The 139384-nt window shown below is 42.3% G+C and overlaps 12 protein-coding genes across 12 annotated transcripts; 4 read left to right on the plus strand and 8 right to left on the minus strand.

Annotated features, from left to right (window-relative positions):
* Positions 1-2936: 2936 nt before the first annotated feature.
* Positions 2937-4139, minus strand: ccr10 (chemokine (C-C motif) receptor 10; the record flags this gene model as incomplete). The annotated part of the gene is made up of 1 exon (XM_083994827.1): positions 2937-4139. The coding sequence occupies one exon, from the start codon at positions 4137-4139 to the stop codon at positions 2937-2939; it is 1203 nt and encodes a 400-aa protein (XP_083850953.1).
* Positions 4140-12908: 8769 nt separating this feature from the next.
* LOC311003143 (receptor activity-modifying protein 3) lies at positions 12909-21755 on the plus strand. The gene is made up of 5 exons (XM_083994828.1): positions 12909-12999; positions 13271-13321; positions 14171-14272; positions 14469-14622; positions 20043-21755. Exons 1-5 carry the CDS (start codon positions 12963-12965, stop codon positions 20293-20295), a joined length of 597 nt encoding a protein of 198 aa, XP_083850954.1. The 5' UTR covers positions 12909-12962; the 3' UTR covers positions 20296-21755.
* A 4507-nt stretch (positions 21756-26262) lies between these two features.
* LOC311003144 (uncharacterized protein) lies at positions 26263-30836 on the plus strand (the record flags this gene model as incomplete). Its single annotated transcript, XM_083994829.1, has 5 exons — positions 26263-26353; positions 28228-28968; positions 29787-29938; positions 30026-30153; positions 30668-30836. The coding sequence occupies 5 exons, from the start codon at positions 26263-26265 to the stop codon at positions 30834-30836; spliced, it is 1281 nt and encodes a 426-aa protein (XP_083850955.1).
* Positions 30837-31029: 193 nt separating this feature from the next.
* LOC311002328 (UDP-glucuronosyltransferase 1A5-like) lies at positions 31030-34683 on the minus strand. The gene is made up of 2 exons (XM_083993672.1): positions 34592-34683; positions 31030-33234 (listed from the first exon to the last, which is right to left on the minus strand). The coding sequence occupies exon 2, from the start codon at positions 33223-33225 to the stop codon at positions 31612-31614; it is 1614 nt and encodes a 537-aa protein (XP_083849798.1). The 5' UTR covers positions 33226-33234; positions 34592-34683; the 3' UTR covers positions 31030-31611.
* LOC311003145 (endonuclease domain-containing 1 protein-like) lies at positions 34308-38973 on the plus strand (the record flags this gene model as incomplete). Its single annotated transcript, XM_083994830.1, has 3 exons — positions 34308-34502; positions 36416-36787; positions 38353-38973. The coding sequence occupies exons 2-3, from the start codon at positions 36497-36499 to the stop codon at positions 38971-38973; spliced, it is 912 nt and encodes a 303-aa protein (XP_083850956.1). The 5' UTR covers positions 34308-34502; positions 36416-36496.
* A 2135-nt stretch (positions 38974-41108) lies between these two features.
* On the minus strand, positions 41109-41959 carry LOC311002362 (DELTA-actitoxin-Afr1e-like). Its single transcript, XM_083993714.1, has 3 exons — positions 41915-41959; positions 41700-41822; positions 41109-41602 (listed from the first exon to the last, which is right to left on the minus strand). Exons 2-3 carry the CDS (start codon positions 41801-41803, stop codon positions 41152-41154), a joined length of 555 nt encoding a protein of 184 aa, XP_083849840.1. The 5' UTR covers positions 41804-41822; positions 41915-41959; the 3' UTR covers positions 41109-41151.
* Positions 41960-42606: 647 nt separating this feature from the next.
* LOC311002363 (uncharacterized protein) lies at positions 42607-43269 on the minus strand (the record flags this gene model as incomplete). Its single annotated transcript, XM_083993715.1, has 2 exons — positions 42607-43036; positions 43166-43269. 2 exons carry the CDS (start codon positions 43267-43269, stop codon positions 42607-42609), a joined length of 534 nt encoding a protein of 177 aa, XP_083849841.1.
* Positions 43270-46221: 2952 nt separating this feature from the next.
* snx11 (sorting nexin 11) lies at positions 46222-57774 on the plus strand. The gene is made up of 8 exons (XM_083994640.1): positions 46222-46388; positions 47639-47678; positions 48031-48117; positions 50702-50802; positions 51453-51548; positions 52304-52534; positions 53928-54204; positions 55351-57774. Exons 2-8 carry the CDS (start codon positions 47655-47657, stop codon positions 56254-56256), a joined length of 1722 nt encoding a protein of 573 aa, XP_083850766.1. The 5' UTR covers positions 46222-46388; positions 47639-47654; the 3' UTR covers positions 56257-57774.
* A 939-nt stretch (positions 57775-58713) lies between these two features.
* skap1 (src kinase associated phosphoprotein 1) lies at positions 58714-103774 on the minus strand. Its single transcript, XM_083993708.1, has 13 exons — positions 103595-103774; positions 101578-101683; positions 100943-100968; positions 100654-100767; positions 85249-85329; positions 85033-85116; positions 84799-84923; positions 83934-83997; positions 81868-82113; positions 78339-78392; positions 78088-78197; positions 59469-59571; positions 58714-59066 (listed from the first exon to the last, which is right to left on the minus strand). Exons 1-12 carry the CDS (start codon positions 103632-103634, stop codon positions 59479-59481), a joined length of 1143 nt encoding a protein of 380 aa, XP_083849834.1. The 5' UTR covers positions 103635-103774; the 3' UTR covers positions 58714-59066; positions 59469-59478.
* An 11876-nt stretch (positions 103775-115650) lies between these two features.
* On the minus strand, positions 115651-116964 carry hoxb1b (homeobox B1b; the record flags this gene model as incomplete). Its single annotated transcript, XM_083994832.1, has 2 exons — positions 115651-115961; positions 116400-116964. 2 exons carry the CDS (start codon positions 116962-116964, stop codon positions 115651-115653), a joined length of 876 nt encoding a protein of 291 aa, XP_083850958.1.
* A 13721-nt stretch (positions 116965-130685) lies between these two features.
* Positions 130686-132521, minus strand: hoxb5b (homeobox B5b; the record flags this gene model as incomplete). Its single annotated transcript, XM_083994052.1, is given in 4 exon segments — positions 130686-130933; positions 131685-132450; positions 132452-132499; positions 132501-132521. Coding segments are annotated over 4 exon segments (1083 nt in total).
* A 1259-nt stretch (positions 132522-133780) lies between these two features.
* On the minus strand, positions 133781-135774 carry hoxb6b (homeobox B6b; the record flags this gene model as incomplete). The annotated part of the gene is made up of 3 exons (XM_083993713.1): positions 133781-134055; positions 134158-134190; positions 135297-135774. 3 exons carry the CDS (start codon positions 135772-135774, stop codon positions 133781-133783), a joined length of 786 nt encoding a protein of 261 aa, XP_083849839.1.
* Positions 135775-139384: the final 3610 nt, after the last annotated feature.

Here is a 139384-nt window from a genome sequence, read left to right on the forward strand (position 1 = left end):
ATCCTTTAATTTACAGTTTTTGTTTAGTTTAGTTAAGTTAAAGGGACAACAAGGAGTTTCTATTTGGTTATAAAGAAGTCTCATATTAATGTGGATGAATCTACGCTACCCACACTTGTTAATGGGCCCATTTTCGATAAATATATCGTTTTGTCTCTATCGTTATTTTGTTATTATTAGTGGTGGCGGAAATGTTGGTCGAGCCGACCAGCGTTTCTTTGCTTTCGGTTTCGTGGCGAGTCATGAGAATAACGCCGCCGAATCGCCGTTTATGGTCGGAACTACGACGGTATATGATCGTCTTCCAACCTCTGACTTTAATTCTTGATGAATGAAAACATGAGTTTGTCTTGCACCGGTCAAAGAATTTCACGGTGCGTGCGGAGGCTCATAAATGTAGTGTGAAAACGCTTCGCTTTTCCAAAACTCCTCGTTGTCCCTTTAAAGGCTATACAGTAGCTACAACTTTTTCATCAAAACGATTAATTTTTCAAAAATAATACATCCACAGAACGTCTATGGTGCAGAATAAAAGTATTAATATTACAGATTTTTTCTTTTATAGTATATAAATAATTGTTTTATAAATTCTGACGGGTCCAAAATATATAAATATTTATACATCTGATTACGTTGGCAACGTTGGCATGAAATGATCTCTGCGCCAACAGCATTAGTACGTTGATGTCACGTGAGGCGGAGCTCAGGGGGAGCTAGATCCTGATAGCTCTGTGGAGAAAATGGCATATGTCAAATTAACCATTATTTATTTACCACTTTCTTTTAACATTACATTATTGCACATGCACTTTGTTTTTTGGGAAATGTTATTCCAAATATGCACTTCATCCAATTACTTAATCTCAAAATGCACTAGTGTATGCCCGTTCTTGTTGCTGTATTAAACCGTCTGTTATGTTGCTGTCAGTCCTGTGGCTTTCACAATTTACAATCAAGTAGACCTTATCTTATCTTATCTTATCTTATTATCATGTTAGTCTAAAACTAATCAGATGTATTAATAGTGTGTTGAGATCTATGAGTTTGATCCACATAGTCTGAATGTTTCCTCCCATCTGTGTTTTATAGTTACAGGACATGGTTTTATTTGGCCACATGATTATGCAAAGCATCGACCTGGAGTTGCAAAGTGTGAACAAACTAACACCACAGGAAGAGTTCCCAGAGGCGGCTCACAGCGTCACAACCCCTCTGCGATCAAAGCTTCATTCATACTCACTCACACATTGCATCACCACACACACACAGACTCCTAATACCCTGTGTCCTGACAAACCACACGTAATGTGGCCGCTAAAGAGGATCACGCACATAATCAGAGTCATAAGTTGTGTGTAGCAGCGGTGGTGACATAACTGTTTACTCCGAGAGGGCCAAAGGACTCTGTTGTTGTGTTGGCTGCAGAATGACTGAGGTGTTACTGGAAGGTGGAAGCGGCTGTTGTTAATAAATAATGAGCGTCACACTGATCCCTACATGTCTGGCCACACCTGGTCAGCAGCACACGGGACATAAGTCTGCCAGGTAATGGAGTGTGACACATTCATTGGGGGAACTTTGTTCAACAGGTACAGTAAGTTAGAGTTTAGATAAATGTGATGATGCTTGTGTTGTGAAGTCATGCAGTCAGCCAATCATGTGGTGTTAAATCCTGCAGCCAAAAATTAAAATATCCAATGGGAAACAGCTTAGATGTGAATGAGCAAACAAGTTCAACAACACATCGATGGTGCACTGAGTTAAAAGTTGGACAACTACAAAGAGCACAGTCATATATTAAAGTCAGACTAGTAAACTTTGGCTCTGCATTACGCTGACATCTGGTGGTCAAAACTGAGCGTTACAGCGCCGGAGTGCTGCGCTCTCTCCTGCCACGGCTCGTCATTTTGAAACCCAAGTGTTGGGCGTCTGTTCTCTTTGAAAAACTAGAGATGAAATTGAAAGATAAAGTGGATTTAGTGGAAGAGTTCAATTAACAAAATATTCCATTTGTTGCTTTCATATGTAATGATCATAAAAGGATGTAAACAGGAGAAAACAACTTGGTGCTCGAATAAAATGTAAAGTTGCAATGGTTGATCAATCAGTCCATTGACAGAAAATAATGAGAAACTTTTATGGTGAGTGAATTCTTTTCAATCATAGTCTTTTTTTCCCCCTTCATCTATGATTTTTTTAATTTTTCTTAAACTAAAAGTGTCTGTTTCCCGGAGTGTACCTGATTTAATCTTTTTTGACATTTGGTATAAATGATATGAAGTTGTGATATGATTATTATCTCTGTGATCACTGTGACTGGAAGTGGGCTTGCATCGCAGCCACTCCCCATTTAAAGCTGACTTCTGAGTGTGTACTGTTTTTGCCTGATGAAGGTCTAAATGACCGAAACGTTGCCACGATTAAAATACCCATGCAAGTTGAACAGTGTGTGGGATTTTCTCTTCACATATAAGTTTCGATCCTCTGGTCCCTCTCCTACGCACCTGTCAAAATAGATTTTTTTCTCTTGAAACAAAAATACCAAAAATAATTGTTTCCAGCTTAACAAATGTGATGTTTTCGATGAGTTTCATAGCGTCACATATGACGGCAAACTGTACGCCGTTGGGTTTTGGATGTTGGTCGGACCACGAGACAAACAAGAACGTTATTTTGAGCTCTAACATTTGAAGTTGGAGTAATTAACATAAAGGACATTTACTGTTAATAATAGCTAGTGCCGTCTATGAGATGGGTGGAAAGACGAGTCTTTTACTGACACACGACAAACTTTATTTACAGAAGCATCAAAACAAACAATCTATAATGATGTATATTGTACAGAGACCAAACCTGATTTGGGTATATAAACAATGCAAAATATATAACAAGGTTGTTCATGTCATTATTAGATATCATTATTTGGTCAATGGAAGCTAAAACCTGGTGGGAATCAGCGGCTTCTCGTTACTGGAGTGACTGCGTTCAGGGGATGTTTGAGGGCAAACTGAGAGCACAGTGACAGCAGGTGAGGAGGGCGTGACAGAGTTGGAGATGACCGACAGCGGCTCCATGTTCTGACCGCACGGGCAGCCCGAATCCTGGATGAGCCTCCACACGTCCTTACGGAAGCGCACGCCGACCAGGGCGTACAGGATGGGGTTGAGGCAACAGCGGGCGAACGCCAAAGCGCAAGTGATGTACTCCGTCAGAGGATCGCAGAACTCCCCCGCCATCTTCAGCGACAGCACCACGGTGTACGGCAGCTGGAAGACCAGGAACACCAGCACCAGGGCCACCATCAGCTTCAAGGTGCGCTGCCGATGCCCCTGCTTCCCACGCCTCGGACCGTTGCCCCCACACAGCACTCGGCCAATCAAAGAGTAGCACGTCACCATGATGATGAAGGACAGGCAGAAGATGACAATGATGGCTCCATTGGGGACCATTTTGACCTTTCCACTCATTATCATGTCACAGTAATAATGAAGCTTTCCATCTTTGTCAGGCACTTCCGAGACTCCAGAGTAGAGGATTTCAGGTAGGCTAAGGAGCGCCGCAGCCATCCAAACACCCAGACCGGCGATCTTCCCAACTCTTAAAATCAGACTGCGCAGCCTGAACATCTCCTGGGCTCGCGCCACCACCAAGTAGCGGTCGACGCTGATGCAGGCCAGCAGCATCAGCCCGCTGTAGGTGTTGACGGCGTAGCAGGCGCGCATGAGCTTGCAGAGGCCGACGGTGAAGATCCAGCCGCGGTGAGTGTCGATGGCCTGCAGCGGCAGCGTGAGGAGCAGGAGCAGGTCGGCCAGAGCCAGGTGAAACAGGAAGACGTCGGTCATGGAGCGAAGCCGGAGGCGGCGGTAGAGCGCGAAGGTGGCGATCACCAGGCAGTTGCCCAACACGCCCAGCAGGAAGATGATGCAGAAAGCAAAGGTCTGGAACATTTGAATGGTGAGCTCCACGTGCTCATCGGGCGCGCACCAATCGGTTGACTCGTCGTAGTCGGAGTTCTTGTCGTTGCTGCTATTCCAAAGGTATGAGTAATTATCAGAGTCGAGAATGTTGTCAGCATTGAGGCCTCCCTTGCTCATATTCCCATACGGGTCATCGATATCAGAGTTGAAACTGGCTTCCATTGCTGATGGGGGAAGAATGAGGACATATAAATCATTTATCTTGAAGTAAAAAAGAAAGAAAAAGTTTACTCACCTATAAAACTTCAAGTCAATATCATCAACTTTTCTGAGGTATGTCGATTAAAGACAAACAGTAGGTATAGCGAGAGAAATAAAAATGAGTGCACATTCACTTTAAACAGAGACAGAGAAAGAACTTTTCTCCCAGGGGCTTTTCTTCAGATCTCTTTTGAGAGTAGTGAGTTGTCACTGTGGTTGCAAGTGCAACCACTGGGTTCTGCCAAGTCTTACAGTGAGACATGGACAACGCAAGGCAAGACAAGACAAGCCTGCCCTTTTTTTTATTATTATTATTCTGCAAGTGGTAGATTAACTGATAGAAGTTGCAGAAAAAAAACCTTTGTGGACACGCACACCACACCGAGAAAGGGCAGGTGCTGACTAGAACAAGTCAAAGAATAAAGAAAGCAAAAATACTCGCAGCACTTAGTCAATGAAGGACCATGCTACGAGATTAACTGATAGACAAATGAATTTCCCTTTGGGGTAATTCGTAAGTAATTCGTATTTGTATTTTTACAAACAGTTTGTCTCAAAGGCCTTTACAAATCAAGCGTAACAACATCCTCTACCCTTAGGAAAAAAAACTCCCAAGGACGTATTATTGCTCAATTAACAAGCCTTTTAGACACAGAAAGTAGGTTGACTTTCAGCACATAAAGCCGACTTGAGCTGCACTTTACATGAAAATATAAAGAGATACTGAGAACTGCAAATGGGCTGTTTGAGTCACAATGCTGCAGGTTGCGTGACTGGCATCAGGCTGTTGGCACAGGGGGGAAATCGTGGGTAGTTCTTGGTTTAGAGATCAGTCAGTGTCGCGTGCGAAGAGTCTTTATAACTTCCACTTCCACTAGTTTTTTCATCATTTCATCTATGACAATCTGTTGCTGCTGAGGCTGCACACAACAAATAAATTCTGCTCTTTCTTCTTCTTCTTCTTCATTTGACAGCGGATTACAAACACTATGGAGCTAACCTCACAGGTAAGAGGAGCGGCGCAGTGCTGGGTCTTTTCTTGTCTGTTGATTTCAAGCTGTGTATTTCCTGACAAACCTAACTCGGTCTTGGAAGCTGTAAAACTCAATTTAGTGAGTTAAAGTTTGAGGTAAGGTGTTCAGCGAGGTCTGAGACTAAATGCGACTGTAAATTCATTAAATCTTTCAGCGCAGTGAACAACAAGCCGGTAATTTAGTTGGTTGTTAAATGTAAACTCCAAATGTTTGCCAGTTTGTGTTAAATACTGGTTAACATTTCCTTGGTTGTTCATGAGGGTTGTTGTGTCGACGTGATATTTCTACGGTGCAATTTCGAGCACTAATTTAAGATGAAGTCCGGAAATCCTTTTTAAAACGAAGCCGATGGTTGCGATTTCAGCTCCATGTTGCAGCTGCAGTTTGGGTAAAACATTTAGTTTGATACCATTTCCTAAATGAATAAAATCGCAACTCTCTTTATTGACTGCTGATTTTTCATTCGATCATCAAAAGCTTTTATGCAAATCACTTTTTGTAAGGTTAGATGATGGCGGTTCAGTGCTTTCTATTACTCCACTCCTGTTCGATACATAAATGAGGTTAATTATTGGGCAGCTATTATTGATATTATAAATGTTAATCACAGAATGAACTATTTTAATTTTAACTTTAATGTTCATTCTTATTCTAATATGCCGGTGGTTCTACTCCAGCTCAGGCTCCGGCCTTAGATGCGTTTAAAACTCTGGCTATCCTGAAAATCAAATATTTGATAAAAAAAATTAAATAAAGGATGTCATAAAACTGGTACGTACTCAACTATCGTTCGTCCCACTGTCATTTCTATAGTTTCTGCAGTTTCACACGCCCCCACCCGACTTTCACACAGGACTTCTGACTGTGTCGATATACTATATCGGGCACCTCTTACAATATTCCCTGGTAAATCTTTATTGCTGTTTCAAAACTACCTCATATCTCTCTTCTCATTTACATGTTAGGTGTCAGGTGTTATTTTTCCTTCTGTGCACTAAAACCGCAGATCTGAGAAAAAAAATGCATTTGACATTTAACAAACTTGTGTGAAAAAAGGCTTCTCAAATCAATACAACATGACTGACTCATATGTGGCCTTTGAACTGCAACCAACCATAAACTTTCAGAATATCAGACTGATCTGAATTTGATTGTTGAGATCAGTTTGTAATGATTTATTTGCCATTCCTTGATAGCTGATTACAATTTGAATGTGCAAATTTGTGCAAAATTTGTATTTTTAAGTTTAGTTATGAATATAAAATGTAGGAAAGATGCCTTATAATCTCTTTTGCTGCATCTTCTCCTTGCTCTCTAACTTGTATCACATTCCCTTCATTAAAATGAAAAACAGATTTCCAATTAAATGACCGTACCTGTGGTGTCTGAGGTGTTCAGCATGTCCTGGGGTTGTCCTCTCTCTGGTTGAAGTTTGAGATGGATGAGACTCTTAAATAAGGACATGCCCACCACGTGAATGGCACATGAAACTGTTTTGATCAGCTGGTGAGACATCTCAGACCGCTCCCACACTGTTGTCTTAAAACCGATCGATCAATTTTCCATTTTCATCCTGCTTTGCATAATGTTTTGGTTGCTAGCTTACAGATTATCTAAACCATAATCATGAACAATGCAGCACTGATGCTGAGCTGCACAAAGATATTTTTTAACTATAATCTCATTAGCTACAGAGGCGTTTTTTGACCTTTTGCCCGTCTGTGCAACTTTGCAAATCTGCAATGAGAGCAAATTTAATGCAGATAAACAAGATTGTACTCAACACCAAGTGGACTATTTTCCCTTGACTAAAGGGTTAGAAGGGTTGAACGCATCAAGTTGACTTAAAGGGATAGTTCAACATTTTGGCAAATTGGCCTATGACCATAATCCCTATAGTTTTAGCAGTACTGTAGGTTACGACACACTATTTCATAGCGTGGTGAATGTGCAGGTCACAACTTGTCCACCAGAGCGTTTTGAGAGTTGTTGGATTGTGTATTTGATGAGTTTGATGAAGGAAAGGCAAAAGTACCGTGCGCCTCCGTTGCGTTAGCTGCGCAGCTCGTGTCTCTGCCCCGCGAATCTAAAAACAGCTTGCACCGGCAATTAAAGGTAACGACCCTATCCCTAAAACTATAGGGATTATGGCAATAGGAGCATTTGCCAAAAATGTTGAACTATCGCTTCAAGATAGGGATGCAAACAATTAATCGACTATCGATTAATTGTCGATAAGAATTTAATCGATTAAATTAAATTACTTGCAATTAATCGTTCCTTTTCAATGGGAGTTTTACTGTGAAATGTAAACAAGCAAAGCCGACATAATGTAGCGGATCTCTGTGTAAACGTGTGCAGCGCAGCGCACTGCAGCACTCAAGGGAGAGAGGGAGAGGAGGTGAAAAGAGACAACAACACCTGTTGTAGCTATACGGGACTCAGGCTGTACCATCGCTAACACACAGACGACCAGTGAGTAACGAGTCAAAAAGCCGCCGACACGGAGCTGCCTGAGGAGTTGTAATGCAGCCTGAACGCAGCTCAAACCCACGGTGCCTCAGCACGGCGACCAAGCTTTGATAAACACACCGGATCCGCGCTGGTTTACAGTATCCTTCCGTAGTTTAGCCGGTCGCTACCGGAGCTTAATTAAAAAAGAAAAAAAAAGCGCTCGTTGCGGAGCCGCGGAGAACAGCGCGTGTGTCCACGCTGTGTTGGTTTATGTAACTTGAGGGGACAAATGAACCACATATTTATTGTCATGCATTGCTGACCTGGGCATTGTTTCTCATTAAATTAGAAAACCCTTTCCTATCATTCCCCTTTTCCGTGCATGGTTGAAGGAGACTGGCTCGCATCCACACTCCCACTCCCTCCTGCGCCGACATGTCACCTTTAGTCACATAAACCTGTACGGGTGTGTGGACACAACCACCTATATTGTTGTCAGCGCCTCATCACCGCTGGTGTTTAAAAGGCTCCGTTCTTTCTGCAGTCAGGTTAAAGCGCACATCCGCCGTGTTGGTAAACAAATAGTCCCTCTGTATCAACGGAGGAAACCGTGCTTGCAGGCTTGGGTTGGAGGTGGTGTGAGTGCGGGCCAGCGGGGGAGAGAGGAGGGGGCAAGCGCGGTACAGAACAACTGGCCCTAGTGTGAGTGCGCCCTTATTTGTGGCCGCTGCCAGCGCCACACGGGCTTTGCCTTTCAGCAATCAAGCGCTGTTTTTGTCAATGTTAAAAACAATAACAGCAACAGCTGTCGGCAGCTGAGATCGCTGTGCCGTCACCATAGAAACGCAAGACGCATTACGGCTCATTAGCAAAATACCTTTCAATGGAAACACCCGCAAATGGCAATTGCACTTTTTCGAAGTTTCAGAAATATCGCTTTTATTTTGCAAAAATCTGTAATGGAAACGCAGCGGTGTCTCTCATCTCATTATGATAGGACTTCAACCTCAGAGCTCTATGTCCCAATAACGTGCTACTTAAACATTTTCATTGTGCTGTGCTCTTAAAATAAACTAACAAATACTAGTGTAAGTCCATAAGGAATGTTGATCTTAAATTTTCCCCTAATATTTAGGTTCTCAGGAAAATCGCCGCTTATCAATTAATCGATCATCGATCGATAAGGTCTATCAACTATCGATTAATGAATTACTCGATAATTTGCATCCCTACTTCAAGATGTATTGAAAATGCTCAGTTTGTTTGACGGCCCTGTGTGAAATGCACACATTATTCTTAAATGAATTCCAAGTAGAAGAAATAAGAAAGTTGTCAAAGTAGGAATAACCTGATGAGCTGATATATTCATATTGTAGTAATTTATGTACAGCATAAATGCTGCTACAGAGAGTCATCGCAAACTAAGTTGAGAAAAAACGTAATATAAAACAATAGGAGAATGTATCAATCACTGACATAGCAGGTGGCCCAATACTGATCGTTGTTGAGCATCATACTCAACCAGATAAAAAAAGAAAGCATAACATCGCTTTTATTTCCACAAGTGAAACTGGTGCAAAGCTGATAATGAACTGTGATATTAAACTGGTCGCAGTGCATTAGCAGGATGGCAGAATTGCAACTGTGTGTCTGTGTCTGTGTGCGCGCGCGGTTTGACTCATTAACCCCTGTGCACTTATTCAACCTGCAGCAGGCACATCGTTGGAGTCAGTTAATGACAACCAACCAGCATCAAACCACAGTGTTTGCTTCAAAGCATGTGAAAACTATACCATGTGTTGCTGTCGGTTGTTTTTGCTGATGGGAACCACTGGCAACAACAACCGATCTGAGATGTTGACGATCCCTCCTGTGGCTTTGTTAACCTACCACTCTCTAACATCTCCTCCGTCTTGTTTGTGTGTGTGGTTGGACCTAATCGATGTGAAAGTACTGACCTACTGTTCAACCTGTGAGCATGGATGTTGAACAGTCATTGGCTCTTCTTTGGCATGAAATGTAAAGCAGTTCATCAGTAAATCACTTTGCAATTTAATTTAATACAATCAAATGATCACTTGATATTGTAAAATTAATCCAACATCAAATTTTGGCTTTGCTTAGAGATGATTTTGAAACAGTGCTCAACAACAACAACATGCTCTATGGAAGGGTTTTTCTCAAGGTCAAATAATTCATTAATACTTCACAGATAATTAAAATGCTGTTACCGTAATTATTTGTGAAACAAATTAGCTGCATGGTGAGAGGTCAGTAAATCATTAAACAAAAAGTCTGCAGCTTTGGCTCCTAAGTGTTAAAATGCATTGTACATTAATATGATTATTTGTTACTCCAGAATAAGAATACAGTATTATACACGGTTGACCATAAAGTTGGAATAATTTTGTTTTCAGACACATTTCTCATTAGATTCCTATTATAAGGGTTAAATTGTGGTTTAATTTTCACAGTGATATGTTTGGAAGAGATTGATCAATACAGTTTTGAGAATATATAGTCTACAGTACACTTTATCTACAGTATCAAGAATAAATCACGTTGTCTCAATCATTTCATGAGAAAAATATTTTATTTCAACTTTATGGGCAATCGTGTATAAAGCACCTTATTCTGTTTTTACTCATGCTGCACAAATAAATTTGTTTTCCACTGAAGTGCAGATAAAATTAAATTATCTTTCATTACCAACACGTTGATAAAGGTTAATCAATGAACTTTAAAAAATAAACAGAATAGGTTGTGAGGCACGCTTTAAATCAGTAGCTATGGAGATTTGCAAAGCTGAAGAAAACAAAAACAGTCACGGGGACTTTGTTAATGTGAACGGCCGACGTTCAGAGCTACAGGATGTAGGTCAAAGGATACAGCTATAAATCTAATATTTTTTGTTTTATTTGAGCTCATTAGTTTTCTTTCTGCAGCAGTTTCCCTGCAGATATCGTCTTTACTGCGCAATAGGGTTCAAGTCTGCGTTATTTTTAGTATTTCACTGTGCAATTCCAAAACAAGAAACAAGACCGGCTGTACGTAGGTGTGAAGACGAAGACGAAGACGAGGTATCGGCTCTGGGTTTTGGTAGAAATGGTGAGAAAATAAAGTGTTTCAGATCATCGCGTTTGTGGGTGACAACTTCACTTTGATCTGAAATGATAACACAAATGATAGCTGCTAAATACCAGAAACAATAATGGCTTTACCAATTTATCTATTCACTAAAATCAAATCAGGAGGAAATAAATAAATACATTTACTATCTTCGTAGATATAAGCTCTCAAGGATTAACTTTCTTTCTTTCTTTCTTTATTTTAAAATATGACTGAAGGATTTTTACCCAGCGCACAAAAAAAATTAAATGGGAACATGCAAGTGTAATCACACAAACTGGTTTCGACGGTCAGTTTTCATCACACACTGACGAAGACTGACCGTTGAAACCGGTTTGTGTGATCAGCCTGTCTGTAGCAGTGAGGTATTGAAGGTATTAGAAGGACACTGAGTGTTGTTGGCTTCTTTTTCTTTTTAACTGTTTGTTTGCCGAGCACCTCCAGACTTTTTTCTTCTTTTGAGTGTGTGCTCTTCCTTCTTCTTTAACATGCAAGTGTATAAAGCTGTGTGCATTTAAGGTGTGAAAGTGTGAATGTGTGTGGTCATGTTAAAGCGTGCACTCTGCACAGATCAAAAAAAAAAAAAATCAGATTAAACAAATGTTGCATCAACACTTACAGCTTTATGTTGTAATTACGAGCAGCACAGTGATACGTGTTATGATGCACGGCTTTTGTGGTTAACACTTTATAATAAGTACACACTATTAAGCATTAGTTAAGCATTAATAAATACTGAACTAATCATTTATAATACTCATTAGTATGTAGTTTATAAACAGTAAAAATGTTTTACTCATCATTGATAAGCACTAACTGTATTTATAAACTACATACTAATGCTCATTCATGTGTTATAAATGAAGAATTCAGTATTTATTAATGCTTAACTAATGCTTAATAGTGTGTACTTATTATAAAGTCGTTTTTTTTACTCACTAACTTGAAAATTTAGGGACACACTGTAAATCCACTCGCAAAGCAAATACTCACATTTCCTTTTCATTCACGATCCTCACACACATTGTCCTGACACCTGTAATGACAGATAACAGATACTTTGAGTTGCCACTTCCACATTTCAAAATAAAATAAAAACCCGGCAAATTTACTGGTTGCACATGCGCAAGTAAATGAAAAATTTAGTAAATGAAAAATTTACTTGCCCAGTCTCAAATTTTAGTGGCAAAATGCCATCATTTAGGGGCAGCTACTGTATGTTATGATGATATTACTGGTATGTGGATGCTACACGTCACTGAATGGATACTCTGAATTTCACCAAATGTCTTTCCATTCACAGAGAACCTCCCTGTTTTCCCGAGGCGGCACCGCGATGGCTGCCAGACTACACTTAACAACACACACATACACACACAAACACAACACTTAGGAGGTTGTTGCTGTTGTGTGCGTCTGAGGTAAATACACACAAACATAAGTACAACTTGTTTCCTTTCTTTCAGTGCGAAATTTCACTTGACAATACAGGAAATGAAGGAGGAAGCTCTTTAAAAGTGTTTTTCTTTTCACTGGCCTGCATGGCTGTCCGAGTCGGAGCAGGAAACCACACACAAGCACACAGACACACACACACACACACACACACACACACACACACACTGGACAGTCCCCTCCCAGTTAAAAGATACATCATCATAAAACCATGTGTTTATGTCATTAGAGGCAGAGGAATAAGCGAGGACTTCCTTTAATTAACCACACAAAGATGAAATCTACCTGTAGTTTATATGAAAACTGAACATTTACACAGATTGGTGCACAATGAGCAAGATAACAAACGAAACGATCAAAATCCACAGTGTGTTAGTAACTCTATCATTGGCTCCTACTGATGATGGACTGAGAAGATAATTGAAATTACCATTCGCTTTAATTAGTTTCATTTGGCCTTCATCGTCACACATTAGTGATTATCCCACTCTGCCTGTTTATCCGGTGGATTTCACCTGGCTTTACTGAAACATATGAACTAATATGAACACACACATACACAGACACATACAGACACACACAGAGACACACACCCACACGGTGCTGAGATAAGAGGGCTGGGTTTCCTTCCCCTCAGCTCTCAGTCCTTGAGCTTCATAATTACATCTGTGGTCACAGTCCGGCCTCGGAGGTTACTGCTACACTGACCACCATGATCCTGTTCCTGCTCTTCCCTCTGCTCATCATAGGTATCTATCTGACTTCACACTCTCTTATATTTTAAAAATAGGATTTAAGATAATGTTTTACTCTTTACCTTTTTTTTTTTTTTTTGGTTTCCTGCCTGTTTCCATTTGCGTCCATTGTTCTCACAGAGTGTGGGATTCCTGGAGGAGGAAAGGAAGAGAGACAGGACATGTTTTGGAGGCAGCGAACAACAAGAAGCTGGTGTGAGAGTCTTTTAAAAATGAGTTGGGGTTTTAAAAAAGAGCTTTTTCTTTTTTTAATTTGTGTACACAGGTCTGGAGGAATCACAGACAGCCAACGTGACTGAGAGAGAGTTCGGCACAGGTAAGAAAGAAAGAAGAACCAAACATTGAGTGAAACATAGAAGAAGTGAAACATAGAAGTGAAACATAGTGAAACATTGAGTGAAACATTGAGTGAAACATTGAAGAAACATTACAATCAAATCAATCGAACTGGATGAGGATATCTGGTCTTTTGGGGAAACAATAATTTATTTTATTTATTGTGGACCTATATTATAGCATGTCAGTACTTTGTTCTTACTTTTTTTTATACATTGACCACTTTTGAGTCCTGAATAAATAAATATTAATAAAGTAACTAAACTAAATTCATTCTTTGTGTATTTTCTTAATTAATCATTTGATCTGTCAGAAATACAACACAGTTTCCCTGAGCCCAACATGACTTCATAAAATTGCATCTTCTCCTCTTAGCCCAACAGATCAAAAATATTCAAGTTGTCATCAATAAAAGACAAAAGAAAAGAAAATTGCTGTTTAAAAAAAATACTGTAACAATTTATACATTAATAAAAGAGTTGCCAAATTGAGTTTCAGTTGCTCACAGTGACATTTACAGCTGCAACTAACAATTATCTTCATCATTTCATCATAAAAGGTGACATCTGCAAATCTTAATGCATGTGTCTTCCTGTAAACTGTGAATATTTGACTGCTTCACTTTCTGCTTTAAAAATGACAAAGACAATTGATTGGTTGATTATCAAAACGGTTTCTGAATACTTTTCTAATCTGGTGGTATTTGAAAGGTTTTGACAAGGCAGTAACACTATCAAACTAAATCTTGTATTATTTTCTATGTGTGTGTGTGTGTGTGTGTGTGTGTTAGTCAGCCGTAGCAGTAAAGACATTTTGCTTCTTCCTGCAGTTACGATGTCACCAGATAATGTTACATCCAGTACGAGAGATGAGATGCATCCGATTGAAGACAAACTGCCGAGCAATGAAACGATTATCATGGACGATGACGGTGAGATTCGATGTATGACGAAAGGAAACACTGATCAGTGCCATAAATTTCCTGTGTGAAAGTTATTTCTCAATATGCAGCAGACTATGTGGTTTAAGTAACATGCGAGACCGGGCCGATGACTCAGCCTGATGTAAATCCAGTATCCACTTCATGTGTGTATCTATCAGAAACATCCTTTTGCTTTACTTTGCAGAGAGATTCCAGGATCAGGAGCAGTTTATTCCACCCAGACACTGCCCACTGAACGTGCAGACAAATTTGAGCATAATATTTTGTGAAGAAGATTTTCACTATGCAATGCGGCAGATCGGCTCAGAAAACTGGTGTCGTCTGGAAATGTTCACCAAGTACGGCAAGCTGAGTATTCCCAGAAATAACTGTGTTCTTCTGACATTATACTGTTTGGGTTTTTTTCTTTATCGCTGCTTTCGGTTCTGTTTTGAATAATATGTCCATAGTTTTTTTGAAGAAGGACTAGGATTGTAGTAATAGCAGTACTGAGAAATGAGTAATGACAGCTGACGGATATTCACCTCATTTCAAGGAAAACTACCATACTACAAGTGCCACCTTCAACTACTCCAGTTTTAATCAACCATAACGTTTACTGACTTTTGACCACTAAAATCTAAAATCATTTCATCCCTGAGTCCAAGTTAACATTATTAGTGTCTGTTGTTTTATTGACCAAATAAAATAATCAAAAGAATAAACAATACATTAAAGGAGATGTATGTAAATTACTGTGGCCAAAACTGTTGCTGCAGTCAAATTCAAAACACAGCAGCGCGTTGTTTCCCCTCCCCTCGCCCCCCAGGCTCGAGGTTGCCAGAACCAAATCCACACGTTAACCTCTGCTCTGCTCACTCACACAGTCAGGTTAGTGCGTGTTCTGCTTTAGCTGCAGCTCCAACAAACCATCTGCTCAGGACAGGAGGCGGTGTACCAGACGGCCGAGGGACAAGCCGCTTAGTTCTCCCGTGTGATATCAAGGAAATATGACCATAGCCGATAATCGAAAATCGATTCAATTTTTTTTTTTTGCCATCTCAATTGAAGATCGCTTTATCTCTCAGCCGTAGCCGCAGCTCAGTGGTAGCTTAACTCAGGGTTCCTACATATTTGAAATTTCCAAATTCCATACTTTTTCCAGACCATAATTTCCAGACTTCTCGGTAAAAAAAATTCTAATTATTTGTGATATTTGAGTAAATAGTTGTGCATTATATAATAAAAGTCATGCAATTAATAATTTGTTTTCATTATTCTGAATGTGTATGCCAATGTAACTAGCTATAGGTACAATTAGCGCATACAAAAATAATTAACTCAGACAACTTCAGATAAGACCAAACCCAGATAAGTATTAAATTTCCATACAATAATTTCCATTTTCCACACTTTTCCAGACCTGGAAATGTATCAAATCAAATTCCATACTTTTCCATACTTTCCATACTTGCGTAGGAACCCTGTTAACTGGCAACCGGGAGGCCAAAATGCCACTGACGCTGTGATTGGAAGAGAGCGCAACAGGCCAAAACACAAAATCAAAACATAAACACGATTTTCAGGCTGCAAATAACATTTTTATATGCAAATATTCTGGCTGTAGTATTGTTGTCAGTTACATCAGTATTTCAAAAACATGATTCTTTACTCTCTAGTGACATATTGAGTGATTATATTATTACTTGCTGTACACTTCTTACATACAGTTCTTTGAACTAAAATAAAAATCTGTTCCAACACTTGCATCACCAGGAGGATAGGTTACAACTTAAAACTGGGCCATTAATACCACAGCGACCAAAATTAACACTGAAAGTCTAACAGGTCATCTAGAAATAAAGTATGAAGTAGGACAATGTGCCACTTAACCATTTTTGGAGAAAAACAACCAAAAACAATTAAGGTTCTAGATTCAGAAACAGGATACAATATAATAGGCTATAATAATAAAAAAAATTGCAATTTCTTATACATATGCATACAAGACACAGGAAGCTATACATTTAATATAATTAGGTTATGTGTCAGCTGCTACTACTGATTATTGTCTGTTCTCAATTCATTCATAAGTGTTTAATAAAAATAAAATATAAAAAAGTCTGAAAATCGTTCTCCGATATCCTGTTTTCTCGTCAAAAGTGTAGGCTACATGCAAATTTGAATAATGTAAAGCTGAGTCAGGCCGAGCAGGAGCAGATGCTAATACTGTATGTAAAGTTTCATGAGTAAATCGATTACCGGTACTCAAATAAAATAATAATATCAAATCTGGCATCAAATACACGACTTGCTGACATGTTACTCAGAAGATAGCAGCACACAGCTTTGAGGAAACAGTCCATAAAGCTGCTCAGCTGTCAAGCCACAGACAACATGGAGAGCAGCGACACAGCAGCAACCAGTCAAACACACCGGGAAAACAATATGGCGGGATATTTAAATACCAACAGAGACAACAAGAGAAAGACATCAGTGATGAGAATAAAGACGTTGTAAAATAACGGCGAACGGCACTATTTTTTTCAGAAACGAGTAATCAAAAAGTTACTGTTTCCCGTTACAACACCGTTACCATTACTGACAATAAAATGCGCCGTTACTTGACTCAAGAAGTTCCATCAGAAAATAATACACCCATTTAAAGCAGAAGTAAGCAATATATTTGTGTTAATATAAGTCTTAAATAGTTATATCTTCCGACATCAATCACTTACATAGAGTGTTTGGACCGAAACACGGGTCTGTCAGTCACTCTGGAGGAGAAAACTTTTCTCGTATCCTACATGTTTTATCCAATGAGGAGAGAGGAACGGCATGCAGGGCTGTGTGTGCAGCCAAGGGACGCCGTGAATGTGGTGACGTAGCGACGAGGACTGTTATGGTGCGTTCAAGGCAGCCCGTAACTCGTGTTTTTCCGACCTGTGAAGTCGTACCAGTTCGATCTGGTGCGAGTTCACGGGTCAGAAGTTACGAGTGGCCGTTATAGTGACTTTCACCGGTAAAACAGGTCGGAAAAACACGAGTGGGTTGCCTGAAACGCTACAAAGTCGTAAGTCGTGACTTGAAGCTGTAATTTACGGTTTCAAAAGCCTGCCTGGAACGCAGCATTAGCCAAAACGACCGGATCGCTTACTTCTGCTTTAAGTGCAGCACGTTGTACATTTTCAGTTCATCAACTGGTCAGAAAAAAAAATGTTTATCTGGAACTAACCAACTCACAGGCTCCGTTACGCGCTGTATCACTCCGCCTATCAGCTGTTTGGATCAGCTGCTGGTGGAGTGATACCGTGCAACCTTTTACAGTCTATGCGTGCAACATGGAGCCTAGTACCTATGCCGTTAGTTCTACGCTAGCAAACCGTCTTTGGTTCCATATAAACGGAAGGTTAGGAGGGAAAGTCCAAGTAACACTAAAGACACACACACATGCGCGGGCGTGCACTACAGTGGTTGTTTCTGACTCACATTTGGTGTCGAAATCCTCGTTTCTTTTCCGTCTGGAAGGCGAAGAGGTCCATGTCCGTTAACGTCCTGTCCTGTTGTGACGTCCTGCTAACCGAACCGAGCTAACGTTAACTCTCCTTGCTAACCAAACTTATCAAACCTTTCTAACGGTTTTCTTGAGGACACACTTCGACCAGTTTGCTTCATTATTCACTCTCCAGTTTCTTCCTTCCGTCTGTCGGTTAGGCAGCAGGTGACATAGACCGCATGGTAACGATTTAATACGACGGTGTTTTGTTTTTCTTAACTTTACCTGTGCCGCTGTTGACGTCATATATATATTGACGTGACGTGACGTGACCATAGACGTGACTAACGGCCTCGGCTGCAATACCACCTTTGACCACACACTATTGACTTACATTCACCAGGCGTCACAACCCAGAGGGGCGCTGTTTCACTCATCTGAGGAGGAACAATGGTGGCAAAATGGCTGCAACAGCAAAATTGTACAGTAGCCTACTACTTCTAAGAAGAAGAAGAAAACAGATGTTAATAATAATAATAATAGCTAAAGAAGACATACATGATGAGAACATTTTACAAATTCAGACATAATAGATTTAAGTAGGCTATAAAATGGCATTAAGATTCTGATAACATGAGATACTGTGTCCCTGCTTGGTGTTTCTCTGTTTACCTTGCCATGTAAACCTCAGTTAAACCAGATCGGCTGCAGGTTTAACCCATAGACTGTAAAAAGAATGGACGTAGCACCCGTGACGTCACCCATTGGTTTGGGGGAGTCTGTTTTGTGCCGCTACTACGGGGCAGAGCGATAGTATCGCTCTGCTACGGGGGTTTGAGCCGCGCCATGTTGGATTCTACTTGCCATATTTGGAGCGGTGCGGCCGTTGGCCGGCCGAGGGCCCGCCCACTGGCCTCGAAGCAGCGGTCTCCGGACCTGTCACTCAACGTTTCCGCGCTCTAATTGGCCAGAACTTTAAACCTAATAATAGTAAAACGGTAGAGTTTAAAAAAAATTCACCCGCCTCAGAGTGTGTGCGGGGGTAGAAACTATCGGTTGAGACCAAAAAAATAAAATGTACCAGGCTGTAAATATGTTTTTTAAAGCTGTAAAATCGGCTATTTTAACATGGGGCTCGATTGGAGTTGCTCCCTTCTGGAGCCAGCCCCCAGCGACAGCCGAGGGGATTGCAGCTTTTTGAACGCGGAAGTGAGCTTCACTTCTCAGACCGACAACCCTTGGTTTAACCTCACCGGGGCCCGACTCCACAGAGGTCTAGGTGTTGGAAGTACAGGTTTACACCAAAAACCACAGCTTAGTAAATTTACAATGCAACATCTCCAACCACTTCTTGAAGAGACAGCCAAACTAATTTAGTGGTAGCTAATCCCACATTGTCCTGGCTTCAGGAGTCAAAACTGCCTCTGAAAACATTCTCTAGGCACTTAGTAAAACCTACAACATCTGGCTGCTTTTGGAAAGATTATGACCAGCCCAGCCATATCATTTAAAGCAGAAGTGAGTGATCCGGTCGTTTTCGCTAATGCTGCGTTCCAGGCAGGCTTTTGAAATCGTAAATTACAGCTTCAAGTCACAACTCACGACTTTGTAGCGTTCCAGGCAACCCACTCGTGTTTTTCCGACCTGTTTTACCGGTGAAAGTCACTATAACGGCCACTCGTAACTTCCGACCGGTGAACTCGTACCAGATCGAACTGGTACGACTTCACAGTCGGAAAAATACGAGTTTCCTTGAACGCACCATAACAGTCCTCGTCCCTACGTCACCACATTCACGGCGTTCCTTGGCTGCACACACAGCCCTGCATGCCGTTCTCTCTCCTCATTGGATAAAAACTGTAGGATACGATAAATGTTTTCTCCTCGGCTCAGAGCAGAGCAGAGGGACTGAGAGACCCGTGATTCAGTCCAAACACTCTATGTAGGTGATTGCTGTCGGAAGATATAACTATTTAAGACTTATATTAACACAAATATATCACTCACTTCTGCTTTAAGTTGTTGCAAGTTGTGTCTATGTGTGAAAGCCCATTACAACTGGCACTGGGAAGTAGACATCAACAAGTCGGGGGCCTCTTCAGCCTCAGAGGAAATCCAGGTTTAAATGAGTGTGAGCCTCAGTCTCAACCATTTATGCTCAGTAGCTAGCTACTAGCCTATATGTTAAAACAGGAAACATTTTCACCACAAGTGAGTTAAGTTGTGTGTTTCACAAAACCATCTAAAGGTTTTTAACTCTGTGGTTTTATTTATCTTTTACAGACATTACAGTGACCTGATACATTGCGTGGAGTATGTGTCATTTGTCCTCGGCTGCTATTATCCAAGCCCCAGCACTCAAGACTTCTTCCTCCTCATCCACTCCTACTACTTTGAGAACTGCACCAATGAGGAGGAGGAGCTCCAGTTTCAGGATGCCCCTCATGGCGTGGTCATCGCCCTCACGCTCCTCCCAGTGGGCCTCATCCCCATCCTGGTCCATCTGGTGGTCTGGAAAAGTAAAGTCCAAGAGTGAGTGACGATAGACCTGCACCTGCTGGTTAGCTTAGCTTAGCATAAAGACTGTAAACAGGGGGAAACTGCTAGCGTGTACCTGTAGTGTATGAATGTTAAAATGGTGTTTTTTGTTGTTTTTTTTAACAATTTTTTTATTTGACATAAACAAACACACATAAACACAAACCCAACAAACACAGTGGAGATGTATAATATACACTTTCTTTCTTACACGTTCTTTTCAAGTCTTCTCTGATGTCTTTTGTTATGGACTAAATTTTAGTCATTGTTCTTATAACATTATATTCCCTTGACCTGCATTCAGCATTAGCAAAAGTACTTAACAAGTGAGAAAAAAATACAATGAGAATTGTTGGTGCCTTTTCTTTCTTTTTTTTTGCCTGTGGCCCTTGAAGAATAGCATTTAACAAATAGGCCTAATAATAATTTAGATAAATGAATGCCCCAACAGCTGTAAGAAACGGGCACGAACGAAAACCCACAGCATAACAAGATGACTGATTAAGTGAAGTGAAAATTCTCTGTGTGTGTGTGTGTGTGTGCGTGCGTGCGTGCGTGCGTGCGCGCGCGCGCGTGTGTGTGTGTGTGTGACACCACGACACACCTGTAGCCTATATAAATTACAGCTGCCAACTAACCACACACAGTTTGCTGTTTTAGGGGGGGAAAGTATGTCAGTCTTCCTGTTTCTATATGTCTCATAGTTACTTTATTTTGTTATTAATAATAATAACAATAATGATTAATGATAATAACATAAAACAACTGGATTTGAACTGTGATTTTCTCACCTTCTCAAGAATTATACGTATATATATTTTAGCAGCTGCCACTCCAAAGGTCTTAATGCCTAAGCTAAGTCTTAAGCTAAGTGAGCTGTGGCTTCATAGTACAAGTCATGATTCAGTAACACAGGATGCACATATGAAATCACATTTTTAATCTCAGTTGCAGTCTGATGGTTTGAACCCACAGACACTTTTGAACACTACACAGCTATACAGTATAAAGTATGTGGACATCCTAATGTGACTTGAATACTGTATGTCATTTCAAAACATGCATTTATTCTAGATGAGGGCATTTGAACCAGTTCGTACAGACTTTGTGCTGAGAGGTGTTGTTGTCACATGGAAACAGGAAAAGGGCCGAACTCAAACCGCTGCCAAGTGTCTTGTCTAAAATATGAAGCTCTGAGATTCTAAGACAAGAAGAAGTGAAACATCCTCTGGTTTCAGTACATTGTGGTATTTACTGTATTTATACACTAAAATATGTAATATTGTTAAATCTATAAAATATAATGTGATAAAGTCTGGAGAATGATATGTACCTACAGTGTTTATTTACACACAAATCTGAATCAGTTTGTTATTTTATCACAATCCTCTTGTTTGTTGTCATTTACATTTTTATTGAATTTTTAATAAACTTTTCAATAAGAACAGGGATATTGATACCTGTGTTGGCTCTGTTTCTGGCGCAGACACCTTCTAACATGTCATATAAAGAAATAAATTATAAAATCAAAACAATTAGTGCTATAGCCTATCACATACAGAATAAGAAATCCAGTCCATATTGTTGTCTATTTCTTAGTTTTTGTGTGGTTGGCACAGGACGCAATATTGTTAAGCTGGTATCATCGCAACATATATGTTTGCATCATAACACGACACGTGCAGAAACCACAAGTGTGTAAACAGCAGAGGAAAAAAAGCGATGTTGGGTTAGTGTTTCAAAGAAAAGTATGTCCACTCAAATCGCTGTGGTTCCTGGTAACACTGTGTTTGTGTGTGTGTGTGTGTGTCTGTCTTTGTGAAGACTGCTGGGTCGTAAAGGACGCTGGAGATAAGAGGAGGAGGAGGAGGAGAATCCATTAGCACAGAGTCTCCCTCGCACCTACTCTGCTTGTCCTCTGTATGCACTGGAATGAAACTCACACACACTCATAATTTCCTTAAAAACCAGGTCAGAGAAAAATCACAGTTTTCTCTTCACACCATCACACCCCTCATTCAATCCAGTTTCTGGCCACCTATGGGTGTAACTCCTTCTCCTCTTTCTCTCTCTGTGTGTGTGTGTGTGTGTGTGTGTGTGTGTGTGTGTGTGTGTGTGTGTGTGTGTGTGTGTGTGTGTGTGTGTGTGTGTGTGTGTGTGTGTGTGTGTGTGTGTGTGTGTGTGTGGGTGGGTGGGTGTGTTAAACCAACACAGTGACACACAACTGACCTCTCAGACAAAGCTTCAGTTGTTTTCAGTTTTTCTAACTTTCTCTACTGTGTGTGTGTGTGGAGATGTGTAACGGTCACAACAGTTTCGTGGTTCATCAAAACTCTGTTGCTATTACTATGGCAAGCGGCTTTAACATTTAAAAGCTATACAGTAAGTTTGACTATCCGGAATTAACATTGTAGATATCAACAACGTCTTTCTGACTTGTCGTAACTACATTTTGAATAGTTGGATTTTTCATTCAAGATATCTGTAATTCAGTTTTGCCTCTAGTCAAAAAGAACATTTCAGATATCCACAACTACGTTCTTCCTAGGACAAATGACGTCACATTTGCCATTCATGTGTATGGGGTTTGTCATTACAGATATCTACAATTCAGTTGCAGATATCCGCTATGTGAATTACGGATATCTGTAACTGAATTACGACTATTACTAATTGCAGTTTTTTGAGATATCTTCAACATCATTTTGACTAGTCATAATTCCATTTACAGATATCTACAACTTAATTTCGCCTATAGTCAAAACTTAATTTAAGATATCTGAAAAGGGACATGTAGATATCTTTAATTGAGTTGAATTAAAGATATCTTGAACTGGAATTATGACTAGTCAGAATCAAATTGTAGATATCTCAAACTGGAATTAGTACTAGTCGTAAGTCAGTTACAGATATCTGTAATTCACATAGCGGATATCTGCAACTGAATTATAAATATCTGTAATGACAAACCCCATACACATGAAAGGCAAAAGTGACGTCATTTTTCCTAGGAAGAACGTAGTTGTGGATATCTGAAATAACAATTTTAGATAGGAAGAATGTAGTTGCAGATATCGGAAATATTCTTTTTGACTAGGCAAAACTGAATTACAGATATCTGCAACACATATCCAGTCTGGCTTGCACGTTCGCAAAATGTCATAAGTCACCCAGAACATTTCATTGATGTTTTAAAACCTAAACTTAATGAGCCAAACTGCTCAAAGTCAACATATTGACAAGTTATAGTTTATTTGCTTTTGTGATTTAAGGATGAACAGCAGCAAATACTCTTTAACATATAATCTGTCATTATCTGTTAGAATTAGGGGCCATCAGTTCAAAGGTTTGGCATTAGAGGAAACTGACTGTTATAAAATAATGATGGTCTGCATTTCCTCCTTCACACATTTTCCCTGTAAATGACTCACTTTGGGGTTTTTTCAACAGACACAGGAGGTGAGTCTCCCTGCAGACACACACCATTGTTGCTCTTATCTAAACAGCCTCTGTTGACACCGCATGTCCTGCTGATAGCAGCATGTTTGACATTTTCACTGTATCAGAAAATCTCTCCGTCGGATCTAATAAACACCCAAGATCCTTTGTGTAAAGATGTGATTACTGTGCTGCGATCGGCTTCACACCTACAGTTCTTCCACTTCTAACTGGGACAGCCTATATTTAAACACTACAGGGGCAATGCTGTGTTGAAACAGGAAAGGCATTTTATAGATTTAAAAAGGTGAAATTATCCATTTATGCAGAAGATATAAGAAAAAAAAAATCACTCCCTGTCAGGGTTTTACCCAAAAGTACAGGACTTGGTTGTTCCCATGCTGTTGAATTTAGTTGAATTTAGTAGCCTGCAAAGGTTCAATAAATGGATGATGAAATTATCTCCAAAAGACATAAAGTTACAGATGACACATTCTCTTTACATTTTAAACAATATAATAGTTTATAGTTAGGTTAATCTCTGTCTTTCTTGTCTTTTCCTCAGTGGATGTGAGGGTCTAAGAGCAGAGGATGTTGTCATGATGCTGTGTAAAAGCCTTTTGAGACAGAGTGTTTGTAAAAATGGTCTATACAAATAAACCTGCCTTTATTGCCCTAGAAAAGATTCAGTAGCTTTTTCCACCATCAGGGAACCACAGACCACATCTGTACTGTCTCGTGTGCAGGGATCCAATCCATTTTATTTATAAGAGCACATTTAAAAACAACCAAGTTGACCAAAGTGCTTTACACAGACATAAAAATGAATAAAGTAAACATTAAGTGAAATATAAGAGCTTAAAAGCTGACGTGTTTGGGTCTCAAACTGTGTTGAAAGCCAAGGAATAAAAGCATGTTTTAAGACGTGTTTTAAAAACAGGTAGGCTGGGGGATGAAGGATGAAGTCGCTCTGAAAGCAGCAGCAGTGACCAGTTTCAACTGCTTGTGATTCGTTATTAAATTATGTCTCTACCATTTCCTCCCTCTTAATGTTTGGACAAAAAAATAAAACATTAGAAACTCCAGATAGTGAAGATAATATGTTTTGATTTTTTTTCTCCAGGCTGAATTAATAGAGCTGTTTTAGATGATTATATTATATTATATTATACTTACAGTCATTTACTGCAGCAAACTGTACAGTGCCAAAGGAAACACCACCACCTGCTGGTTGATACTAGACACTGCAGCACAGTGCCACTTCAATCTAAAATCCAAACTTTTTAACAGATCTCCTCCAACAAACATCAAACAGATCATTAATCTCATGAGTCAGAAGCCAAACAGCGACACACAATCAACCCCTCATCGTCCATTGTTCTGGGGGCAGATAAGGTGACATCAAACACACAACAGGCCATTATGACAGTGCTGTAGATCTCCACCTGTGTGAAGCGAAGCAGCAGGGGAGCAGAGGGTTATAAAGGAGCTGGAGCTGCTTCACGCAGCCTGGCAGTCGCTTCCTGGAGCATCTGGACACATCCATCAGGAGGTTTTAAAGACACAACAACTCACAATTCACAACAACTCACTGGGAGCGACGTTATACCTGAGGTGAGTCCTGATGTCAGCAGCAGCTTGTTATGTTTATGCATACATCTATAAATGTGGGATGGATGGGAGGAAATATTTGTCTTTAAGGAACAAAATGTGCTGTTTTTAGTCAATGTGAAACAGTAAATGTGTGATTTCACCTCAGTTTGGTTAGTGAGGTGTAGTGAAACATCCTGGTGTTGGTATTGAGACAAAAACCTGATATTGTGAGTGAGTAAATACTCATAAGGAAACAGAAAACTCCTTGATTGAACTGTATCATCTCACAATGTAGTATTATAATTGCTAATAATCTATAATAGTGCATTACAGTCAAGGAAAATGATTGATTATGTTAATAAAACGAAATTATTGATGTGCAATACAGAGATGTAGAGTAACTTTAGTTCTGAGATACTGTAAATGTTGGAGGAAAAAGTATGACATGTTACATACTAAATTTTTGTGATGCATTTAAGATGAAGTTCTTGTGATGACTTTTATATATATATATATTCTTTTTTTTGTTTTTGTTTTATGGCTTAGATGTATTTTAAATTCTTAATCTAAATTTTTGTACCAAAAGTGTGAGTAACAAGTTTCCCTCAAACTTGTCGGAGCATATAGAGCAGCCTGAGCAACAGACTGTAGAGTCTCTTTTATCATACATAACAGGAAAACCACTGTCTGCCTGTTGGTTGGTGTATTTGGTAAATGTCTGATGTCTAGACACACGACACTGAATCTATCTGTCTGAGAAATCTGGGCTGATCCAGGCCTTTGTTTTCTGACATACAGTACAGTATCTCCACCATCTCAGACAAACACAAACTCTACATTTGAAGGCGAAACAACCCAAAAAACAATTTTAATGTTTGACGAAATGTCCAACCACAGAGGTAAAATGTGTGTTTTAATCTCTTGCACAGACACAATGGTCGGTCATCAGTGGTTCCCCTGGATTAACAACCCAACACAAGGAGTGACCTCAGGGACTCCAGCCAACAAGCAGGAGCAGGAAATCTGTGAGTAACATCATGTAACTTCACACCTTCACTTCAGATTCACCAGTTTGTGAAGATGTTATCACCTTATAATACACATTTCAATGTAATTCAATGTAAATTAAAGGGATAGTAGCATTTTTTTTGTGTGGGGTTGTATGATCTACAAATATCCCCTAAGTACTTTAATTGCAGTAGAAGACTCTCTGCACTCCTCCCGTTAGCAACGCCAGCCCATAATAGCCCTGCCCAGAGATTTACAACATACAGTGTTGTTAACAGACCCAAAGAAACGGCCTATTTTCGCGGCCTAAAAGAGGTTTTACCTGAAAAAAATACACAGTTCCATTGTTTGCTATAATATAATTTTTATAGCCCCCCCCCCTTTTACAGCCCCTCAAAGTGCAGGAAAAACACAGATTTTATTTGGACCTAACCAACTCACGTATCCCTCCGCCCAGGGTGAGCGCTGGCGCTGGCGTTGCTAACGGAAGGAGTGCAGAGAGTCTTCTACTGCAATTAAAGTACTTAGGGGCTATTTGTAGATCATACAACCCCACTTTTAAAAAATGCTACTATCCCTTTAAAGTGATTCACTGGGCTAAGGGCAACTGTGGAAAGAGTTTGGACAAAGTGAACTCAGTGTAGAGACATGTGAGTTTGCAGCTGCACTAAAAACTGTAACAAAACCCACCATCCACAACTGATGATGACTAAGATTACAATGTGTTATCTGTTTGTTTTAAGCTTCAGTTTGCCTCCAGACCAGAGAAACAAAGATGACCCCCCATCAGCAGCTCTGTCCAGTGGTCGCTCTGTCAACACTTTGTCTGTTGCTGTTTGCGACGTGTGCAGCTCTTTCTGTCCTGTGTAAGTACAACATTAACCAAACTAAAAGACCGAAACACTAAATTTGAGGTAGTTCAACATCTTTTGAAATATTTATGTCCACATGGCCGGGTTTCATTTCATTTTTTAAAATCTTATCTTTGGAGTTCCCCAAGGATCCGTTCTGGAGCCTATGCTCTTTGCAATACACCTCACTTTGCTGGGTCCAATTATGAATGTTTCACATATCAATACAATGCAGACAATGCGTAATGAAACCAACCAGACAAACCCAATGTTTCTCCAACATATCTGTCTTCCCAACCTTCCCAACTCTGCCTACGGTGTCCCTGAAAGCTCAAATAACTGCTATTTAAAGAAAAATATGCAAAGATGAAAGGGTGGTACAAATTTGGTCCCACAGCACAAAGGAAGTGTTTCCAGGGGACACTAAAAAGTGATGGACCTGGCTGGGATTTGTTGTTACTGCAAAACTCAAAATCTTTCCAAGAATATTTGTCTTATTTCTTGTAAAAATGTCTAATTTCTAGTCAAAACTAAACTCTATAATAAAAGCCCACAAAATATACTTAAAAAAAAAAAAAACTAAACTCTATAAGACTCATCACCTAAAAATGAACTTGTTTTCAGATCATTTTCATTTGTTTCAAACTAATTTTCACTTGAAATAAGTAGAAAAATCTGCCAGTGAAAGCAAGTTTTTTGTGCTTGTAATAAGAAAGAAAAACTTGCTCCACTATCAGATTTTTCTACTTATTTCAAGTGAAAATTTGCTTGAAAGAAGGAAAAAGTGTCTAAAAACAAACTACTTTTAATGTGATGAGTCTTATTTTAAGTATAATGAGATTGTTTTGACTAGAAATTAGACATTTTGACTAGAAATAAGACAAATATTCTTGGAAATATTTTGAGTTTTTGCAGTGTTCAAGGCCTAGCTGTGACTTTTGAGATTAAAATCATTGAATATCAAAAAAAAAAAAAAAAAAGTTTGCCTAAAAACACATTGTCTTTTATTTTGAAGTAATTGTTCTTTGTCTTTCTTTCAGATAATAACGAGTCGGACGACACGGGAGAATGGAAAAGCCTCTTTGATTTCCAGAACATGAGTGACAGCTACCTCACTCTCGCTCAGGTCAACAACGACCTGAGAGAAGACAACGAGATCTTAGAGGAGCGCAGTGCTCGACTGGAAGAACAAACCGAACTCCTCAACAGGACTTCAGCTCAACTCCAGTCCATCAATCTCAGCTTGAGTTTGGAAAACAGCGAGTTAATGGAGCAAATTGAGAATCTGACCTCTAGGATCACACAGCTGACGCAAGAACACGAACGACTGGTCCAGTTCTCGTCTGAGCAGCAGGAAAAGAAGCTGAACATGTCTGAAACTATCAAACATCTGGGGATTGTCAACACTCGGCTGCAGGAGGAGAAACAACAGCTGTCTGAGACCAACGGCCTCCTGAGGGAGGAGCTGCTTCAAGAGAAGGAGAAGAGCCGAGAGCTCGCAGAAACCAAGGACAGGTTTCAAGAGGAAATTCAAAATCTGAACGAAAGGACCGGAGTTTTCTCAGAGGACGAGTGTGAGAAGCTTCAGGAGGAAGTGACGCAGCTGCTAGAAGAAAACCAGAACCTGAGCTCGGTGCTGGTGAGAGAAAGGCAGGAGGCCACAGAGCAGGAGGGAAACAGGACGAAGCAGATGGAGCAGATGATGGTGGACGTGAAGTCAGCGAACGCATCGTACCACTCTTTAGATCTCTACTGCCCCGTGGTCAACCAGAAGAGCAGAGGTACAAGGAATCATATTAAAGCTTTGATCAAAGTACAGACTATGTGTGTACAGTAGGCTCATTTTTCTCGGATGGTTTTATGTCAGATTATTCCTTATAATCAGTGAACTGTTAACACCTTAAAGGGATAGTTCACCCAAAATTCAAATTTCAGAGTCCTCCGTGGCTTCTCTGAGTTACAGGGGGGTCCGCGCAGCAGTATTTGTCCATATAATGGTTGTGAATGGGGCTCACTTTTCTTCGTCCAAAAAGACACACCAAAAAACATCCAAATACCTCCATAGTGCTCGTCTGTAATGTCCCTCTTGTATTGAAGCCCCGACATGAGAAATTGTTCCGAAAAAAATTAAATAAGTCTATATTTTAAGCTTGTTTGTAGCGGAAGCTCCCAGTGTCTTGGTTCGCTGCTCTTCCTGTGTCTTGCACTGACCAGTGGAACAATTTCTCATGTCGGGGCTTCAATACAAGAGGGACATTACAGACGAGCACTATGGAGGTATTTGGATGTTTTTTGGATGAAGAAAAGTGAGCCCCATTCACAACCATTATATGGACAAATACTGCTGCGCGGACCCCCCGTAACTCAGAGAAGGCACGGAGGACTCTGAAACTTCTCCCAGCCCTTAGTCGACATGAGGGTGAGTAGATAATGAGTGAAACTATCTCTTTAAACACATCTGGACTCATGTGGTGCATCAAAAACATTCTATCAAACTCACAACTCAAATCTGAATTTTTATCGGTCAAGTGCAAAAAACATGCACATAGATGCACGACGGATTTGTTTCCACCAACATGCCATTTCATTTTCTCCACAGAGCGAATCTGCAAAAAGTGTCAGGACAGCTGGAGACTGTTTGAAACCAAGTGTTACTACTTCTCCTCTCGCATGCTGAGCTGGAGCTCCAGCAGAGCCTGGTGTCGGACACAAGGGGGCGACCTGCTCATCGTTAACAGTCAACAAGAACAGGTAGAGGACAAAAACCAGGAGACACCATGTGACAGCTGTATTGCAATTAAAAATGAACACTGGAATAATCTTTCTTTATCTTTCTAGGAGTTTGTTTTTGATGGCAGCCGGGCAGTGGATCAGGGCGGCACCCGGATGTGGATCGGGATGACCGACGCTGAGGAGGAAGGCGACTGGCGCTGGGTGGACGGGAGCAAAGTCAATCCAGATGTGCGGTAAGTCAAGTTTCTACTGCCCCCGAGTGGCCTAAAAATGAAATAAACACTGCAAAAACTCAAAATCTTACCAGGAATATTTGTCTTATTTCTAGTCAAAATGTTATTTCTAGTCAAAACAAATCTCATTATACTTAAAATAAGACTCGTCACATTAAAAAGTAGCTTGTTTTTAGACACTTTTTTTTTTTACTTCTTTCAAGCATATTTTCACTTGAAATAATCTGATAGTGGGGCAAGTTTTTCTTTCTTATTATAAGCACAAAAAACTTAGATTTTTCTACTTATTTCAAGTGAAAATTAGTTTGAAACAAGTGAAAACTGTCTAAAAAAAGTTGATTTTTAGGTGATGAATCTTTTTTTAAGTGGAAAGAGATTAGTTTTGACCAGAAATTAGACATTTTGACAAGAAATAAGACAAATATTCTTGGAAACATTTTGAGTTTTTGCAGTGAATGATAATGAGGGATGTCTGTAGTGATTGACAGCTGCTCATCTCCCAATTGTCTTGCAGGTTCTGGCTGAGCAGACCGGGAATGGCGAATGAGCCTGATGACTGGAAGCTGGACGACCCTCTGGGAGAAGACTGTGGACACATGGACACCAGTGAAGACGCGCTGATGTCCTGGATGGACAGCTCCTGTAAGACAGCTTACAGATGGATCTGTGAAAAGAACCTGTAGAACATCCAGGAGCAGCTTTAAATCTCATTTCATATTGTAAATAAACCAGTAATAAGGTCACGTTGATGTTGTCATTTATTGTGTTTAGAGATAGAAAATATAAAGAATGTATATCTGAGTTGAAAATAAAGCCAGTCTTCATCCCTGTATTTCATTGTTGAAATAAATAAAGACAATATGTACTCTGTAAATTGTCCTTTCTTTCTTTTTATTTTCATCAAGTTTTCATTTGTTCCTTCAATCATCATACACGACATAAAAGTGCAGCATTCAATTTGTCGATTCTTATAAAACAGATTCAACATTATTATGTTTCAGATCTATATGCTGCAATTGACTGAAGAGAACAAGAGATAGAGTCTAAAAAAATACTGAGAGTGTAGCTTAAATCTTTTGCTGTTACAGTGTTGGAATAAAAAAACATCAGATATGTTGACGTTCAGTGAAGCTGAACCAGTTGGAGGGTAAAACTCCCATGTGCAGAGACCAAAACCATAAATGTGAGGTCCATCTAGTGTGAAGATGTACAGTAAATCTTTAAAACAACTCACAGCTCAGCGGGACACTGCAGTGTTGTATTTGTTGGGGCCTATTTGCAGCAGCAAATTGAAAACACAGTTGGTGTTTTAGTGAGTCTTTGGATAGCAGTATATTGTTATTTCTGGACAACAGTGGAGCTCTATGGCACAGTTAGTAGGCTCAGCTAGTTGCTTTTTTTTTTACATCAAGAGTATGAATCATCATTTAAAATGTTTAGGGTTAGGGTTTTATTTGGTTACTCCTGTTTGGGTTTTCTCCTCCTGCATAGTCGAGAGCACAGGAATCGTATTGATCCCACCATAGCTGCCGTGACCAACAGCAGGATTGCCAACAAAAAGCATATAACGTCCACAGAGTAGTAGGAGTACCAGGGCATCTTATAAGACTCGGTGCGTAGATGTGAAGCGCCTTGGTGCCTCATTACAAACTCAATCCAGAAAAGTGCAGTTTCCAAAGGATGCATCGGTTTGTCCCGGTGGAGATCAGACAGACGCTTCATGTTGTTTCTGTAGGAAGGGTTGTGAAGAACTTCCTGAATCGCTTCCAGGAAGTTCTCCTTGGTCAGTTTGGTCGCATCCACAACTTTAGCAGCTCCGCGAGTTTCCAGTCTCAACACGTTCTCGAACTGGTCGAACAGAAGAGGAATTCCTATTATCGGGACTCCGTGGTACATGGACTCGTAGATCCCGTTGGTGCCACCGTGGGCAACAAAGGCTCTGATCTTTGGATGACCCAAGAGGTCGTTCTGGGGCATCCATTTCACCAGGAGGGTGTTATTGCCCAGGTTGTTGGGGCGCTCGCCGATGTACCTCCATATGACCTTCTGAGGAATTTGGGCAAAAGCAGCAGCGATTTCTGAGGTGATTTCTACGGGCAGACCTCTGACCAGTGTGCCGAGGGACATCAGGATGAAGCCATGTTCTCCTGAGCTTTGGACGAACTCCTCCAGCTCCGATGACAACGGCTCAGACTCTTTACTCTGGAAACCGCCAATGTAGACGATGTTCGGCATGGTGGGTCTGGGGAATTCAAAGACAAAGTCCACCCTCATGAGCCAGATGTCTGCTCCTTGTAGGAGGTGGTAGAAGTTCACATCTGGACCAAAGTACCTCTCCGCCAGTCGATCATAGTGAGGACATACCACAAACTTATCAATGCACGTGTTGAGGACATAGTGGAAGGAGTTCTTGATCCTCTCCACGAAGGTCATCTTATCGGACGCGGCGTATCCCGAAGTTGGGACGTAGGACGTTGGCGATGGAGCGACCACAAAATGACCTTCTCCACTGGTGATCCACCTTACGTTGAAGACAGTTGGCAGCTTGAGTTCATGGGCCACCAGAACCCCTACAGGAAGTCCCGGGTCCAGAAGAACCATGTCGAAGTGAGTATCACGAAGCTTCTGCATCAGAGCCTTGTTCTCAAACATCTCCACCCCCACCAGACTGGCCTGTTGGTGGATCTTCGACAGCGCCGTCAGCATTTCCCAGTAGAAGTTCACAAAGCCGATGACCGACGCTCCCTCCTTGTGGATCGCCAACATCTTGACCAAGAAGGTGACGAAGAAGTCCTGCTCCTCTATGCTGATGGCCTCGGGCAGCGTGACGGTGATGGAGCGGTAGTGCGGCGCGCTCTCCTTGACGTACCAGCTGGTGGCCGTGCGGACCACGGTGACCTCGTGGCCCCGGGCGTGGAGGCTCTGGATCAGCAGGTTCATGTTGACCCAGTGGCTGCCGTCCACCGGGAACACCAGGATCTTCCCGCCATGGACGCCGGGACTCGTCAGGAGGGAGACGCTAGCCGCCAGAAGCAGAAGAAAAAGAGGAGAAAGTCCTGAGCTGGTCCCCATGGATCAACTCTGACGGAGAGAATGAAACACGAAAGGTTAATATGAAGAAGACGTATCTGTTCAACTGAAAAGTTGGAAATGTTCGACGTGGGAGCAACAACCAAACAAACAATTTAATTCCCAACTGAGAAACAAAAGCACAGAGCTGTTTTCTTCTCCATAAAAAGTCCTTCAAATGAATTTGAATAAAAAGCCGCACATCACTGTCAGTGTCTTCCACAATCCTTCACAACAACAACTTAATGAGCCACTGGCACCGGAGCAAGAAAAACAATGCTCCTAAACACATCGCTGGGGAAATAACGACTATGCCGCCTGGTTGCCATTACAGTAGCAACAGAAAATAAAGAGAAAATAATTGCTCAATATCAGAGTGACTAGAAAAAGCACTTCTTCATACAGGGGAATAATATTAAACAACAACATTTGTAGAATGAATACCTTGCAGCCCTGCAGGAAACTACAAGTAGATTTCTAACCCTCAAGTGATAATTATACTGATCAAATAATCATTTAGGTAAATCGCCAAGAAAAAAAAGTCAAATATTTAAAGGTTTAAGGGTTTAAAATGTGAGAATCTGATGTGATGTGATTGTAAATGTGTTAGTTTTGGGGGTTTCAGAGAGTTGGTTTGTTACAATAAGACACAGACAGTAATCACTACACACCAGAGACTGTGTGTGGGCGTCTCTGTCTCCTCACTTGCCCTCGTTATAATTGTGTTATTTGATCTGATAAACACTGAACAATTGAGCTAAGAAAAGCCAGATATTACTGTTGGACATGAACCAAAGACATGAGAGAAGACACACACACTTATTACGTCTTATTTACACGATTACTAAGGGAAAAAAACTCACTTCCATTGACTTTAAGATATATCAAAGTAAGATTTTCTCAGTTTTTTGTTGCTTCAAACTCCTCCTGACCAGAACACAGCTCAAAGTTTCAACATGTGTCTTTGCAACATTTTTTTCCCCCTGAAATGTTGCTTTAGCAGCTCAAAGTCCAGTGTAAACCGTGCACAGACTAATACCTGGTGTTATTGAGGTCTCTCTAATCTCACCATCATGCATTCAGCATTCAGCAGGGACTTGCTGCTAACAGGCTAAAAACACTGAGCAGAGAGTCACACCCTCTGCTCAGTGTCCAGTTACTTTCTGCCTGTTTTTATAGGCGAGAAAGCAGGAAAAAGGAATTTTGGCAGCTTGATGCGCTTCTGCTCTCAGACCAGCCACCTCAAAAGAGAGTCAAGAAGAGTTACTTTCAGCAGAAGTGTGAGTTTTTCTTGTTGTTGTTGTTATGTATGAGGTTGTGAAGGCCTTTAACTGTTAGTGAGCTGAAGGGAAAAAGTGCTGTGACTCACCTCAGGTTTCTGAAAGTGTGGACAAATGCTCAGTGCAGAGGAGAAGCCGAGCGTCTCTCTCTTTCTGTGAGTGTGTGAACGAGAATCCAAACTCCAACCCAACGATCATTATGTTACATAAGGAAGAGAGGGTGGGGGTGGTCGAGGTGGGGGAGGGACGGACGGACGGAGGGATGGAGGGGGGGGTTAAACAAATGGACTTCAGATGTAACTGAGTAGTAGAATGGGAGGGAAATGTTTTTCCTACTGAGCCCACCCTGCTGCACATACACACACACACACAGCAGGAACTGTCTCATGTTACAGAACAAAGTAGAGATGAGGAAATAGCTTTATTCTATCAACTGTACCATGTTTGAATTTGTTGCTGCAAATTTAACTTAATTCAATCTGACTTTTTTGGTATTTAAAGTCTTAACCCTCAGTTATTATCGATCCTTTAAAATATTGCACAAGTCAATAAGGACATAAGGATGTTTATTTGTCATTGTATGTGTCATTGCTACAACGAAATTATGTTGGCACTCAAAAATAACATAGACACACACAAACTATTAATCACCAAATAACATTATTACACATAAGGTATTAAAAAAAAGCTAAAAAAGTATCAAAAGTGTCAAGTGCCTAGGTAAAGTAGTTTTTAAGGAATTATGAGGTAGATTATATTCAATAAATTGACTTTTAAGAAGCTGTAAATGGCTTTGATTGGTACTTCTGACCCAGTGACAGTGACATTTAGCTCCTTTATAAAGCTGTTAAAGCTGGATACCTGCTGAATAAATATTGAGTATTAACTCTGACTTTAGTTTTTACCAGCTCCTTGAAAGCGTTTTTATGCTTGATGATTAAACTCTGAAATGAAATAGGCTGCATAGAAGAATATGAACAACACGAAACAAATGCAATAAAAGAAAATCAATGAAACATGCAGGAGAGGGACAATGAAACAAAAACAAACAAACAAAAGATATAAACACAAGATATTACAGGAAAAAATTCAAAGCTTTATCAACATAATGTGCAATTCATATTTCTAAATTGTTGTATTGTGGTTTCATTTCATCTCAGTCACATTGTTGGATGTAATGTTTCCTATACACAATAAAAAAGATTAGAATAACTATAGATAATACTGATGTAATGCAGCTTTAGAGAGTGACAACAGCCACAAATATACAAAACGTTGATATAGAAATTTTAGAAATTAAGTGAAAGAGATTTAGTCAACATCTGATATTTCTATTGTTTAGAGCTGTAGTTGTCGTAGATAACCAGCAGGTGGTGCTAATGCTCCACTTAGTGCCATTTAAAAACCAATGAGGAAAAACCTCAGAGAGTTAAAAACAAGTGTAGAAAACATGAAAGTCTTTTCAGTTTAGACCACAAACTTATTGATTTTATTGATTTTGCCATTTGGTCGTAGTGAGTGACTAAAACACAGTGTAGCAGTCAACAGGAATTACCCACCTTCATTTGAATAACAGGAAGTTGAACAGGTTGAGTGTCTCTGGTGTAATTAACGGACTATATACAGTACTGTATATGAGGTATAGCCTAGTTACTGACTGAGTTAAACTAAAAGTGCACTAAATGTAGTTTGTGCTGCGTTCATATCCTATCTCAGTGACTGTTATCACCAATTTGCCCACAGCTCATTCTGCACTGGGTTAAACACTTCTCTTATCACTAAACAAACAGATAACACAGGAAGTTCAGCGTGTCTCTGTTTGGCATTTTCTGCAGCACATGCAGTGGACTTCCTGTCGGGCAAAGAGACCTGAATAGAAACTGATGCTCAAGCTTCTTCTGCTTTCACTTTAGAAACGTCATCATGCGTCAATGAGAAGGAAAAACAGCTCTGCTCACCCCACACACCACCACTGAAGATCAGACAGCTGGACCATGAAGACGTCCTGCTCCTCCTCCTCTCCGGCCTTGGCCTCCCTGCTCTTGGCTGCAGGTTGGTGTCTGTGTGCAGCCGATGTCGGCGACTTCACCCCATGTCTGAACTTCTTCTACAGGTCCTGGCCTCCTAAAGGTTTGACGGGGACTCCCATCTGCCAGCGGTTCATCAACCAGTACCGATTCGCCACCTTGTACAGTCGCTCTCGCCGCACACCGTGGTTCTCGGCCTATTTGTACAAGACACCGGCGGGAAAGAGGCCCGCGGCGTCCTGGAAGTATGAGCCTCAGGTGAGGATAAAGTGATATGGAAAATACAACTAGTACTCACAAAAAGTTAGGGACATTCTGCTTTCAGATTTAAAAAAAATCAGAATGCACCTAAAATGCATTATAACCCTTTACAGGTGAACTTAATTTGACCTTTCTAAACTTTTGAATGCACCAGCCCAGCGGTTCAGTGGTTCAGTCCTTATGACATAACATGCTATAAGCTGATTAACCACAAAAACCACAACAACAGGTGTGAGGTTGAACAGAGACACAGAGAGACCCTAACCCTAACCCTAACCCTAGAAGAATCACAGAAAGACATAGAAATAGACGTCCTTTGGTCACATGACGACTTATTATTGACCCAAAGTCAAACATCCCTAACATTTTGGTGTTGTATTTTATATAGTTGGAAAGCTTGATTTGTCACTTTTACAACGAGGTACAACTTGTAAGGATCGTGCATTCATGGAATGAGCAACACAGCTAAACATTGTACCTTGTTGTAAAGGGGACTAATCAGGCTTTCCAACGATATAAAATACAACACCAATTGTTATTATTAAAGGGGAGAAATGATTGACTGAAAAAATGTTTCTGAGCTTTTTTTGAGGAATGTATATATGAAATGTGACATATATAGTAACCTTGATGTCATATATTTCATGTTATCTGTCCAATAATATTTGTGTTGTGGAAAGTGAAAGGTGCTGATATCAGAGGAAAACAGTCACAAGGAAGATAAAAGTCTCAGGACTGATTTTTGTTGATGCTGCTGTTTCATTAGAAAACAGTTTGTTCGGTGTTTTGAGGAAATGAACCAGAGTAAAGAAGAAGAACTCCCTCCGTTGAGTCTTCACTTTGTTGTGTTTGTCTCTTAATGTTGAAGCGACACTGTCTCTGGATTCAAAAGCGAGAAAGGAAAGGAAAGATAGATAGATAGATAGATAGATAGATAGATAGATAGATAGATAGATAGATAGATAGATAGATAGATAGATAGATAGATAGATAGATAGATAGATAGATAGATAGATAGATTAACTTTATTTCGGTGTCACTCCACAACACACAGTAAAAATACAGAGGCATTATAAAAATACAGTATTCATTACAAATTACCCCCTCCCCCTTGACAAAATTAAAAATGTTGGGGACCGCTTGTGAGAGTTGTGAGACACCAACTAAAAGAAAATCATGAATAAAAACGGACATTATGGTACCATACAGACAAAACACAAAACAGTTGTTGTATAATAGATTGATAGAAAGATTGGGGTCATTCCTATGTTCCCACAGCCCTATGTTCCCTCAGACCCATGTTCCCACATTTCTAACTTTTGTTGTCACTGAAAATTAGGCCCTATGTTCCCACAGCCCTTTGGTCCCACCATTGGTTGGGTTTAGGCAATGAAGAAAGGAGTTGGTTAAGTTTAGTAAAAATACCCGGTAGAGGCTAGACAGGCCAGATAGGTAGAGAGAGTCCAGTGGGAACATAGGGCTGAGGGAACATAGACACGCTCCCGAAAGATTGATGACCAATGACCATGTTTACTAAAAGTCTTCCTCCCTCCTCCCAAAAGTTAGCGAACAAAGCAGCCGATGGAAACATGATCGTCTTCCCTCCGGGCCCTGTGGACCAGAACGTGGTGGAGAGCCAGGCGGTGGAGCTGGACTACATCAACTCCACCTACAACCGCGGCCACCTGAACCCGAGCCTCCACCACCAGACCCACGAGGAGCGCGCCGCCACCTTCACCCTCACCAACGTGGTCCCTCAGAAGTTCGGCTCCAACGGCGGGCCCTGGGAGGACCTCGAGCACGTGGTCAACGCCACCTTGTCGTCCTTCTGCCTCGGCGACGCCTTCGTGGTGACCGGCGCCATCCCTTACAGGAATGACGACCACTGGCTGCACAATGGCCGCGTGGCCGTGCCGGAGTACATGTGGTCGGCCTACTGCTGCCCCAAGTACAACCAGAGCCTCCCGCCGGAGCTGAGGAACGCCTTCCCCACCTACGCCGCCATCGGCCGCAACGACCCCAACAGCACCGAGGAGATCGTACCCGTGAACCAAACGGCGCCGAAGCAGTTCAAGGGGTACGACGTGAGGCGGATGCCGCTGCAAACGCTGGAGATGTACCTGAAGGACAGGTTCAACACGGTCGTCAGTGTTTTCTACGAACTGTGCTCTGGATCAGACTGATCCTCTGTTTATTGTTGCATTGACTAACCATGCAGTGTAACGTATATTTTTTAACATGTTTATTAAAGGTGTACAGAAATGGCCGTTTGTCCTGTTTGTCGCGCCGAGTTGTCACGAGCTGCAACAAGAGTTTACCCGAGTGAGGAAAACGAATTTGATTGGTCGTTATCGAGCGGGCGGGATATTCAAAGCTTGAGGCGAGCCCGAGCTCCGTGTGTGTGTGCGTGTCTCAGACGTTGAATGACGGATTACGGATCCAATATCAGTGGCTGGTGAATCGTGTACAGGCTGACGTATAATCCGTGCGCCTGCATTATCCAATGCGGAAAAAAAAATACACACTTTCATCCCGGATTTACGCAAAAATAGAATTTTGCACAAAGTTTGGCCTACAACGTCTGAAAGATGAGTTATCACATTAATTTTATCACCCAAAGTGGGCTCAAATTCAATTTTCTTTTCTGTACACCTTTAATGAAAATGGAAAAAAATACATCATTTGAAAGGTTTAAAGGGACAACGAGGAGTTTCTATTTGGTTATAAAAAAAGTCTCACGTTAATGTGGATGAATCTACGTTACCCACACTTGTTAATGGGCCCATTTTCGATAAATATATCGTTTTGTCTCTATCGTTATTTTGTTATTATTAGTGGTGGCGGAGATGCTGGTCAAGCCGACCAGCGTTTCCTTACTTTCAGTTTCGTGGCGAGTCATGAGAATAACGCCGTTTATGGTCAGAACTACGGCGGTATGTGATCGTCTTTGAACCTCTGACTTTAATTCTTGATGAAAACATGAGTCTGTCTTGCGCCGGTCAAAGAATTTCACGGTGCGCGCGGAGGCTCATAAATGTAGTGTGAAAACGCTTCGCTTTTCCAAAACTCCTTGTTGTCCCTTTAAGCTAAAAAAAACTACTAATTTACTTTGGCTTTATTTACTTGACTGGAAAGATTGTGATTCTTAGCCAGAAGTTTCCCACCATGCATTGAGGTCTTGCAGTGAGTGGAGAGGAACTGCATCCTCCTTGAGGTTAACCTGAATTTGCATGACATCGGGAAAAAAACAACTAACCATCATGCATTGTGCTTAACAGAGAGTTTCATAAAGCTGCGCAAACACTGACAGAGAAACAACATTTACCTCAGAGTAGAAAAAAAAAAAACATTTATGCACCAAATATCAACATTGACCACTAGATGGCGTCCTACCGCAACACGATTTCAGCTCCAGGGGAGTTCACCCTGAAATTTCCTCTTGTGAGTCAATTTGTCTTTTATTATGCATAATATGATTATTTTTTGGGGTTGTATAGCCTGTTTGAAACTGAAATCACACTTTAATTTCCATCTCTGGTGTCTGAGGTTTTCCGAACATGCAGATATTAGAGGTTATATTTGTGTTTTTACTGTAAATCAAGAACTAATGCTGCCTTCATGTGCTATGGTACAGATGGTATTTTCCACTTGTGACCTGGTATTTTTTACCAGTGCGTTGTGTTCATGTGCTTTTGTTGTTGTACAGAGAAAATAAAGATGGTGGACACACAGATTCAGACTTGTTACTTGGGTAAAACAATTTTGGATTGCCTAGTTCATCTCTTACAGCAAGAAGATGAATTATCAAAACTCAAACGGTAAATATTAATATTCATGGAGATTTAGCACTGGCTATTTGGCTAGCTTTTTAAAAGCGTTTTTACTGTACATGCACACATACATAAAGTGAATAGCTGCTAACTGTTTTCTAAAGGCTTGCCTTGCTTACCATTAACGAATCTTGGGTTGCTCGCCGCCATGTTGAAAAGGTCAAAGGTTATTTTCATCTCGGCAGCTCGGGCATCAAAAAATTCTACGAGTTGCCCAGTGGAAAATAATCTTTTGGTATTTACCATAATTACCATAGCACATGAAGGCACCATAATACAGAGATGGATAATTTCAACAAACAGTAATTTGCTCTATGAGTCGGCGCACTCCCCTTTGCTGAAGCATTGCCAAGACAAGATTCTTCTTCTCTTTGGAATGAAAACTCAAGACAGGTTTTGTTACTGTATGTCACGCTTGTCATGGATTTATTGAATAGATGGAACAACACAACAGCACAGGTGCACACAAGGTTAAACACACACCCGGTGTTTGGATGACTGACAGAGTAATGAACCACATGCAGGTTAAGTTTAGTATTGTTGGTTCAACGCAGGCGAGAAGACTTTGTCCCACACCTCCACCTTCATGATGGACCTTCCCGTCGGGGACATGGTGGCCTTGATGTCCAGGCTGGAGCCCTCGAACGTCATGTCGGCGCCGTTGGCCTCGGCCCTGACGAAGCCCTGCTGGTTTTTGTTGTAATACATCTCTTTGTACAGAGCCTCGTTGCACTCTTTGCCCTGCTTGTAGATCCCCACCGCCGCCCAGTTCTTGTACATGTTGTAGTCGTAGGGCACGGAGAACATTATAGCCACTGTCTCTTTGGCGGTGTTGCTGTGCCTCTCGAACAGGTCGTAGGTCAGGACGCCCACGGCACCGGAGGCCTTGGCGCTGGTCTTGCTGAAGTTGCAGACTTCAGTTTTCAGCGGGCGCACGGTGGGCTGGGGCGGGCTGTGGCAGTTCCCACTCTCCAGGTGAACCCTTTTGTTTCAAGGAGGGGGGAAAATTAGACCAAGCTGCATTTTATCAATCTCAATGCCTCAGTTCGTCCATGCAAAGAGACAGATGTTGCACTTACTTGGGGTCCAGTAAACAGTAGTTGTTGGTGAGGTTGGTGATCTCGATGGTCACATTTCTTCGGCTTGTCTGGTTGGCAGCCAAAGCTTCTGCTGACTCGCTCATGTTTCGTTGGTGGTGAAGGCTGTTAAAGAGGTTAAAGCTGTCAGAAATGCAAATATATAAGGCGTTTGTCATTAAAAAGAAGATCTGCAGTGTCCTTCTACTGCAGCTTACCTGTCCGGATCACAGGTGTGCTTCTCACTCGGGCAGAGCCAGGTGTGAAAGCTCTGGCTTCACGCTGCAGATCATCCCAGCTGGGGAATGTGAGACACCCAAAACTGTCTCCGCCCACAGCGCACACCTTGTCGCCATCTCGGACTTTTCACATTTTCCCCCTCTTTCATCACAGGTATGTGCAGCTGAACGGGGGCGTAAAGTCAGGGTGTAACCAACGACAACCACATAACTATTATGTTTTTGTTGTTTTTATCTTTTTTTTTTTTTTTTTGTCCGTGCCAGACGCCGGTTTGTTCAGTTTTCTGTTGCGTTGCTTCATCGCTCATTGTCTCCTGATGCACCACACCCTCTTTAGGTGTCTGCTTGGACTAACAAACATGTACCCCTATGTAACATTGTTGTGTAATCTGACTAACAATATGTTCACTGCAAAGTTTGATTCATGTTCATGTTCTGAAGAGATGTAAAACGTTTCATTTGCATGCAAATATTTGAGATCATGTGGAATTTTGGAGAAATTACAAAAGATACAATAAAAGTCAAAGACAAGAAATTAGTTGAACTGTTGTTTATTTATTGAAAGCACCCATAGATGACATAGATGTAGGTTCTTCGGGAACATCTGTATCAATTCAGAATCAATGCACTCATGTGGAGCAGAAGGTTTTATTCTCACAGTGCAAACAGACTCATCTGCCCATCTTGTCATACACCTCAACTTTCATCATGGCTTTGCCCTCGTCGGACATGCAGGCCCTCACGTCCACCGTCTTCGCAGTGAACTTCACCCCGGAGCCGTCGGACTGGTGACGCACGAAGTTGGCGAAGTCCTTCCCCTCGTACATGAGCTCGTACAGCTTCTTGTCGCAGGGCGTCGTGCTGGGGAACACGCCCACGCCGAGCCAGTTCTTGTAGAAGTTGTAGTCGAAGGGCACCGAGAACATGACGGCGACCATCTCGCTGCTCTGGCGGCTGCGCATGTCGAACAGGTCGTAGGCGAGGACGCCCACGGCGCCCGAGGCCGTGTGGTCGTCTTTGATGAAGGAGCAAACCTCGGTCTTGGTGGTGCGGACGGTGGGCTGAGGAGGGCTGAAGGGGAAACCGCTGTCCATGTAAATCCTGCAGAGAAGAAAAAGGTTGACTGGATGAGGTACAAGTCGTGCAAAGTTTGGTAAATTGAAGGGTCAGATAAGAGGTCATCGGGTGATTGAATGAGTTCTTTCAGTTCTTTCTTTGAACTACTCTTACCTTGGTTTGACGAGGCAGTAGTTGGCGCTGACGTTGGTGATCTCGATGGTGCAGTTGCGGTTGGTGGTGAGGGAGTGGGAGTGGGACTCTGCGGTCTCAGGCATGGTGGCGGCTGCTGAACGACAGAGGGGAAGAAGAGCTGAGATCAGGATTCCTGCTGAGTCACCACCTCAGGACGAGTTGTTTTACTAAAAAAAAATACCTACTACTGAAGCTCCCCTTTAAATCCATCAAGTAAAAGTATTGCTTTGGTTGAAACTTGCATCTGATGTTTTATAAATCAACTTCATCAACTTGTACAAAGAGGCACGAAAGCAAATACACATTGTAACACAATCTAACACCACAACTAATCAATACTATGAACTTTTATCCATTAAAATCACCATTTGACTCGAGGTTTAGTGACTAAACTGCACTATCATCTCAAAGTAAATGCACTTACTGTATTCACGGTGCACACACAGGATGGCAGAGCGTCCTCTGAGCAGACGTTCACAATCTGGTTTGGAAGCAGGTAGGAAGACGAAGACACGCCCTCTCACAGAGTCACACCTCACCTGCAGCAGGTGTGGCTGCACTGCTGTCAGGAGACGCCTCATCTCACCTCACACACAGTGACAGGTGATAACTTTAACTCTTGGGTCTTTTCTCTCTTCACTGTGGTTTTTAGACCAGGGGTCCTCAACATTTTTCAGACCGAGGACCCCCAATTGATGGAGAGATGGAGCAGCATGGACCCCTACTATATTGTATAAAACTGTGTATTACTGTATATTAAACTTGGCCCAGCACCATGTATAAACATACTTTGTTATTGTGCATTCACTACTAAGCTTTTCAAATAATATACAGGTTCATATATTCATGTTTTACAGATACGGTGAGTAGAGAAGCCGCCATCCCACTGCTGTCTTTAAACACACCTTGTTACCTCATACCGATGCCAATATCAACAATGTCTGTCAACTGCATGATAATCATACAGACAAGCTATTCAAATTGACGTTTTTTTTATTGGAAACATAAACCGAGTTCCCACATGTCCATGAAAACCTGGAAAATGGTTGATCAATTTTCCAGTCATGGAAAACACATGGAAAATGAGAAAAGAAAAAGTCAAATGTCCTGGAAAATGATTTATCACATAGTGACATCAGCTACCAGAGCTCTATTTGACTTTTCCAAATAAGTACCTGGTGATAAAACTAGCAACTTTGAGTTGATCAAAAGTTATCATATCATTTCTAAGCATTTAAGAGATTATTTCATAAATTAGAGCCATAGACTGCACATCTACAAATACTAATCCCCTCTGCAACACCTCCGCAGACCCCCTAGGGGTCACGGACCCCCTGTTGAAGACCTCTGGTTTAGATGGTTCAGTTGCTGACAACCATGTGATGGATAAACACGGTTTAAACAGTGGAAATACCTGACTGTCTGGCAGGATTCATGGCCACTGAGGAGCAGCCACACCTGTCCAACATAACAGTCGATGCATCTCCTGATGGCGATGACTCATTTCAAGGCCCAAAACCCTTCGGACCAGTTCATCTGAAAGAACACGTTTGTCTCAGCTGATGATAAACTCATTTCTTGCTTCATTCTTTTCACTTTTGGCTTAACATGAGCGTCCTTTCTGCAGGCGCGGTTTCAGTCCCTAACATGCACAGACTGGAACTGAGGCCCTGGACAAGTCGCCAGTCCATCAACTGAAACGGTGCCATTGTCTCTGAGTGTCTGAGTGACTGCACCGGGACGGTTGATGTGTTTGCAGAGTGTCAGTGTTTTCTGTCGTCGTCAGACATGAAGCATGTGCAGTATTTCTCCTCCAGCATGTAAAATATGTTTAATTTAATCTACAGACGCCAACAAAGCTGCCACATTTCTATGTAGTATGTAGTTGCATAAAATGAGTGCACTAAAGGCACAGTGTTGGTTTAGGCTCACACCGGAAACAACCACATCGTGTTTTTCTGTTTATAACTTCACAGTTTATGAAAAAAGCATGATGAGTGTCGACAGAAGCTGAAACAACACAAGGGGCCAATGAGGGGAAGAGACATAGAGATGTTACATCCTGTCCAAACTCCTGAATTTACTTCCTCAGCAAAAGTGGTTTCATGAAAAAAGAAAAAGTCATGTGCACAGTGCGACACCTACTGGCCAGAGGGAGGAATAACAAAGATACAAGTTTATATCACAAACTGCATGTGTAAGCAGTGTTACCACTAGGTGGCACCAACCACCAATGAACATTGAAGGTGTAAAGACACAGGTGGAGACGTGTGTGTTACTGTGTTATGATGGTCAACGGTGCAGGTGAGGCTGCAGATGTCTCTTCACTCTGTTGGGAATCAAATATAAATTATAATGTGGCCCTAATGCAGCTTCCTATCCCTGTCTGTGGTCACCACTGAGGTCATAACATTTGATTTATATCTAACTCCACAATACAGGCTCTTCTCTATTGCCTCATAATTTTAATTTAGCTATTTATTTAATTAAATTTGATTTAATATGTAATTGAATTCCTCTTTGTTTGTTTTTTTTCATTCATATGATAGTGTTAATGTGTTTTTGCACTTATTTAACCATCCAAGTACTCTCACTTTTGCTTACTCTTTTCTTGAGACTGCAATAACCACTAAATAAAGGCTATATTATTTTATATTATATTATAAACTGTTGCCCATAAAGTTGGAATAGTATACATGTGATTTTACAATACTCGAAAGATAAAGTGTACCGGTATATCTTCTCAAAACTGGTAAATGTGATCATTGCACCTGGTCAAAAGTGATTACTGATGTGCACAAATAGGAATAAAAAGAGGAATGTGTCTAAAAACAAAATTATTCCAACTCCATGTACAACAGTGTATTATATTATATTATATTATTTTATTTTATGTTGTTTTGCCCTTTTTTAGATTATTTTTCGGTTTTCAGTTTGTAATCTCTCAACCGCGCCTCCTTCCCCCTTACGTCCTTACGCACGTTCCGGGAAGCCGTTACGTCAACGCGTAACGTGACGTGACGTCGAGGCGGCGCTTGTGACTTGCGAAATGGAGCCAGGAGGAGCAGGTCGGAACAACAAGCAGCGACCGTGTTTGTTTGAGGATTTTATCGTGAAGTGGCGGAGAAACGTGGACAGACGGGACAGCACCGACCTCAGCCACCGGGAAAACACCGCAGCAGCTCCCGCACAACTCCTGAGAGTGAGTCGCTGTCGTCCGGTGTTAGCATTTAGCTTCTGTTTGCTTTAGCCTGTGGGTTTGTCAGCTCAACTAACTCCTGTTTATTATGTTTATTTAAAGACAACGAGAAAGTCTGCAGGTTTTAATATGAGACAGCTGCTTCTCTGGCTTTTAATGACACTTTACTTTCACTTTAACTTAGTTTTTATTCTTTAGAAAGAGGCTAACTACATGACATTACATTACATCATCCAGCACAGCTGTGTTCAACTTCTACTGGGCACACTCCCATCAGAGGAGAATAATATGTACAAATAACTGTGGACTGATCATCATCATCATCATCATCATCATTATTATTATTATTATGAATATTAATATTACTATTATGGGATTTAAGGCCTTGTGGATACAGAAAATAAAAACATCTCCACGCCCCTCAAATAAGAGCACGAGAACAGGGAGAGTATATGATGTAACCAACCATTCATCTGTGATATTTTTATCTCATGGTTGTTTTGCATGTGTTTGTGGTTTGCTGCATCTTTCTTGTGGTTGTTTTGTGTCTTTGTGTAGCTGTTGTGTTAACTTTGTCCACCCGTGAATTTGCTAGTGACAGTAAAAGGAAAAAAAAGGAGAGAGGAAAGAAGAAGAAGGAAGTCGTTGTTTAAATCTCAGTGTTTGCTTGTGCTGTTTTACCTGTTTTATAACATTGTTAATTTAATATATTTTTGAATTGAAGCCAAAACCACAAAGAATCTCAAACACTTTGCAATAAATCACTCAGTCAGCAGCCTGCACTGGCTCTTACCAGCCTTTACTAGTTTTTTACCACAGCTGATTATTGGTGTTGATAACAATGGCATGCATTATATGTGTTTATGCAATCTCACTGTCAGAGGGGAAGCACAGAGGCAGACAGATGTTCCACCTGGTTTGTTCTGGCTGGGTTAGAGACCGACACCCAACACAACAGCTCGGTTTCACCAGCTGCTGGTGAATTTCTATACAGAAACTCAACCAACGACTCGTTTCTCTTTGGAAAAGCCCTTTGGAGTCTGAACACTGAGCTGCTGCTGCTGCTATCGGCTGGTGAAAGGAAATGACTCAGTCGATTTAAAGTGACCACCAGCTTCTCTTAGTAGAGAGAGAGAGAGGATGAGTCATCAACTCATGACAACGCTGTAGAAAATGTGCATTATCTGAGCTTTTTGATCCACTTCATTGAAACGTCCGCTCATTGATTTCTCCCTCTGTCTGTCTGTTTGCAGTGCAGCACTCGGTAGGATGAACAGCAATCAAGAAGAAGATGTAAGTGACTTCCTGTTTTCTCTTTGAATACATTGACTGTCAAGATAAGTTTCTGATGTGAATTCCCTTGATAGCGAAACCTAAAAAAAACACACACAAAAAAACACAATGAGGACACAACGGCTCTCTGTATTTTTTAAATCAAACTTCCAGTTGATGAATGTCAAAGAACAATGGCTTCATTGACGAGTTTAAAAAAAAAAAGAAGCATTTCAGGAACTCCATCTCAGTCTGGAAGAGAGACATTTAGATTTTAATCTGTTAGTTTAGTTTAACTCACAGAGAAACACACACACACACACACACACACAGAGCTGAGGAAGAAACGATGCCTTTTGTTTGTGTCGTGCAGGAGTTCGTCGCCGTGCGGGTTCAGGATCCCCGGGTCCAGAACGAAGGCTCGTGGAACTCGCATGTGGATTATAAAATATTCCTACATGTGAGTATTTATACTAAATCGCACAAGGTTGTTGTTTTAGTTTATCTTTGCCAGCCTGTTTTTCTTACCTTTTTATATATATCACAATTTTTTTTTTATCTGTTGTTAATACGATGTTGCCCCTCAGTAAAATAAAAACAGATGAAAGTTTAGTTGTGTTAGTGATGAGAAACACTGAGAAGAATTTGAGCTTTCATTGGAAAATGAATTCTCAATAAATCACTCTGATGACACTTAAGAGGGAGTTTCCTGACACATAAATAAATCACTTATCACTCATAAATCGTTAACTAGTGCAGTAGTTTTCTGTTGGGTCTGGTCTGAGAGAAGGTAAAAGGTAAAAACCGTCCTCGTCTGTGACCCCCGTTCAGTCCGACTTGACCTTTGGAAGCCACATGGATTCTTTACATTGTGTTTGGACACAGGAGTCGACGTTGTTGTCGAGGAGGAATGCTGCGTCAGCACTTAAGGCTACGGGCTCAGACGGATGTGTGTGTGCTGTGTGGGTGTTGAGTCATGAAATTGGCAACGATCATGTGACCACACATGATTTGTCCTGTTATTTTTTTTTCGTGCTTGTGGTTGATAAGTTGTTGTTGTTGCTCGGCATGATGACACGTGAGCTGTGAATGTACAGTGTTAAAATTAGAATCACTGAAAGTCCAAACAAGTGACTGCTCTTTGTTGTTTCGGCTCCACGCGTCCTCCAGAGAAACACTGAAACTGCTCTTATTTCCGCTCACTGGGCAGAAAAACTATTAACTTTACACAAAATCTGTTATTTTAAAGTGAAGTTTCGTCACTCAACAATGCTGTTGAAGATTTAAAAAGTGTTAAAATTAGTAAAGTGTTAAAAAAGTGTTATTCCTGCAGTAATGTTGATGATAAAAGGCCTCACTCACTCATTCCCTACTCCCTAGTCCCTACTCCCTACATAGTGAGTCAATGGGGAGTATGAAGGGCCCTGGCCTTACTCAGAGGCTCACAGTTTAAATTCTGTAACTCTCTCTGCTTTTTTGAGCGCATGTTGAGAGAGAGGACGAGTTTGTCTACAAATGTGGGGAAAATCATGTGTGTAGAGTGTAATTTGTGGCCGGGAGCAGCGTGGAAAGACAAAAGTTTCAGGCGATTTCAGACAACTAAACCCACTCTAGATGATGATGTCACCCACTCTAGCCCCGAACATTCCGCGCAATACACACCCATTATAATCTCAACATTTCTCCCAAAAATTATCATAGTCATTGAACAGTGAGTGATCGAAAACTATAATACCTATCAAAATGTGAAATACCACATCAATAGACGAGACCTATGCCAACATTTTAAAGTTTAAATGGAGTCTCTAGGTGAATGTATGCTGGAGCAGTAGACGTTTGAAAAAGTAAAAAAAAAAGAGTTTTACCTCCTGTCATCTGTGGGAAACTTTTCACAGTTTTTCGTGACTTTGCGATAAATAATTAGCCACGTCGCGATATACAAGTAGTGAACCGAAATTTGTCAGAAGAGGAAGAAGTGCCTTGGAGCGTTAGCCCCCGTGGCATTCATTAAACTTCTTTGTCAAATTAAAAATGTATTTAAAAGTTTCAATGTAACTCTCAACATGGCTTAATACCGAATTTGATATTTACATAAAATATAAACTCTTTATTTGTTAATTATTTAAACTCTATTCGCTCGAGAATATTTATATTCTAATTATTGATTAATCTGCAGATTATTCTTTATAAAATGTGAGAAAATCATCTCTGCATGTTTTGTTTTGTCCGGAATCAAAAGAGAAAAACATTCGGGGAATTTCAGACACTTGTGCTTAAAATAAACTAAAACTAATCCATTTTTTATTGATCGGATTAATTAAATCACTTTCTAATGAGTGCAGCACACTCAGTCTGACTGGCTTATCTGAGACTGAGGAGGAGGCTCAGTTAACAAGTTCTTGTCAGGACGTCATGAGGTTTTGTTCTTGTGCCTCAGTAACATGGGAACTGAAGCTTTGCGGTAATCGATCACAGTTTGTTACGCAAACATCAGTGGACTCTGTCACACGTCACCAGAACCAAAGGCATGTGGCAATGCTTTAGTTCTGCTATAAGCTCTACGTGAGTCACTCAAGTCACATTAGCTCCATAAATACACATAGCTGACTGTAAATCAACCACTGTAAACTGTCTCAAAGTTCAGATTCGAGACTTTTTTTCTTATTGTCTCTAGACTCTGTTTGTCTCGATCCTGTCGGTTTCTGAACCTTTAAAAAAGTTACATTTTTAGAAGATAAAGATTTTTCTAAAACAGTCAAGACTGTGAAGTTTTAACAAACATTAATGAACCACGAGGAGCAGATCATTAATTCATTAGGGACTATTTTCAGCTGCGGATTAATCCACATTTGATGCTGTAGTTATTTATTTATTTAACCTTTATTTAAACTCAACAAAACATTTGAGGACAAGACACAACACAAGTTAAGGCGGCAGGAAGCTCCATGTGAGAACCACTGTGTGTGTGTGTGTGTGTGTCTGTCTGTGTGTGTGAAGCTTCACACTTTGTCTTATTGTGTTGTGTGTTTTTTTTTTGTTTCCAGACCAACAGTAAAGCCTTCACTGCCAAGACTTCCTGTGTGCGGCGGCGCTACAGCGAGTTCACGTGGCTCAAGAAGAAGCTGCAGAAAAACGCTGGTTTGGTGTAAGTGGAAACATGTTTTTATTTTTCAATAATAAGAAATAGATTATTTAATTAAAAAAAAAAATTCTCTTAGATCTGATTCATTGAACATTTTAATTTTTTGTTTTTTGCCCCATAGTTCACTGATGAGGTTTTTTTTTATATTGTTGATGTTGAATAATCAAAGGAAACACACAGATGAACTGTTTGTTGGTATGACTTGACTATTAGAACAATTGAAAACATCTGAAATGATCAAAATGGGCGAGACGATGTCAGGTTTTGAGTGTTGGTTTTGGTTTATTACATAATAAACTGACCAGAGAGACAACTCTAAATGAATAATAATGTTGTTCTGTGAAAGTTAACTTCAGCTTTTATCAACTTTGTAGGATGGTAATTGTGTTTACGGTTTGTTGTGATGCACCAGCCTCTAAAAACATTAGTTAATCCAGATGTTTTTTGTTCGTATCAAACTGCCACAAACCTGGAAACCGAGCGTCCTCTGACTCCGTCCTGTCTGACGCTGTGTTCTCTGTTGTTTGGCTTCGTATCAGCGGGACTTTCCAGAGTTTTCTTTAACATCAGTTTGACATTTAGTTAAGAGAAGAAGATTTTAATCTGTAAACATGGAGAATAAAGTCCTTTTGTCTTTGTCCTCTTCCTCCCAGGCCGGTCCCAGACCTCCCAGGAAAATCCTTCTTCGCCTTCAGCAACGAGGACTTCCTGGAGAGGAGGAGGAAAGGACTTCAGGCCTTTTTGGACAAGTCAGTTCTTCTTCTTCTTCTTCTTCTTAAAGGGATAGTTCAACATTTTGGGCAAATTGGCCCATTGCCATAATCCCTATAGTCATAGCAGTAGGTTTGTTACCTTTAATTGTCAGTGCAAGCTATTTTTAGAACGGTGGAGCAGAGCCGCGAGCTGCTCAGAGCTACGCTACGGAGGCTCATGGGATTTCGTGGGTTTCCCTCATCAAACTCATCAAATACACAATCCAACAACTCCACAACGCTCTGGTGGACAAGTTGTGACCTGCACATTCACCACACTATGAGATAATAACACAACGTTACCACACAGAGTTGTTTTAGAGGGAAATTCATGCAAAACCACTGATGCACGTTGCCTTCAGGGACAGTTTTTCATCAAGCAGTCTCTGCATTTCCCTCTAAAACAACTCTGTCTGGTAACGTTGTGTTATTATCTCATAGCGTGGTGAATGTGCAGGTCACAACTTGTCCACCAGAGCGTTGTGGAGTTGTTGGATTGTGTATTTGATGAGTTTGATGAGGGAAACCAAGAAATCCCATGAGCCTCCGTAGCGTAGCTCTGAGCAGCTCACGGCTCTGCTCCGCCGCTCTAAAAACAGCTTGCACCAACAATTAAAGGTAACAAACCTACTCCTAAAACTATAGGGATTATGGCAATGGGCCAATTTGCCAAAATGTTGAACTATCCCTTTAAACAAACCTGAGTATTTTACATCAGAGTCGTGACGGTTATGTAACTTCTGTGCCGACAGGGTTGTGAACATGACGGTGTGTCTGTCCGACAGCCAGCTCCACCTCTTCCTGCAGACTCAGCTGCCGGTCGGCCACATCCAGGACTGCGTCCAAGGCCACACCCCCTACTCCGTGACGGACGCCATCCTCACCTACGCCTCGTCCAACTGGGGTTTGGCTCAGGCTCAGACTCAGGAGGACGACGCCATCAAGGAGCCGAGTCTGACCGTGTCCTACGAGTCCATGGAGAGGTACGAGGCCTAGATCCAAACCACTGAAACCACTGTGGTGAACTGGATCACTGTGTTTGTTTTGGTTTGTTTGCTGCAAATAGGCAGTTTTTTTTTCTCCAAATTTTTGATTTTCTTCCAGCATTTTTGAGTGAAGTGAGTTTGTCCTGCAAATTTGGGTTTATTTTCTTGTGAAATTGTGACATTTTTTTCTCCCAAATTCAAGTTTTTTCCACATATTTATGATTTTTTTTTTCTTCCTCCAAATTTGTGATGTTTTATTTTCCCCAGGAATTTTTTTCCTGTAAATTAGCAAAAAATACTCTCACAAATTTGGCCTTTTTACTCATAAATTTGCAAAAAAAAATTCTCCACACACATTTGAGGGTTTTTTCTCTCGTACATCTCAGCCTTTGAACTTGTATGTTTAGAGTTTTATACTCAGATAGTCATCACCATTTAACCAACAGTGTCCAAAATAAGCCGTTGTTCTGTAGAAATGAATTTATTCTTATCCAGTAGTAAATGAATGACAGTTTTACCCAGTTTTGTTGTTAGTTAGTTAGTTTACAAGTAATTACAGTGAAATTCTTATGTACCTTTGGTCATTAAAGGGATAGTTCACCCTAGAATGATATTTCGCTCATTATCTACTCACCCTCATGTTGACTAAGGGCTGAAAGAATTGTCAGAGTCCACCGTCCCTTCTCTGAGTTACAGGGGGTCTTGGCGTAGCAGTGCATTTCAATGCAACGGTTGCAAAGGGACACCAGAGCTCTTCGTAAAAAAACACACACAAAAAAACATCCAAATACCTCCATGATGCTCGTATGTAATGTCCGTCTTGTGCTGAAGCCCCAAATTGCGTAATTGTCCCGAAAAAAATTAAATAAGTCCACATTCCAAGCATGTTTGTAGCATTAGCTCCTAGTGTCTGTTGTCCGCTCTTCCGCTGCCAGCGCGCATGCGCAAGGTTCGCACTGATACTGAGACCGACTGAGACTCGAGTCGGTATCAGTGCAACTCAGAGAAGGGACGGTGGACTCTGATAATTCTTCCAGCCCTTAGTCAACATGAGGGTGAGTAGATAATGAGCGAAATATCATTCTAGGGTGAACTATCCCTTTAAGGATATTTGAAACCGAAAGAGGTTGGTAGTAGATTTTAAAATATAATATAATAGTGCAATGGCAATCAATCAATATAAAAAAGAAGAAAAAGAAGAATGTATCGACCAGAGCTGCAGGTACGACGGCTGCCTGCCTCACCGGCGGCATCTTCGTTGTCTCTCCCGTCTATAACATTTAAATTAAGCTAAGTTAAGTTAAACAGCTGCAGGCCTGATGAGCAACACCCTAACTCCTCCTCCTCCTCCTCTTAGTTTGTAACCCCGTGTCCTTCTGTCCGTCCTCAGCCCTGCTCCTCATCAGCCATGCCTACAGATCACAGAGACTTCCTGTCCGGAGCTCCTGTCCTGCGGAGACTCCGACCCTCTGGAGGATTTACTGGACGCCGGCGCCGTGATCCCGCACAAGGACAGATCCTCGGTGAAGATCTCGCAGGGCAGCAACCACCTGGAGGCCGTGGTCGAGTGCGACTGCAGCCCGGCCGAGGCCAGCTTCTTCCTGGGCGACCGACCCGAGAGCCTCGGCGCCGCGGAGCCGAACCCCCAGAGGAGCTGTCAGATCCAGGTCAGCTGTCCAACTTGAAACCAAACTAACCAGACTGCTACATATGTGTTCAAAGATTGTGGGTCAAACTTTGGAGTCACATTTTCAAGCAGCATAGCTACACTAGAAGAATGTTGTCTCTTGCAAGTAATATCTCATCCGACCCCTCTCACGTGTTATTCGAGGAATATCAGCTTCTGCCATCAAACAGAAGGTTTAGAGTTCCACAAGCTCGACTGAACAGGCTGAGGAACTCTTTTGTCCCTCAGTCTGTCAAATTGTTAAAGCAGAAGTAAGCGATCCGGTCGTTTTGGCTAATGCTGCGTTCCAGGCAGGCTTTTGAAACCGTAAATTACAGCTTCAAGTCACGACATACGACGTTTCAGGCAACCCACTCGTGTTTTTCCGACCTGTTTTACCTGTGAAAGTCACTATAACGGCCACTCGTAACTTCCGACCCGTGAAGTCGTACCAGATCGAACTGGTACGACTTCACAGGTCGGAAAAACACGAGTTACGAGTTTCCTTGAACGCACCATAACTTCTTGTCAGCCGATGGAGTTAGCAGCCCCCGCCCTCGTCATGGATCTATTGGTCCTCGTCCCTACGTCACCACATTCAGGCGCATCCCTTGGCTGCACACACAGAGAGGACTGCCCCTTTATGCCGTTCTCTCTCCTCATTGGATAAAAAATGTAGGATACAAGGAAAGTTTTCTCCTCGGCTCAGAGCAGAGCAGAGGGACTGACAGACCCGTGTTTCAGTCCAAACACTCTATGTAAGTGATTGCTGTCGGAAGATATAACTATTTAAGACTTATATTAACACAAAAATATCGCTTACTTCTGCTTTAACTCAGAGTTTGGGCTCTAAGTACAGTCGACCCCAGGGTTCATGTACAGACTGAGCACAGGGTGTTGCACCAAAGACACATTGTAATGTTGGATTTATGTTTTTGTGAATGGAGTTAGGAGGTAGTTTGTGTTTTTCTTTAAATGTGACGTTTGAGGGTAACATTTATGCTTTCTGTAAATGTATGCTTTTGGTATTTTGTTATTATTTGTGTGAAACTTTGGACGTCATGGGACGCAAGACAAATTTCAGAGTGATCTGATAATAAGAATAAAGTGTAATCTTATCTTATCTTATCTATCTTATCTATATCAGACGCCGGTGGAGGTTCACTCGCCCATGGGGACGGCGGCGTTCGAGGACGGCGGCGTGGTGGAGCGAGCGCTGGAGGAGGAGGAAGAAAAGACTGTGGCGGTTTCAGAAACGAATATAGAAAAGGACTCGTGTGTGAACTCTGTAGCTGTTTTAGATTTGAAGGACAAAGAGGACAAACGGGTCCTAGAAGGAGATGACGTTGAGGTCGTAGAGGTCGTAGAGGTCGTTTCCTCTGAGCTCAACGGCGTCGTCGACCACCACGTCTGCTGCAGCACCGAGGGCGAGGCCTCGGACGTCAGCTGCGTGGACGAGTCGGACGAGAGGGAGACGACGACGACGACGCCTCAGGAAGACGAAGAAGACGACATCGGTGACATCGTCGTTCAGCAGAAGGAGGTGGACCAGAGCAACAACGAGGAGGAGGACAGTCGCTCGCTGCGGTCGTCCAACGGGAGCATCGTCAAGGTCAGCGAAGAGGAAGAAGAAGAGGAGGAGGACGAGGAGGAGGAGGACGAGAGCGTTTACGACGACGCCGAGGACTCGCTCCAAGCCGGCAACGGTTTTGTGAAGACGTCTTCTCCCGAGGACGTTTCTCTCTGCAGGAACATTTTGGACCTTCACATGAACGGCTGCACCATGGCGACGGCGGAGGAAGAGGAGGAAGACGCCGTCGTCCCGATCCACGAGGACGAGGACGTAGCGGCGGCGTCCTTGGACCTGAACTCGACCGTCGCTGCAGGAGATTTGACTGAAAGCAGCGACTTCAGCGTGTTGGAGACGACGAGCAGCAGCGTTGTCGCCACGGCAACCGCCATCGTAGCTGAGAGTAAACACGGCGGCGAGCAGGAGGAGATGCTGTCCTCGCTGTCTCTGGACGCTTCAGAGGAAACGCAGGTGCCGAGTTAAAAAAACACCTGAGGACTTGAGGACTGACTGACAACACCGAACTGTTTCTCTGTTACACATTATACTCAGTCTTCTTCACTCATATTTAATATTCATCATCATGTTCGAGGCTGAAATTAGTTTTAAAATGGCGTCTTTCTAATTTTAAATGTCAGGGGTTTTTTTTTTTTTCCACTCAGGTAAATTTAAACACTGGCCCTTTTTGCGTTTGTTTTTCCTCCTCTGTCCTGTAACGTCACCGTGGGAACAGCAGAGGGCGCCACCGCTCAGAAAACACACACACACACATGAATGAATGATTGAATGAATGAAAATCTGGTTTCCTGAACAAATCTAAAAGATCTAATCATTTTTATTGAGGAGTAAACACATAAAAATACTTAAGCTGCTGAATTTTAATTATGTTTTTTAATGGAATCTCCCCACGTGATAATGAAACATTCGAGATATTTGAGTTAAAGAAGCTCAGATTGTTTATAACTGCATCAATAACTTGATTAATCAAATAGTCGATGGACAGAAAACGAAGCAAAGATGTCAGTTTGTCCTGAGGGAGATAATAACTCTCATAATAATAATAACTTTAGGACATTTTAATGTTTTGTTTGGTCAATAAATGAAATGAATTTGTTAAATTTTACAGAACAACAGAGAGAGAAAATAATCAGCAGATAAATCCATAGTTTCATTTCCATTTTTAAATTTTAAACAAAGAAAAACTTTCCTAATGTGATTTTTAGTGAAGTTAAATTCAGACAGAAAAAATATGAATTTAAACTCCAGTAGATTCACATTTGAGGCAGTTTTTATTTCTTGTTTCTTCTCCAGAACAAACACGAGGAAACAAAGAAAGTGTGTGTGAGTTCTGTTTAAAGACAGAGGAGGAAAAACAAGTGAACCTGTATTTTACATCACGAGAGAATCACGCACACACACGCACATTATTACATTATTCCTGCTCTTTAATGTGAAGCCCGTAGAAATCTCTGCTCTAATAATCAATCAATGTTATAATCCATGTTCATGCCTGTTTATGTTGCCATCAATCAATAATCTATGGTCAATAATCAGTCACTAATTGATCTGTAGGAGAAACGTCAGACAAAAACACTTTACATTTTTAAATTTAGGCCAGAAAAGCACAAAAAATGTAATAATAATAATAGACTGTTTTCAATATTTGATTATTATTTGATAAATAATGAGAATTAGAAACTTCATTAAATAATCAAATTCAAAACAACGGCAATATTTTCACAGATAATAATGATATTGATAATAACGGCTCTTCCTGTTATTTCTATGGCATGTTCTTAGTTCTTAAACTGGATTTTTTTATTGATTATTATTGATTAAAAATCCCTAAAGGAGGATAAAGTGACAGCTTTACGTTTACATACACTAAACTTTATCTGTGAAGATTTTTCTTTTTATTTATTTTTTACACATTATTAATACATCAAATAAAGACAACAATGGGATTAAGTGAGGAGCAGAGTTCATTTCAAAATAAAAGGCTGCACTCGCCCCCCACACACACACACACACACACACACACACACACACACACACATTACTGCTGCTTCATGTGTTTCTAGTTCATTTTGTTGCTTTTAAAAGGGACCCACAGTTTATTGTGTCATTTCACACACACACGCACACACAAGCCTTTTGTTTTATTGTAGCTGAAGTCGTACTGATCTGGAGTCTGCTTCGTTTCTACACTGTAAAAAACAAAAAAAGCACTAAAGTTATTTTTGCAAACTTGAGTTGCTTTTTGAAAAGTTTTTTTTGTTTTTTTTTAATGTTCAGAGTCAGAGCTTCTACAGAGACGTTTATTTTCTAACGTGGATCTAAAGGGCAACGATAACAACGACCTGCGAGTGATGAGTCTGAGTCAACAAACTGTCGTCTAATGTTATTTCAAATAAATAGTTTTTTTCTTCTTGACTGTTTATTTCTGTGTTTTTCTGTGGTTTCTTGTGGTGATATATATATATATATTCGTTTCATCCAACACATTTTCATTTTGACTTAATGATGAAATCCTGCCACCTAGTGGATGAAAATCAAGCAGTTAAATAACTTAAGACACTGAACTTCAACAGAAAAAGTAAAAAAGCAAACAGGAAAATTAAAGATTATGTTAAAATTCATGTTAAAATCCAGATGACATTTAGTTAAAAATATTTCACACACACTAAATTAAATAACATGAGTTTATTATTTAATCTCAGTGATGAAACAAGTGGATCAAGAGAAAACAATTCATTTATAGTCATGTTTGTAATTTAAACAGTGTATTGATGAATGATAAATGCATTGGGTTTTGTTTTTTTACTTGTGCTGCATGTGAACACTTGAAAAGTTTTGTTCATAAAATGAAAAAAGGAAATTCTACATTACTGTAATAATATAATAAATTCTCATTAAAACATTTAACAGCCTCTGAAAGTCAAAAATATTCCAACATAATTACAAAGAAATCTGAGAATCGCAGCTACAGATCGTTTTAGTTTTCTCTTCATAAATATTACAAAACATTATAAACATTCATCAATTATCAATATTGTGATCTCTAACTAACTAACGGATTATTGTTGGGTTTGTTTTTTAATCTCCAGTTTGCACATCAGGTCGTTTACAGATGGTTTATAGTGTGTGGATACGAGTTCAGCTGCTGCACGGTCACACGATGCAATATCTGCTTCTTATGAGAGAATAATTTTCAAAAGAATTAGAAACGATGACACAGCTGTCGGTGAAATTCACATCTGGATTAGTCAACAGCAGCAACGGCAGCAGCAGCTCTGTGGAGGAGGATGAAAGAAATGAAATAAAATAAAATAAAATAAACCAGAAACATTCATTAATAATTCAGTTTTCAATTGAAGCCGTGTCTATCTAACAATATTAGAGAATCATTTTCTTAAATACGACAACCGACTTCGTGATAACGCCGCTGCTGTTGTTGTAGTTGTTATAGTTGCACATATCTATCCTTTGCCGCGGCCTCTCAGTGTTTTATGCAGTACTTGTTCCAGCCAGCAGATGCCATAAACGGCAGGTCAACGACTGGATATAGCTCAGTGGCAGCGTGGATGAGCACCAGGGGGACCGTTTCTGTGTATTAGGGGCCGTGGTAATGGGCCATAATGCTGATGATAAGAGAGTGTGTGTGTGTATGTGTGTGTGTTGGGGTGGTTGCATACCTGTTGGAGCTCACAGGATGTAAGCAGGGTGCAGGAAGTCCTTAGGGACGATGCCCACGGTGCCGTTCAGCTCGCCGACCCACCAGCCGTAGATGTTGTACTCCTGAAATAAACCGGAATAAAACATAAAAAATAAATACACAATAATGGCTGAGGAGGGAGTAACAACGAAGCACCAATCTCACATTTTTATTTGATTTTAATACATTTTTAAACACCATTCAAAAAGGTCCGAGATGTAATTACACGAGGCCTCGTCCTGGAATAACTGGATTAAAAATGTTCTTGTTGTCTCTGATATCAACTCCACCCAGCCAGCGAGAGAGAGAGAGAGAGAGAAAAACACAGAAAAGTGAAATCCAGTCGAGTGCGGGACATGAAGCCCGAGGGCGAAGACGTGAAACGAGGCAACCGGGAGTGTTGAGTGTTGAAAATAAAACAGCATCTTGTAAAGTGTGATTAAAACAAACTGACTCAGGATCAGTTTCCACCTGGAGTTTTATTTTTAATCCTGAACATCAGACGCAGGTGGAGAAAAAACAAAAAACAAAACCTCCTACAAACTATAAAACACCTTCAAGCAGGAGAATAATCAGAGAATGTGTGTAAAAAAAACATCGACATAGAAGTGAGTTTTTATCTGTTTCACGTCACGGTGAATAAAAAGCTGCAGGGTTTTCTGACAGCTGCACAAAAAACAATAATCAGACGCAGGAAATCGATTTGGGTTTTAAACGAGCATGTTGAGACGTTCAGAGAAACAACATAAAAACATGAATGTTTAATTAGATAATAAAGATAAAAACATCTCAGTTGTTTCTCATCACTCAACTGAAAGTTTTTGTTCTGAGGCCGAATTCAGAAAGTTTTAGTTATTGTTGTTTCCTTTATATTTAATTTGACAAAATAAATTAAACTGGAGACAGTGTGATATTTATTTTCTGTTCCCATGTTACTGAGAATTAATACAAACCAGAGCTGCACAATTAATCCTAATGTCATTAAAATCGCAATAAGGGCGAGGTCAACGTGTGTCACAGTATTGTTGTGCATCGTCAACACACACGTCCCAAGTGTTGTGTTGCTACGGAGACATCACATCATCAAGTTTTATATCTTTTATGAGTGATAATGAAGCAGAACGATGGTTCACACTGAAATCCGATCATATGACCATGATACACATTAATAATGAACTCCTAACGATCAATTAAATGTCACTAAAGAACTGAGACATTCATCATCAGGACATTTTCTGTCCATTCCTGGTCCATAGAGACGGTTTAGACTCTATTTTCTATGTTTCCGTCCTCTGACATCAGACTGAAACAATAAAACCTCTCGTCTTCATCTTCGTCTTCTGTGTTTTAAACAACTGGAGTCACAGCAGTGAGGTCACCTGATCATGTGACCTCTGACCCAGAGCAGAGACAATGAGGACGAGGACGAGGCCTCTACAGTTTGTTTGAGATAAAACACTGTAAAACTACACAGCTACACACTGAGTGAACACACACACACACACACACACACACACACACACACACACATGTAGAGCTGTTTGGACACTGATGATCGTTCTCCGTCCCACCAGGGGAACCAGGGCTGAGACAGTAGGTGCGTTTCCATTTCAGGGAGACACTACAGGTGAATAGGGTAAAAATTTGAACTAACAGATATCACCATGAAACCTCCCAAGTGTATCACTCACATTAAGACACATTTTTTTATTACACTTATTCACTTTTTGTATTACAAGCTTTGTCAAATTTTATGTTTAAATATGTAAATGAGGCAATATCTAATGAAATATGCGCTAATTTGCATACATTTCCAGAACTGAAATCTGAAACATGGATGAAGCCACTTTCAAAATTCTTGTTTTATTTTGTTGACATATTAGACATTTGGATATCTCTTTTTATCACTTAAACGTAAATGAGAAAATACTGTCAGCAGCCCTAAAAAAATCAAATTTCGCCCTGTTTTTAGGAATAAAATGTTATATAAATTCGGTTTTGAATGATATATCAACAATCCCCTCTGTAAAAACCTTCAAAATATAGAAAGGGATCAAAGTGGAAGGTTTGGTGTCTGTAAGTGCTGCTGAAGTGGAGATTTTCTAGCTCAGAGTCTGAGTCTGAAAAACTCTTTTTGAGAAAACGGCCTTTATTATATGGACTTGTACTGTAAAATTCCATAGATTGTTAATGTCAATCGTACTTTTACGATTGTTGCGGATACGGAGGAAATGACAATTTTCACGAAAAAACAGTGTTTTTGCCTGTTAGTGTCTCGCCTTAGACGAACAGCAGTGAGGTCCCCTGATCATGTGACCTCTGACCTTAACCCAGAGCAGAGACACTGAGGACGAAGACGAGGACGAGGCCTCGACAGTTTGTTTGAGATAAAACACTGTAAAACTACACAGCTACACACTGAGTGAACACACACACACACACACACACACACACACTGTTGTGAAGGTTCAGACTGGAGCCACACAAACCACCAGGACACAGAAGTTGCTTGTATTTAATCTCTGTTTATTAGTTTTGTCGTTTAAATTGAGGGGGTGGTGTCACCGAGTGCCATGGTTCTAAACAAAGAAAGAAAGAAAGGAAACAAAGTAATTCATGCCTGATAAATATAATGAAATACTATTAAATTAGAATACAATCAATCAATCTTTTAAGTTCATCATCCATTAACACATCAAACCAAATGATTCTCGTTAAACTTAGGCATGTTAAAATACTTGAAACTTAGACATTGACCTTAACCTTAATACATTGAAATAAGTTTAGATTTACTTACAATGAGATGAAGTCAAACACGCATGGCAAACTCAGGTGAGCACCACCAGCACACACACACAGAGTCTGGAGACAAAGGAAAAGGGGGAAGGCCTCAACTGGGCCTCTATTTGTAAAGTGGGAGGAACAGTGGGAGGTGCTCACATCTCCATCTTTAGAGTTTCCTCTTTGGGGATCTCAGCCCTGGACTTTGTGACAGCCGCCCCCGGATTTGTGCAGCAAATACGTACATTTCCGTCAATCTGTGATCCCAGGAAGTGGGATCAATCTAGCAACTGGTCGTACGTATTCTCTTCCCTGCATCCTGACCCTGGCACTGCGAACCTTACCGTCCTGTCCAGGGTACACTTCAGTTATTCTTCCTACGGGCCATGATGCTCGAGGGTACTGAGGGTCGACAATCAGTACGACCTGACCTAAATCCAGGTTGTCCTTGTCCGACTTCCATTTTTGTCTGATCTGTAATGTAGGGAGATAGTAGTGAATAAATGTTGTCCAGAAACGATCTGCCAAGATCTGGCTGTGCCGCCATGTCCTTCGGCCAAGGAGTTCACTTGAGCAGTAGATTGCCTGAGGAAGAGAGGAGTCAAGCCGCCCCATGAGCAACATATTTGGTGTTACTGGATCTGGATCGGCAAGGTCAGAGGAGACGTATCCAAGGGGCTTTGAATTAAGGATGCCTTCAACTTCAACCAGTACTGTGTGCAGGACTGTGTCTGTTGTTGTTTGCTTCCCCAATGCAACATAGAGGGCTGTTTTAACTGATCTTATTTCACGTTCCCAGCTCCCACCGAAATGGGGGGCAGATGGAGGATTGAATTGGAATCTCACCTGTGTGTGGGCTAGTTTCTGCTTCAAATCCGACGCCATAGCCTGGAAAGCATTTTTTAGCTCCGTCTCTCCTGCTCTGAAATTTGTTCCACAATCAGAGAGGAGTTCAAAGGGTTTTCCCCTGCGTGAGACAAATCTTCTGAAGGCCATGAGAAATGTATCTGCATCCATACCGTTAAGTAGCTCAAGATGTACACAGCGTGTTGTTAAACATTTAAAGAGTATGCCCCACCTTTTTTCTGTGCGGCGGCCGATTTTTACTGTGAAAGGCCCAAAACAGTCCATGCCTGTGGACCAGAATGGGGGCTTTGACAATCGAAGGCGGGCTGGAGGAAGATCGGCCATTTTGGGGATAACTGGTTTGGCTCTCCATTTCTGACAGTCTTGACATTGATGTTGATGCTGGCGAATGGCTTGACGACCACGCAGAATCCAGTACCTCCGCCTCATTTCTCCCAGGACGCGCTCAGGGCCTGGGTGCAGTAGTTTTTCATCATAATGCTTAATAATGAGTCTTGTGACATAATGTCTGGGATCTAAGACAATTGGGTGAATGGTGTCGTGGTCAAGGGTTTCTGCTCTTCGGAGTCGGCCTCCCACTCGGATTAGGCCGAGTTCACGGTCATATTCAGGAGACAGGGGGAGTAGTTTGCTATTCCTTGGAATAGATTTCTCACCTTTAAGGGCGTTTATCTCCTCGGGGAAACACTCTGATTGAGCTCTTTGCAGAAGGTGCTTCTCTGAGTCGATGTAACATTGGGCTATGTTTGAACTGTGATCCGCCGCCCCATAAAGCATAGTCTTTGTTTCCTCTATTAAGTCATCCCAGCTGCCATACTTCTTAAAATCAGGAAGGTTTATGCCAGTTGACATCATTGTTCCACAGAACATTGACTTCCTTATTTCCTCAACTGGTTCTGGTTCAGCTGGTACAAGTGGACTGGTTGGCCAGCAGTCAGCAGTTAAGAGGAGGAATGGGGGGCCTTGACTCCATCTGTGTTGCTGAGAGAGCTCCAGGAGGGTTTTACCCCGTGTTACATCATCAGCTGGGTTATTCTTTGAGTCAACATACCTCCAGCTCCTGGTGTCAGTCAGGGTCTGAATCTCGGCTATTCTGGTTCCAACAAACACCTTGTAACGGCAGGAGTCAGAGGTCAACCAGGACAAGACTGTTGTTGAATCAGTCCAGAGTGTCACAGACTGTTGGGGAATAGTGAGCTCAGCACTGAGAAGATGAGCCAGCTGGGCACCTGCTAGAGCTGCACACAGTTCAAGACGAGGGATGGAAAGCTGGCGTTTAGGGGCTATGCGAGACCTGGCCATGATGAAGCTGACATGAATGTTCTCAACATTGTCCTCAACCCGAAGGTAGGCGACTGCGCCATAGACGCGCTCTGAAGCGTCGCAGAACACATGCATTTGGGAATCTGATGTGGCCGAGTTGATGCAGGTGGGTAGATAACAGCGGGGGAAGTGAATGTCAGGGAGATTATTCAGTTCCAGCTCCCATGCTTGCCATTGCTTCAACAGGCTTTCTGTTTTGATGATGTTATCCCATCCTCTTTCCTGTTTCCATAGGTCTTGAACCAGGATCTTTGCTCGGGTTATGAAGGGAGTCAGATAGCCCAGAGGATCATATTGACTTGCCAGCACTCTGTATATATTCCTCATTGTAGGTTGATGGTAGGTGATTGATTTAGTTTTGTAGCTCAGCATGTCTGTCAGGCAGTTCCATTGGAGACCTAATGTCAGTTCTTTGGGGTCTCCATCTCCTGAGAGCCACAACTCGCTTGTTTTGGACTTTGCATCTGGTGGAAGATGGTGTATGACAGCTGGATCATTACTAGCCCATTGTCTGATGTCAAAGCCACCAGTTGCCAGCAGAGGGCGCATCTTTTCAATGAGTGACTTGGCTTGGTGAGGGGATGGGAAACTTTGGAGGCAGTTATCAACATAAAAACATTGTTGGACAGAGTGGAGAACCTCCTCATTTCCATTACAGTGATCTTGGACATGTCTGTTGACCGCATAGATGGCGCAGCATGGACTACAGGTTGTTCCAAAGGGCAACACTTGCCATTCATACACACTTGGCTCCTGATCCAGCTGCATCCCTCTCCATATGAAACGCAATAAAGACTTGTCTTCATTCAAAAGGCGCACCTGGTGGAACATACCTTTAATATCTCCACAGATTGCGATGGGATGTAGGCGAAATCTGAGGAGAACTCCCAGCAGGGAGGGGCCGAGTGTTGGACCAGGCAGAAGACATCTGTTCAAAGTTTGTCCCATATACTCAAAGGAGCAGTCAAATACAACCCTGTGTTTGTTGTTGTGTTCAACAATGTGATGTGGGAAATACCAGATCTCTTCAGGTTGGTCTATCTGTTCACTGGGGATTTGACAAACATAGCCAGACTGCACCAGCTTATCCAGTTCCTCTTGGTATTTCTCAGACAGTTTGGGATCCTTGGATAGGCGTCTTTCTGTGGCGCAGAGACGGGGCAGGACAGCTTCCTTTGGAGCTCTAAGGACAGGCATAGTAGGGGCTCTAAGCAATGGAGTGGCATAGCGCATTACACCATCTATGTTTACTCTCACCGTCTTAGAATTGAGAAGGTCAAGGGCCAATTTATCCTGTTTTGATCTTGTGGCTGTCTTCTCATTCACATAGGGCAAGGTGTCAATCTGCCACAACCTTTCCACATTCCTGAGTAGTTCACTTTTGAAGCAGGTAAGAGCAAAGGAAACATTTGGCTGGGTTTGTATTACATTAGCTGGCCCTTGGAGAGCCCATCCAAGCCGGGTGTGCACTGCCAGTGGACCACCAGGGGGCCCCATCCGTATCTCCTCTGTGGCCGTGATTAGATGGGCATAGTCTGAGCCAATGAGAACCAGGGGACATGCATGGTCAATGGGCTGTAATGGGATACCATCGAGATGGTGATATTGCTCTTGTAGCTGCTTCAGGGGGTACGTGTGTTGAGACAGCCCAAGGTTCTCTGCCGTGAAAGCTTGATTAATAACATGTCTTTCATTCGGCTGGTTAAGAGGGGAAATTTCAAAGGACACAGATGCCCCATCCAATTGCACTATATCATGTCTTACTGTGCATAGGGAGAGGGTTTCAGGCTGAGTGGCGAGGCCCAAACGTTGGACAGCTTGGGGGAGCAGAATGGACCTATCTGCGCCATCATCAAGAACTGCGTGCGTTTTAAGGGTTTTATCCCCGTTGTGTATGAGTACATTCACAACCTTCAGCATTACTTTACAAGAGCGATTAGGTTGGTCAACATAGAGGAGCTCAGAGGGGGAAGATGCAAACATCACTGTGGCCGATTTAGATATATGGAGATCATGGAGAATGGTTAAGTGAATCTCTTTACATACATTACAGGGCCTCTTCAAGGTGCATTTATCCATTTTGTGTGTTCTCCCACATTTAGTGCATCTCCCTTTCTCACTGATCCATTTCTCAATGTCGGTCATTGTGAGTTTCTTAAACTCTGCACATGAGCCAAGGAAGTGGTCTCGAATGTTACAGTAGGGGCAGTAAGGTTTAGGTTTAATAGTAGAATTGGCAGTTACCTTCTCCTTGGAGTGTGCTCTCGATGTGCCATTCTCATCAGATGTTGACAACAAGTAGACAGAGGAGACTGGTCTGGAGGGCTGGCGTTTTCCAGTCTGCTGTTTTTCTTGTTTGTGAAACTCCACAGCTCTCTCTGATATGCGTTTGGCCCTTGATTTCAACTGTAGCCAGGTTGAGAGGTCAAGGAGGGAATAAGTTCTGGTTGCCTGTCCAGTGAGAATGCCTCGGTTAATACAGTGCTCAATGAATCCATCTCTGTACTGTACAGGGAGTTTACTGAGGAGTTTATCCACATGGGAGCCACATCTTAATTCAGATCCTGTAGGGCCCTCCAGTGTCAGCAACATTCCCACCAGAGCATGGATAGAGAGAGAGAAATCATCAAAGGCCTCAACATCACCAATACGAATAACAGGAGAATTCAATATTGAACCAATCTCACTCTGAACTAATAGCCTTGGTTGACCATACTTCTCCTGCAGCGCTTGAAGGGCAGTAGAATATGGTCTCATATCATGCATGCAAGATCTGGCCAATTTGTGGGCTCCTGGGTGTTTAAGATGTTCTAAGAGGACCTGGTATTTGAATTGCTCAGTAAGATGGGTGTGGTTGTCAAGGAGGTTATCTAAGGCCATTTTTAACAGAGCAAAATCACTTTCTCTACCACTCTTGAACACAGGGAGTGAGGGCTTTGGTATCCCATAGGCTGAGGCCAGGACCAGATCCATAACATTGGGGGGTTGCGAGTGCACAGAACGTGGAGGCAGAGATGATATCTGCATAGGCGGTAAACTCCCTGCGAAGGTGGGCTGCACAGGGCCAAGCATGGATGCAGATTGATTGGGGGCTTGGACTGAGTTTAAAGCTACAGGTGCATGCCTAGATGGGATTTGAATAGGGGCTTGGACCATGCCTAAAGTTACAGGTACATGGTGGGTAGAGAGGGACGGTAGTATGGCGTCAGCAGGCAGAGGGGGGATATATGACTGGACAGTAGAGGTGGGAACCTGGACAGGGGGTAGGATTTGCTGCGAGGGCTGAAGCATAGGATGAATGTGAGGGGCAATGGAATAGCCAATTTGTGATAGTGGGGGCGTTGAACCAGCTTGAGACTCGGCATATCTCATGTTTACAGGGGCAGGAGTAAATATTCTGGAGGGAGGGAGATCATAAAAGGAAGTGGAAGCTACATGGTCATGAAGAGATGATGATGTTGGTGCAGAAGCTGGAGCAGGGTGATCATCTAAGAGGTTTTCTCTAATAAAACTTGAAACAAGCTGGGCTGCCTCAAGCTCTTGTTCCTTAATGCGGATGCGTCGATTTGTTGCAACCTTTCTGACAACTTTCTCTCTCTTCTGTTGGGCTTCCTGTTGTCTTTGCTGAGCATCTCTGGCTTCCTTGTCTATCAATGCACATTCTGTATCAAGCTCCTCATCCTCCCTTTGTTGTCGTTTCAACTCCTCCAGCTCATCTCTCCTCTTCTTTTCCTCAAGGAGGCTGGCTTGGAGATCACTTAAGACTGAAGTACTGCTGCCTCTGGAAAACCTACTAATTCGAGAGGCTGAGGGGAGACTGGAAACTGACTTGGAGCCAGTCTTACTATAAGCACCACTGCGTGGGCCATGGGACTTTATAGATGTTTGTCGTGGCAGTACATGGACTCCGTAATAGTCAGGGGGGCGTCTATGCCTCCTGGGTCTCTCTTGGCCGCTGGGCTCTGTGAGTGGGTTCTCAGGGACTGTGTAGGATGCTGATGGCAAGGGGGGAATTGATGGTTCAGGTGGAAGGGCAGGCTCTATGTGTTGAGTGGATGAGGATGGCCGAGGTGATGTTTGAGACATTACAGGGGGAGCCTTATCCATGTTAGGCTGGGTTATGTCTTGTCCACCTTGGTGTTCATCCGTGAATTCAGGAGAAGCCTGCGCTTCATCAGCGATCAGCCCATCAACCGGGTTAATGCCAACAGCCTTTGAATCAGCTGAATCAGCCATTTTAAGTTGCTCTAGTCTGTGGACATGTGGAGTGTGGCTCAGTCTCCGGCTCGAAGGACCAATTTTGTTGTGAAGGTTCAGACTGGAGCCACACAAACCACCAGGACACAGAAGTTGCTTGTATTTAATCTCTGTTTATTAGTTTTGTCGTTTAAATTGAGGGGGTGGTGTCACCGAGTGCCATGGTTCTAAACAAAGAAAGAAAGAAAGGAAACAAAGTAATTCATGCCTGATAAATATAATGAAATACTATTAAATTAGAATACAATCAATCAATCTTTTAAGTTCATCATCCATTAACACATCAAACCAAATGATTCTCGTTAAACTTAGGCATGTTAAAATACTTGAAACTTAGACATTGACCTTAACCTTAATACATTGAAATAAGTTTAGATTTACTTACAATGAGATGAAGTCAAACACGCATGGCAAACTCAGGTGAGCACCACCAGCACACACACACAGAGTCTGGAGACAAAGGAAAAGGGGGAAGGCCTCAACTGGGCCTCTATTTGTAAAGTGGGAGGAACAGTGGGAGGTGCTCACATCTCCATCTTTAGAGTTTCCTCTTTGGGGATCTCAGCCCTGGACTTTGTGACACACACACACACACACACACACACACGTAGAGCTGTTTGGACACTGATGATCGTTCTCCGTCCCACCAGGGGAACCAGGGCTGAGACAGTATGTGCGTTTCCGTTTCCCCTAGAAATACTCAAAACCTAAATACTGCAATAAAAAACAGTAATGGAGACACCTACGTTTCGCCAAAACATTTTTACGCTCTCATGAGGTTTTTTTCCAGACGTGCCGATATCAAAGTGTTTTGCAAAAGTAATGGAGACACTTTTTTTTTTTTTACATTTACACGTCACTCCAAGTCTAATCAAATCTGATCCTGTTGGTCATGTTTTTCTGTTTCCCTTCGCTCTCTCCTGTCTGTTTTGAGTCGTCCCGTCCCGTGGACCGTTTCCACCCAACCGGCTTATTTTAATAAAACGTTGGCGTGTGAGGTTCAATCATTCAACTCAGGCGATGTCACACAATAACATGTCAGCGTGAATAACCAAACGATACAGTTGCGAGACTCGACTTAATGAGATTTACGGCTCATTTGCAAAAGACTTGACAATAGAAACATCTGCAAATAGCCATTGTACTTTTTATCGAAATTTCAGAAATATCGCTTTTATTTTCCGAAAACCTGCATGAATGAATGAATGAATGAATGAATGAATTTATATTTATTTACGTGTCGTGCACCAATTAAGGCGCCCAGCCTATAAGGGCTTACAAGACACATTATCATCATATTTAGACACCAAACAAAATAATCAGAGCACAGACAAAACCAAACAAAAACAGAAACCACATGGAATTCACATAAATAATTCACTTTTTCTTTTTGACCAGGCATTTTTTTTATAAAAGTAGCTCTAGTAAAGACTTCTTTTCTGAAGAACCATTCCAACTTTACCTCATCATCAACCCAAAACAACTCTGGTTTCACATTTTGCATTTTCTGAAACAAAAACTGCCTGGCTTCGTCATATAACGGACAATGAAACACAAAATGCAGTTCATCCTCAATTACATTTAAATTACATAATGTGCATAGTCTTTCATCCTCAGGTACTGAGTTAAACCGGCCTACTTCTATTGCCAGAGGGAGAATCCAGCCCTCAGCTGGGCACATAAAGATCTCTTGGATCTATCCAATGGCAAAGTCACATCGGGTTCTGAACAATATACATTTTTCAATTGGCAATAGGTTCTGAGCTTTGGTTTAAACCAGATATCATTAGCCCATTTTTCTTTATACTCAAGAAATAACTTATGTTTCACAGAATTAACATTACAACGCAAACCATTACCACCTGCAATGGAAACGCAGCTAATGAGGACGGATCGATTCAAAACACTCAGCGTCTCCACGGTGGACCGAGTCCTGGTCCAGAGGCCTAAAGACTCAGAGAGTCCTCAGCTCTTTGCTCTGAGAGTCTGAGCTCATCGTCCTAAATGTAGTTTTATGTCTCCCATCAGACGGAGGAGGGAGAAGCCCGGGTGAGGAGAACTGAACTGGCTGCGGTTCCCCATCGAGAGGGAGGAGGAAGAGAGAGATTTGGGGGGGGGACAGACGGACGAGAGAGAGGGAGAGGGAGTGAAGCGGTCCCGTCTCCCTCGGGGCCGTGGCAGCAGCAGCAGCAGCAGCTCTGACACTCAGGTTTATTTATCTGCGCGGCCCATCTGTGCCGTCGCTCTCTCACATTCTCCCCCAGAAAGAGAAAGGTCTTTTGGATTATCAGCGCCGCCATTTTAATACGACTGCCGCTACATCACGAGAGCGCGGGCGCCAATGGCGGTGGGAGTCTGTGAGGCGTTGCAGAGTCCATCTCCCTCACACTTGAAGCGGGTTCATCCAGAGTCCACCTGCTGTAATAGGGACATTCAGCAAATCACCCAAACCACCAGAACTATGCAAACGGCTCCATGTGCTCCTCCTTCTGTTTGTTTCCCCTCGCTGCCACGCGCGTGTGCGTGACTGTGTATGTGTGTGTGTGTGTGTTTAAGTGTTTTAGTGTGTTAGTGAGGTGCTGAAGTCGGGGGGCAGCGAGCGGCCATGTTGGGACGAGTTATTTGAGTCAGTGGAGACGTTTTTTCCTCTCGAGCTCCAGTTTTATCTTATTAAGTGGAGACACTACAGGTGAATAGGGGAAAAAAATTAAATAACAGATATCGCCATGAAACTTCCCAAGTTTATCACTTACATTAAGACAAATATTTTTTGTATTACAAGTTTTATCAAATTTTATGTTTAAATATGTAAATTAGGCAATATCTAATGAAATATGCGCTAATTTGCATACATTTCCAGAACCGAAATCTGAAAAATGAATAAAGCCACTGCCAAAATTCTTGTTTTATTTTGTTGACATATTAGAGTCAGAAGTTTTTACAGAGGGGATTTTGGATATCTCTTTTTATCACTCTGTAAATGAGAAAATACTGTCACCAGCCCTAAAAAATCTTAATTTCTCCACGTTTTTAGGAATAAAATGTTGTATAAATCAGGCTGTGAATGATATATCAACAATCCCCTCTGTAAAAACCTTCAGAATATAGACAGGGATCAAACTGGAAGGTTTGGTGTCTGTAAGTGCTGCTGAAGTGGAGATTTCTAGCTCAGAGTCTGAGGAAAAACTCTTTTTGAGAAAACGGCCTTTATTATATAGACTTGTACTGTAAAATTCCATAGATTGTTAATGTAAATCGTACTTTTACGATTGTTGCGGATATGGAGGAAATTACCATTTTCATGAAAAAACAGTGTTTTTGCCCGTTAGTGTCTCGCCTTAGACGAACCAGCGTGTGTGTGTGTGTCACCTCTCACACACACATTAGAGGTGGTGTTTGCTGCAACAACCTGGATGCAGATCAAACCCACTCAGGGAGAGAAGAGGAGGGGGGGAGGGGGGGCAGTGGGGGGGCAAACAGCGCCGTGTTGTGGCGGCTGCCGTGCGTTGACTCGTTAACCTCCCCGTGACTCCTTCGCCGAGAGAGAGTGAGGGAGCGAGGGAGGAGAGGGAGAGAGGGAGGATGAGCGTGGGCGGGGCCGGGGTTGTGTGTGTGTGTGTGTGTTGAATGAAGGGAGTAGAGAGGGTTGAAGGCTGCTGCTGCTGCCTGCGACGAAGAGCGCGTTGCCATGACAACACCTGCAGTGTACCGGTGGCGGGCGATCGTTTATTTACCACTCAGGGGGCTGGCTAATGGCGGGGCGCTCTGATGGGGCGCCATCGCTCACTCAACGCACCGCGCCGCCGCACCGACCGCAGGACGGATCGACAGCCAGCGGAGCCTGAAGCGAAGAGGAGGAAGAGGAGGAGGAGGAGGAGGAGGAGGAGGAAGGTGGGGGAGGAAGGTGAATCGAGGTTGGGATGCGGCTACAAAAAAAAGAGAGGTGGCGAGTCGTGTCGTGTCAACGTGTACCAGAGCGCAACACGACATCAAACAAAACATAACACAGCTTTTTTTTCTGTTCTTTTTTAGTAAAAAATGTAAAATTCAGCTCAGATTCTCTCAAACATCCCTGATGAAACACACACACACACGCACACGCACACACACTCTCTCTTACACACACACATGCACACACACAATCCCAAATGCATACAAACTAGGGGGAGTGCTAATAAGCCTGACACATGAGGCATCTCTCCTCGGCCACCAGCTGACTGAGGCAGGCCTTGGGCGTGATGGAGCGCAGGAAGTCTCTCATTGCCCTGCTGCTGAACCCGCCGCCTGGGTGTTACAATCTCCCTCCCTCCTCATCTCCTCCTCCCCCTCCTCCCCTTCTCCCTCCTATTCCTCCCTTTCCATCTCTCCTGTAGCAGCAGCAGCAGCCTTTTCCACTTGCATCTCCTCTTGTTATAGTTTTTTTTTTTTTCCTTCTCCTGGTCGACTCTGCAGCAGCAGCAGCAGCAGCAGCAGCAGCAGCTCGTCTGCAGTTCCTCCATCACTGCCGCTCGCTGCTAACAAAGAAACATGAACGCATCTCCGTCCTCCACACACACACACACACACACACAGGTGTCACGCCACAAATAATTATCAAACAGTGGAAGGAAGAAAAGCTGAGAATCTAGAGCTACACACACACACACACAGAAAAAAAAGGGGGAAATCTTGTCAAAATCCACTCAGAAGTATGGCCGATTATTCTGCACAACCAGAAATGGAAATGGCTTCTTAGTGTCCATTTTTTTCCAAGTGGGGCTTTTAATTAAATCAGCGAATTGGCTTCAAATTGGAAACATGACAGAGCATGAGAACGTTTTGAAAATATCTCAGGGACGATGAGATTTAATAAAAAGGAAAAAACCTACTTGCTCCTTTCTAATGCACGCCTGGGATTACAGATCGCTCCTTAACTTAATAGCAATTTAAAGTGGATTTGTGTATGCCACTGAGTGTCTGTAATGATGGCTGTTTACGCCGCCCCTCATTTATAATAATTAAAGCGAGAATGGATCGGGGGGTGGGTCGCTCGGACACGGTTCTGGGCTATTGGCTTGGGCTGAATAATGACCTACTGTAGTTGACCGGGGGATGACCGCTGCCTCCTGCATGACCCCAAACCCCAGACTCACCCCCTGCTACTCCGGGTGGTAAATAGGATGTCTTGCCTGTCTATAGTGTCCCGGTGTCTATGGCCACAAAAGCAGCCAGGGGTCTTTAAATGGGTGTGTGTGACAGAGAAAAGGAGAAAGGGGAGAGAGTAGAGGAGGGGGGAGGACAGGGTTCACACAAAAGAATAAAAGCTAAAGCCCCCTCCCTCCTCCTCCTCCTCCTCCCTCCTTATTCTTTGTCTCTCTTGCTTGACTTTTCCCATCTGATTGTTTTTTGTGACCACTTTTCCTTTTCTTCAGCTGCTGTGACCTGTGGCACCAACCTCCCGTCACAGGTGGAAGAGCAGCCGACGTTTATTTACCTTATTATTATAATAATTATTATTATCGTTCACCAATATCTATATAATTTTCTTAAATTCCTTCTTTTAAATCGTTCTTAAGTTAATTTCTTAAGACGTCAGATTCATGAACTCTGCCAAATCGAATGAATTAAGCGTCTTTAGTGTTTTTTAAGAGGCCACAATTGTTTCTAAAATAATTAAAACAATCATTAAAAACATCATAAATGATAAGAAAATGATTCTAATTCATATCATAGGATTTTATACAACTGCAGAACAAAAGAAAACGCAGAAAATCAATTATTTTGCATAAGTGTTAGCTCTCAAATGTGCCTAACTGTACTCTTGAGTGTGGGTAGATTTTTGTTCTTAGCTACGAACAAATCCTGGATAAGAAAACATTCATGAATGCCACAATCTTCGTAAAGAACAAATTCAGTTCTTGAATGAGGCCCATTGATCTTTTTTAAAATATAAATTGTAATCTGTGTTGTTTCTTTGTGTTTATTCAGGGGGGAGATAAATCACAGCGTAGAGTTTACGAGGCTGTAAATCAGCTGTGGGTGTTTGTAGAAGTCATGTTAATAGAAAATAAAATAAAACTCCACCACCACCACAAGGTGTCAGTGGTGTCCACGTTCTCGTTCAAACAACTTCAACCCCCTCCAAAAAATGTGAAACAGTGAAGTGACGACGACGCTGACGACGAGGAACGACGACGCTGATGCTCTGGTTTGGGAGACGCAGCCGATTGGCCGGCGCCTCTGCGATGTGGTTGGACGAAGGGATGGAGGAAGAGAGAGAAAGAGAGGGAGAGAGAGAGGTGAGCAGGGCGGCGATGGAGAGGGGAAAAAAAGAGGGAGAGGTGGCAGCGGCGCTTGCCAGAGTTTTAAGGACCCTGGACGGGTTTGTGCCATAAATCTCTTCCCACTCCATCCCGCCGTTCTCCATGAGTGCCTGTGGGAATACAGGAATGTGACAGCTGACCTGTGGAGCCCATGTCTTTTGATTCTGGATACATAAATTAGAGGGCAAGAATGCAGGACGGGGCCGTGTGTACACCGGCATTACACATGTCAGGGCCGGAGTGAAACAATAGCTTTTAGCCGGCGTGATGAATTAATCCCATATTGCAACAACACATTGTAAATCCTCTAACAAATCACTGAGTGTGTGTGAGTATATGTGTGTGTGTGTGTGTGTGTTAGAGGATCAGCTGCAGCTCCAGTTTAAAAACCAAGAGGAGTGTGTGATGTGATGCTGCAAAAAAAAACTACTGTGTCTGCGTCTGTGTGTGTGTGTGTTGAAATGTCAGCGTGCACTGCAGCCATAATGCGCATTAGAAAAATGCAAGCCCTCAGAAATGAAATGCCACAGCGCCAAAAAATTAAAAAAAATAAAAAAATAAAAATGAGAAGATGTATTTCAGCGCGTGTTTGTAGCTCATGTATCAGCGCTGAGCATCCACATCCAGCTCTGCCAGAAAGGCAAGTTAAGACGACCGGCGGCGTTGGAGGAGCCACGCGACGAGATTAATTCTCTTGAACTAATGGGATTCATATGAGTTGTGAGGTTTCTAATTTATTTACTTTGTCAGTGATGCACAGATGTGAACACACACACATACACACACACACACACAGGGGAGAAGAAAAAGAAGAAAAAGATGGAGGAGGAGGAGGGAGGAGGGAGAGGGAAGAAAAAAAATAAAAAAACACACACACAAATACAGTAAAAATGCCCCCACTTTACAGTAAGTGAGGGATCAATAATGATGGATGAGGGCCTTTTGTACAATCGGCATGTTCTCCTCAGTTCACAGCCATACGACACCGCCGCGCCCGCTGGCCATCGCTGCTGCTGCTGCTGCTGCTGCTGCTGCTGCTGCTGCTGCTGCTGCTGCGTCCCGAGCCGCGCGTCAGCAGTCAATCACATCCCAGCTTTAAAAATAACAGTTTGTTAGCGCCATTGATTTAGCACTTAGAGCGTGTCCTTATTACCTTGTAATTATGGTCAGTGTTGACATAACAGCACAGACACACACACAGACACACAAACCTCACACGGGGGCCTCACACACACACACACAGAAAGAGAGAGAGAGAGAATTTATGGGCCCTGGTTTTATTACGGCCATTTCATGTGTCTGGGTCCCCAGTTAAGCGACAGACTTGAGTTCTAGCCAAGGGCCCGTATTTCACTCATCGAGGTCAGGGATCCCCCCACAACGCCGTAAAAATAAAGCTGAACGCCGGCGTGGTGTAGGAGTGTAGGAGAAGACGACAACGACAACGGGGGAAGCCCTCCTCCTCTCCTCTCCTCCTCTCCCTCCCTAAGGGCTCGTTAAAATAAATAGCTCGATTACAGGCCATAATCCAAATAACGCCGTTCATGAGCGGGAACGTGACGCTGTTATATTATTAAGACGTAAAAATGCGACACAGGTGGGAGTTTCGTTGTCGGCGTCGTAGGCGTCACGTGAAACCAAAACATTCAGAAGCCAAAAGAGAGAAAGAGAGAGAGAAGGAGAGGGAGATCGCCTCACCTTTAAATAATTTACAACCAGGGCCCTCACTTTAAATCCATTAGGAGATAGTTAGAGTCCTCTCTCTGGCCGTCTGTCACTGTGTTATGACTTCAGCACACAGCTTTGACAAAACAAGACTAATCTGTGTCATTAACAGTGGGAGATACTAGAAAAACCTGCTGCTTCTTCTTCTTCCTCCAACCTGGACTCAAGTTTGTTTTTTTTCTAAAGGTCTCTGTAATCTGATCCATACAGTGGAAACTGAGACTGAAGGATCTGCAGCAGCTCAGAGCCAGGTCCCCTCTCCTCTCCCCTTCCTCCTCCTCCTCCTCCTCCAAGTGTACAACTACAGCCTTTGTCATCCTTGCGTGAAAAATGTCCGTGGCTGTTTTGACATTTCCCCCTATCAAGCAGCAACACACAGACAGAGCAGCGTTGGCATCTCATTAATCTGCCGCTGCCAACACAGCCTCAATTAAAAGTCCATCTTGTGTGAGAGGCATATTTCACCTGTGTCACTGTGTCTGCGGTTCAAACCTCAGCACTCATACGTCTTTGCTCTTTGTTTGTTTGCTGTTTATCCGTCTAAAAATCAAAAAACACTGCTCTTATCTGTACGTATGTAACGTAAACCTGCTGCTCTAAACAGAAAATATCACAAATAATAATTAAAATTCAGTTTCTCTAAGGGCCGGTCGTTAAAACGCGAGGGTGAGCTGCATAATTACTCAATCTCTGCCTTATAATTACTAAACAGGAGAAGTTAACGCTGTAATTTCTTCCTCCCACTGCTCTGCAGATGATTTAACCCAAACACAGAAAACATGATGATTCAATTTTCAAAAACCGACCAATAAGCGACGACAGCAGCCGCCGCCGCCGCCGCACGCCGCAGAGCGAAAGTGCCCAAATTACAAGCCATTGATTTCCAGTAGGGCGGCTTTTTCCCTGCGTGTAAGTACGACCACGACGGCGGCCATAAAACACGAGGAAATAGATTGAGAGAAAAGAGCTGAGATGCAGAGATGGCTTGCTTCACCTGCAGTTTATGTCAAACAGGAAAAAAAAAAAAAAAAGAATCAACGCATGGCTGCCTGCTCAATTAACCCCTGTGATAGAGGCGCCGTAATGAACAACAGCGCCATTACGCAGCGCCCGGACGCTGCTTCACCCTGGTGGCCCGGGGAGAGAGAGACAAAAAAAGAAAAGAGGATGCTACTATCTGTCGGCGAGAATTTAAACGTTGAGGGGGAGAAATCAGCAAGTAAATGAGGACAAAGTGATTATTACTGGAGCTGATGTTGTTTAACCCTTAAATAATTATTACACTGCTCGTTCTGCTCATTTTAAAAACTGTGATTGTCGTTGTCGAGGAGTTTAGTTGCTGACCTTGCTGACGATGTAGATGAGGTCTCCTCTGTGGAAGCAGAGCTCGTCGGGTTCGTCGGGCACGCAGTCCCATAAACCCTGGTAGTAGTTGGCGTAATCTGATGACCAGGCTGAGAGAGAGAGGGGATTAAAAGAAGATTTAAATTAAACAAAGACGATGAAGTTTCTGTTAGACAAAAAAGAAGTCGCTGTGAAACTATCAAAGTGGAGATTTTCTCATTATTAGCAGGATACTGTAATGAGCTGCTGACCTGGTTTGTTGTTCTTCTCACTGCTCTCGTCCATCTGCTCTGCAAAATCCTCCTCTACACACAGAAAACACAGCAAAATCATGTTAGAGACACAACATCTGAGCAGGAAGTATGTTAATTTCATTCTATTAAATCACGATAAGAAAGAAATCATGATTATTTCTCTTCATGCTTCGCTAATGTGCAGAATAACATGAATAAAAGAAGTGGAATGAGACTCCACGTGACGCAGGGAGTTTATTTTTCTTTAGCAGCTGAAACTCAAACTTGATGCCGATTAATTTGTTCAAATTCATCAGGAAAAGTTGAAGAAGAATTTTGAAATTAAACTATCACTGAACCCATTACAGTATACAGTATACTGTACATTTGACCCCAGGGGAAGAGGAAAGTCCAGCTATCACAGTTTCTCCTACTTGTGGGAAGGAAAATGATACCTCTCCCTCCCACCCTTTTAACAATGGCGAGAGAGACTAAAGAAAGTTTATTTAATGGAACAGAGAACTGCAAAACTTTATGTAGAAATTGACTTGTTTTTGGTTTTGTGGGCCTCTGTTATCTCCCATTTTGGACGGACAGACAGATGAAGTCGTGAGAAGTTGTGTCAGTTTTTGTTGCTTTGTGGAGTCTCCTGTCCCCTGTTGGTGTATTTTCTCTTGAATTGGGTTTGCATGTTTTTGCCGAGACACAAATTGTTCCTTGGTTGTTGTGTTTTTTGTCTTTAGTGCATTGTTTTGTTTTTATATGCATACATTTAAATAAATAGAGGCCGTGTTTAAGGCACATGATGCAGGCGGACGTGTGCTGGGCTGAGGGGGCGTGGCCTGTGGTGGTCTGAGAGGTGACACGGTGATACGCCCGCTGCCCTCTGTCTCCCACATCCATCCTGAGCAGCAGCAGCAGGCTGACAGCCGCCCAGCAACACTATCCAGCTTCCAGCACAAACCTGCGCCTCTGCTTCCAGGAAGAGCAGGAGGCACCACACACACACACACACACACACACACAACGACACACACACACACAACGACACACACACTGTATATCCACCACATGTATATCTGTGACCATGTGTCTGGCTGCAGAAAGTTTCTCGTGTCTTGTACGTGAGACGTTTTTGTCTCCAGTTGCTGAACAAAATGATTCATATTTATTTTCTATTCAAAATCATTTTCATTTTTTTGGTTTTTATCAGACATTTAGTCCCTGGCTGCTGCTCCTCAGCTGCTGTACAGACTAGAGGAGCATCCTTCAGGCGTGAGGCCGCCGCCGCTATGGGCCAACGGTTTCTATATCAAAGTGATTTAATTTTCCAGTCAATAAAATCAGTCATCAACTCCAGAGCCAACGCCACCGACGCTGCTCTCTGCCTCAGACTGAGCCGTGTTTGGGGAGGTTTTTTTTTTGCTCTGGCAGAGAAAAAGAATGAAGCTTCACTTCTCTTCTCGTCTCTTGTTTGGTTGTTGAATGCATCGTTTTGTATTCTCCAGATGTTTGACGATAAAAACTTTACAAAAATGAACTTAAACTTGGGTGGAAACTTGTGCAAAGTAATCTCAAATGAACAAACGAACAGGATAAAATATATTTCTGTTTTGTCGAGTAGAGGAAGATTCTGCAAAAAACAAACAATCAGTGAAAATAACTGCGGCTCTTCTGACAGTTTAACAGAGTCTAATCACTGTCCAGGGGCTGGGAGTGAGCACAGAGAGGTGCAGGATGATTGATAAGTGAAGGGGTGAGAAAGTGAACGAAAGAGCCCGTCATTCGATATGCCATCTGTGGTCAGGGTCTGTACCTCTTCCCAGATGGCTTTGAACGCCGGCGTGACAGTCTGAAGACTGATCTCCCTCTCACCAGTGATTTTGGCAAAGGTAATGTACTCAGTGAGTGAAACAGAATCTTGATGTATCTTATTTAATAGAAAGAGTGATGGACGACGGCCCCCGAGAAGATCGGATCACCCCTTTTGTCCTTCTCGGGATCCTGTAGCCGCCCTGACACATGGGACTGTCTCAGACTCACACACTCCACGCTCTCCATCAAACTCTAATTTCTATTAAAGATGTGACATTAAGAGCCCCAGACACTATTTTAAGCCCTGAGAGATGCAGTTTTGACTTCCTTTCTACTAAATTTGCTGTTGCTAGGCAATTTTAGCCCCAAAAACTCTGCTTAGTGGGATTGAATTGTGGGGCTATTTGTTGCCTGGCAACATTAGCTAATTGGACGTTCTATGACTGAGCATTCGGACGGGGACGCACGCGGCTCTCGCTGATTTCAACAACATCGCTGTGTCTCTGCTGCTGCTGCTGCTGCTGCTCAGAGGGATGAGGAGCTGATCTCCAGTACGGCTGCAACTAAACATTACTTTTATTATCGATTCATCTGTTGATTATCTAAATGATTAATCGATTAGTTGTCTGGTCAATAAAATGTTAAAAAATGTCAATCAGTGTTTCCCAAACCACAAGATGACATCCTCACCAAAGAGAGACTCAGTTTATTGTCATAAAGGAACAAAGAAACCAGAAATATGGCTTCTATGTAAGAAGCTGAAATCAGAGCAATTGGACTTTTTTTCTTTAAAAACTACTCAAACCGATTATTCAATATCAAAATAGTTGATAATTAATTTAATAATCGATTATTGTTCGATTAATCAATTAATTCTTGCAGCTCTAATCTCCAGTCAGTGTGAGGGGGCCGAGCGACAGGCTCATTAGTGTTGGTGGATTTAAAGAGAGCGATGGGTCAGTGGGTGTGGTTTAGGGCTGTCAGAAGGAACTTCACTATTCAAACAGAACTCCAATTATTTTAAAAAATGAGAACATTCAAAGGTGGAAACTGACGTTCGAACGTGTGACTTCCTCAATGACGCAAATTAACATTGTGCGTTGTTGTTATGCACAAGTTTTTTTTTAATTGCCTGTTTATTTGGCTGGAGCGGCGGCCTACGTGTTCCCACACTACACACACATCTTCTTTCCTTTTTTATCGATCGATCCACAGACCTCTTGCGTTGAACCACTACTTATAATATTTCAATTTCCCTTCTTGAAGTTTCATATTGAGTTAGTAACACTTAAGTGTGTTGCAAATGTTACATAACAGATTTGGTTGGAATGACCTTTAGTGGATAATAATAATAACCTGGTAAAGGTGTAATGAGCTAAAAAACAATTTAAAGAAATAAAGAAAACATTACAAATTTGAATATTTAACATAAGAAGTGTTAGAAATTTGAATCTGATTGATCTGGGGGGAGACAGGGAGCCCTTAGTGTGGTGGAGCTGGAGACACCTGGGAACTTCACAGCAAAAATTCCCCAAGGGCTGAAATGAGTGTGTGTGTGTGTGTGTGTGTGTGTGTGTGTGTGTGTGTGTGTGTGTGTGTGTGTGTGTGTGTGTGTGTGTGTGTGTGTGTGTGTGTGTGTGTGTGTGTGTGTGCCTGTGTGTGTGTGTGCGTGTGTGTGTGTGTGTGGGCGGGGGCTGCTGCTGCATGTGAGGTCACCACTTCCTGCTCGTACCTGGCAGCACCTCGTAGATATCCTCGTCCTCGTCCTCCTCCCCCGACTCCATTCCTCCTGGTGGTTTGTGGCTCTGAGGGGCCGGGGCGGCGGCGGTGATGGCGGCAGCGATGGCGGCGGCGGGCCCCGGTGGGAGGGGGGCCCCCGTGCCCCCCATCCCCCCCGTCAGCCCCTCGATGTCATCATAGGTCTCCTCCTCGTCCTCCTCCTCGTCGTCGTCGAAGGGGATGAGGTTGGAGCTGAGATCTATCAGGGAGAGAGAGAGGGAAGAGGTGACGGGCGGCGTTAGGATCTCAGCGTGGCACAAACACACACACACACACACACACACAGGCACGCACACACACACACACACACTCACACAGGCACACACACACACACACAGGCACACACACAGGCACACACACACTCACGCGGATTAAAGGGTAAAGTAAGAGAAATGTTCACTGCTTCCTGACGGCACAACAGGGTGGGACACGTGCAGCAGCAGCAGCAGCAAACAGTGCAGGCTGCGACTCAGGCTGCACGTAATGACTCTTATATGTGTATATATATATAATATATACTGTATATATACACACACACACATATATATATACATACATGTTATGTTTCAATCCTAAAAATCTGTCAGTTTGTATATAAAACACATCTGAGAAGTAAAAACCACAAAATGTTTGTTCTTGTGGAGTTTTTCTCTCTAAATAAAATAACTCAGATGATCATTTTAGACTTTTTACATCTTTTTAATGTTATTTAGTCTGAGCTGTAATGTCTGTTTTATTGAAAGTCGTCAGTGAAAAACAGTAGACAGTAAAAAGAAACGACAATATCATATTTTTCACTTCAGTGCCCCCTACTAATTCTCTATAATATCTTTTATTTGATCATCTGGATAAAGAGCAGAAAACAGGAGGATGAGTTCATGGATTAACTGGTAAAAATAAATAAATAAATAAATAAATAAAACGCAAATTCAAGATCCACATGTGAGATGTAAAGGTCACTGTTCCTCTGTTTACCAGTCGACTCCTAGTGATTAGGATTTACACCAGATAATCACATCTCCCTCTTTCTCTCTTCTTCTAATGAAGGTAAAATGCAAAACAAAATAAAAAAAAACAGAATTTTCTAAAATGAACAAATCAAAGTGCAGATTTCAGAGCTTTAGTCTTGAGGCTCGTTCTGCTCGTTCTGTCTCAGGCTGCATCTCCTCTCCTCTCCTCTCCTCTCCTCTCGTCGTAGTAAAAAAGCTGGACCGGGGAGGAGGAGGAGGAGGAGGAGGAGGAGGAAGTAGTAAGACAAACTGCAGAGTGTCTGTTACTTCCCGCAAACCTGGCGGCCCCCGGGCCCGAGCCCGTTTTAGAGTAGACGAGAGGCTCGAGCCGCTTTGCTCGCTTTGCTTTGCTCTATCGCTCTGGCTCAGATGGAGGAGCCGTCTCATTGCAGGCGACCGCTGCAGCGCGGAGGTATCAGGTCGTCGGCCGAACACCAGCGGCCGAGCAGAAATCAATGTCACTGGAGGATAACCAGAACATCTACCAATCAATTTCCTGTAAGCTGGAATTCGGGAGGAGGGTTAGGGGAGGAAGGAGTGGTCGAGGGGCAGGAGGAAGGAGGAGGAGGAGGAGGAGGAGAGGGGGAGGAGGGGGAGGCTGCAGCTACATGACATGGTGGGTGACATGTGGGATGAGGAGAATCAGGACTGTGCAGCTGCTGACGGATTGGGTGGTTGTTCTGTCGGGAGTCGGAGATGATGAAGCGTTTCCTTTCATTTCTGACCTTTCTGCCCCTCAAACACACACCAGCAAAGTTTGGTAGAAAAAAAAAAAGAAAAAAGAAGAAGCTTTATTCTGCTTTAAATGTATTTTCCTATTAACCTACAGTATATGACTTTTAAAAAAAACTCAATTTTCTCTATAGGGCCAGAAATGAATCTACTCAACACACAACAACGTCCTCCATCTTGGTCTAAATCTACAAACCTTTGATTCAAATAATAAAAAAATAAAACAGAGAAAACCTACAGACACACACATGTTGGAGCAAAAGAGACACCGTCTTACCTCGGAGCACAAAATTGATCTGGTCCACCCACTCTCTGGCCTCCTGGGGGCTGCTGGCAGTGAACTGGAGGAACAATAATCCTGCAATTATCATCACATCTCCGGCCGCGTTCAGACGGAAATTTGAAAAAAGAAAGTGCTGATTTTTTTTCTCCTTAAGAGGCTCAGAGTGAAATCTGTTTTTCAGCCGACTAAGAAAAAGACGTGGAGAGATAGGAACTGAATGATACGATCTGCTTTTAAAATATTTAAGTGAGACGTATAAAGTCGCAGTGGTTCAGAAAGCAGCTTCATACTCGGGCTTTAATGCTGCCAACGTGACGTATGGACGTGTGTATTAAAGGGATTTAGAGCAAAGCTGGACTGATACTAAAGCTAATGCAAATATCTGAGTGAGAAATCAATATATTGCAGATATTTATTTAAACTGAGAGTCATTCTCGTTTATAATTTTTGTTTAACATGAAAATTCAAACATCTTGTTTTGTGCAGAAAGACTAAATTACAAATATATTAAATAAATGAACCGATGCAGACGACTCTCACTCAGCCGACAGCTCGTTTCTGCATTGATCTACTGATGGATTCATCATTTTTTCTGATCTAATCCATTAAAATGAACTGAAGTGCTCCCTGCTGGACCCACTGTGTGTTATGTTGTGTTGTTTCCTAATTAAATCAAACACACAGCACCTTTAGTGTTTCACTGCTGCTCGAGTTTTAATTTAAAAGATTACCACCGGAGGAGAAAAGGCTCGTTTAAAAGTAAAGACCCATTTCCTACAATAACATCTATTAAACCATCGTCCTCTACTTGAATTACTGGACCCGTGCTTTTATTTTTGGTGAATGTGCGAACACAGACCTGGAAAGGCCGTCGTCCGGGCGCAAAGAGCTCGAAGCAGCTGTTTTTCTTGGAGTCTTTCCTGATGTTGGGCACCAGCTGTGCAGTGTAGCCGTTTATATAGAAGGAGCCCTTTTGCTGTTTATCTGTGGAGGAGGAGGAGGAGGAGGAGGAGGAGGAGTTCACACAGTGGGGTTGTTATCTGATTCAGATTTAAGTGTGTGTGATGTTTCTTTCTTCACGTCTCAAACGAACCTTTCTCACTCCCAAAGTAGTAGAATATGGAGTTGTTCAGGACGCACCATCTCTTCTGCCACTCGGAGCCGAAGAAGCTGTGGTCTGGATGAATCAGGAAACAAGAATAGATCAAGATGGAAATGACTTATGAGCAGCAATTCATGTCCAAAAACATGAAGATTTTTCCTTCTGCAGTAAATCCCACTCATCTAGCACGAGTCCAAGCTGCTTCACCTTTTCGTTTCTTCTCCAGGTAGCCTTGTTTCAGGATGTTGCTCAGGTCCTGGGCCGCCACAGATGGGATGTCCCCAAAGTCTATAAGTGTGGACACAACAACTTCATGTTAGTTCATAAAAAGATAAAGAAAAAATATCAATAAATACCCAAATCTGAGACTTCCTCGACTCCAAACATTGACTGGTTTGGTTCACATTAATATAAAGGAGAAGAGAAAACAACAATAAATCCTCATATTTGCAAAGTTGCAGCATTTTTTTCTAGATGAATGACTCAACGTGACTGATTTGTTATTTAAAAGCAACTAATCAATTAATCGGCTAATCGTTTCAGAGCCAACTCCTAATAAGCTGCACTTAAAATGTTCTTCATTCCCGGGGCAACACACACACACACACACACACACACACACACACACACACACACACACACACACACACACACACACACACACACACACACACACACACAGGAATATAAAGTCTCCAGCCGTGCGGATCAAATACATCCCTGCTCGGCTTTAGGAAACCGGATCAATACATTTACAGTGCTGCTGAGCGCTGCACTCCATTCATCCGCTCACATTGCACTTTTAATGGGAGCAGCCTTCCTGTGTGGATTTTTTAAACAACTCTCTGCAATTTGCAAAGTCAAATTTTTTTTTAAACAGGATCGGACGACGGCTCAACGACGACCTGAGAGCTTTGAGTTAATTAATTAATGCAGTTAGTAGTTATGCACTTCAGACAGGATCAACGTTTCCGGACGATGTTTATACAAGACGTGTTTTAACCTCTCGTCGTCCAACAGGAGGTTTTTTAACCAGCTGGTCCATGTTGGAAAAGAGCAAATCTGCTTCTCTGACCTATTTCCTCGCCTCAAGTCATTTAGAGAGGGGGAACTTGTAACGCTGACCCCGGGTCGACCTCGAGGGCCCATCGCCATCTTCTTTTTCTTCTTCCGCTTCAACAGGACTACCTGGTTTTTCCATGTGTCAAAAACAAAAAAGCTCCACTTCCTGTGAATTCATTAGTCAACAGGCATTAAGAAGGAGAAGAAAGCAGAAAGGGGGCGAACAGGAACCGCCAGTTTGAAGCCCATTTAGACCGGTGCTGAAGCCTAACCCCCATCCTCCTCCTCCTCCTCCTCACAGACAGAGAGAGGACCTGTTTAACTGCTGGGAAAACCCAAACATGTCATCCCCAACAGGGTCGTCCGGCTTAAACAAAGAGCACCCCCCCCCCCCCCCCTCTCCAACGTTAGAAAAACAGGAACCTCTTTCTCATTCATAAAAAATCATCGGCAACATGAAAAAGCAGCGTTGCCGGCGGTGACAGCTGAATAAATACAACTGTTCGACCACGGACGTCACTGCAGCTTTTGCACTTTAATTGCAGCTTTTTCTGTGTGTTTTATTCTTCAGGGTCATTTATCAGGTAGCTTCAGTAGATTTGTGGAGTATTTACATTAACACACTTGTTTTTGGATATGTGTTTCTATGTATTGTAATTGTTGATACGTATTTCCACTTTCTATATTTTGTGATTATTTATACTGTATACACTACTATTTTTGATACAGTAGAGTTGGTACAGTACATTTAGATTATGCATTTGTATCTTTGGTCCTAATTATTATGCTTTTTTATGATCTACATTATTTTTTCATCTATATTGTCTCCTAATATGAGAGTTGACACTTCTCAGATGATGAAATTTGTATTACTCTTTATATCTTTTTCATGCTATTTATGGTATTTGTACTTGCCTTTTATAGATGAGCTTGTAAATGTGTATCTCATTGATTGATTGATTGTCGGGCTGTCGTGATCATGATGTCAATCAAGAGCGAATCTGATGAAGCAACATGTGAAACTCGTTGTTCGCCTCTTCTGTTTTTATTTTTGATAATAAATCGTGTCTATCCTATGCTCTAGTGAGCGCTGGAAGTTTTTTTGAATTTTAACTGTGATTTATCCTGCACCAGCCGGCACCTAGAAGAAGCACTTAGTTTCTGTGCACGGGACTTACAAACTTTGTCATTTATCTATGTTGAATGAATGAATTAATTAATGAATGAATGAATGAATGAATGAATAGCTTATTTCGAACGAACGTGTCTGAAATGAATGGGAATATATAAAAATAAAAATATAAGCATCAGCAAATCATAATATGCACAAGTTCAAAAAAGGAGTAGGAAGAAGTATGCACTTTTTTTTAAAATTTCCACCCCTTTTTACTCATTATGGTTTATATCAGTGGTGTAGTCTATGTGATACTGCATAATGCATAAATATCTCAATATACCCACGACAACAAAACTATCTAACTATAGTCAATGTGATACAGGTATGAACACTGAACCCACTTAAAAAGCAGTATACCACTACAACAAATTAGACTACACCAATGGTTCTCAAAGTGGGGTCCGGGGACCCTTAGGGGTCCTTGAGAGGGTTCAAGGGGCCCCCAACTCTTTCTTGAAATTTCACCAATTTTTTCTAGAATTTTATTTTTTTTTAACTTTTTTTTTTTTTTTGCCATTTTTCCAGAAATTTCTCTACAATATTTCCAAAAATTCACGCCATTGGCCCTAATTTTAACATACATTGACTAAAAACAGTAACGTTCTTCAGTGTCAGAATAAATATGTAGTTTGCTTCAAAATTTTGTCCAATTGGGGTCTGTGGTCTAATTTGGGTCAGTTTAGGGGTCCTTGATGTAAAAAAGTTTGAGAATCACTGGACTACACCTCTGGTTTATATACGTATATCTATCTACTACATACTGTAAATACATACATGTTATTTATTGATGTTTTATTTGTCTTTTTTCCTCAACTAATTCCTTTAAAACTTTTTTAACTTAGTCTATTTCCTATTGTACCCAGCTTGTCTGTTAGTTCTTAAATCTTAAATCCTGAATTCCTGAGTCCTGCTGCTCTCTGCTGTTGTTGCTGTTGTTGTTGTTCAGTCCAAATAACTTTGATCTACGGGGAGAATAAAGTTGATATTGGCTCTTTTGCTCGGCTGGCATTCCTTGAGATTTAGGTTCACACACCGGAGTCCAAGAAAAGAAAAGAGAAGAGTGTGCTGTGCGATCGGCCCTCAGCTCAGCTCGGCTCGGCTCGGCTCGGCCTGACGGATGAGCGGGTCATTCCAGAGCAGAGCGCCCAGACACCTCACGGCACTAACACGCTCACACATCATCGGCCTGCCTTTGTGGATGGACTGACCGGTGACACTATAAATACAGAGGTGCTAAGGACTGTTTTGTCAAAGAGAACCTGATTCAGTACATCATAACAAACAGCGGTCATTATGCTCCTCCACCTCATCTATCCGCCGGCAAGTCTGTCCATTTTTTCTCCCCCCTCCTCCTCCTCTCCTCCCCCTCCTCCCCCTCCTCTTCCCTGGACTTTGCTGCTTCCCTGTTGCGGCCCACTTCTAATCCCCTCATCCGTCTGCCTCCCTCGCTCTTCATTTATCTCGCAGGGTTGAGCCGGGCTAATAGATGAGGAGGAACAAAAATCAACACGGGATCACTCTGATCTGCCTGAGTCAATAAACATTACACATTCATGCGTGTTTAACGCTCTTAACGCCGCAGTGACCTGACCCCACACACCTCACACGAGCACGCCGTTCGTTCGTTCGTGCAAACACAGGCGGCTTCACCACCACCACCACGATATATACTAGTTCTGGTTTCTTCCACAGGGTCGCAGCAGAACCTAAACGCACCACGCTGCCTTTAACGCTGCTGCTGCTGCTCACGCTCACTCCCCGCCGAGAACAAAAGCAGACCCTGATTGGTCCTGAGCTAACAATGTCTCCGTCCTTTTAATGAAAATTACACACTAACACCTTCCTTGGGACCGGAGCGGTTTTAAGTGGATATTCAGGAAGGTAATGTTATTTGAGAAAGCCTCATTGAGAGCGTTTAAAAAAAAAAAAAAAAAAAGCCCCAACAACCATCATGGTGTTTGAGTTTTGAGTTGGAGCACAGGCACAGAGAGACACATTAATGCATCTAATTAAGGCCTCATCAAAATCGCAGACAGACGGCACTCCTTCATAAAAATCATAAATTGCTGTATCAATTATTCAGGGCAATGCCATGACTTCATTTTCATCCCTTTTGCGTTTTAATTAGCACCATCCACAGCTTTGGTATTGACATTAATTTGATGGCAATTTATTGATATTTCAGCATAACCTATTTAGCTGAGTGCAATTACCAACAAAAGAGAAGCAGACAGATGCGATGCAGGAGTCGCAGCAGCGGCGTCGGCGTCACGTGTACTTGTGTAAATCAAGGTGAGGAGAAGTCACGCTAACTGAATCTAACGGCTCTCAGCGGTCATCAGGCTGCAGTCGCTTCCATTTCCAAATGGAAGGAGATAATCAATAGGAATTGACCGGAGATATGTGTTTAATTGATCCCGGCAGAGGAGCGTCTTCTGACCTGTGTGTGCTGCTGCCTTCGTGAACTTGTGTTAAACTCAGAGTGGGTGTGTATAGGGGGGGAGATACACAACAATGCAAATGCATCTGAGCTGCCAGTGTTTTTTTTTTTTTTTTTTGCCACAGCCACAATCTCTCATTTGGTTATTCACACTCTCTCAGCATGGTGTTATGAGCTCAGCAGTTGATCCTGCAAGAAAAGGCTGATTTATGTTAGCATGACCAGAGGGAGTTAATGTATTCTCTCATTAAAATCCACTTTAGTTAGGCTGAAAGTCAATCAAAGGCTGGATAGAAAGTGAATCAAAATGAAGGGGGAAATGGTCGGGTGGGAGGGCTAATATGTTAACATTAGATCTAACGGTGGTCGTAATGCAACATGGATGTTGTTATGAAAACGCAGAAATGCACTGAAGATGTTGACAAGATGGAAAACGCTGGAGGAGAGCGAGGGAATGAGCGAACGTTGCCTTTATTATCTGTTGTGTGAGACAGTAGGATGGTGACGACGGCGGCGGTGGCGGCGGCTCGGTCCCAGCGGGGGTCCATGTACTCTTAGAGTCAACGGCCTGAACGCACTCTCATTCAGTTTACATCAGGAATCAAACCTGCTCTTTTCCTCTTTCTTTAGTTTTTCCACATCATGTAAAATATGTGTCATCTAAACTCATGCAAATGTAAAAATAATAGCATATAATGTGTTTCTGTGTGTTTATAACGTCCGACACAGAAGCAGATGGGCGGACGGACGGACGGTGGTGGAAACACATGAAAGGATATAAAAAATTCACCACTAATATTTTCGCCGTGCTCCGTCCATCAACGTCGATCAAGTCTATTTGAAGTCTGCATGCCATATGTGATGTCTAATACTGGTTGTCTTAAGTAGCTGATCTATTCTTTGTCTTAATGAGAGTGTGTGTGTGTGTGTCTGTGTGTGTGTGTGTGTGTGTCATACATCTTTAATATTTGCTTGAAAGTCTACATCTGTGGCTCTTTGTGTGACTGTACATTTGTTTTCCTAAATGTGATGTTGTCGTTGTGTCTTGTTCGATCACAGTTTTAACTTTTATTTTCATTCATGACGGATTTGACTCTGCTATTATTTTCATTATTGATTCATTTGTAATTTTCCTCAATGGATCATTTGGTCTATAAACGACAGAAGTCAAATGAACTTCAGTTGATCCAAAGAGCTTGTTTTGTCCGACCAACGACCCTAAAACACAAAGATATTAAATATTACTGTTTTTTATAAATAGGAAAAGCTGAAAGAAATTAGATTTCAGGGGCAAAACCAGTTCATTTTGGGGTGTTTTGGTATAAAAGTGACCTTAAATGATCGTAAAAACTGCTGCAAATTTACTTCCTCTATGTTACAATGAAGCTTTTTGTTGTTTATCTTGATTCCTAACATTAACCCACCTGAGGACTGAGCATTAAATCGAACTTTATGGTAAAATCTGGCACATTCACATGACATTAGTGTCATTTAATACGAGATTTGTTTTAACTTTTTAAATCTCTGGTTCAAATAAATAAATAAATAGATAAATAAATAAAAGGGTTATCCTGCCCAGCAAGTCAATGCATTTCCTTGTACAGAGTGTGAGGTCGAAAAGTAAATGGATAAAATATCACTGACACTATTAATGGGATTAATAAATCTATTTGAGGGCGTGTAGCGGGGGGGGTCGGGATCAAAAATCAGTAAGTTATCATATGTTTTCTTTCTCCTCTGCTTTAGTCCTTGAGCACGGGGGCTTTTCTTTTTTTTTTTTTCCCCGATGCGAGCGAGAGGTATTGCATTGAATGCAGCAGCAGCATCAGGGGGGGGGCAGGACCTGACCTCGGTGTGAACTCTGCTGATGAGGTGAAACAGAAGGCAGAGAGAGGCTCCCCCGGCCCTGAGGAGAGGGGGGGGGGGGGGGGGTGAGGGGAGGAATGCTGCTGATTCTACCAGACCACAATCCTCTTCTTCGATAGATATAGTATATACACACACACACACACACACACACACACACATACACACACCGTCCTTGATTAGGAAAAAGGATTCACTCAGTGCACCTTTACCCGCCCGGCGCTCAATCTGCGCGCAGGCCGAAGCTAAATTGATACATTTTTCCTCATTACGGCGGGAGGCCCAGCGCCCCGGCGAGCGTCCCTGCAGCGAGGCGGTGGCGGCGGCCGCGGAGACTGAGCGGCTCTGAGGTTAAGGGCAGTAACGTCTTCCTGCCCTCCTCTCCTCCACCCTGATTTGATTAGGACTCCAAGTCGTCGATACATAAACCGTGTTTAGGAGCTCCTAATGCATGTGTTTGAACCGGAGGACAACATGCAGTGCATTAAGTCGGGCTGCATCATCGTGGCTGCTGCATCCTCATCCTCCTCATCCTCATCCTCATAGTCGTCGTCTGCTGCTGCTAATGTTCAATGGCACCAGGAGCGATTAATTAACTTTAATTTTTTTTTTGTGTGCGTGTATTTGTGTGTGTGTGTGTGTGTGTGTGTGTGTGTTTGATCAGGGGATGTCGATCTGAGATAAAAGCTTTAACATGTTGCAGTTTGGGTTAGAAATCAATGAAGCTGCAGCTCCACGTTTCTCTTCTTTTATTGTCTGTTACACTTAATGCAATTTGGAGGAGAGAGAGAGAGAGAGAGAGACAGAGAGGAGGGGGGAGAAAAGAAAATGTGCACGTCTAGATGTCAAGTCATCGTAGGTTTTCTTACATTCAAACAGACACAGACACGGACCGAGCACTGTAACACAAAAAAAAAAAATAGAAAGAAAGACACTAAGGGGCTAAATTTACAATGTGACATGGGCTTCCCCCTGGGCAGCTATAAGCAGCGTCTACAGCGACCCTGAATTTCCCTTTTCTAGATTTACTACCACTATTCAAATGCTTAACTGCAGATACAATGATCCTCTAATCGCTGGGGATGGTTTTCAGCTGCTACACTGACAGGGACGACACACACGCACACACACACACACAAAATAAAGAGAGAGAGTTAAAGAAAAAAAAAAAAAAACACTCACAAACACACACACACAGTCGTATGAATATAAATACCAACAATGGAGGAGTTGGGGCCCACAGGAGAGCCTCTGTATGTGTGATAAAAACGGGATATAACGCGGTGAACGACGCAGCCTGGAGGGAAAAACACTCAGAGAAAATCAACACGCTCGCCCTCTCAATGTGCCACGGCGTTATTGCAAAAGCTTTAAAAACCGCTCCCGTTATTTCCACTAAAACGCTTTAAATATAATTTCGGCAATAATAGTAAATAAATATGTTGTGGCGTGAGAGGGCCGTGCGGCGTGGCAGTGATTTCTGAGCCGTATCTCAACGCCTGTTACCTTAACATATAATCACTCTTGTTTTATTGTCGCCGCCGTTACATATTATGCCAATAAACAATTATATGATGCTATCGTTCTTTGACTCCCTCCCGTAAATCACAGGCAAAGTCTGTGGTGGGGCAACAGGTGTGACAGCAAAACGACGCAGTCAGAGGCAAATACAGCCAAATGTTCAGGAGGAGTCAGAGTTTTGGGTTAAAGCCGATGTCGTTTGTTCTAATTGCAATAAAATATATTTAATTTAATTGTTTTCAATGGAGCAAATTGTTGCGTTTTAACCCACTGGGATTCATAGATATAAAAACACATTTAGCTCCTATTTATGAATCATTCAAATGTTAATATTCAGTCAGATTCGTGTCTCACATCAGTACTGTCACAGGTTTTATTCTGTTTTATATTTAATTCTTAAAATCTAAAGCAGACCTGCAAATAATTGCTGCAATATAGTATTATTATTATTATATATTTTAGAAGTTTTCTTTTAAATGTTTAATAAACAAGACAGAATTATTACTTTGGAGTTTTTCTGAGCAAATTAGAGATATATCGAAATTGTTTTTCTCTGCAACAGGAAATATGACTCATTTTGAAAAAGCTGCAATAAAATAAATCCTATAAGTATTTTATTCTTCAACTATGTATTTTTATACATATTTTTTTTAATAACTGGTTCACGTCTGAAATAATGACAATTGTGAATGTTTTTTAATTCATTATTTTTTATAATACTATCCAACTTTTTTAAACTAATCTTTTTTATTTATTTATTTATAAATAAATACGAAAACCAGACAGGAGAGTTTTGCAGCGCGTCGTTCAGAGGAAAACTAAATCCTCCTCTGTGACAGTAACGACTGCACAAGTCGTTCAAAACTGATTTCTGAAAGAACTCATGCAAACTTATAGTTAAAAAAAAAAGAAGAAAAAACAGTGATGATCATTATTTAACGAAAGTTTTTTTTTCTTCTATTAAATTATGTTTAAATGCTTCATCACAATGGAACTAGGATTAAACTGAACACTTTAAATTCAACGAAATAGCAACTAAATAAATGAAAAAAATAGAATTTAATTCTGTTTTTTAAATGTTGTCACTTTAACTGTGATCAGCTGCAGAAGAAATCTTTATTTTGAAGTAAAAATGTTAAAATCTGCTTTTTTAAATCACTAATTTGCTGCAGGAAGAAGGTTTCTGAAAAAACAATTAAATGTCATCCTCGTCTGATTTTACTAATTGACAGCAACGGGCCAGTTTAAATCAATAAAAAAAAATACATTTATATATATATATAGATAGATAGATATAGATATATGTATACATTTCCATATGTAGATAAACAGCAATCCTCAGATAGCCTGTAAGCCCCTACTTGGCACACACACACACACAGACACACTCCCTCGTCCCCGGCCGTGCAGAGAGAGAGAGAGAGAGAGGGATGCATCCTCTACATCCCTGAATAACTCCACAAGGGCATGTTAATGACCTTAAAGTGCTACATTACAGCAACAATTAAACAGAGGGATCCCAGAGGCATCGGGCGCCGTCGTGTCACTGTCTGTTTACAGGCCAACACATCTCTCCCATCTCCATTTATTTCCCTAAGAAATCAGCGGAGGCCACCTGGGCGTTGGCATTGAAACTTCATTCATCTCCAGAAATGGATTCCAGTGGAGGGCAAAATCAAATTCTCATTTGCAAAAGGCAGAGAGAGAGAGGGGGGGAAGGGGAAGGGGGGGAGAAAGAGAGAGAGAGAGGAGGGAGGGAGTGAATGCAGGAGGTACCTGGGAACGCTAACCTCTGGGTGAACCCGCCGCATCTGATAGTTTTGCTATTTGTCTGTGACATTGACAGCTCTGGGGGAGATTAGGAGCCACCCTGCCCCGGCTTCCCACTTTGCATTCTGCCTATGCGCCTCTTTACAGATGGACTGCCGCACATTTACCTTCGCCTGTTTTCCCTGGGTTTTCGACACGACGCTACACCAGAGGCAGCGCGGGGATGTAATTATATGCAATGCAACAATAAAACAAAGCAAACGAGAGCACGAGAGAGGGAGTGAGGGAGGGAGAACTGCTGCTGCTGCTGCTGCTGTGGAGAGAAGCTAACAAACCAGAATAAAAAAAAAAAAGAAAACAACAAAAAACTACAACACAGTGTGGCTTTTGGTGGTGGGGGTGAAACCAGAGATGAGAGTGATGGATGCCCTTCGGTTAAATACGTCCAAATCCCCCCTTCAAGCCGCTCTCTTCTTGCCAGGCAGCGTGAGTGAGTGTGTGAGAGAGAGTGTACAAGATTAATAGTGTAAACAGCGAGGGAGAGAGGGAGAGAAAGGCAGCCGAGAGAGAGAGAGGGAGAGAGAGAGAGAAGGGGAGAGAGAGAGAAAGGGAGAGAAAAGACTATCAGCATCTGCAGCAGCACAGTAGCCCTGAGGGAATAGGGTGAACTTTTGAACCCTGATGGCGAGCAGTCGCAGCGATGCACAGAGAGCCCGCTGCTGCTGCTGCTGCTGCTGCCTCGTAATGTGTGCGTGAGTGTGTGTGTGTACGAGTGTGAGTGTGTGTCTTTCTAGAAAAGCAGCGACTGGAGAGAGAGAGAGGGAGGATGAGAAGGAAAAAAGGAGAATGAGGAGGAGTGGAGGAGGAGGAGGAGGTCATTAACATATTCCTCTCTCTCGCTTCCTCGCAAACGAGCAGCCGCGCTATCGACGAACGGAGGGAAAAATTAATCTCTGAGGGAGAGATACAGTAGATATATGTGTGTGTGTATGTGTAAATGTGTGTGTGTGTGTGTGACAGGACCAGGATGATCGCTGACGGAGCGCAGACAGGTCACAGGTTGGTTGGCTGGCCGCCGGGGGAGAGGCCAAAAGGTCAAAAGTTCAGTCAAGTGGGGAGACGACAGGCCGGGAGAAAAACCACGACCCCGAGCTCTGTCCAGGTGTAGGAGAAGACGAAGAAGGAGAAGAAGGAGAAGAAAAAGAAAAAAATGGCACGAACGCCTCCGTGCATCGACGCTCTCTCTTCCTCCAACAGATAATTGGACTTCAAACACAGTCGAGGGCCAGTTGGCACCTGAACACCTCCCTGATTTACCCCCCGATGGGGCATCAATCCCTCAGCTGGCATCGCTTTCTCCCCTATTTCAACCAGCCAACAACACACATAAACACACTCATATAAACACACACACATAAACACACACTCCAAAACACTTCACTTTATATAGCTTTATCAAGCTTCAGCCAAAACGACTAAAAAAAAAAAAAGGTTGATTTAATATTCTATTTACCGGCGTGGTGTAATATTGTTGTTACTGTGCAGCGGCTCCTCGTATTGAAATGAGGAATAGGCAACAACGGCCAGACATAAACTTCATATTGGTTTATCCTACTGCATTTTCTAGTGCCAGTAATTGGTGGAGGAGGAGATTGCAGCAGCGGCGACGACGCCAGTAATGACTGACAGGAGCCACATCCCTGAATATTTTACATAAAAAAAAAAAGTAAAGAAAAGAAAAGAAAGAAGAACGAAAAGAGATGAAAATAGGGGGAAAAAACACCAAGAATGACCGAGTTACAGCTTCTACACTTCAACAATGTGCAGCTTTCGTTTGTCTTATGGGAAAGAAAATTGGAAATATTATATAATTATATGATTAATTGAAAAAAGAAAAGAAAGAAAGAGGCCTAACCAACTGAAAGAGATGAAAATATCAGTCGACGACATCATCGATTTCATTTTTCAGGGGAAGAAAATGCAGAGAAAGACCGAATTACAGCTTCTACACTTCATTAAAGTGCAGCTTTTTGGAAAGAAAACTGGAAATGTTATATAATTATATGATTAATTGAGAAAATAAACCCTTATATTTGCAAAAAGATAAAATAAAATACTATGACACAAAATATAAAGGGTGAAAATAATCTTAGTTTCGGCGCCGACGTCGTCCACACCTGAGCAGATCCAGGCTGCATCATCACAGAGTCATTACGGTCACAAAGAGGAAGAAGAAGGAGATGTTTCAGAAGAAGCGCCATCTTTTTTTTTTCTTTCTTTCTTTCTTTCTGTTTTTTCTTTTTTTTTTTTTTGCACGCCTCCTGAAACAAAGCTCTTCCTCCTGCGACACTCTGTCATCGCCGCAGCTTCCCGGCAAACAACCCCGAGCGCCCAGCGGTGCTCCCCCCAATCAGAGAAAAACAAACAGGCCATTTCGACTTCGCAAACTTGACCTGCGAAACAGCATGACAGGACTAAAAGCCCCACGTCCCCCCGGCTGTCTCCTGGGGTATCTACTGCTACTAGTGTGTGTGTGTGTGGAAGAGATGCTGTACGCTAGAGGGAGAAGTTTGTGTTGTGCATTCGTTTGTATGCAAAAATGCACTGGAATGGCGAAGAAGTGTGTGTGTGTGTGTGGGGGGAAAAAACCCCAAAAGAAAACATCCTGAAAATGTGTGTGTGTGGAGGGAGAGTGGAGGTTGCTAACGGGGGCAGACGAGGAGGCTGGGGTGAGGCTGCAGGCGCGGTCAGGTCACCGGTGCGGTCGCCGGGTGAAACTCAGTTCACATTACCATGCAGACACCCGGGCTAACAATGGAGGCTCCATCTGTTCCTGTCAGCCATTACAAATCTGGTGTCACCCACTCGGCTGAAGACAACAGGGCCACCGCATCTAATCAAACGGCACAGGCTCCTCCTGCGCGTTAAAAAAAAAAAAAAAAAAGAAAAAGAAGAGAGAGAAGAAGCAAAGCAGCAGCCATCGACTTCACACTCACTCACTCTCTGGTTAGGGAACAGAGAGCAGCGAAGGCAGGCAGTCGATTACCACGGATCATACATCCTGCTCCCGAGTCACAAAGTCTCTATTGTGTACAGTAGAGCAGACTCAAATGAAATGATACGACTCGAGTCTGGAGGGAGAAAGACGAATGTTTTACTTTAAATCACAATAATATATAGATAAAAAAAGGTAATGCTGATTTATTCTGGATTTTAAAAAAAAAAAAAGGGGAGAAAAAAAATTAAAATCGTCACCGTTGGACGATTCCTCCAGTGATTTCATTAAGCGGTCAGTGAGTCAGTCAGGCAGGTCATTATTTCCCACAAACACTCCCTCTTTCCCTTTAAAACAGACGAGACCGCCCAGCAGAAACGTGTGAGGAGCCATTTCTTTCTTTCAACTGGCAATGAACAGAGAATGAACTATGAACTCCACATGCCCTTTTAGTGAGGACACAGGCCATTCACTACGCTAACACGACCGCCATCGCCGCCGCCACCGCCACTGCTGCTGCAATAAAAAGACACAGCGAGCGCTGCGAGGTGAACGTTTCTCCTGCAGAATCCAATCTGAGGATTATTCATCCAACACATACACAACCTCCGAAAACACCAACAAAAAAACTAAAAATTGTGTTTTTTAAAGTGTAGTAAGAGTTAAGAGGCGCCAGTTGTTGATAATAAAAGAAAAAATGCAGATGAAAGAGAAGGAAGATTTTCTCGTGGTGCTGCATAATTGGCGATTTCTCACATTTAACATCGACAGCGGAGTGACACCGCGTTTCGAGCTTTAACAACCAACCGGGCTCCACGGTAACTTAACAGACGGCGCCGTTTGTGTATTTGGCCGCGTTTGCCATTACAGCCTAAAGGGGGATTTTTTTTTAGCTTATTTTTTTTATTTTTAAGGCATTTTATTGTTTGATTTTGTTTGTTTCCCCGAGGAAATTTCACCACGTTTATTCAGAAATAAACAATTTCAAAAAAAAAAGAAAGAAAAAAATGATGGTTGTCTCGTTGGTCTGCGTCGCCGCCATCTGCTGTGATTTGTTTACTCTGTGTTGTTGTTGTTTTTTTCCCCCCAAAGTTGCAGAGAGAGGCGTGAATTACTCTTCTGTGGGCGGAGGACGGAAGAGTTCATTAAGCCGTTTTCCAAATAAAAAGGGATCGTTTTTGACTACATCCAGCTGGCATTAACTACCGGTATCACAAAGCGATTGTCGTTGTGGTGGCGTTTTTTTTTTTTTTTCTTTTCTTTCCAGATTGGGAAATTCCACATGATTCAGACTTTACTTCACCTCCAGTAAGAAAAAAAAAAGAGCTGAGAAAAAAAAAGAAGTGTGGGGGTAAAGATTGGCACCTGAGGCGGCGGCAGAGTCGGTAATGCCCACCTGCAGCATGTCACGTCAAGGGCTATTAGCCGGCACATGGAGTCAAGAGATACAAAAAAAAAAAGTCTGAACGGGAGGGAGGGAAGGAGGAAGATAGAGAGAAAGATTGATAAAGGGAGAGAGGGATAGAGCCCACATGGCCCCTCAGGTACAGTGTTGTATTTCAAACCCGGTTGTGAAAGAATAGAGGAGCTCGGGGTCAATCAATCACTGCATTAGCCTGCAGCTACAAAGCCTCTCTCTCTGTGTGGGCCGCCTACACACACACACACACACACACACACAGCTACACACACACACACACACAGAGCTACACACAGCTCAAGGATACAGATACACACCAGGAGGAGGAGGAGGAGGAGGAGGAGGAGGAGGAGGATCCACCACTGGAGGGAGCTCTAGGTCACCGTTCAGACCTGTGACAACCACCAGCCCCCCAGCACCAGGCCGGCCTCTACCTGCTGCACACGGGCTGGGAGGCAGAGGAGGAGGAGGAGGAGGAGGAGGAGGAGGAGGAGGAGGAGGAGGAGTCAGTGATGTCACCGGCCAAAAGGTAGGAGCCCGACTGAGAGATGTGGAATAGTTTCTCAAATTAATAAGGCGAGCAACAATGTACAGAGAGGAGGAGGAGGAGGAAGAAGAGGAGGAGGAAGAGAAGAGGAGGAGGAGGAGGAAGAGGAGGAGGAGAGGTCTGCCTGCGCTTCCTGTGGCGAGGTGTATGTAGGCGTGTCAGGGATCGTGTGTTCGAAACCCTGCTGCTGCACTTGTTGTTTGTTCTTTTTTGTGTGTTTCTGAATCTGTCCGGTATTCGTATTTTTGATATTTTTGATTTTGATGTGTTTTCATCATTAAGAGATTGAACTGAACTTTTAATGGAGATATTTATTGGAATTAGTACATTATTATTAGAGCGAGCAGATTTTGCACTTTTTCTTTCTTTCTTTCTTTTTACATGTTTTGTGTTGTTTTGAGTACATGGAATTGCCCTTTAAGGGATTAATAAAGTTGTCTTGAATCTTGAATTTTGACACCAACTCCTCTTTTTTTTTTTTTACTTTTCTCTCTTTTTGTCGACGCCAAATTCCCCCACACACGGTGGAAAACACGTGTTGATAAAGAGCATGATAATAATAATAAAGGGCGTGTACGTGTCTTTATTCAGGGTTTAAGTTTCAGCTCATTGTCCTTTGGTTCGAGCTCAGACACAGTCACATGTTCGCTGCTCAAAATCTAAATTATTGCCCCTTTTTTTTTTCTCCAACTAATGTTGCGAAGAAATTAGCCATTAGTGCTGCTTTGCCATGCAGAGATACACACATTTAGAAATGCACTTGGCGCACACACACACACACACACACACACATATACAGTTGTTGTTGACTCACACTCTGGGCCTCCGTCGTCCTGGTAGTCGGAGGCGACCGAGGCGTCGTCGGACGGGCCGGAGCGACCCAGACTGGGGCTACGGTTTCCTTCAGAACCATCTTCATCTGCCGAGTCTGTGTGACAATGTGTGTGTGTGTGTGTGTGTGTGTGTGTGTGTGTGTGTGTGTGTGTGTGTGTGTGTGTGTGTGTGTGTGTGTGTGTGTTAAACAGAGATGAAACAAAATGTGAGTGAGTCAATCAGGTAAAAAAGAGTCAAGCTACGGTTTAGTGCTTCAGTTCTTTACTTACATGGGAAGGGAAACTCCTGAGGGTTTCTGTAAAGTAAAACAAAAACAAAAAGAAGTTTAAATCAAAATCTGTTTAACTCGTGTGCTTTCACTTTCTCAGACGACTCTGCTCCAGGACTGTTTGTGAATTTCAGTAATTGCTTCCTGCAGCCTGCGCCACAAAACCACAGAGTCTTCTGTGAACCGGTGCACGGCTCTGTGTTATCACCCAGTTGCAGGCAACACCAGAGAAGTCAGAAGTCAGTTTCCGGAGTAAACTATACCGCTGCTTCGTACAAGAGTCTAAACTTCTCTGGGTTTGGTGGACTTCTCCTCTCCTCGCGCTCGGAAATTAAATCACATTAAGATTAAGATTAAATTACCCTGATCAGAAAAGATTATTCTACACGAGCTTTAAAGTTTTAATAGCAATAAGAAACGGAGTCTTGAAGGTGACACCATTAAGACTAAATGAGTTCCTTCGAATGTAATTTAGCAAACTGTGTTTAAAGCAATTGCAGCAACAATTAAGGAGCTTGTGTAATATTAAAAGGCAAAAGTTAGATAATGGTGTCATGAAACTACAAGTAGAGCAGCTTCCTGTGTGTGTGTGTGTGTCTGTCTGCGCCTCCGCTCTGATTTAAACACTGCTCCTACCTCATGTGGACGACCCTGAAGTTGTTCAGTAAGACTTTCCGGGCCTCCTGGCCGTCTTCACTGAGGTTCTCAGATTCGAGGATCTCCAACACAAACACCTCACAGTCTGAGGAGACGACAAGACACAAAACACAAATGCTTTTTCCAAAAGGACGTTCAGGTAAAAAGGGTTAAAGTGAAAGTTAAAGAACAGACATGGAGCGTTTGGACAGTGATGGGAGTTCAGTGTTAAAGACAAACCTCCAAACCTTTTCCAAGTGTTTACCTAGATAAAATATCACACACTGGTGCTGCACATCACACATGTCCACTCTGCCAAGGTCTGATGGCCACAACATATCATGACCTTGACATAGAAACCTCCAAAATAAAAGTCTGTGAAGAGCTGCCGTGTGTTATTTTATCTTGAAATTAAGTTGTGAGAGTATTTCATCGTCATAAACACACGTATCATTGTCGTCAGTACGTCTCACCTGTCTGTAGCACCTGACTGTTTCTTTAAATATTTTATTCCCTCTGCCATTCGTCTCTTAAATTCTTAATAATCATTTTATTCTTTTTTACCCATGTAGAGTTTTTAATATCTTATTGGTCGATATTAGAATAGTATCCCCTTTTTATTGATCCCTGGTTCCACTATATTCCTTGGCATTTTATTCTACTTTATCTATTTTATTGTATGTAGAGGAGACCAGGGATGGTTGAAACACCTTTTATCTTTGTTGCTTTATTAAGCGTCAACCATCTTTCCTGGAATTATACATGGATAATTAGCTGCTTCTGGCCTCCTGCTGAATGTTTCCATTCATAAATGTACAATGTTCATTATTATTATTATCTGAATATGTTCTTTAAGACAGCTTTCTAATGTTAGGATCCACACCACTGACACTGTTCTTCATTTAACCATCGGTGATGAGTTCTTTTTGTTCATACTGAACCATAGGAAGATGCTTCAGTGTTGGGACATGCACAATAAACTTACAGAGATGCATGTTTTGTGGAGTGGTCTCGGTTTTTAGTTTTCAATCTCACTGTTACAATTGACCCCAGGTTGTGTTGCAACCTACTCTGGTAGTGGGGTAGGTTGTAACAGTGGCACTCTTTGCATTTGGCATCAAATCATGAATTCTGTGATATAGTTTAAGAAGTTTAAGGCACTGTTATTTGTAGAGGACAAATGAGCCAAATGAGCCCTACCACAAACACTCTGCAGTTTACAGTAGAGGAGCTGAGACAAAAGGTGTTACAACCATCTCCCCTACTCGTGTCTCTGTATGTTCGTATGCAAGCTGATCAATAAAGTTGTTTGTCTGCCTGTCTACAATATAATGTTGTTTTCACTTTACTGTTATATTTTTGTGCATTGTGAGGTGAAGTTTTGGATTTGACCCAGATCTCAGGTCAGCTTCCCCTTTCTACAAACAGTTTATAGCTTTATGTGCTACACAGGTAACTCACAGTTAAGTCTCACTGATGCAAATAAATGAAAATATGGTGTTTTCTAATGTGTTGGTTGTTGTTTCTATGCTGGCAATGCTTTCTCAGACGTCTGTCTTCTCAAAGAGAGAGAGATATATGTATAGGTAAGCAGTTACGATCAACATTTGCTTTTATCATGGTGCTAAATGTCACAATAACATCACCGACGCAGGTTCATGACACTGTAAAGGCAAAACAGGCTGTGCTCCATTACTTATCTGATCCTACTTCTTTATGTGCTCACTCCAATGAGACATAAAATGTACTGACATATGCAAATGCTCCCGTCGCAGCAGGCCGTGTTTGCTGGCATAGCTGCACATGCAAATCTAGCTAATACAATGGTGCCACCGTTTACTGTTTATTACAAGGGTGGAGAGATGTGGTAGTGTTATGTCCGAGTGTTCTGGTTGTGTACATGTTAAGAGTTTATTACAGTAACTACATTTCCATACTTTTATAGGGAATTAAAGATAAAACTGTGCGGGTTAAAACAAGCTGTATGGTTATAACAATTAAAAATAAAAGACATTACCGTCCAAAAGTCTCCGAATGTCGTGCGGAATCGTCCCCATCCCTGAATTTCACCTGTTCCAGCTCCAGACACTTTGGTTCACTGACTTTTTCTGCTCCTTCACACTTAGCTATTTACAACACAATACTATGTCATACTATTACAGCTCCATAACAGAGACAAAGGCCTGTCACACACACACACACTCACACACGCTGCAACAACATACAGCCACCTGTGTCCTTTTGCTCTGAAACCTAACTTCCGTGCATGCATCTGAAAATTTGCACAGAGCGGGGTGGAGCAGGTGCACAGATGACAACTTCCTCTGCTGCACCCTGGTTTCCGAGACTGATGGCAAGATATGACTGATGCCGAGAGAGGACGCGCTTCTGTCTGACATAATAACACTGCCACAAAAGCACAGGCCTGCACACCAGCTGCTTTAATCTTTAATCAGTCTGCAGGAGCCAAAAATGGAAACTCTTAACACATGCAAGTGTTTGTGGTGAAATCAAAACTCCGGTGACTATTCATTAGTCTTGTTAGGAAAACTAGGTTGTGCTAGGTTGTCTTACCTATTATTAGTTTGAAAATATTTGCTTATTATGAGGAAATTTCTTTTAGGAGATTATTTAGTAAAACACTGGAGTTTAAGCAGCACAATAAATACATTTTCATCATGATTCGTTTAGGACTTAAAAAGCCTGTGAAAAGTTGTATTAGTCTGTGGTATTGACCCAGATTTGTAGTGAAATAAACAACATCCTCTTTATGGTTTGAGTGAGGCTTTTAGCATGTAATCATTTTGTCAACACAGTGTCAAATATGGGTTTTGGTGACACTAAATACAGTAAACATTGGCCCAAATACAACCCTGAAACTTACCAATCAATGATAAGTGTTGGGCACTTTACTTTTGTTAAAGAAAAAAAGTAAGTAGTTCTAGTATTCTCCGAGAAAGTGACTGAGTTAGTAAATAAATTGCCACATTGTAAAAGCAGGCCTTTAACCAGGATACGGTAAGTAAAAGAAATAAAAACTTTTTTGATAAAGCCGTTATTCCCATCATCACTGAAACATAAATGGTTTGTGTACTAGCCTAATTTTTTTTCTAGCTGAGTTGTGATATATTTTTACTCACCTTTTTGTTCATTATTCCTGAGTCACTGGTGCACTGCCCACCTGGTGAAAAAACATAAAAGGCACAAAATGGCGTCGCTGCACCTGTTAGGCAGAAGGAAGAAGCAGAGCTGTTAGCATAAAACATGGCTGTTAACTCGTCCTCCTTTACAATAGTTGGCCCGAATACAGCAATTTAAAGTCACTATCTTCCAGTAAATATCCACTATTCCCCCTCTCCTGTTGCTTTTCAAGTTTCTTTTCTTTTTTTAGAAAGCAAGTGCTGTGCTCGCTAAACCTGTCCCGACACCGACACCCATGGCCTGTTGTAGCTAACAGCCGTTGATTAACTTAGCCGTTATTTAGCCTGTTGTAGCTAACAGCCGTAAATCTGCCGTTTAGCCTGCTAAAGTAAACAGCCGTTAATTAGCCGTTATTTAGCTCGTTGTAGCTAACAGCCGTTATTTAGCTAGCATAGTTAACTAGCTTGTTTAACGTTAACCGGGCCTGTGAACCAACAGGTCTCAAATCACCAGCAAACATGAGTAAGTTCGTTTATTTACCACTTCAATCGATGATATTTGAATAACTTTGGTTTTAAAAGTGGTTTTATTTGATTGTACACTCACCTTACTTTGATTTATTACGTTCTGCTGTGATTTACGGGTAAAAGAGTGATGTGTGTGGGCGTTGCGTTCAAGTACTCACAGTCGCCCACTGGGTTAACGACGCTGTTAAGTCGTAAATCAGCATGTTTTTTGGAAAAACACGGTAGAAATTCGATTTTAATGTGCTTTTAATTTATCATGTGTTGACTATATGCTGTCTGTCTCGCGACTTTACTGTAACAAAGTAACAAACGGTGCACTAAACCGTCTTTTTTTGGTCTTATTTTGAAGAGGCTTCCGTTTTAAATGAGTGCGCTGCGTTCAAGTACTCACGATATCCGCCACGTTTAATGATGATGTTGTAACATGTTAACGCGGGCAGACAAGCTGTGGTCTTTATGGCAAAGGTAGAAATTCATTTTTAAACATGTTTTTAATTTGTGGTGCACTACTAGCCTACTTATATTGTCCTAAGTGGTTTGGGCAAATGCTGCTTTCAGGTGCTTTACATTTTACAACAAGTTGCAGCCTATTGCATTTAATGTGATGATTTTACTAAAAATAATAACCTGTAACGTTGAAATCCGGTGGCATACAGTGCTTTGTGTTTAAAGATTATTAAATTAAATAAATAAATAAAATAAAAAAGCATTAGGAATACAGCTGATGTTTTATCAAGGGCATGCAGAAATTACTAAATCAGATTTTCAGATGGTTAAACATCATCTTCACCCTAAATTGCACATCTTGTCAAAGTGGGTATCTTTTTTTCTTTTCTTTTCTTTTTTTTTACTGTTTAAATTAGAGTATTCACCACATTTGATGGGCCTTTGATTGAAGCTGAAAAAGTAATTAGGCTATTTCTGACAACACATGAATGCAGCATCACTAAATTGGTCCCTCACTATATGTGACAGCCAGGCCATGGATGAATGGTTTATATTACCAGCAGAGGGTGAACAGCAGTGGGAGCCATGGGCTGGGCTTTCTCTGTATATACAGCTACACAATTGACATGTGTAGAGGAGGCAGTGGTAGATGTAGTAATACAAACAGAAACAGTGGTGGGCCTCTCTATCGCCTTATTGATCCTGTATTACTGAAACACAGCGAAGGAAAGCCATTAACTAAGCAAGGCTCAATCAGACACGGCTCACATCAACAACAGAATACACCGGATAATAATTAGAGAGCACATGTTGGCCATATGTTATATTTCGCTGACAGGTTAAAATACGCAGCCTGTATTCATGACACACACACACACATTATACTGCACACACCGGCCTTAGTATTTAAAAAGAAATGGGTTTTTGTGCAATATTTTTGCTTTATATCTGAGTTAAAATTAAATTAAATGCTTACTTTTATAAATTTCATGCAGACTTTAACATTTTTATGAATTTTATTCAGATATTTCAAAGATACGTAAAACTAAAATAGGAAACTTATATAGCCTATATATTTGCAAGTTGATGTCAAATTGTGTGTGTGACCCTTCTGTTAAGGACTGCAGCGAACAATTAATTTATCAATTAATCATGTGGTGTATGAAATTTTGTGCACCTGCGACACCAAAACCTCAAAATGTTCTATATTTTTTATCATTTAAAAGCAATGAAAATGGCAAATCCTGACATTTGAGAAGCTGTAAAACAATAAATATTTGTCATTTTTTCTTGAAAATGATGAACCCATGAAAATATTTCCAGATTTATTTTCTTCTGTCCAGCTCTTTTGCATTTTCACTGTTAGATAAAAATTGATTTTTTTTTCCCCTCAGAAATTAACATCAGTTTCTTTTAATGATTTTCAGTATTTCTGATGACGCTCTCCTTCCCTGTCTCTTCTCTACAGGAAGCCTGTGGGGTCAGGGCGAGTTGAATCTCATGTCAGGATTGTCCCCACGTTGACCTGCGGCTGACTTGGCTCCCCCCCCCCCAAGCCAAAAAGAAGAAGCCCCTGTGAAGGTAAGAGGAACTGGGGGTCCCCTCCCCTGGAAAAGAGGTTCCCTCCCCTTGACAGCTCCACAGAGCCGCAGCCACCTGCCTGCTGGGCCGGCCCCATATGAAAAGGGAAGCTCTTTGTAATCCGACGGGGATTACACCACCCAACAATGCAGCGCTGAAAGAGCGACAAAAGCCCTGTATCAAACGCCGCTGAGGTGGGGGGCCGGGAGGAGGGGGGGCAGGCAAGGCTATGATCTCCCACTACTACCAACACTGACTCCTCCGCCACCTCTCATCTCCCCAAGAGGCGACCCCCCCCCTCCTCCTCCTCCTTTAGCATTCGCTGCCTCTGTCCTCCTCCTGCCCTCTCATCTCTAGGATCTGGCCTTTTATCAGCGCATTCCTTTTCATTTGCATTGCAGTGTGGGGAGGGACAGCGGGTCTCTCTGATCTGATAGAGCCAGGACAGAGAGAGAGTCAGGAGGATCCTCAGGGCGCGCGTGTGCGTGTGTGTGTGTGTCCTGCAAACACACACACACACATTGCATTCTCCAGATAGGCTCAGTCCAGAAGGACAAATAAGTGAATCGCCCGTCCCTGTCTTCCTGTCTTTCAGGCTCTATTTGTTTTTAGAAAAGGAAGTTGGTTTTGCACAAAAAATTAGTTCCTAATTCAAAATTCAAGTTTGACTTTATTGTGATTGTATCAGAGATATATACAACAAATTTTACAGGCGCTTCTTCTTGTGTAAGGTGCTTATAAGAGAACTCACAACACTGTCTTCTCCCGAAATAGAAAATATATTTATTCAAGGGCTACATATATTATATTAAAAGAGACAACGTTTCCAGCGACTGGCTCTTTGTCAGGTCAATGATTATTATAAGAGAAAGAAAAACATTCAAATACTGCAGCAGCCACATGCAGACATTATGCACATGTTAATGAATAGTTTTAAAAGAAAAAATTACAAAAGAGTCAAAGTTAGCTTGCACATTGCCCCCATGAGATATAGGATATAGAGATGGCTGCACAGGTGAGAGGTTTATTGTCCATCGAGGGCCTGGATTGCTGTGGGAAAGAAACTGTTCTTCAGTCCTAAAATTGTGTTTTAATAAAAAAGAAAAGATCTCAAGATGCAGATTAAACTTTAAAGCCTTGTCATAAATCACCCTGTTAATGAATAGCTGTCACCTCTGTCTCCCCCCCCACCTCTTATATAGCAAACATGTGAAGTTGACGCTTTAATTGAAACACGTCGCTGCAAATTCACACCCTCAAAGACAGAAAGAAAGAAAAAAGGTGTTTGACCTGATTTCTTTAAGGGTTCTGTTTGTAAAAGAGGTTTAGTTTACTTTTCGGATTTCCTCACTCAGAATCATTGTGTTTGTTGTCGACCGACCCTGGTGCTCAAACACACACACACACACACACACACACACACATAGGTTTGTAGGAGGCCTTTGGCGGCGGCGAGGTAAAAAAAAGAAAGAAGTGATGATAGATTGAGGACACAAAAGACGGAGGAGCAAATGTGTTGCGCTAAATCTACAACCTTCACTCAGCCTCACATTGACTGACTCCACCAGGAGGATGAGGGGGGGAGAGGGGGGTGTGTGGGGGGTGTAGGGGGGGAGAGGGGTGGGTGGTTACCTCAGCTTGTAGTCAAATCAATGTTAGCCCTGAGAGCATTGAATAGAAAATCATTCAAATTGTATTATGTTAGGATATATGAGCCATTTCAAAATATTAATTCAGCATTATTTGAGGTGTCTGTTAAAGGAGAGCAGTTACAGCTGCAGCGGCGGCGGTGACGGTTGGCGGCGGCGGCGGTGTCGACTCCTCCGCTGAGTGATTACACGCCTCTATTACTCGTGATATATGAATGCATGAGAGGGAGCGATTCTTCATTTCCCCGAGACTTTGTCCCCCAGGGGCGGTAGTTAAAGAAGAATCTATGAATTACCACCACCACCACCGCTGGAACAACTGGCCCCCATCAGGAGGAAAGAGAGGAAGAGGAGGGGGAAAAAGAGGAAGTGCGGCACTATTATGGGATAGTATTATGGGATGGAGACTAGGCTGCTTGTCTGAGCCTGTGATCCTGCACACGGCTGCTGCTTCTGCCTCCGTCCAGTTAATTGGAATACAAAGCAGAGCAGGGTCGATGGTGAGGAGGAGGAGGAGGAAGAGGAAGAGGTGTGTGTGTGTGTGTGTGTGTGTGTGTGTGTGTGTGTGTGTGTGTGTGTGTGTGTGTGTGTGTGTTTCTGTCTGTCTCCAGCGGCAACACACACTCAACCTTCACTGCTCGCTGGGAATTGACTGGGGAACCAGCGAGCGAGACCGACACACTGTCACTGGTAAAATGAACTGTCACCTTGCATTTCTCAACCTCCTGGCAGCGTCGAATTGGCCGCTTTGAACCATGTGACGTGACACTGATTGAGTTCTGGTCTCCCCCACCTCCTCCTCCTCCTCTCCCCCCTCCCCACCTCCTCCCTCCTCCTCCTCCTGGGCTCCAGAGAGGAAGGAGCTGGTTTAATTTCAAGTGTGCAGCCTCTCCATGCAAAGTATGTATGCAGGGGGTGGTGGTGGGGGTCACATCATTGTCTGAGCGGCGAGCAGCGTCGCCTCAGAGCTGCTGCATCTTTTCACAGCTCTGCTCTGCTCTGCTCCTATTCTCCCTCTTCCTCCTCCTCCTCCTCCTCCTCTTCACCACCCCTCATTATTTCATTGTGCTGCTTCGTTACTCTGCCTCTCAGCCAGTCTTGTTTTTCTTACGGCATATAGTCGTGGCGGTCTGACAGGCAACACGGAGGAGGAAAACTATTAGAGGGTTGGGTTTGGTGGAACGGGGGGGGGGGGGGGGGGGGGGCTGGGGGGAGCCATTTGGTTCCTGGAGGCAATCCCGGGGAGTATTAAGACGTTAACCCTGGCCAAGTCACTTGTCTCTCTTAGTTACTATGCTGATGGAGCGGGGAAAGGAAGGATGCAGTCGCCGAGGCAGAGTGGTGGTGGTGGTGGCGAGGGGGGGGGGGCTTCAGGTCGGCTGCTGCTGCTGCTTCCAGATCCAGTCGAGCCTGACTCTGACTCGGATGGGGGATGGTTGTCAAGAATCTCTGAGGCCGAGCTAAACGGAGAGAGAGAGACGGTGCCATAACAAAGAAAGAAGAGAGAGAGAGAGAAAAAATAACAACAGGCACATTGTGGAAATTAAGTTAAAGAGACCACGAGGAGTTTGAAGAGTCTCATATTAATGTGGATGAATCTACTTGTTAATGGGTCTATTTTCTATAAATATATCATTTTGTCTTTATACACTGCTCAACAAAATAAAGGGAACACCTAAACAACACATCTTAGATCTCAATTAATGACATATTGCAGTTTAAAATCGTTATTCAATATATAGTCGAGTGTGTTGAGAACAAAATAACATAAAAATGATCAATGTAAATCAAAATTATCATCCCAGGTTGATTTCACACGGGTGTGATATACTTGGAGTTACAATGTGTTGTTTAAGTGTTCCCTTTATTTTTTTGAGCAGTGTAGTTATTTTGATATTATTATTTAGCAGTCGACTCGCCCAGCATTTCCTAGTTTCCTGGTTTCCCGGACGCTGCCCGGCGGGTCATGGGAATAACGCCACCGAATCGCTAGTAGTCGGCATCGTTTATGGTCGGAACTACAACGGTATCTGATCGTCTTCCAACCTCCGACTTTCGTTCTTGATTAATGAAAACATTCCTGGCAAATGTTTTCGCTTTCGTCTGTCTTGCGTCGGTCCAAGAATTTCACCGTGCGCGCGGAGGCTCATGGGAAATGTAGTGTGAAAACACTTCGCTTTACAAAACTCCTCTTAGTCACTTTAAAAGTCCAGTGTGTAATATTTGGCAACTTTTATACAGTTTAACCCCCCATTTTACACACTGGACCTTTTAAAGGAGAGATTTGTGATTTCTCAGGGCTCCAGACAAAATTTTGACCCCCTAATTTAAAATTTTAAGGAGCACAAGCAAAAACATTTAAAAAGAAATGTAACAACACTCAGGTGCCGTGAGTCAGTGTTTCATCTCTGTAATCACGTCCTCCATTTCGTACCAGAGATCTTCTCATTATGAACTTTCTGTCACTTTGCACTACACACTGTGTCATTTCATGTGTAAAAACATTTTTAATGTTTGACTAAAGATGGTTTAAAAGGCTCCAGGAGTCAGATTCAGACAGATTACATGGACGTCACCCAAAGATGCATAAAGTTTTATTACAGTGTTCAGGACTCTGGTCGCTCCTCACCATGTGAACAAACACCGTCAGGGGAAACACAAGGAAGGAAACACAGTTTAACTCAGGATCAACTCTGGAATATAATCAGTTTTAATGTTCATGTTGATGCCTGAACTATGAAATCATGGACCTGCTCTCAACTTCACAAGTGCTGAAAAAGAAGTGATTGATCATAACATGTAACCAGGGATACTCGATAACTATCGGTAATTATCAGCCAAAACACACAGGTACAATGAGTCAGATGATGACATTTTTTAATGATCTCTATAATTAGACCAACATGGACTTGATTTTGCTCCTTTTGATTTGAAACAATATTAAAGGAATAGTTCAACATTTTGGCAAATTGGCCCATTGCCATAATCCTTATAGTCCTAGCAGTAGGTTGTTACCTGCACATTCACCACGCTATGAGATAACAGAACGTTACCAGACAGAGTTGTTTTAGAGGCAAATGCAGAGACTGCTTGCTGAAAAACTGCCCCCGACGGGAACGCGCATCAGCAGTTTTGCATGTATTTACCTCTAAAACAACTCTGTCTGGTTCTGTTATCATCTCATAGCGTGGTGAATGTGCAGGTCACAACTTGTCCACCAGAGCGTTGTGGAGTTGTTGGATTGTGTATTTGATGAGTTTGATGAGGGAAACCAAGAAATCCCATGAGGCTCCGTAGTGTAGCTCTGAGCAGCTCGCTGCTCTGCTCCGCCGTTCTAAAATTAACTTGCACCAACAATTAAAGGTAACGAACCTACTGCTATGACTATAGGGATTATGGCAATGGGCCAATTTGCCAAAATGTTGAACTATCCCTTTAAATTGACAGGACAGCTGAAATTGACAGGAAACAGGGAGAGAGAGAGGGAATCGAACCAGGGCCTCTGCAGCGAGGACTATGGGGGCGCCTGAGCTAAACGATGTCCATTAATCACTATTTTTCATTATTGATTGATCTGCAGATTGCCTTTATTATTCCTCATTCTGTGCATAAAACATCAATGTGTTGTGAATTTACAAGTCAGTTTTATCCTGAAAATCCAATATCACAAATTTGTGCGACTTACAACCTGCGATTTGTAAAATAAAACTCCCAAAAAACAGAATCAGAGCAGGATAGACATTATGTAGCTGTTTGCATGTGCAGAATATTGATGATAATAATAATAATGTCACACAATCCAAAGTTAATTCCCTCAAACGTCTTTTTATTTTGTCCCAGAGATGTTCACTCTACGAGACGAATGAAACCTCCACATCGAAGCAGCAAACATTCTGCAGTTTTTAGCTTTTTAAAATGACTGTTCAATCATCAAAATTGCTTCTCATTAATCTTCTACCGATCAACTAATTAATTAGCCGTCTAATCGTTGCGGCTCTAATGAACTGTCCTCCTTTTGTCTGGTGCCAGCTGTTAGTTCTTAGTTGGCAGTATAGTATTTCTTTGGTCGGACACTGTACGCCTGCCTCGGCCTTAATGAAGGTCGCTGGACTGTAAAGCAACAACAGCAGAGCAGGGAAACAATGATGGGGAAGAAGACAAAGAAGTGCTAATTGTCTCATTTATTAGATTATTGTTCATATTTCATCATCAGTTCCTCCTGCACAGCTTCAGTCTTTGAGTTTGTCCCAGTGTGACCAGATAAATGGAGTTAACCTACATACTGAAGCTGTGTGTGTGTCTGTGTGTGTCTGTGTGTGTGTGTGATACCTGCCAATAGAGATGAGTTGACCACCAACCCCCCGTTCTCCCATGAATACTGTATCTGGTCGTCCTTTGAAGCGGCGGTTTCCTGCAGAGTGACATGCGACAGAGGAACTGGTAGAAAACCCAAGGAAGTGAGCCTGGCAATAGACTTGTAAAAGAGCCTGCAACAACTGCAAACAGCATGGGGTACAAACACACGGTTGACCTCAAAACAAAGTGCAGAGAGAGGTGTGGGTGTGTGTGAGGTGGGGGGGTGAGGGAGGTGAGGGAGGCTGCTGTGTGTATTAATAGTGCTGATGATTGTGCAGCGAGGTGATGGAGCTGCAGGGTTTCTGATTATTCCTCCTGTGCCTGCATGTGTTGGATTAACCGTCTTCTCTCTTTTCTCCTTGCCCTAGATTTTCCAGCAGAAAGGCAGAAGGTGAAAAACATCCTCCCTCCTCCTCCTCCTCCTCCTCTTCCCTCCGTCCTCCCTCCTCCCTCCTCCTCTTCTTCTTCCCCGGCTGAACATCTGTCTCTGTGGCGGTGTTTGGCTGCAGCAGCGACTCTGACACCTCCAGATGGAGAGCCCACTGGGAGCGCTGAGGTATTACCTACAGAGATGGGCAGGGATCGCACCTCCAGAGTGAAGCCCCACACTTGTTCTCTGCACCGTCCCCCTTTTCTTTTCTTTTCTTTTTGTTTGTCGTTGTTAAATCTGTCACTTTTCTCTCATATCGATTGTCGCCTCCCTGCTCCTCGGCCCTGTGACTCATCTGAAGGAGAGAGGAGGAGGAGGTGGTGGTGGTTGTAAAGAAATGCACGACAACAAACCTCTTAGCCCTTTTCTAATTTACAGTAATGGGCCGTATGGTATTTCAACTGTAACTTCTATTCGTGGAAGTGTATTAATTTTTAATATAGTTGTGAGAGAACTGCACACTCATGCAGATATATTTCACATGATTGCTGATTTCCATTTCCTTTGAAACATGTTTTCTCCGAAGCCTAAAACAGTTTAAAGTTGGCACCGACTGCAACACTGGTTAAATGGCCTATAGCAGCATTAAGGCTAAATATTAAAGGCAATACCTGCTCACACACACACACACACACACAAAAAAAAAAAAAAAGCACACACACACAGAGATCTTTTAAAGCGAGAGCGGCCTGGAGTCGACTCCTCTGAACCACTCTGGTGTCTTGACAGATTGACTCTGCATTCATTTGTTCCTGAACTCTGCGTGAACCTGCAGCTTTAGGAAGAAGGGCACCAACAGGCCGGGGCAGAAACTCTCAGTGTGTGTGTGTGTGTGTGTGTGTGTAAACCCAACACCCAGTGCAAATATTGAAACTGCTGCTACCCCCTGAACCCATGGTGGTCAGCTCCGGCAAACGTTTAGACAGAGAGACAGAGAGAGGTGAAGATGATCAACCTTTAGAATAAATTCAATCTTTTAATATTAAAGCAGAAGTAAGCGATCCGGTCGTTTTGGCTAAGTTCCTGTTAGCAGATGGAGTTAGCAGTCCCCGCCCTCGTCCCTACGTCACCACATTCACGCGCATCCCTTGGCTGCACACACAGAGAGGACCGCCCCTTTATGCCGTTCTCTCTCCTCGTTGGATAAAGGTTGTAGGATACAAGGAAAGTTTTCTCCTCGGCTTACAGCAGAGCAGAGCAGAGTGACTGACAGACCCGTGTTTCGGACCAAACACTCTATAGAAGTGATTGCTGTCGGAAGATATAACTATTTAAGACTTATATTAACACAAATATTCCGCTTACTTCTGCTTTAATAAAAATGTTTAAAAGAAAAAACCAGCTCCTGTGACAACGACGACGTGCTGTCAGCTGCATCCGAGCCAGAATTTGGGTAACAAACCTCGGGTGAGACCTGGCTCCCTGGAGTTTGTTGTCATGTTTAGAGCCCCTGGAGGCATCTGGAGGTGAAGAGGTCACCGAGAACCTCCTCATGTCACATTATGCAAGAAGAGAGAGAGACTGTGGTGAAGACTGTTAATGGAGGGAGATGTTGAGTTTAGAGAAGAGACTGGAGAAGAATAGGACTTCTTTTTTTTTTTTTGTTCATTTTATAAACTTTATTTTTCACTAAAAACATTCTCAACACTTGTTGGAAAATACCCTGTAAATAAATAGTGCAAAAACACAACGACACTGAGGAGTTCAGTGCTCAAAACACAACAACACAAAAACCTGGGCTCAAATAGAACAAGACATTTGGATGAACAGACATTTCAAAAAAAAAAAAAAAAAACTTTCCCAGTGTTCAGTTTCAGAAACCAGTGCCCTGTTTATACTTCACAAGTCCAAAAGCAGGTTTCACAGTTTCTCTCTGGAATGAGGAGGTGGTGGAGGGGGTGAGAGGGTGGAGTGGGGGCTTGGATATTTTAAAAAAGTCACTTTAAGGCTCAGAGTCTTTCCCCTTGGCCCGTGGGGAGCTGTCAGGCCTCTCCGGTGTCGGTGCCGGTGCCGGTGAGACCTGCAGGACGCCGCCGAGCTTCTCGCGCTTCTTCTGCTTCATCCTGCGGTTCTGGAACCAGATCTTCACCTGCGTCTCGTTGAGCTCCAGACTGGCGGCGACCTCCACCCGCCGCGCCCGCGTCAGGTACTTGTTGAAGTGGAACTCCTTCTCCAGCTCCGTCAGCTGCTTGGTGGTGAAGTTGGTGCGGATCACGTTGTGCTGACCCGGGACCCCGAACTCGGACAGGACCGCTGCGGAGAGACATGGAGGATGGATGAGTGATGGAGGAGCAGAAACGATGGGACTGATGTAGCTAATGAATAATGGAGGGTGGAGATAATATAATACACAGCGTTAGTTCACAAATAATTCTCCACTCGGTTTCTATAATGGGCTCTATGCACAGCTCCACTACTTCCTGAACTTAATGCTGCTCCTTTGTTTCCTGTCTTACATTATTGGACAAACTGATGAATCCAGGTGTCCGAGTGGTCACAATGGTCAGACACACCTAGATTCATCAGTTTGTCCAATAATGTAAGACAGGAAACAAAAGGAGAAGCATTAAGTTAAGTTCAGGGAGTAGTGGAGCTGTGCATGGTGCTTTTTACGCACCGTTTACGCACAGTGATCCGACCTGAGCGCTGAGGCTCATGGGAACTTTAACCCACTCTGGATTATGAACGAACCTGTTTTTGGAGGATTTCTCTTCACTTTCATCCAGTCGAAGGTTTTGGACGGGTCCTCCACGTGCTCCAGCAGCTCCTTGTCCTTGCTCTGGGCCGGTAGCCGTGACGCGTAGGACACATGTTGTTGCGTCTCCGGATACTCCTGCTGCTGCCGCTGCTGCTGCTGCTCCCCGGTGCTGCCGAAGTGCAGGTACTGGCCCCCCGGTGCAGGAGTCGAGCTGTCCCCTCCGTAAGGCCCGTGGTGCATGTTGGGTCCCAGCGGAGACACCTGAGCGTGGAGGAAGCTCCGGTCCTGCTCGTACTGGTGGTGTCCGTAGTCCAGCGGGGAGCCGTACATGGAGCTCCCCGCGGAGGAGAACTGCAGGTCCAGGTTGACGTGTGTCTGGTGGTGCAGGGGGAGACTCGGACTCGGGGTCTGGTGCGGCGCAGAGGCCGCGGCGTAACTCTCACTTGTTGCGCACGAGTTGGACGACATGTATCCGTGGTTTAGGCTGTGGTATCCGGCCTTGGCCCCGAAGAGATTCGCTCCCCGGTTGCACACGGGGTAATCTAAGTAGGAGTTCATCCTCTCTCTCTTTGTTTTTGTTTGTTTGTTGAGAAGTGGTCAGCAGCACCGAGCAGTCATTAATCGCTGCTCCCTGTGTGCCCTAACCTTCTAGGTAGTATGTCAAAGCTGTAAAACTGCCTCCCACCCTCATATCACCTTCCTGACACACCATGTGACCCGACTGACGCCCAATAGCGAGCGGCCTGCAGCGCTCCGTCAGGTCCGCAGGCTCGTCCATCAAACGGCTCAACATTTACATGACAAATGCTTCAATCACACCCGCTCATCCATCTGATAAGAACACAAACATCAGGACGGAGCAGCAGCAGCAGCAGAGGCAGATGCGCTGTTACCTAAAATATATGTCCAACCCCATAATAACTAGAATAAATTCCTATTATTATAATAACAGCGGCCTCCAGAGAACAGCGTGCGTTATTATCTTTAAAATAATCAAAAGTTACAACACACACTTAATAAATAATAGAGTCATATGCTATTTTTATTTAAATATTTAAACCCTTTTTTATGTATGACCTATTCCCTTGTTTTTTATTTCTCTTGTGCACAAATTAGATTAATTCTCAGTTTAGAAAAAGAAAAATGTATGTCATCGAAAACGTGTTTATCCAAAAGTTTGCACTCTGTGTGTGTGAGAGAATGTGTGTGTGAGTGTGTGTTTTGGCTTATTACCAAATGATTTCTGCAGGCTTTAGAGCAGACAGACTCCTGTGAATCAGACGGAGGCAGCGGATCCACTCATCATCCATCACGCCTCTTTCTAAACGCTGACAGCTTGTGTGGCCCAGTTTGCCCATAAAAGAACAAAGACGCGTTTAAAGAACCATAAGACGCGTTTCTGTTTCTCTCTCTCTCTCCCTCTATCCCTCTCTCTGGTTTCATAATCTCTCCCTCTGAACCTCTCGGGTCCACACTGATCCACGGTCAGGCCGCTGTAATTAACCAACAGTTCAAGTGCTAATTAGACTTTAACTGGAGAAATGTTTTTTTTTTGTTATTGTTGCTATACTTTTGGCTCCTATTGTCCACTATACAGGCTGATGGATGCTGGATGTTTACTCTGCAGAGGCTCATGGGAAATCTCAGTAAACTGCTTTTTATTTATGTTGCCTGAATAACGACAGAGCAGCATTTAAATTGGAGCCACGCGGGGCTGAATTACAGCGTTTTACTTTACTGAGGAGGCGCATGCGTAAAAAGTGAAGACAACAGGGCAGAAGCAGAATAAATACACTGCACAAACTCAAAATCTTTCCAAGAATATTTGTCTTATTTCTAGTCAAAACTAATCTCTTTCCACTTACATATTGACTCATCTGAAAATTAACTTGTTTTGAGATCATTTTCACTTGTTTCAAACAAATTTTCACTTGAAATAAGTAGAAAAATCTGCCAGTGAAAGGAAGTTTTTTGTGCTTGTAATAAGAAAGAAAAACTTGCTTCACCATCAGATTTTTTTAAGTGAAAATATGCTTGAAAGAAGTAAAAAGTGTCTAAAACCAAGCTACTTTTTATGTGATGAGTTTTATTTTAAGTTTAATGAGATTTGTTTTTGACTAGAAATAAGACAAATATTGTTGGTAAGATTTTGAGTTTTTGCAGTGTAAGAATAAATAGAAATAAATAAGTTAAAGCAGAAGTAAGTGATCCGGTGGTTTTGGCTAACTTCCTGTCAGCAGATGGAGTTAGCAGTCCCCGCCCTCGTCCCTACGTCACCACATTCACGCGCATCCCTTGGCTGCACACACAGAGAGGACCGCCCCTTTATGCCGTTCTCTCTCCTCATTGGATAAAGGTTGTAGGATACAAGGAAAGTTTTCTCCTCGGCTTACAGCAGAGCAGAGTGACTGACAGACCCGTGTTTCAGACCAAACACTCTATAGAAGTGATTGCTGTCGGAAGATACAACTATTTAAGACTTACTGTATATTAACACAAACATTCCGCTTACTTCTGCTTTAAGTTTAATGAGATTGTTTTTGACTAGAAATAAGACAAAAGATTTTGAGTTTTTGCAGTGTAAGAATAAATAGGTTAATATTTATACTGTATTATCATTTCGATAAATAAATAATATAAAATTCATGCACGACAGACAGGTTTTGTCCATAAATGAGAGTTTTTTTTTCTACAGATGAGTCAGTTTGGGAGCTCGCATGATTCTGTCCTGGGAGAAATATGAGGCGTTCACGTCCACGTCGGCCTCATCTGCTGCTGCTGCTGCTGCTGCTGCTGCTGCTGCTGCTGCTGCTGCTGCTTCTGCGTGCGCGTTGTAGTGCGCGTCGAAGTGCGTGAAGCCTGGAGCTGCATATTTGGAGTATTGAGGCGCGTAGGGCGGCGGATGGGACGGATGTTGTTGGGACTTGAGGAGAAGAGGAGGAGGAGGAGGAGGAGGAGGAGAGGCCGCCTGGTGGTAGTTATCCCCCCCGCCCAGATGGACATAACCCAGGCTGGACAGAGTGGGGCTGCCCGGGGAGGTGGAGGAGGAGGAGGAGGAGGAGGAAGAGGAGGAGCAGAGGCCCTGTTGTTGCTGCTGCTGCTGCTGAAGCCTCTCGTCCTTCTTCTGCTTCATCCTCCGGTTCTGGAACCAGATCTTGATCTGCCGCTCGTGCAGGTGGAGCAGGCCGGCCATCTCCACGCGCCGCGGCCTGCACAGGTAGCGGCTGAAGTGAAACTCCTTCTCCAGCTCCACCAGCTGCGCGCTCGTGTACGCGGTGCGCGTCCTCTTGGAGGCCGGGGGCGCGCCTGGACTCTTCTCATGGACGGAGGCGTCTGCGTGGAAAAACACAGAGAAACAAGAGAGAGAGACAGAGCAGGAATTAGAGAGGTTCATTGTTTTGTTTTGTTTTTTAGCCTTTATACAGCATAAGAGACCACTTTAACAAATGTTTCTTAAAAGCATCTCTACATGTAGGCTATGACAGTCATTCTTTTCTTTTCTTTTCTTTTTTAAACACAAACACAACTCATTCTACATAATGAGACACTGATGAGGTCATCACCTGAACCACATCTGGTTTTATAGGAAGATTATAAATAAAAACCACTGCTGGGATTAAACATTGACATTATCCCACAAAAACTGATTTATAAACTCTTCCTGAGTTAAAATATTCTTGCTGTGTTTAGGAATAAATATGAACATGTTTTCTTTGCATTAGGCTATTACTATTCAAGGTCTGAAAAGACTTGATATCTTTTGTTATTTAGACTAGTTTAGTCATTTTCAGACAATAAAAGCTCTGAATGACAATATTCTTATTTCAATTTTGGGAGAAATGTTGTCAGTAGAATAAAACAAACGTTTTTTAATTTAATTTTACTCAAACACATACCTATAAATAGTAAAACCTGAGAAACTGATCATTTTGGGAGTGGTCTGTTAATTTTTTCCAGAGCTGTAGGCTATATTTTTCATTCATTATTTTTTTTTTTGCCTCTTTTTAAATTTAAGGACATTTCATTTTTATTTTCTATTATCTCCACTTAAACCTCAGTTAAATGAACAGTCCTCATAAATAAATCTATAAATAATAATTACAGCCATATAAAATCAACAGTGTGACAGAAAACAGCCTTTCACTGAGTGTTGACAATAAATCACAGGCTGTGGTCACGTGACTGTGACAGAAAGAAATAAAAATAAAAACTCACGTGGGAACATGAGGATTTAAACACTGGTGACTTTGATTTATGTGTCAGTGAAATGAAGCCAAAATATATTTTGACTCATTTTTAAACAGATTGTTTTTCTTTCTCTAAATCTGCAGCCACTAAAGATAAGAATAAAATAACATAAACTCATCTTAGATACGTTATCAGGATTTAAAGATATAGATAAACACAACATTTAGGCTATTAAAGTGACATTTCTAGATTAATTATTTCTCCTGAGAACTTCTTTATTATTTCTGTCAGTTTAATTGTTTGTTTTTTCTTTCCAGAGCACCTGAGCTTTATTTTGAAAGGGCCTGTGAAAATAAATAAACTTGTTGACTCTTCTCCTGCTGCTGCTCTGACCTCCTGAACCCCAGAGGCTCAGATAGAAACTCATGATAGAAGCTCATTCAACGCCTCAGAAATGAGCAGAGATGGACAGAGTAAATAAGAGTAAGAGTAAATTTCTTATTTTTCACATCAATGAATTACTATAATTGTTTCTAAATGAATTTAAGGAGCTTTTAACTCTTGTTTCTGAGAATGAACTCTTTGAAACCAGCTGCACTGATGTGCTGCTTTTAGGGGTTAGGGTTTCCTTCTCTGACAAACACAGCTTGTGTCCAATAGGATTTTAGAAAAAGAAAAAAAAAAAAGAAAGAAAAAAGAGCAGACCTGAAAGTAACGAGTACTTTTCAGCCTAGAAATGAACGAGTAAAAGTAAAAATATTTGTCTTGGAAATGTATTCAAGTAAGAGTAATAAGTACCAAAGAAATCTAATACTCAAGTAAAGTACAAATCCTCTGGATATGTACTTAAGTACAGTACTCAAGTAAATGTACTCCGTTACTGTCCACCACTGGAAATGAAAAGGGGCCTCGTGCACCTTCATCTTCTCGTCATCATGTCGTCATCATCATCATACACACCTGAGCTCGAGCTCCTCCTGCCGTGTTTCTGACCCGAGTGTCGTGACTCCTTCATCCAGGGGAAAACCTTCTTGCTCATGAACAACTTCCGGTTCTGGTTCCGGTTCTGCTGCTGCTTCGGCCTCGTGCGCTCTGACGCATCAACGTGCGGGTGATGACGCAGAAGAAACCCGCTGACGTCACGCACAGCCCCGCTGAAGAAGAAATCCTGCTGCATCTCCTCTTCTTCCTCCACCTCCTCTTCCTCTTCCTCCACCTTCACCTTTGACCTTCTGACAGAGCGCGAGCCGTCCAAATGTCACATGGCAGGTTTCCAGAAAGCCCCCGCGCGCGCGCCTCCGGCCCAAAGCTGCAAAATGATCCAGAGAGAAAGAAAAAGAGAAAAAAGAGACTGAGACAGAATCAGGGAGGAGACGACACGATCCATCTTCTCAGGTCAATGGTCTGATGACATGAATGGAAACATAGGAACCCACTCACTGCACAGAAACCACCACAAAACACCAAAACTGTGCAAAACCTTATTTATAAAACCAGAGGAAATAAAACTAATTTAATATTTACCTTTTCAGTGCAGGATTAAATGGAAACAATAAATAAAACCACAGATATTTAATGATTTCAGCTTTAAACAATAACAATGGCTCCATAAATAAACAGCGCTGCAGAATTAAAATGCATTTAATATAGGCCAAATATAGGAAATAAACACATTATTATTATGATAATGATTGTTGCTGTTTTTATTATGTGAATAATTGAGCGCCTTTATTCAGTGAACGCATCGTCCTGTCTGTGACGTTTTCAAGAGGGGGAAAGAAAAAAAATCAAATGTTATATCAGCTCGTGGTGAAAAGCTCATCAATCAGCCTGTAAATAACACAGAACAGAGGCGCTTTGTGCTGCAGCGACTGAAGAAGGAGAAGGAGAATAAAAAAAGAATGAGAAACGGAATAATCCCGTCTTCTTTTTCTTCTGAGGCGACGTCTTTAATGAAATTAGATTTAAACTCTCCCTCTTTTTCTTTCTTTCTCTTCGTCTGATATTAAACAGGACAAAATAATTGAGCAGCAGCAGTTTGCTCCGCAGTCTGGAGGCATGCAGCTTTATGAACTCTGGCTGAACCGCGGCTCCGCTCAGCCTCGTAAATCATAAAGACACATAACCCAGTCCGACTCACTCCGACTCACTCCGAGGCTGCTGCTGCTGCTGCCTCACCTTCCTCCCTCCTCCTCCTCTTCCTCCCCCTCTCCCCCCCTCCTCACCTCCAGTCTGTCCGCTCCCAAATAACAACACCACCAACAAAACATACAAACACTCACCTTTGTCAAAAAATTATAATCCGTGCAGAGGATGCAGAGGCTCTCTCCCTTTCTCTCTTTCTCTCTCTCTCCCCCTTTCTCTCTCGGTGCTGGGTGGTGATGATGATGATGGTGGAGGAGGAAGAAGAGGAGGAGGAGGTGATGTGGCTTCAGAGAGAAAGAGAGGAGAGAGAGAAGGAGAGGGAGAGAGGGAAAGAGGGAGGGGGGCAGAGTGGACAGTGTTTCTGCAGCAGCTTTACACACACAATGTTATAGACTCTGTGCATGTAAAAAAAAAAAAAAAAAAAAAAACCTCTTTCGTGCAAATCATGCAACCTCAGATTCATACATGGAAGAGGAGGAGGAGGAGGGGGGAGTGGAGGAGTTCCTCTACATCTTTATGACAATTATAGAGCTGAATGAGGATCCAAAAGGCATTAAGGTGGAATTAAGGTGGAATGTTTTGGCACTGGACTCCCCCCCCCCCCCTTTATTTTAAGTGGATTTAGATAAGGGGGAAATGGTTTGTTAAGAAGACCCCCACTACCCACCACCACCTCCTCTCCCTCCTCTTCCACCATGACACCATCCAAAAGCTGCTATTTTTATCATGTCTCCCTGAAGCAGTTTTTTTTGCACACACACACACACACACACACACACACACACACACACACACACACACACTGGGAACGAGTCCAGAGCTGAGAGAATAAATTAAAACATCCAGTTTCGGACTGAGGCCAAAGGACCAGACAACAGAAACCTCACGATCAGGATTTAGTCTGAGCCCGTTTTGTTATTACACCCCCTCTCCTAAAAAAATAAAATAAAAGAAAGAAAGAAAGAAAAATACAATAAAGAAAGAGAAAGAAAAACCTACACAGATGGCCCAAGTTGAGGCTGTAATAATGAGGCCTGATGGTGATGATGGTGATGACGTTGTTCTTGTTGTTTTTGGTTGATCGATAATCGGCTCCTCTTTGATCACTCACCGTGTGATCGAGCTCGTGCAGGTGGTTTAATATTTAACTGATCGGAGACCCTTTGATCTCTGAGCCGCGAAATGTGACGGAAAAACCACGCTCACGTGCCAAAATAATTAGAGAGAGAGAGAAGCTGCAGGTGTCACTTTATTAGGAACACTTGGCTGCAGATTCACTCTAAAAACATGTTTATTCATTTATACTTGAACTGTAAACTCAGCATTAACAGGAAACAACAAAAAACAACTCATATTTACTTTTTACTATAAGTCTTAGTTTTACTAGTCCCTGTGTGTATTTCCATTTTAAGCCAAATTTGTAATTTTACATTAATTCATCTACAGTTCAGCGGTAACTGAACTATTTAGTATTTATATTATTTGTAAGTTATAATTATTATGGGTTTTCTATACAAATTCTTTATTTGTGAAGTGTTTTGTTTTAAAACTTCTCAACAATAAGGGGAAAAAAACTAAAATTATCTCCACAACAGCAGTTAAATGCAGTTGTCTGAAGAGGAAATAACAAAAGAAACTGTCACTTGTACGTTTCCTATAGGCTCCAAGTTGGAGGGAGTTACTTCCTGTCAGGTTTTCCATTTCCTTTCATTCAGCCACAGTTCAGAGGTCAACACTCAACTTATAACTTAGCCTATAACTTAAGTTAAATCATGTTCTCTGTGTAATTTCTCTGGGATTTTATAAAATATTTTAAATTTTGATATTTGCGGTTAAAACCTCTCAACAGGAAGTAAAATACAATAACTATAAAACTTTCTCCAGTTAAACACTGACTCACTGAGACGACGACATGTTTATTATTGAATCTGAAACTTTTAGTCTGATTTTAAATACATGACTCTTATTTATTTATAGTATGTTTACATGTGGTCAATAATCTGAACACTGCAGTCGCCACAGAATAAGTCAACAATGTGTGAGGGTGAAGACCATGAGCTGTGGCCTAAAGCTCAGGAACCGTCCAGTGTCAGTGGAGAGTTCAGTTTATATGGAGGCTGTTCAGTTTGTGTTGAAGTGAAAATGTGTTTTCACTGAGAAAGCCAACACAGGTGGACTCAGAAACTATAGTAAAAGTCATTATAAATGATAATGTATAACTGGATTATTTATTTATTAATGTGCATTAATGACTTTAATGTATCAGTGTGTGTCTTTAGTTTTAACCACTGCTGATCATTCAAACCTCATATTAATCTATAATAATATAACATCATAATTAGTTTGTTTTATTCTATAATTTCAATTTATCTGAAATAAATGTACCGTAATGGAGTAAAACGAAATAGTGAGTTTTGTAGAGTTTTGTAGGTGTGTGTGTTGTACATAGCTGAGCTGCATCACTCTTCACTCTCTCTGTCTGGTCTGTGATGGACACGCACACACACACACACACACACACACACACACACACACACACACACACACACACACACACACACACACACACACACACACACACACAGGCCGCTGACTAAACGCTGCTCTGAACCTGCTCCTGTCAATTAAGCTGCAGGAACTAACCACGTGTCCACAGCAGCAGATGAATGTCCCCGGATCAATATGGAGTCAGAGCGAATGAATCAACATGAATAAATAAACACACACACTCATGTTCAATAGAAATAGAAAAGAAAACACTGATTTATGACTCAAAAGCCTCTTCAGTCATAAAGAAAAGTTCACTTCCCACAACATTAAAAGTCATAAACAGTTAATAAAACACCTCAGTTTGTCTCAATACGTTTCATCTAAACACTTAAAACGTCTTTTTATCTAATTTAAACCACATCACACATCATCAAGTTGGTCTCATGCCCATAAATATTAATCAGAGTCCACTTTAACTTTCTGGCTTGTATGAAAAATAAATGAATAAATACAAAAACAAACTTATAAACTCACTTGAGTGTGTGGACGTCATCATTATTATTATCATCCTCTCCGTGTGTTGGTGTCCGGTCCTCTGCTCACGTTTCCCTGAGCCCAAAAGAGTCAAACTCCTCCTCGGTGCTCGGGCGCCGCTGAAAAGCTGCTTTGGGGGGTTGGTGGGGGGGGGGACGTGATAAATGGGCGCCAGGGGACAATGGACGCATTCACGGTCCCGTCCTGCAACTTTCACAGATGTCATATCCTCCAACAATGTGCAGCCACATTCACATTCTCCCTTTGGAAAAACACACGTTCAACTTTTACGCACTTTACGCACAGGCCTAAAACACAAAAAACATGTCCAAACTTTCTCCACACAGCCGAATTCATTCAAAAATGTAATAAAAATAAAACATAATATTGTTTTTATATAATTTATAATATTATATAATTCATAATCCAACTTTTCCCGCCGTGGAGGTGAAGCGTCATCACCTACATACTCCCCAAGAGGCGAATTTGTGGCTGCTGCTGATTTTACACAAATTCGGATCTACAGGGTGGATATAGATGACAGGTCATCGGCCACAGCAGCAATCTAATTAAACATGCAGATGTCCAGATATTTATAAGAATAATAATAATAGTACACTCACATTTGAGAGTGCATGAGCTTCTCCTGCACTTTCACTTTGAAACATGCAACAGTTTTTATATCTGCTCCTTTATAAATGTAGAAATCAATAATAAATAAAGGCCTTTAATCCACTAAATCTGCCGTTATGAATGTTAATAAGTCATTAATAGTTGCTATAAATGTTTAAAAAATAATTTAAAAAAAGGGGGGGGGGGGGGGGGTGAAAATCACCAAATCTGTCATTATAAATGTTAATAAGCCAATAATAGCTGTTATAAATGCTAATACATCACCAATAAATGGCTGTATAATGATCAGTTCTGTAGTTTATAAATGGTAATAAGTCAGTGTATCATAGAAATAAGCTTCTTTCTCTTCCTGGCCTCTGTAAAGTATCAGCCAATGATTTTATTAATCATTAATAAAGATATTAGAAGAAAGTAGAATAAAAGATACTAAAACACTTGGATCCAGAGTTTTATAACCTGCTGCATATTATAGGTTCAACTTCATATAGATAGATAGATAGATAAAGCAGAGGAAGGTAATACTATATCTAAATATACTGTAGCTCCGTCTTTCCTGTGAGTGATACATTATTAAATATGACATTTAATCCAGATTTATCATTATTCTGGTTTAACTTCTTTATATAGGCCGAGGTTGGTTCCGTCCAGTTTTATAAAAGGTCACGATGATGATGATGAATCACGAGAAAAATATAATTTATATTACATAAAGAAGAATTTGTCTTTATTTTTGGATGTTTATGCTGAAGAATTTAAAATATTTTATAGTTAAATGTAAATGAAACACTGTTAGAAGCTCAGTGAGTTTCCTCAGAGGTCAAAAGGTGAAGGAGGTTGTTCTCATGTTGTTTTAATGTAAAATCTGAAGGGAAAAAAAGCAGCAAAGCGCCACTGAACCGAGACAAAACTCGTGAACACGCGGAGTGACGCGGTGTTTTTCTGGGCTCTGCTCTCTAACCTGACCCCCCCTCTACCCCCACCTCCTCCTTCCTCTATCATAAGAGGAGCAGGAGGAGGAGGAGGATAAAAACCATCCATCATCCCGCCGACCGGTCTGAGGCGCCCTCTGCTGGAGCAACAGCTGCACCGCACACACTCTTAACACACACACTCTGTCTAACACACACACACACACACACTCTGTCTAACACACACACTGTCTAACACACACACACAAGCTGCCAGATGTTGAGCATCTATGACAGAACAAACTGGTTCAAGGTGACATCAGATCTCTGTGATGAAGCTGATCTCCAGTGTGAAGAGGTTTAACACGACGAGGCTTTTTATTTCTTTATTAGGCCTATTATTGACGCAGCTTCACTGTTAAATAAATAAAGTTTCCTCTTTTAGATTCAATGTAATAATTTATTATTAATTAATTAACTGAGCTAAATCAGAGTTTAAATTGATTTTTAATTTCACTGTCGAATCAGTTTGTGGTTAAAATATAGGATTTTTGGTGTTTAACTTTTATAATTCACTGAGATTCCTGCTTCACTTTATATACAAACTTCACTTTAAACTCAGATCTGGTCACAAACCGACCTGCAGCACTTGTTTCAGCTCCATAGGATGAATAAAAGAGCTCGTATAGAGTCTGAACTCGGTGGTTTTCTGCCTCCTGAGTCGCTGGTGACGGTGCAAAGTGCAGCATGAACCGTCTCCTGACCCAGAGATGATCCCTCCGCACGCCGCCATGAATAATGCATGAGATCCGGGTACAGATTACCCCCTTATCAATATGCAATACTCATTACGCTGCTTAAATTGCCACTTAATAGTTATGAATATGTGGAAAATGTCTGGGACCCATATAGAAGCTGCAGCAGCTCCTCCTCTACCCCCCACCCCCCCATATCCTCTCCTCTGCTTTAACTTAACTCCACCTGAGAGTTTGAAGAGACTTTAGAAAAAATAGTGCACAGAGTCTCTGATGCTTTTATGTTTTTAGTTTCGTGCAGCTGATGTGAGCGCGATGGGGTGAAGCTCTTTATGCAGCAGCAGTGAAGCCCCTGTGTGTGTGTGTGTGTGTGTGTGTGTGTGTGTGTGTGTGTGTGTGTGTGTGTGTGTGTGTGTGTGTGTGTGTGTGTGTGTGTGTGTGTGTGTGTGTGTGTGTGTGTGTCCGCGACTTCACCTTTGGCCGCGCGGTGACTGGACACATGAGGATAAATCACTCCGCTGCTCTGCTCAAGTTCGTGTCGTGGTGGCAGCAGCTTCACACACAAAATAAAGAAAAAGAAGAATCTGCTTCTCTTCTTTAAACCCTAAAACATTTTATTATTTTTTATTATAAAATAAAACTATTTGTGTTTATTTATCCTTATAGGAGAATTTCTAATCAAGTATCTCCAGCTGCTGATTCAGGACGAGGCCTGTGAACGCAGCACCATACAGGCGTCTAACATAAATACTTTTATTATAAGAAACATTTTTTTCAAAAGAAGGTGAAATAATCAGATAAAAAAGTAGAATAAAATCTATTTCAGGTTTATTTTTTTAGAATCTGGACTCACAACAAAATAAAAACTACATTTAAACTGCTTTAAGCTCAAATATAGCAGCCACAGTTTGTTTATTTCTAATAGTAATAATTATTATTTTTATTCTAAGGCTCCAGTGTGTGTGTGAGGGTTTGCGCCTGTGAGTGGACACCACTCCACTCCACGTCCAGCCTCTCCAGTCCCGTCCACGCTGTTAAAGCCGTCACTCTCATTCAAGGTTGTGAATTATATAGAACATTGTCTACTCCCCAAAACCATAAAACCAACTTTATGGACCTCACGTGACTTTTCACAGTCTGTAAGTAATATAGGCCTATACGATCTTTGGTAAGGGGGGATTTTTTACCAACTTCAGCCCTGTCTATAGTAGTATACCTGTAGGCCAAAGGCTCTCTTTACTTTTTTTATATATTTTTTAATCATTATCAGCTTATTGTTAATTTTTTATTTTATATTTTTTTCCAGAGGGGGATTTTATCGCCGTGCAACTTCTCTTACGAGCCAAACGCGCATCTCGCTGCCCAGAGGTCAGAGCAGGTAAGTTTTTAAAAAACTCTTCTCTTTCACTGTCTATGCTTCTTTATATTTATATTATATTATATCATAAATATAAAGATAAAGCAACCAGCAGATCAACCACAGCAGCAACAACAAAGACTCCAGGTTAATCATTAATAACAACAACCAGTCACAACTTATGAGCGCCTGCAGCTGCACTTTTTCCTACTTTTACACCCTCCGCTCGGTGTGTGTGTGTGTGTATGAGAGTGTGTGTGTATGTGTGTTTCTTCTCTACTTGACAACACAGTCGAGTCGAGACACGTCCAAAGCGATTGAGAGAAACTTTTATTTTCCAAGCGCTATGAGTTCACTTACAAATACAAAAAGCTTATTGGCGAAAAGAAGCTCACATCACTGCCTATCCACAGAATAACCCTCTGCACTAAAAATTGATCACATTGACAGGTTGAATACATTTGCATTGCTCATAATTAGTTCTAAACAATAATAATAATATAATAATAATAATAATAACCATAATAATAATAATCATAGATGCACAGAATCTCCTAGAGCTACACGTTGGCTTTGTTTAGGAAAGTTTTCTGGATGTGGCCACGAAGAGAAAAGTTGACACTAAAGCGCTTTTTGAATGGCCCCGGGTTTAACATTATACATTATACATTCAATGAAGAGCAGCATGTGGTTTGGAAACTTTACTTTTTTCTTGTTTTTTTGTTCTTTTCTGTAACTGTACAATGATTTTTTTTATTCTATTTTTTTTAATTTATCATTATTATTATTCACTTTTCTTTCTTTTTCTTTTTCTTTTTTTTACTCCTGTTGGACCGTGAAGTTACAATAATAATAATAAAGAGCTCGAGTTATTTAAACACCTTCAAGATAAAGAGATAAAGAGCAGGACAGTTAATATAACACCCCCTCCCACCCTCCCACCTTACCTTTACCTTTACCTTCACCTCCACCCCCCCAGGAATGATATTTACATCTTTTTCTTTTTCTTCCATCTAACTACATCATAGTAACAACAGTATAACAGTAAACTAAAAAAAAAAATGGCATGTTAACACCACAGGATACTTCTTCTTTATCTATCACAATAGCATGCTGAAGGTGCTGCGCTGTCAAGAGCTTGTACAGTACTCATGGATTCTTTCTTTTTCATTAATTATTCCTCTTTTTTATTTATTTTTCTTTTACTTTACTTCACTTCTCCCTCCCAAAAAACAAAAAAACAATCAAAAAACAGAAAAAAGAAGTTGTTCAGTTGTGGAAGGCGCTGCCTCCTGTTACGAGACTCATGCTCTTCAGTTTATTGTCCTTCTTCCACTTCATCCTGCGGTTCTGAAACCAGATTTTGATCTGTCTCTCGGAAAGACACAGGGCGTGGGCTATCTCTATCCTCCGCCGTCTGGTTAGGTACCTATTGAAGTGAAACTCTTTCTCCAGCTCTAGCGTCTGGTAGCGGGTGTACGCGGTTCGGGCCCTTTTCCCGTCTGGTCCAGTCATATCTACAAATAGGTAGATTTTTTTTTTTTTTTTTTTTTAAATAACAAGAAAAAAGCCACAGAATTAGAAACTGCACCGAGAAGAATAAGAATAAGAAGAAACAGAGATAGAAGAGAGGAGGAGAAGGAGGAGAAGAGTAGTATAGTTTGTGGTATTTTTGCACAGGATTTGGCTGCAGGATCATTTCTAAAGAGGTCACAACATGATGCAGTAAAGAGGTGGGAGGTGAAGAAGAAGAGGAGGAAGAGGAGGAGGAGGAAGAGGAGGGGGGACATGCATGCTACAGCAATGCAATCCAATGCAACCAACACGACATGTAACAACAATAACAACAATAACACAACTCCTCACGCCCTTAAATACTGTAGATCCTAAACCTTTAGAATAAACACACAACCTAAAATCCACATCACACCAACACCTCCTTCCTCCTCCTCTTCCCTCCTCCTCCTCTTCCTCCTGCCGCGGCTTCATGAGGCTCCACAGCCGTTAACCTGCGCCCCAGCGGCGGCCACAGTCCCATAAAGAGCTCCCTAACACCCCACCACCTCTTCATCACCCCCCAACTCCACAACCATCCACAGCCTCTCTTCCCTTCCTTCTCTCCTTCTCTCCTTCTCTCCTCCGCTCACTCATGCACCACCTGACAGATTTATGGCGCCGCCAGCGTGACACACACACATACACACACACTTTCAACCTTCACAAACTAAATATTATAGTAGAGATGATGTGTAAATGTGTGTAATATACCATGGCTTATGTGCAGTTTCCGCATCCAGGGGAATATTTGTGGTGTTTGGCCACAATCATTAGACGTGGGTGTGGAGGAGGAGGTGGCGTTGGGCTCCTGGTGCTGCTGCTGCTGCTGCTGCTGCTGCTGCGCCCGGGAAGCCGCCGCCGCCGCCGCGCTGGAGATGGAGACGCCGCTGCTGTGCGCGCCTCCTTCCTCGGTCTCAGAGGCTCCGGTTGCGTCGTCGATCTCCGTGAAATGAACGCCACCTCCAACTCCTCCGCCGCTGTTGCTGCTTTTGTTGAGGCTGTTGCCGCTTGAATTGGCGCTGCGGTCGCACGGCGGAGAGGCGCTTTTTAGTTCCAGCGGGTCTCGGTTCCCTCCAGCCGAGGCGCACGACTGTGGCACCGACTGTGGCACCGACGGGTCTGGAGACGAGAGCGAGCAGTTACCACCGGGCGTCTGTCTGTTGCTGCTGCTCCCGCTGCTGCTGCTGTTGTTGTACCGGGCGTCCGGACCGAATCCCCGGGCATCCTCCCGCTGCTGCTGCTGCTGCTGCTGCTGCTGCTGCACGGCACCGAAGTGGCTGCCGGCGCTGGTCCGGTTCACCGTCAGGTCCATGCCATTGTAGTTGTAGCCGAAAGACCCGGAGTGCATGGCGCCGGGGTCTCTGAAGGAGCCGCTCACGGCGCCGTTAGTCCCATAATTTAGTAACTGATAGTCGGAGCCATTTGGATAGCGCCCTGAGAACGAGTTTACAAAGTAAGAGCTCATTTGCTTGGATTTTTAAAGCCTCGATTTGTAGATCTTTGTCGCTATAATCCTGTGTGCTTGCAACGATTTATGGACGCAATCATGAATTATAAGCAATGAAGCCTCTACTGTACTTTGCCAGGTATGCGGCCAAATATGGGAGAGCGTTCGGGAATCACGTGCCTTTGTTGACCAGTCGTAAATCCTCACTGATGACTTCAAGAGGTAATTCATGCTCCATGGTTACAAATGATGACGAAATAATGGTCGTTAGGCTCCAGTCAATGGGTGCCTCCCCGCTGCGCCTCGCGAGAGCCCTGCGCGCGCGTGGGCAGAGAGCGCCATCTTCCGGACAGAGGAGGTAGCTGCGCGCGATCCGAGCTGCGCGTGGAGGGAGGGGGTGGTTGGGTGGGGTGGGGGGGTCTGTCAGGGCCTCACCGCGGAGTCATCGATCATTTATGTAACACACTGATAACACACACACACACGCACACACACAGGCCACAAAAGGCTCAGGTAACATAACGGTGGCAGCTTCACGCGCCCATAGTGTCAAACCGGAAGTTATTTTTACTCTTTAGGCTTCACCTTTATGTGGATTTATTGTTTTTATTTTATTTTATTTTATTGTGCAGCTCCAGAAGCAGCTCAGCTCCCACTATGATAATAATAGGGTCTATTAATAATATTAAAATGAAAATGATAACACGAGGTCTTTTGTTTCTCTGCAGCGTGAACACATTAAGACGCAACCAGATGTTCCAATATTTTTACATCAAAAAGCCTTTTTATTTTTCTATGTACAATTTTTCCTAAACAAAATATTGCACACATAGATCCAGATGTGCATCGAACACATGAACAACAATAAATAACATGTAACATTTCTTATCTGTACAAATCCAGCTGCAGACACCGAGCCCACACTATTATTATTAATATTATTATTATTGTCATTATTATTATTCATTATTATAGAACAGCTACAGCACAACATGTACAGGAAGCACAAGGCCTCTTTAATGTCAAAAATAAAAGCAATAATAATAATAATAATGATGATGATGATGAGGTAACAACATTTTTCAAAAACTAAACAGTGAAGGTGAAGTTTTTCTTTCTTTTTTTTTTACATTTTGGCGGATGGATTTTTGCATAGTCCCCTAAATAAAACACGCACAAGCACAAGGACGGACAGAGGAGGACCTGGTTGAAACTAACGCACCACAGTCACCGTGCAGACACTGAAGTGAATCTATCACTCTACACGTCTCTAGCACTTTTATCTACAAAGAAATAATACACCAGTTTTTATTCTGGAGAGGAGAGAAAGAGTCTTTTCTTGTGTTTTTTTTTTAGTTTTTTAACTCTTCTTCTCCGCCTGCTGCTGCTGCTGCTGCTCCTCCTCTTCCTCCGGGCTCTTTGACGGGTTGAGGAGTTTGTTCTCCTTTTTCCACTTCATCCTGCGGTTCTGAAACCAGATTTTGATCTGTCTCTCCGTCAGACACAGCGCGTGGGAGATCTCTATCCGGCGCCTCCTGGTCAGGTAGCGGTTGAAGTGGAACTCCTTCTCCAGCTCCAGGGTCTGGTAGCGGGTGTAGGTCTGTCGGCCCCGGCGGCCGCTGCTGCCAAACGGACCTGGACGGAGAAACACATCCATTACACGTTAATCATTACACGTTTCTTTTTCTTTTTCTTTTTTTTGTTGTTAATTTTCTAAAGTGTAGGAGAAGAGTCTACCTGAAACTGCACTGAAAATCTGTAGTGGTGTATCTGCAAACATAACAATACAGTGTGTGTTACAAAGCTCTACAGCACAGACTCACAATAATAACAGACACAGAATATTTAGCTCTAAATCATTGAGAGAAAGAAAAAACCAAACAATATAATCATTAACTCTTTTGAATTGTTTATATTTTAATATTTCTTCCTCCTGCGCTCATCAGAGGAAGACGCACTCCTCCTCTTCTTCCTTTTGTTAATGAATCTCCTGTAGTTTCCTCTCGTCGTGTGTCCTCATTGTGTCTTCTGACAGCCTCACAGTCAGATCACAATGATATCTACACATATTTAATTAATAAAAACTCTCTCCCTAATGATGATGTCATTAATGGAGCCAGCTCATCCTGCATGCGCTGCGTAAAAGTGACGTTATAGAGTTCACTCAGCTGCGTGTGGTTGCTTCAATGAAACTGAGATTTTATTATGATTTTATTATTAGTATAGGCTATGTGTGTGTGTTTGTTTTGATTTTTGGCCTCTAGTGTGTGTGTATTGTGTGTATATTGTGTGTATGTGTGTGTGTGAGGCCCAGAGTGAAAGAGCCATGTGACGAGAACCTCATGTTTCCAAGCTGGAGCTCTGCAGGCCCAGTCAGTCAGTCTGTCTGTCTCTATGTATGTAGACCTATGTATTCATGCATGTGCGTGTGCGTGCGTGCGTAAATGCGCGTGCGTGTATGTAGACTGTGTATGCTGTGGTGATGATGTAGCAGCCTGAGCCCTGGAGGCGCGTGGAGCTCCGTGCGTAATCGGTGCGATCACAAACTAACTCTCAAGTTGTGTGATGGACAGATAGATAGATAAATATATAGATAGTTTATTAATCCCAGTAGGGAAATGCAGCTGTCTGTCTCTCTCATCCAAACAGTTAAAACAGTTAAAACGCAGAAGAGTACATAGAATAAAGGGACAATACGAAATAAATAAACACAGATGAGGCAGTACAGTATACTACACTACAAAGCCAGCCTAGTGTGCAGTGTATAAGAGCTGTAGAAGTGTCATCACGTTAAACATCAACACACACAGGTAAAACTGACCCACTCTCACTTCATGTGTGTGTTTGTGTGTGTTTATGCGTGTGTCGGTACCCACCAGCGGAGCACGCGTTCATCCGCTGCATCCACGGGTAGATGAGTGTGGAGGATTTGTCGTCGATGTGCTCCGGTCCCTCCGCCTTGCTGCTGCTGCTGCTCCGCTGCTGCTGCTGCTGCTGCTGCTGATGCTGCTGCTGATGCTCCGCACTCACAAACAGCGGCTGGTCGACGTCGCGGCTCGCGGAGAAAGCGCACGAGCCCTCCGCCGCGTCCTTGTAGAAAGCGGCGCTGTAGTCGCTGCAGGCGGTGGCCGCGGCGCCCCCAGCGCGGCCGTAGTAGTAGGACGCCGCCGCCGCCGCTGCAGGGTAAACCTTCTCCTGCATGTTGGCCGCCGCGGCGCCATACGTGGCCGCGCTGGAGTAGTGTCTTAACGGATCGGTGTATCCCGAGGAATATAACGGTATCTGACCCAGGAGAGAGTCCTGTCCTCCCGGTAGAGACACGGGAAAAGTTGAGTTAACAAAATAGGAACTCATTGGGTGGACAACGGGGTGTAGGCTATATACTCCGGAGGAATATGATTTGTTGTCTTTTATAGTCCAAGTGGTTTTGCCATTACTTTATCGGAGATTTGGTTTTTGCTGAGCGGGGGAGGGGGGTGAGGAGGGGAGGGGGTGTAAGGGAGGGTGGGGAGGGGGGAGGCTGAGAGGTGCCACTGACTATACGGAGAGGGGAAGTGGACCAGCTGATCCACCGCTGGCCAATCAGCGCCGTCCTGTGCTTTCCACTATTGCACCCATGGGGGGCTCTTGTTGCGCGCATGCATGCAGGGGAGGGGGGGGGGGGGGGGGGGGTAGAGGGGGGGTCTCCCCGGTGAGTCGAAATGAAGCGCTCGAGCCTGTCGGTCTTTACGCACGCTCACACACACAGAAAGAAAGAGAGAGGATGCTGCTGCTGCTGCGACTCACCAAAACACACACACTCAGAAATAGTGTAAGAAACAGAAGCGAGGCGACACTACATGTATGAATATGAAGTGTGTGTGTGTTTGTGTGTGTGTGTGTGTGAGCATGCAAATGCAGCAGTGAAACACACACACACACACACACGCACAAACACGAACTCTGTCTCACACACTCACTCATAAAATGCACAAAAAAGGAAGAAAAAAAACAACAAAAACCAACAGGACAGTGACGCGTAAAACTCTGCGTCTTGTTTCCTTTTACGCACAAATTACAAGGCAACATCTTCATCCTCCTCCTCCTCTTCCTCCACTCCAATAATCCACTGTGACTCTCAAACACACCGATAAACCACCGTGGATCTGACTCAGTCCCGATCTGCGTCAATAATCTGGATTCTCACTCTGTCTGTCTGTCTTTCTTTCTTTCTTTCTTTCTTCTTCTAAAAGGTCCTGAATCCTGAGACCTGAGACCTGATCCATCAACACCGAGTCCACGAAGACGCGCATGCAGCAGGAGAGAAGGAGGACACGCGCGCTTCCACACACACTCATCACCACCACCACCATCATCATCGTCATCATCATCAGCCTCATCAGCATCATCACCTTCAACCAAGTGGACTCTCTCTGGTGTCACGTGAAACCCGGTGTGAGTATTTAAATGAAGTGAGTCTCATCATTGATCCATTTATCAATATCTGTATTTAGTGATAATAATTCAACAGATCAATGAGAGTTTCTTTTTAAAAAATCGATCTGTTCACATTTCGCTGCTTTGTGCAGTTAAAAGCTTTTTATTGGAGTTAATTATGAGGATTTTACAGAGTTTTAGAACAAAAGAATATAAAATTTGTTATTTAAAACGTCGTAATTTTTTATTTCTTTTCATTTTAGAAGTGAATTTCGATTATTTCTGTTTATTTAATCCGCTTTCTTATTTGGAAAAGTTGCCTTATGAAATGAAAAGTAAATCAAAATAAAGAAAAATAAGGAAATAAATCATAAGGTGTAAAATTAATTTCAGTGTTTTTAAATGAGTTTAAATATTTATGTGATAGAAACTCGTTAGAAAATCGAATAATCCTGGTTTCACATCTGTTTTTTCTGGAACTCTGTGAGTAAATATATTTCCTAACATATTTACATATATACATACATATTTACAAACATTTTAAATTGAAAGTTAGGATAATACAAATCTTATATTTGTGTTTTGGGCGCGTGCAGGCGGCGCCACAGCCGCAGGCCGCAACATCTGCAGCTGTGTGGCCACATCTGGACAGAATGGACGGAGATCACAAACACATGATGATGTGGTTTAAACAGTTTAAAAAATATCAGACAGAAATCTCACTTTTATGTCTCGTGACGTTTTTTTTTCTCTTGTATATAAACGGCAGCGTCGAGCACGAGACAGAGAAAACACCGAGGCGCCGTGAACGCGACAAGAAAAACCAAAGTTAAAATCGATAAAATTTTGCTGCAGAGATTTAATAAAGACTCAATCAGAGCAAATATTAGTTTATAGATCATAAAATATATAGGCTATATATTAAAAAACAGCAGATGCGGAGAGGCGCCAGTGCGCTTTCATTCACTGACAAAGACTTGAGACGCGTTTTTCAGAATAAAACGACAAAATCAAATCAGATAAAACATAAAAAAAAAACAGAATAAAAACTGACCAGAGGCAGAAAACGTGGAAATATGTGATTATTTAGGATAAACACGTCACAGCTGCAGCTCAGGCCTCATATGACATCATCATCACCACCACCATCATCATCATCACACCAGCAGCAGCAGCAGCATCAGACCCAGACCCAGACCCGGTCCAGTCCAGCTGTGGCCTCAGAATGAGACCTAAACCGGTCTCTTTTACTTAGCTATAGGCCTATAACATCTGTTTTTTCCCAGGTGACACTGCGGCTGCTGCCTCCCTCCGGCCTGTCAGGGGTTAAACCCGCAGCAACTGGTTGTGAATCGCTCTCACAACAACGCAACATTAAAAAAACAACACACAACATAATAACACGCAGCAGCCATGGAGCATCCGTGGAGCTGCTGCCTCCTCTCCCCGGGCCATCAGCCCTCCTCTGCCCGGGCTCAGCGCCTCGCAGCTCGGCCGCGGCGCAGCGCCTTCACCGCTCAGACCGCGGAGCTTCTTCTTACCTTGTGTTGATCATCCATCATCTCTCCTTCCTCTTCCTCCCGCTCTGTCCCACTTCTTCTCCCACCTGGTTCACAATAATCCCACCATCATCACCATCATCTTCCTCTTCTTCTTCACAAACACCATCATCATCCTCATCACCATCATCATCCAGGGTTGAGCTGATTCCTCATTTTCACGAACCTATACAGCCACATTATGATGGCGAAGCTTCATCATCACGCAGCAGCGTCTCCATCTTTATTTTTTTGGGGAGGGAGAGAGAGAAATTACGCAGCGCGACGTTGCGTAAAAGAAAAAAAAAAACACAAACACACAAGAAAGAGCCAAGAAAATGGGAAAAAAAAATAAAGAAAAAGCGCTGCTGGTGTTGTTATATATAAAGTGTAAAAGTGAATGAGCGGTGGAAAACACAGCAGCTGCATTTTAACCTCATGGGAAATAAGTTCCCGTTGCTGCTGCTGCTCCACATGACCGGCAGCGACCAATCCCCGAGCCCGGCGCGTCGTAAACTTCCACAGCAAAGTTGTAAATTTTCATAAACAGCAGCCGGTTTTTGTGCTTAAGACGCCGCTTTTTCCCCCTCCGCCATCTTTACTTTCTCCTCCAAAAGGCCCGGGAGGTTTCGGGTTTGATGCCAGTGGGACAGTGGGTTTGACATTGTGTTTGGTGTTGGTTCTGGTCCAGGTGGCGCAGAAGCAGAAGGTCTGTACAGCTTCATATTGAGTTTCACTGATCCGAGCTCAGATTATTGAACCTTCATCCTCCTGAATCTGAAACATTTTCATCAGTTTCTCTCCATTTTCTCTCACTTTGACGCGCCAAAGAGTTGAGTTTCTCTCTGTGGTTTCAGGCTAAAAGAGTTTTTTTTCTCTTTCCTTCTTTTTATTCTATTAGTTTAGTTGCATTAAATCCGATTATCAGATGTGTCAGAGTGGAGCTTTTCCTCCTCACACAGGCCGCAGATGGAGATGGAGATGGAGGAGGTCGTGACTGCAGCGAGTCC

Source organism: Trachurus trachurus, assembly GCF_905171665.1.
Source record: "Trachurus trachurus genome assembly, chromosome: 19".
Lineage (NCBI taxonomy): Eukaryota > Metazoa > Chordata > Actinopteri > Carangiformes > Carangidae > Trachurus > Trachurus trachurus.

What these genes read in the sequence shown, in the direction of transcription:
- LOC311003143 (XM_083994828.1), top strand. Translation starts at nt 12,963, where the DNA reads ATGATCCTGTTCCTGCTCTTCCCTCTGCTCATCATAG. An exon ending in TGAGAGAGAGTTCGGCACAG is followed by an intron (nt 13,322 to 14,170) that starts GTAAGAAAGAAA and finishes TTCTTCCTGCAG; the next exon opens with TTACGATGTCACCAGATAAT. An exon ending in CGTCTGGAAATGTTCACCAA is followed by an intron (nt 14,623 to 20,042) that starts GTACGGCAAGCT and finishes TATCTTTTACAG; the next exon opens with ACATTACAGTGACCTGATAC.
- LOC311002328 (XM_083993672.1), bottom strand. Translation starts at nt 33,225, where the DNA reads ATGGGGACCAGCTCAGGACTTTCTCCTCTTTTTCTTCTGCTTCTGGCG.
- LOC311002362 (XM_083993714.1), bottom strand. Translation starts at nt 41,803, where the DNA reads ATGAGCGAGTCAGCAGAAGCTTTGGCTGCCAACCAGACAAGCCGAAGA. An exon ending in TACTGTTTACTGGACCCCAA is followed by an intron (nt 41,603 to 41,699) that starts GTAAGTGCAACA and finishes TTGAAACAAAAG; the next exon opens with GGTTCACCTGGAGAGTGGGA.
- snx11 (XM_083994640.1), top strand. Translation starts at nt 47,655, where the DNA reads ATGAACAGCAATCAAGAAGAAGAT. An exon ending in CTTCAGGCCTTTTTGGACAA is followed by an intron (nt 51,549 to 52,303) that starts GTCAGTTCTTCT and finishes CTGTGCCGACAG; the next exon opens with GGTTGTGAACATGACGGTGT. An exon ending in TCCTACGAGTCCATGGAGAG is followed by an intron (nt 52,535 to 53,927) that starts GTACGAGGCCTA and finishes GTCCGTCCTCAG; the next exon opens with CCCTGCTCCTCATCAGCCAT.
- skap1 (XM_083993708.1), bottom strand. Translation starts at nt 103,634, where the DNA reads ATGGGGACGATTCCGCACGACATTCGGAGACTTTTGGACG. An exon ending in GGACGACGGAGGCCCAGAGT is followed by an intron (nt 85,330 to 100,653) that starts GTGAGTCAACAA and finishes CCACACTTATAG; the next exon opens with ACTTTGGGGACATCCCATCT. An exon ending in GATCAATTTTGTGCTCCGAG is followed by an intron (nt 82,114 to 83,933) that starts GTAAGACGGTGT and finishes TCTCCCTGATAG; the next exon opens with ATCTCAGCTCCAACCTCATC.